The sequence below is a fragment of the Sceloporus occidentalis genome, unplaced genomic scaffold (genome assembly GCF_023333645.1).
Source record: "Sceloporus occidentalis isolate IW3139 unplaced genomic scaffold, rSceOcc1.0.p SCAF_78, whole genome shotgun sequence".
In the NCBI taxonomy this organism is placed as follows: Eukaryota; Metazoa; Chordata; class Lepidosauria; order Squamata; family Phrynosomatidae; genus Sceloporus; species Sceloporus occidentalis.
The window spans coordinates 3,949,946-4,094,124 of NW_028317058.1; the positions used below are offsets into that span (position 1 = coordinate 3,949,946).

A 144,179-nucleotide genomic window follows, 5' to 3' on the forward strand; every position below is an offset into this window, starting at 1 on the left:
ACATCACGGTTAAAGGAAGATCGTGCTAATTATTCGCGCATACAAAGCCGGTTTAGCTTGCAAGCAGCAGAAACATTTATTATGATGGGTCAGCCTCCAGGCCATCATCAGCTTACCATACAAAGTAAAGGCTACTTTTTCTAATGATTTTTATTTTTGACTTTTAAAATTTATTAGACAATTTAAAAGCCAATGGATCAGTGCTTTGAAATACTTGTTGGCAATAGAACGCACTGAAGATGACTGGTTCAAGTTATTAACATCCACAGTTAGGCTGCTGTGGAGGGGGCTTGTCCGTCAGTCTTGTGCTCTGTTTCGCGGCGGTGATAACCGGTTCCGTTTCCAGATTCTCAGACATTTTGTCACAGATGATGTCCACCAGTCGCTCAAAAGTCTGCTTGACGTTGATGTTGTCTTTAGCGCTTGTTTCAAAAAATTCAAAACCTGAAAGCGAAGAAGATCATTTCAGACAACAAAGTAGAACGAGTGAAAAAAGACCCAGCTCAATATATGTTTAAATAGATCAAAAAATTGTAGGCCCATGTACTTTGTAAAATCCCTTTAAGTATTTAAATAGTTTTATCAAATCTCCCCTCTCTCTTCCAAGCTATACATGTTGAGATCCCTAAGTCTTAGTCCTAATATTGTTTCACCATTTTTGTAGCCCTTCTGTAAATTCTCTTTCTACACAATACTCTGTAAAGCAGCAGAACCACCTCTCCGTTTCTGGTACTAAAGAAGTAATATTTGATGATATCACTTTTAACCCCTTAAGGACCAGGCTGTGTTTTACCTTTTGTACCATTGGGACCGAGGCTGTTTTAACACTTTTGCGGTGTTTGTGTTTAGATGTAATTTTCTCTTCACTCATTTAGTGAACCCACACAAATTATATGTTGTTTTTTTCAGGACAAGAAGGGCTTTCTTCAGATACCATTGTTTTAATCATATTACTTAATTTCCCATAAAAAAAAAAAATATGATGAAAAATGTAAAAAAAACCCAAATTTTCTGACTTTTACCCCAAAAATATTTTACTCATCCAAAAAAGCTAATGAAAAAACCTACTAAATATATTCTACTATTTGTCCTGAGTTTAGAAATACCCAATGTTTTTATGTTTTTTTTGCTTTTTTCTGCACGTTATGGATCATTAAGTACAAGTAGCATTTTGCTATTTCAAAACCATTTTTTCCAAATCTGGTAATTCTTCCCCCCATGTGCCATTTCAGGTATCTTTGAAGCCGGCCAATGCAATTTATCCCATCAAATCATATATTTTTGAAAACAAGACACCCCAAGGTATTTCAAATGCTAGAATTTTAACTCTTTCCATGCACTAATTCTACCACCAGTCTTTGTCAAACTTTGTGGTAGTAATTTATTTTGTGTTTTTTATCGCTAAAATTGCTCTTCAGTTATGGATTTACAGCTCCTGGTATACATCACTTTCAAACAACACCCCGATATGTGTTCAGCAACATCTCCCGAGTACAGTCATCTCCTGAGTACATGCATGGGTTTGTCGGGTTGTTTGGAAGGTAAAACGCCACATTAAGGAAGTGCACATTTTTTTACTTGGAACTTTTACATCTGGTCATTCTGCCCCCATGTCCTAATAGGACCATCTTTGAAGCCGGCTAATTCAATTTACCCCATCAAACCATATATTTTTGAAAACTAGACACCCCAAGGTATTTCAAATGCTAGTATTTTAACCCTTTCCATGTATGAGATTCTACCAAAAGCCTTTGCCACACTTTGTGTTAGTATTTTTTTGGTATTTTTTTTACACAAATTGTAATTTGGGTATACATTTATAGCTCCAGGTATACGTCACTATCAAACAACACCCTAATATGTGTTCAACAACATCTCTCGAGTACAGTGATACCACCCATGCATGGGTTTGACTGCTGTTTGGGGTTAAAAGGCCACATTTGGGAAGTGTGCTTTTTTTTCCCTATTTTGGTCAGTCTGTGCCTATGCCCTATCTTTGAGCCTGGCCACTACAATTTACCTCATAAAACCATATATTTTTGAAAACTAGACACCACAAGGTACTTAAAATGGTAGTATTTAACCCTTTCCATGCATCAGATTCTTGCCACACTTTGTGGTAGTATTTTTTTTTTGTATTTTTTTCACACAAATTTTACTTTGGGTATAAATTTATAGCTCCAGGTATACGTCACTATCAAACAACACCCTAATATGTTTTCAGGAACATCTCCCGAGTTCAGTCATACCCCACATGTATGGGTTTGTCTGGTGTTTGGGGTTAAAATGCCACATTTTTTACGGGGCGTGGTCTGCATGACGTTCTGAGCAGACGTGTTTGGTGTGAGCTCCGCCGCTCAAGAGATCTTCTGCCCGCTATCCGCATCAATCCGCAGCGTTCTTTGCCTCTTTTTCACAGCGAAAAGTCTCCTGATCTATGGCCGGCTCTCGCTCTCGAAAATCGATGGCGATGCCGCAGTTTTTCGAGCCTAAAGCCCGGAAGAAGCACCCTCCTAAGGCCTCGGGCCTACCATGTGCGCCCGATGACAATGATGATGTCTCTGCCGGCCTGCACTCTCCCTCGAGGTCTGACCCTCCGTCTCCACCCGCACATATGACAGCTTACACCGGACGCACCGGATGAACAGAGACTTACCTCCCGCGTCCTTAAAACTCAAACAAGATCTGCAAGAAATCGCCTCCTCTCTTCGCCGCGATGTGGACGATCTAGGTGAACGCACCGACCATATCGAGCGAAAAATGGACGAGTTTTCAGAGGCCCTTAATGCTCTCGCAGACGGTCATGTTTCCTTGCAAGCTGATCTCGAGCTGCTCCGCACTAAGGTCATGGACCTTGAAGATCGCTCTCGCCGAAATAATATTCGTCTCCGAGGAATCCCGGAGGAAATTGCCGTGACTGACCTGCCGACCTTCGTCCGTGATCTGTTCCTGGCTCTGCTTCAGGAGGACCCAGCACCTGACATCAGGTTAGACCGTCTTCCCTGGGTGGCCCGCCCGAAATCGGTTCAATCTAACCTGCCCAGGGACGTACTTACCAGGGTCCACTTTTATGATCTCAAAGACCGCATTATGCAGGCTGCTCGCCGCAAACCAACCTTACCTGACCGCTTCCGAGACGTCCTCCTGCTCACTGACCTTTCGCAGCTGACACTTCAACGCCGCCGGCTCTTTGCCCTGGTAACATCTCTCCTACGAACCCACCAGATCTCCTATCGCTGGGGATACCCGGTTCGCCTCATTGTGTCCAGAAACGGCTCCACGTACATCATGGCTTCACCTGAGGAGGGTCTACATCTACTTCATACCTGGGATCTCTCCCCTGAGCAACCCCTCGACTCCACTCACTCCACCGTCGCACACAAACACACCTCTCCTCCGAGGAAGCTCCGCAAAGTTTGGACACCAGTCCTGAAACCTTGATTTTCTGTAGTTGCTCATCGCGGCACTATTCCTCATCTGCGTCAACCGGAATTATTATGAAAACTTTTTTTTTCTTTCTTTCTTTTCTACAGCCTGCCGAGCTGGGACTCACCTGCCACTCGCCGCCCTACACGTCGGGGATCGTCCACTGATCGTCTATACTGGCTGCTCCAGTTTACCTCACAGATGGACTCTTCATTTTCCGGAGGTGTCCTGGACTCTCTTCTCTTCCCTGCGAACCGCTCATTGGACTGCGCATCTTCGACTCCCTGTATGCCTATGCAACGTCTCGTCCTTCCTGGTTAAGTTGGATGCTTTCTTTTGTTTTTTTCATTTTTTATCATTAATTTTAGTATTATGTTTTCATTTTTCACTTACATGTCTATAGTTGTCTGCTTGACGTACTGATGGGGAGTTTTCCTGTCTGCTCCCGCTGTCGCATAGCTGCGGCCCTGCATTACTCCAGAGTATGGCGTTAACACCTTGTTCCGCCCCCACGGTGCTATTTATCTCGTTAGCACCCTACATACCACACATGGTCCCTCCTGTGACCTTTTGTTTCTCTCACAGTTGTAGTTTCTGTTTTTTTAATGTTTATAGTTTATGGCATACGGTCCTAGACAGGCGTGGTTCTCCCTACTGGGGTTTTTCTATTTCGTTGCTGGCTGCCTCTCCGCTGGTCCCGGGCTCCTAGGTTTCTCGCTCCTTTTTTGCACCCCTTTCCCCTCTACCCCTTATGGCTAAACTTACCATTTTGTCCTTAAATGTGAAGGGTCTCAATACCCCTCACAAGCGCCGTCTCCTTTGGGGTGAGGCCAAATCCTCCAAAGCGGATATTATCTGTGCCCAGGAAACCCACCTGAAAAAAACTCATGACCCGCACATCTACTCTAAATTGTTCTCTACGCAGTTTCATTCGATGGCCTCCACTAAAACTGCGGGTGTCTCTATTTTTATTTCCAATCGTCTTTCGTTCACCTTGACGCGTAAGCTAGTGGACCCGCGGGGAAGGTATGTCATTTTGATCTGTATCATCAACTCCATAACGTACACCTTCGTGGCCTTTTACGCTCCCAACACTGACCAAGTCTGTTTTTTCGCACCTTACTAGAGAAAGTTGACCACTGTTGCCAGGGCCAATTGCGGTGACCTTAATGCTACCCTTCACCCTGCCCTTGACAATTTAACTGCCTCTAAGACGGTTCCCTCCAAGCGTGTTTGTAAACTCGGCCACGCTCTTACTTCTCTCCTCCATTCCCATCAACTATTCGACTCCTGGCGCATCCTTCACCCGCTAGATAGGGATTACACTTTCTTTTCTGCCCCCCATAGGTCATACTCCCGTATTGATTATTTTTTTCTGGATACATTTTCCCTGCAATCTCTTCTGTCGTGCCATATAGGCTCTATTACCTGGTCTGACCATGCTCCTCTCACGCTTTCTCTCAAATTGGATCACCCCATAGCGGGACGGGGCTCCTGGAGGTTGAATGACTCCCTACTGCATACCGCAGCGCATGAATCTCACATGCAGTCTCACCTTACTCAATATTTCCAGGATAACCAGTCCCCGGAGGTCTCTATCGAGACTCTCTGGAATGCACATAAAGCGGTCCTGCGAGGACGCCTCATTAGTTTAGCTGCATACGTTAAAAAGCAATTTACCTGTTCCCGAACTGAGCTCCTTGCCCAACTCTACGACCTGGAAACTCAGAATAAACTCTGCCCCACGGATGCCCATATTGCTAATATTAAACGACTCCGTCTGCGCCTTTCCGAGCTTGACTCTCACCGCACTTCTTTTATGTTGCTGAGGCTTAAGCAACGCTTTTATGCCAAAGGCAATAAAGCTGACACGCTCCTAGCCAGGAAATTGCGCCAAGTTTTGTCCACTTCTAGACCTCAGCATATCCAGGATAAGGACGGTCGCAAGATCTCCGATCCTTCCCGTATGGTAGAGGTTTTTGCAGATTTTTATAGCCGCCTCTACAACCTTCACCACGACGCTGAGACTAATCACCCTTCCTCCTCCGACATCGACACGTACCTTTCCTCTGTGGTCCTTCCTTCCCATTCCCGTGACGAAATGACTTCCCTTAACTCTCCCATAGAACTTAGGGAAATTGAGACCTTTCTACCCACTCTTGGCCCCTTTCTGCTTACGCTTTTTCGCTCCTATATGTCTTCTGGCCTTATTCCTTCCGAAAACCTCCGCGCTATTGTTATCGCTATACCCAAACCGGGCAAGCCCACAGATACCTGCTCTAATTTCCGGCCCATCTCCCTTCTCAATACTGATCTAAAAATATACGCCAAGGTCCTTGCAAATAGATTGACTCCCCTTCTGCCCTCTCTGCTGCATGCCGACCAGGTTGGGTTTGTTTCGGGCAGACAACCCTCAGACAACACTCGCAAATTTATTAACGTTATTTGGGATGCTAACAGACGTAAAATTCCTACCCTTTTAATCTCCTTCGACGCGGAAATGGCCTTTGATAGGCTTCATTGGCAATTCCTCAAATTGGCCCTTTTAAAATTTGGCTTTCCCCCTCTCTTTCTCCAAGCGGTTATGGCCCTTTATACCTCCACGTCGGCGTGCATTTCTATGATGGGCTTCCTTTCTCGCCCTATACCTATTACCAACGGCACTCGACAGGGTTGCCCCTTATCTCCTCTTCTCTATGCTCTAGCTCTGGAACCTCTTGCAGCTCGCATTCGCTCTGACCCTCTTATCTTAGGTTTCCCACTTACCTCCACTTCTATCTGCACTCTGGGTCTTTTTGCTGACGATATCCTGGCATCCATAACATCACCCTCTACCGCGCTTCCTGCACTCCTGGCACAATTGGGACGGTATGCTCTGGCCTCTTACCACAAGATCAATGTTTCTAAGACCCAGGCTCTCTGTCTTAATATAGCCAAATCACAGAGGCTCCACCTCTCCTCCTCCTATCCCTTTGACTGGAGAGATTCTCACCTTACTTACTTGTGCATTAAGCTGCCTAAACACGTACACTCTCTTAATTCCCTTAACATAGTATCTATATGGAAGCAGATCAGGTGTGACATTTCACGATGGAAACGATTCGAACTGTCTTAGCTGGGACGTATTAACGCATTAAAAATGACAGCACTTCCCAAATTGCTTTATGTTATGAGAATGGTGCCAATCCAACCCCCCCATTCCTTATTATGCTCCATTCAATAATTTTTTGTTGATTTTACCAAAATTCGGGGCCGTTCCTCTGTCGCCAACTGCACTAGATTTACCCCTCATCTCCAGGGGGTGCCCTGGGTCTACCCCACATCCACTCATACCATGAGGCCTGCATATTGCCTCAGACCCTGATGTTCCATGCACACACTAACCGGCCAGTCTGGGTTTCTCATGAAAATAGTCTGCTCTTCCCTCACACGATCCCCCAATTTCTCTGGACTTCACGCACCCATCACCCTTCTTTACCCCCTCTCCCTCCCACGACGTTGTACATGCTCTCGTCCTGGTCTAAATGTATGAAACGGTTCCCTTCTCTTGCTCGTCTTTTTCGCTTTCCCCTACTGACCGCACTTAACATCCTCATACCGGACTTGCACATACAACACTGGCTTTGCCCGTCCTTGCGGGTACTGGGCGACTTGTATAACGAAGGGACCATGGTGTCTTTCTCTACCCTCACCTCTTCACATCTCATCCCCCGTCATGATTTTTTTAAGTATTTACAAATTCGCCACGCATTGTCTTCCACGACCTCCCCTATGGCCCCCTCCCCCTTCGAGTTCCACTCGCTCCTCTCCCTATTTCGTAGGGCCCCTGACGTCAAGGGGGCAATTTCTCACTGGTACTTGCTATTGATCTCCAAATTTTCCGCTCGTAAATTACCCCATATGCGGGCTTGGGAGAGAGAGCTGCGGCAAACCTTCCCCTTAGATTCGTGGTATGAATCTGAAGCTATGATGTGAGGGGTGTCCCACTGTCTGAATCATTTGGAACTCCAAAAGAAAATTAGTTGTAGATGGTACCTAACCCCAGTGAGACTCTCTTATATGGTCAAGGGCTGTTCCTGACTCGGCTGGAGGGGTTGCGGCCAGGAGGGATCTATGCTCCATGTCTGGTGGTCCCGCCCGGTCCTATCCCCTTTGTGGACACAGGTTTTCTCCATTATACGCCATGTCCTTCACCTTAGCTTGGACCCGCTGCCCGAACTAGCACTATTGCACATTTTCCCTGATCCCCCCCCTGGTCCAGTGCGTAAATTGATTATACACTTTTTTATAGCCACGAAACTATGCATAGCACGTCACTGGAAATGTGGCCCCTCGCCCCAACTTGCTGAGGTCCTTTTTACTTTGGAGAGACATAGGGTAATGGAACACATGTCGCATCGTTCTTCCCACACACCCCTCCTTTATCAATCGATTTGGTCTCCCTGGCTAGATTGCCAAGACACTCTACCTACGGCACCGTAGATCGCCGTCGCTTGGTCATTACCTTAGTTCCTCGTCGTCTCCTTGAACCGCGCCTTGCCAGTGCCTTGATAACTCTCCCTCTTTCGCTAAAGGGAGTTGTTGCTTTACCCTTTATGGTCCGTACATTTCATGTATTATTTCTGTAACGGCTGTACCCCTCCTCGCGTGAAGCCTGGGTACCCGCTCCTAGAAACCGCTGTTTCGCCGCATTTCCGTCACTGACGCTGACTCTGTATGCCTTTATGTTACCTACTGTTTATTTTTGTTTATTGGTTGTATTATAGTTTCCATTATACATCACACACTCTTGGAGCGTTTGTGCGCCTTTACATATTCACTTTACCTCGCCTTTGTCCATGTCCAGACGTTCTCCTTTATACGTGTTTTTCTACTTATGTGATATTTGTGTAAACCGTCACAAAATTCTTTGGATCCTGTTAACTCGCTGCTCTGACTCTCGACGCGCGTTTCGTCGTTATGACTGCTCCTCGTGGGCTGTCGCATCATCTCCCAGAGCGGCTTCTTCTATTCTTTTGTACTTTGCCTATGGACATGTACCTACTGCTGATTCATGATGTGTTACTGTCGCTTGTTACACTGTCCAACTACATTCCTGTATCTTATTTTATTACATGGATCTAAATAAAACCCTTTTCAATTATAAAAAAAAAATGCCACATTTTTTTCCCCCCATTTCGGTCAGTCTGTGCCTATGCCCTATCTTTGAGCCCGGCCACTCCAATTTACCCCATCAAACCATTCATTTTTTTAAATTAGACACCCCTTGGGTATTTGAAATGCTTTTATTTAAATTTTTCCATGTCAGGATTTTTGGGAAGATACAGCGCTAATTTTAGCACTTGCTCATAATAATAAACTTTATTTTTTTATTTTATTTATTTAACTCTTTTTGGACTTTTTTTTTTACATTTTGCTGGAACTGGATAGTTCCTCTAAAGCATAATAATTTTTAAATGTTACCATTTTTTTTTAAGCTTTTTCTTTTTTTCCTTTTTTTTTTTAATTTAAATATTTTACTAATCACATAGTGATTAGAAAGCTGGGCTCCATTGACTTGTATGGTTGAATGCAGTACCTGTATTCAACCTGCAAGTGGAGCCAGAGTTCTCTAGAGGGTCTGGAGACCGTCTAGCGAACTTTTTCAACTTTATTATTTTTTTTCCCGGGCCGCCGCCATCTTGCGAATGGCGAAGACTGCGTGCAGCTGCGGTTGTGACCGCTCTCCGGAGCGGTCACAGCCCGCCCTGGGGTAAGTATTTGGTGTCGCTGGATGCCTCCTGAACGAGGCATTCCAGCGACACCATTGAAGTTTAGGAGGTGATCGTTGATCGCCTCCTAAACGCTTTTAAAACGGGCGTCCGCCACCATACAATGTATGGCGGATGTTGACACCCCGGGGAGGGGCCAGACATGGCCCATCATGCCGATCTCGGTGTTGCTGAATGCCTCGACATCGAGGCATTACAGCAACACCGTTTAAGCTTAGAAAGTGATCGTTGATCACTTTCTAAGCTTGTTTAAGTCTCATGACGTGTCAGGCACGTCATAGGTCGTTAAGTGACCGTTTTGCATGACGTGCCTGACCCGGCAATGGACGTTAAGGGGTTAAACCTTTGCCCCTCCAATTTAAGGTTATGTCCTCTTGTTGTGGTACTTTTCCTTCTATTAAATTAACTCTCTTTCTTTTAGTATGTTGATTCCCTTTAAGTATTTAAACGTTTCTATCATATCCTCTCTGTTTCATCTTTCTTCCAGGCTATATATTAAGATCCTTTAACCTGTCCTGATAAGGTTTATCCTGTACTCCATGAACTGTGTTGGTGGCCCTTCTCTGAACTTTCTCCAACATATCTATATCCTTCTGGAGATCCGGTCTCCAGTACTGTACACAATACTCCTAGTGAGGTCTCACCAGTGATCTAAACAACGGCATGAGCTCTTCCCTCTTTCTACTGCTAATACCTCTCGCTATACAACCAAGCATTCTGCTAGCATTACCTGCTGCTCTACTGCATTGTCTGCCTACTTTTAAATCCTCAGAAATAATTACCCCTAAATCCCTTTCCTCACACGTCGAGGTTAGGACAGTATCAAATATTCTATACTCTGCCCTTGGGTTTTTATACCCCAAGTGCATTATCTTACACTTATCCACATCAAATGCCAATTGCCACAGCTCTGTGGCCTCTAGCTATTCAACTCAGCACTATTATTTCTTGTTCTGACACTTTGTTGTACTCCCAGGTCCCTCTCTTCTGTTGTCCCTGACAAACCAGTGCCCACAATGCTATATATTCACTTCAGATTTCTACATCTCAAGTGTGCTATTATACATTTATCAATGGAAACAACAGAAAGAAACAGTTTTTATTACGAACCTATATTATTATGCTGTAATGACTTTTTTGAATTGCTATAATATGAAGAAATCTAATCTTCCTCGTGTTATAAGCAATCTCATACATTATAGCTTCCGCTGGAAATTCGGTAGCAAAAAGACATTAGCTTTAAAAATACTTGCTAATGGGTAACAGCAGGTTTAGTGATATTACGCATCCATATACATTTGTTACATCAAGATGTTTGCATTATGCAGGTCCCTCTAATTGGCAAATAATCTTAATGGGTGCCTGCGTACTTTATTTTTTTTTTTTAAGTTTTTTTAGGGTCAAATGTTCATTCTGATGTAAATACCAATTTTTGGCATTGCTCTTAATACAACAATAGTTTGGTTCTATAAACCTGCTAACCCTCACAGTAGATTTAAACAAAAAGTGTCAAACAAAGCACATAATATATTAATAAATGGTTTCAATGTCAAAGTTTATGGCAAGGCTCCTTTATGCACTGAATGGAATTTCATTGGGAACACTTGATTCAAGCTGCCAATCGGTGGGGTGAATTATTGGACCATACAGAAGGCGTTCTGCTACAGATTTGGAGCTGCAGCTTCTACTAAAAACCCATGTTACAGTACTAACAATTCAGGAGGCTGCCTAGCACACTGGAGGATAGTGCACAGACAGAGCTATATGGTGGGTTAGGTGTTGGTTTTTGACCATCAGAGCCCAGCAGAGTTGTTTATTTGATGAACTCCAGTTAAATTAATATGTAAAAAAAAAACATGCGCCCCAGTAATGTACTCAGATATTAAGCAGATGTTGCCCAAAATCTCCAAGAGAACAAAATGGCACCTATATAGTGAAAACAACATTTAAGAAAAGATATTTAAGGTAAACAGAAGTTGTTACATACTACTGGTCTGATTTAATGTTGATGTATAATAAAATAATAATAATAATAATAATAATAAAATGTGTAATATTATCCAGTCTCTTCCTCAAATAAATGTATATTTCAGTCCCACCTTGTAAAGAAGACATGTATTCAAAGTATCTGTTCTTAATATACTTCTTCACATTGTTTTCCATATATAAATACTTTCAGTTGTAAAACAAAAAAACTTTAATTCTTGTAGCACCTGTGTGTTGCTTTCACGGGCAATAAATAATTTAAAATGTGATAAAAACACCCAATCAATTTAAGCATGTAAATGTCTATAAAGCATTGTTTTAACATAGAAGCCAGGCTATGGTGTGCTATATTTAACTTGCATTTATCTTCACGCCAGTTGTCTTGGGAAATATTCACTCTATTATTAATCTGTGGAATGACTGTATCATAAAATATGACAAGGTCATCAATCAACCTTTTTGGTGATTAAATACCCTGGGAAATTAAAAGAGGTCATTGAGAGAATTCATGTGTCTGCATATTTTGACTTTTGGGTTTCTTAGATGTTTATTTAAGTCAATCATGAAATTCTGAGGAGGTCTTTAAATAATTGTTGAATTCATAATTGTGATGGTAAATAACAAAACAAGTCACTATTCCTTCTGTGTAGACCACCCAGGGACCATCAATCAGCTCTTACTTATGAACTTGAATATAAGAGAGAATGAAGTGGGGTTGAGAGATTCGGAGAACATGGCTCATGATCATCAATGCCATGACAAGCAGAGATTTGCAATGGGCACACTGAGAAAGAAAAGTGACAAGCATAACAGAAGAAGAATGATCAGGTAGACAGGACTGCGTCTGAGTGCAAAGATGAAAACGTAAATATGAACACAAAGTGTTCTTCAGTAGGAACTACAAGTGTTTCTGTTTCTCCGACTGGATGATGGTGCATCAGAAGTCTGTTTTATCGACATATAGGAAGATTTGTATTCTAATCGTATTGAATAACTTTGTACATTAAATACCACAATTCAATTGCAAAACTCACTTTAGTGTCTGGAGCTTGAAAGAATGAATAGTAATGCTATCTTTTTTTAAGAATGTAAATTGCGCATTGTTAAGTATACAATATGCGTTTTCTCTGTGGGATGCTCAGGCCAAGTGATGATAGCCAGCAATACCAAAACCTAATAGGACTGAGTGTTCAAAATCTTACCAAGTTGATCTGCAAGATGCTTCCCTCTTTCTGTGGAGATCACTCTTTCATCCTCCATGTCACATTTGTTACCAACCAGTATTACTTGGGCATTATCCCATGAGTATGTTTTGATTTGAGTTGACCTGAAAAGAAAAAAAAAAAGTGTTAAGGGGGTTCACGATGGATGTGTTTTTCTATTAAAAATTCATTGTATACACTTTGGGGTCTAAAACTTGGTTTCATGCAGAAAATTGGGTCCAAAAACGTTATATAAGCTTTTGGGACCTCAGAGCCCTCGTCTTCAGATGGATTCTAGCTGAAGAAAAAAATGCAGAGGTCCTAAAAGTTTATGTGACCCTACATCTTTTTAAAAAAAGACATTGTAACGGGTTCACCAAGAGAGCTGTAGTAACTCCCAGAGATCACCCACATGTATCCTCCTGTTGTCCCCGGAATCACTTCCAGCACCAGTCAGCATGCGCACCTTGGAACCCTGCTATGTGTACCCAATAAGTAGACACAACTACCTTGAACTGAGTACAGCAGGAATGAACAGTTTATTGTTGTAAAACATAGACTGATATACCCACAGAACTTCATTAACATAAATTAACATTGATAAACAGGTAGACAACCCAACCTTTAATCCCCTTTAGCTACTGAATATCCCCCTGGTAGCCATCCTGTTAATGGGATTAGTTTAACAATGGAGTTCCTGCCTGTTTGGCAGCCAGGCTGGAGCCATCTCTGAGTACCTTGGGCCCCTGTACGACAGCTCATTCTGTCACAGACATCAACGTTAACCAAAGACTCCATTTTTTCTTGGGCTAATACTGCTATTTTTATTTTTCTCAGCTACATATCAACACTTTGAATGCAGAACATTCACTCCACTCAATCTCCTGTAGGCTAAGAAAAAACTAAATAAGAAGGCTAGAGGGGCATTCTTACAATCACACAGCATAGGTTGACATAAAATCCACACTGTAACCAATCCCAATGGCACATTTGCTTATGACTGGTTACCACTCTAAATTTACTCATTAATATGGTCCTTCAGCTTGCTTCGCTTCCTGAGAGAAGCTAAGCAAGAGAGAGGGCTTTGAGTTCTACCACTGCTGTGACAGGAATAACATATGGTCTAACAACAACATAGATACAAAAAAAGAATAGTACCGTATTTGCTCGATTATAAGACGACCCTGATTATAAGACGACCCCCAAAATCTGAATATTAACGTATGAAAAAAAAGAAAAAGCCTGAATATAAGACGACCCTATAGGAAAAAAGTTTTACCAGTAAATGTTAGTTCATGTAAACTATGTGAACAATTGTTTGTTAATAAAAGCTATGATTGAGAAAAATATTTTGTTTTTATTTCTTTTTTTCAACCTGCCCCCCCAGTTATGCACATCTGCCCCCAGGCTTGCCACTCTGCCCCAGAAATGCCTTATACCCCATATATGCCACTGTGCCCCATGATATGCCTTTTAACCCTCTAAATGCCACTCTGCCTCCAGAATTGCCAGAGTGGCATATAGAGGGTTAAAAGGCATTTCTGGAGGCAGAGTGGCATTAAAAGGGTTAAAAGGCATTTCACAGAGCACTCTGCCTCCAGAAACGCCTTATGCCCCCCCATTTATCACTCCCTCCCCCTCCCTCCTCCAAACTTACCGGAGCTTCTGAGTCCCCGGTGCGTAGTCCGGGCAGCGTGTAGAGCTCTACGCGATTCGCGTACACAACTTCCGCTCAAGCGGAAGTTGTCTACGCGAATCATGTAGAGCTCTACACGCTGCCTGGACTAAGCACCGGGGAGTCAGAAGCACCGGTAAGTTGGGGGGAGCATAACACAGGAGGATCCAGGTCCCCTGCATCGCTGTGGGGGATCTGGATCTTAGTCTCATAATCAGACCTATTTGAGGTCTGATTATAAGATGACCCTGATTATAAGACGAGGGGTATTTTTCAGAGCATTTGCTCTGGAAAAAACCTCATCTTATAATCGAGCAAATCAAATTGTAGAAGCAAATCAAACTAAAATCTATATGGCTACATAGCTATAAATGAATGGAAACATGAACATAGTAAGTAACTGTGTTTATATCCTACAAGATTGGACAGGAGACTCTCTACACAAAGAGTATACATACATTCTACCCTTCACCATATACACAATGTCTGTGATGTAATTGAAACACAATCATTAACACACAGAAACTGCTGTGCAGGAGGAATAAAACTGGGTGAGAAACAGCCAAACTTGCTAAAAAAGTGAGGTTGTTGAAGACAGTTTAATGTCAAAAGTCATACACCATGGAATGACTGAGCACAGCAACAAGACACAAGGTAGTAATGCTGCATCAGCAAGATCTCTCCCAGGCAGAAATTTCAAGACAGACAAGAGGTTATCAGCTGCCCAAGCTCTTTTGAAGAAGCACAAACCAACAGGCAATGTCGAGGGCCATAGAAACAGTGGTCAGCCAATTAAGCTTAGTGTAGCAGCTGAAAGACACATTGTGCTTACTTCCCTACCCAAACGAAAGATGTCCAGCAGTGTCATCAGCTCAGCATTGGCAAAAAACAGTGGGACCCAGATACACACATCTACAGTCTGGAGAAGTATGCTCAAAAGTGGTCTTCAAGGAAGCCATAGCTCCAATGTGAAACAAGGCCAAGCGACTCAACTATCCACAAAAACACAGAAATGCAGGAAAATGGCAGAAGGTGGTTGAACTGATGAGTAAAAATTTGGTATATTAGGCTGTAACTGAAGGCAATTTTTGTTAAAGGGTTGGAGAATGGAAGAAGAATCTGTTTGCTGGCTACAGTGAAGCATGGAGGAGGTTCCTTGCAAATGTGGGGCTGCATTTCCACAAATGGAGTTGGCGATTTGGTTAGTATTAATTTTCTCCTAAATCCTGAGAAGTACAGGTAGATACTTATCCTTCATGCAATACCATCAAGAGGCATCTGCAGCATGGCAAGGAACCCCAACAAACAATACTGTATGTTAGTGTGCTTGAAGGAGGAACGTGGAGCTCCCAACCGTACATATTGCAGGGGGGCCGCACATTTTTTGTTATACCAGTGGAGAGGCATCAATACGGCAGCTCGGAAGCTGCATGGGAGACAGGACTCAGTTGATGTTGCTTATGTTGATTTTCCTTATACGAGCACCAGATGGATGCTACTGCCCGACATCAACATGAAACATCAACACAGACTCAACCATCTATATGTCTGTGGCAACATGTATTAGTTTGAGTGTGTATGTGTAAAATTACCCAATTAAAATCCAATGGCAATGTATGTGCTAAGTGCCTTTTATGGGTCTTTAGGCAAATCCTATTAAAGTGCATCGTTCAATCAACAGGCATAATATCATTGGCAAATGTGAATCTTTAAATAAAAATATACGCTAAAAAGTAAGCGTGGCAAACGTACTGTCTTTGAGGTTTTCTTGATTAGGGAGCTCTACACATGTAGGCTTGTTCTTAACACTTTCTGTTAATTATCTATATATTTGTTTCCCCATTAGTGTCTTAAACGTTTATAAAGATCCATAATATTTTGCTGCTTTATATGCTTCATCATTGCTAATAATGTAATTAATAATATGTTTTTTCATATGTAGTTTAAAAATCTTTTATTTTGTGGGATACATTTGTTTTTATCTCAACAATCTATGCAGAACAAACCTTATATCATATGTGGGCTTTGTAAAAAGGTTATTGTTTACCAGTCGCAAAGCAAAACAAGCAAAAAAAGAAAAAAAACTCCTCTGGTTATGGCAAACAACATTTACAAAAGACAATTAGATTGTCATGACAACCTGGCTTCTCCGCTGCAGTTGAATGTATTTTATTTAGAAGTACATGACCTTCATAGGTTTACTGGCCATTTTAATACAGGGCACATTTATTAATGTAAAATGTAGTTAAAGATGAAAAACATTAGGTAACATGGTTACAGAGAATCTTGTATCATATAAACTGGAGTATAAGGCCCCATCCATGGTCGTCAGGAATCCACCAAACTACTGGATCTGGGTCCCCAGCCCATCCAAAACAGAACACAAAGAAGAAAGCAATTTGATTGTTCCGGACAGCCAGGACTACCTGATGCACCCAATCCCAATCCTCAGTAAAACGTACAATTTTAAATGCAATGACATGGTAGCACATTGTTCCGTGGTAAGGCATACCTCAACATCCACCCTATGTGGACTTAATCGTAGGTGACCAGGTTTAGTGCTGTCTTTCTGGAACAATCAAATTGCTTTCTTCTTTGTATTACAGAGAATCTTGTTTCATCAATGTTTGCTTCCACCCTCATATATATGTACATATATGTACCGTAGCCAAGCTTCAGACGCAGAAATGTGACCCCCTGGAGTCAAATAGTAGAAAAGGGGACATGACCTGGCGTGGGTAGAAGAGGTGGTTGGGCAGGTTGAGGAAGTAATTCCGTAAAAAAGAAAAGGGAGAAAGAAATTTGGTTGCATTTGGGGAGTGAGTGGAAGGTCACCCATGGTTTGAAGTAGTGGGTCACCTGAGAGGTGGTCATCAGAGGTATTATAAATATTGGCCATGTTGGGTGTCACTACGACTGGAGGTATATGGCTAGGTACCTTTTCCAATATTGACAGATGTTTCTCACAGGACTAACCTATTTACTCTTCATCTGTATCACCAGGACCATTTCTATTTTCATAGGCTGCTAATTATTTTCTCAAACATCTCCCGTTATTTATTAATGAACAGGACACTATAAAGTGAGAAGCTCATGACTACTGTCTAATACCTACAAGAGATAGGATAGCCCACGACATGACTCAGTATGACCTCTTGGCAGAATAAGTTCTGGAGCCCTGATTAGAGCTGAATATATAGAAATTCCCTGCTGCAGTTAGGGAGTAGGAACAAAAGGAAATAATAATCATGGAGATTCTTGGAACAGGAATTTAAAAGAGCTTCTCGTAGCAGTACGTGAATAAACATATATACCATTATGAGCACCATTATATAGGTTTATTTAGTATACTTAACTGTAAAATGTATGATTAGGGAAAGAGGCTAAGTTTTAGGTATTGTTGTAGTCAAAGAAAGAAAGAGCAACGTATTCTGATTACTTAGATGGAAAAGGTCAGCATATCAGAGCTGCAAATGGTGTTAGGATTTCCGACAGCATATCCCCAAGCGAAGCGGCATACATGCATTGTGTGCAACGGATGATAATTGTATTTTTTTTCTCCTATATATATGGTTACATGGAACCCTATTAAAAAGGTAGTGGGGACTTATAGGTCAAGTAGAATTCAATAATATCTGCAGTCCTGAGACAGAAACAAGCTCAAACGTTGCACATAAATCATATATTGCTGCATACTTATGGTGTGATTGAGCCCCTATTCCTTCACAGATTTACTTTTTAGCCGTGAATTTTTCATTCAGAAAAAGAATTCTGCAAAACACTTTACACACTGGCTCAATTAGAAACATATATTTGAAGGCTGATACGTGCCTTCTGGCTCATCTAGTACAAATTGTCCCTGCTACAAAAATCTCAAACCTTATTTGCACTAGTTTTTGACTTCTGTTCAGGATAGTCTTTTCTCTATGTCTTTTCCCTCACTGTATCACCTATAACATTTCTGCCGGGAGCCTCTTCCACTAATCTACCACCAAGTAAAACTTTCTTACATTACATCTAAGCCTCTGACCCTCTAGTTTTAAGCTATGACCTCATCCTAACAATCCTTCACCTTAGAAACATACCTCCCTCTGATATTTTTGTACCATGCTGGTTATGTCTATGCAAACAGCTAAATAATGTTCCATCAAACACCTTTTTGAGGCAAAAAAAGGACTCTGCTAAAAAGTTCAGCCCCACCTGAAAAGTAATCTACTAAAACACTATAAGCCAAACAAAATAATTTGAAGAAATATTATGTTAAACGATGTGAACTTAAAATTAAGACACCAAAAAGAGGATTGTTTCCTCAATTCTTTAATTGCCTAAATTATAGCATTTCAGATTTGACAAAGGTACTTCAAGAATCTGTAATCTACAATTAATATTATCATGGCTTAAAATAAAGTACGTAGAGACAAACGGCTTCTTTTAATGGTCCACATCATTTTTCATAGATCCATTAAAATATATTGAAAACAAGGGAGGGGTGTGTAGCCGACCCACACATCGCAACTGTCTGCACCTCAATCTAGAATGGATTAACAGAGTCCATTTGTCAAAGTGAGCTTGTCTGTCTGTGATATATTGCTCTATATATCATTTTCTGACTTTGGCTGAGAACATTAGTTTTGCCATTCATGTATTATCCAAATATTTAGATAAACTGAAATAATGTATAACACTAACATATTGTATCTTTATCTCCACTAGCAATATATTTGCAATATTGGCAATGCACATCCACATACACTTCACATATTGCTCATCAGCACATGTAAAGTCCTGCATGAAATGTATGTGTTCTGGAACAATGGCTGATATGGTAACCCTAAGTAGGAATGATCACTTAGAATAAAACTTATTTTCTAGAAAGCACTTATTTTTCTATTAATTTCTAAATTGAATATTTTTTAAATACAAGATGTAGTGGTATTTACAAAATGTCAGTATATATATATATATATATATATATATATATATTTAAATCACATTGCTGATGATATAGCCAGGCATAATAATAATAATAATCATATTTCTTACTACGTACTCCCTTTATCCTGAAGTCTATATGTATTTTGCATTTACTCTGATTTTGATCCATTATATCCCTTTACATACTATTGAAAAAGGAAACATTGTGCCAAATGTTGTGTATATTAACGGACAGTTTGGCTGAGCTATTCTCCTTGGTGCAGCTACTGAGTAGAATTTCAATAATTAATCAGACCAACTAGGTTCTTAGTCATTCTTAAAGATCAATGAAAGGGCTGTTTATGCGAATGAATTTATTTGCTATCTCTAGGACACAGTAACTGACTCGGGGTATGGAGTATGGATTCTCAATGCAAAGTGTCCACTAAATTAATATGGCACAAATGTATGGTTAATCTATTATTTCATGAAGAATGCCATATTTCAAAGACCTATATATATGTAACACATCTTTCCTTGGGGCTGACATCTTGGCTGGTGCCTACTGGAGACCCTGACCTCTCCATTGTTGAACGTTAAGGGTTAATATAGAGGCTTGGAGGAGCCTCCACCTAGTAAAACTCCAGGGTATTAGGAGTATAATGCACTAGGACATACGTATCACACAAAATTCAGAACTCACAGATGCTATAATGTAAAGTTGTCTTAAATTAAGCTGTATGTATTAGTTTAGAACAGTAAGAACTCGAGCACTTCAATCACATCCGAGGTTTACAGCAAATCAACTCAAGTATCTATAAATCTTGGTTTCTTTTCAGTTAACTGGGGTAACGGTGGTGCATATAGATGTTGGGGTCTTTGATGGAGGTAGTACTATCACTGAAGCGTATAGTGATGCTACTGGTGCTTTTAGTGAGGCTACCTATGCTGTACCTGTCCTTATACACAGAGACTGGCCTGTAGATAATCCTAAATACCGTTCCTTTGACTGCTGCATCTAGTGTAGTCTGATCTCAGAAGCTTTACACTGGTTTCAAACAACAATCCAACTGGAACTGGCAAGCTCACTGCAGCACATAGACCTTCTGCCACATGGCCGCCTGACGTAGGAATCAATAGCACTAAAGAGTATGAGCTCTTGGTAGGAGACACTCGCGGGATCGTCAGCAGCAGCAGGAAATCACCCCTTTTTTCTTCCATCTGCAGCCACACTTCCCTGGCTCATCCTCTCGTTACCAGCTCCTACAAAGGCTCCAGGTAGTCGGCGCCTGGAGGTTCCCAGGTATGCTGAGCATCTCTTTTGTAGAGGAACATAAAATGAGAAAGCCAGCTCTGCATAGCCATCTACTTGACGCAGAAACTGACTCTGTATAAAGGAGGTTAGTGTGCAACAGATGAAACCCTTGGTACCAGGAAGGAAATCCTAGGTATGATGGCAACCTGGCACTTGGGTTTGTTGAGACCCAGAATAGGGGACCAATAATAGCCACAAGAAACAATCGAGACAGGGTGTAACTGCTGCAGAGAACCTTCTAACTTTAGATACACTTGTGTTTGGTAGCGGTAACGGCTCGGAATGCTCAAACGAAAGCAACCCAGACAAGTGATCTCTTGCTTCCCTCTGGTTATTATTAGTATGGAGACTATCTAGACAATACAGGCACAATTACTGTAGATATACAAAAAAGGAAGTTTAACATTGGAAACAGATCTGGATCATCATAAGCTGTGGTAGAGGAGGTGACTGGTTACCATGGAAACAGACCATTCCTTGAATGCTGACCCATGTATTTACTTTGTGTTAGAAACATTTAATCAGCAGAACATTTTTTTCTCACACTGCAAGAAAAGCCCATTCCCCGTGTCTCCTTATAGCATTCAATTTAATGTTGAGGATAGATAGGAAGGCTCCCAAAATATTATTTTAAAATATTGTAGAAAAAAATCACACTCCCAGAGAGAAGTATTTAAAAAAATGACACTCCAATTTTACTCAGAACAAAGTAAAATTATTATATTTGTATAAATTAATGGGCTGGATTTGCTATAAGAGACAAATTTATAGCAATCATGTCACTATAAAAAAACTCTAATAAAATATGGTGAAGCAACACATTCTTCTTAAACCTGTTGTATAAAATAGCAAACAATTGCCCTCATTAGTTATTGAGTACTTACCAGTCTTGTACTGCGTTGAAGGATTCTTCATTGCTAATGTCATACATTAAAATGAAACCCATTGCACCGCGGTAATAAGCTGTTGTAATTGTGCGATATCGCTCCTGTCCAGCTGTATCCTAAAATAATAATAAAAAAATATTCTTAGAGCTTCAATAATACATAATTCCATGATGATTTTTCACAGTGAGACATTGGGTTCTATTAACAAAATGAAATGTCAAGAGAGTTATAGCTACAATATAGTTTTACTTTGGTCTTCTTGTTCTGTATTATAAACTGAGGATATACTTGACAATTAAAGAAATCCAATTTTTTGGAGTTATAGAATTGCATAAATTAACAATACATGGAAATAAAAACCTAAAACAACAGTGGTAAAATGGAAAATCATTTCAATGTATCTGACAGCTTACAATCTAATAATAAAATGCTCTGCTTTGTCTACAAGCTTAATCTGTTTTCATCAGGGCTAAGAATGTTAGTGAGGTAACATCATAGAAAAAACATATATTGCATACGCCATCTGTTGGGATGGTACAAGCGGAGACTGCACAGCTATATCTGGGGCTCTTAGCATCTGGGACAGGACCGCACCTGGAGGGGTAAGAATGAGAAGGGGTCTATGGGGCATTTTCATCAGCCAGCAAATACATTGGATGCCTTTAAAAGGAGCCTGGACACTTTTTTAATGAAGCAGAACATAGAGGGCTATATATGATAGTATAGGAATAATATTTATTTACTGCTTGTTGATCCAAAGAGAAATCTGATTACCATTTGGAGTCAAGAAGGAATTTTTTCCCCAATGAAAGCACAAGAACCCCTCACCTCCTGAAGCAGCTGAACCTCTTGCACCATGGATGTTATGGTCCAGCTAAGCTATGTGCCAGCAGAGCAAGACTCTCTCGTAACATAATGAAAAGTCCTTTCAAGTAATGAAAAGCCTATCCGGCTATACGTATACAGTATATCTACATCCTTTACACTTTGGCTCTATAATAATGATACAGAAGTCTCAATAATGAACTCCTACTTGAACTTGTATCCATGGTAATACTTTCTCACTGTACCTGAGATTTGTCCCAAGATCCGTCACCATTAAACTGCCCAGGATTCTCCCAGAAGGCTTCTTCATGCATCTCCTACTTAGGGTTCTATGCTCTTGTGGGTAAATTGGTTAAGACTTCGTCATTCCATTATGTTTTTAGAAACTTGGCAAACATTATTGAAGGTGTGAGCATGGCATAAGCCATCTTGGCTTTCAATAGTACTAATTAAGTGACAAAAGCTCTAAGGACACATAGAAGATGTAGACATGAGGCATCTGAGGACCAGGGTGTTTATGTTACTAGGTTCAGAAAGCTTTGTTCAAAAATTTAAACGGTCTCATACAAATGTTTGCAAACACAGATAAACCAGTCCCACCATAAAATACTGTTATCACCTCTTAAAACCAACGCCATTAAATCCTAGGTATAAAAAAAATAGATTTTGGTAACTTTCTGCATTTTACCATAGCAGCTAATACTGTGATAAGGCAGATATTTGCATAAATGAGTTTATTTCTCACCCGACCTGAGCCAAGGTGGAGACTCACATGTTATGTGGAATGCAAGACTTTTGGACCTTTTATTGGGAATGACTTGTTGGTAAACTCAGTAATAATGAACGGCAGTTTCAGGGTAGTTTAGAAATAATTGATTGTCATGACAGAGTATTATCATTATTAAAATGAAACATTGTGAGTGAGGTGCAAAATATTGAAATAGTGAATAAAATTTAAAAAGTCTGCGACGAAAACACCCTCCATTAAAGTGGAAAAAACAAAAACAGAATTTTGTTTCATTATTTGAGTAAACCATTGCATAAGTAACCAATGCAAGACATATACAAATAATAATGCATTTTTGTACTGGCTTTGAAACATTTTAAACCATAGGTCCATGCCTAGTGGAAGACTTGGTGTATGAAGCTTCTTCTAGATACTGAATATCCAGTAATTCACTCTATCCTATCTGTCCAAGTCTAAAGACAGGTTTGTACCTTTGGCAGGGTTTCTGAACAGCACCACCAGAAGATGTAACGAAGTGTAAAAATACCCTGACCCCTTCCTCTATCCAAATCCACTCTCATCATTTCTATAGCATTCTGAGCCTATAGAAAAGATGGACGTGATGGACAGCCTAGATGGGCAGAATGGTTCTTACATGCCGTCAAATTCTATGAAAAAGGGACAGGGTGATTTGGTCCCGTATAATGTGTTTCCCACCTTACGTGGGGCACTTGGGACGTATGCATTTGCCTGTAGGTACTACAAGTCCTTATCAAGGTCCTTATCAAGTAAACATCAAAAGATCTTTTACAACAGAATGTCCATTAGTTTCCCTTTAGACGGTTCTCATTTTTCCTTAGTCTGTGCTAATGATGACACTTTCTCGCTTGCCGAGGTAAAAATAGATCCCTTGATTAGTTCTAAGATGACAAATATGATACGACCTGAGACATGTTTGATTAGTCACCAGTTATATTTTTAATCCTCATCAGCCAGCTTGACTTCGTTTCATTTGATTGCTATATGCCATGTACAGCATTGTTATTTAGATCATATTCTAGACGGCTATGGTATCATGAACAGAAATCCCCTGGTGTATGCGCAGCCAGTTCTTTTTGTGGGATGCTTTGTGTGCTTGTGTATTTGCTTTCTGTATGTGATCCATCAATCAAACCACGGGGCTTTCAGAGATTAAAGAAATTGATGTGACATTTAAACAGATCTGTGCAGCAAACACGAGCAAACAGACTGCTTAGAGTTTAGTGAAGCTGTCACTCGGTTGTGTCTGTACACCTTTACCTTTCAGTTTTACAGTTGGAACCATAAAGCTTTCTTTTTTGATCTTAGGGTTACCAGATATAATTGTTTTTCAGCAGACTGTCTATAGTAGCTGAGCTTCCCTCTTTAGGAGGGGCTTTTCCTCTTTGAGACCCTATTTACTCTGCCCCTTGTTTCCAGGACCTCATAATGTACTCAGCTTTTTGCTTTAAATGGCATTAAAATGATTTAGCCCAGCCAATAGCATCACAAAAAATCCTCATCAGCCAATTTATTTCATGGCACATTATATGGCATCACAGCAGAAGCAACTGTTGCTTTATGGACACAATACACAACACATACACAATACAAAGAGGATGGAAGTACATTGTCTTCAGAACCCTTTCTCTGCAAAATCACCATGGGGTCTAAAGTAATAGGCACAACCAGATAACAGGGTCCTTGCATTGCAGGTCTAGTTGGTTTGTTGGATAAGTGGATATCGGTTATGTAATGAATTGTTTTTTCTAAAAAATTCTACTGTTTTCAGGCCATTAAATGATGTTTTAAAAATTCATTTGTCACCTCTTTACCTAAGGGGGGTAACCAGGCCCAGATTGGGCATTGGGCACCCACCTACCTCTACTCTGTAAAGGTGTAACATGCAGCCGCACGCCTGTGATTTGCTGCCTGTTAGCATTAAACTGCCAGCTCCAACTCTAGTCTAATGCTAGTCTATTTCATAAGAGTGTAGTTGGGATACGGTGAAAATTATCAACTTGACTCAACAGAAAAGGAAATTCTGCCAACTTGCAAAACCAGATGAATTCACACAGTCCATTCATTTAAGGGCACTATCTAAAAGTTACTAAATAGGTTAAGATGAAACGACTTATACGGTGTTGATTCTAGGCAGCTAAATTAGCTTTTGGTAATTACGGTTACAAAACATACGAGCACATGTTCAAAGTAGACATAAGACTTGGTTTCTCCCTGAGTGACCTTGTGAAGTAAAGTAGGAAAGTAACCTTGAGTTTGAACCTTAGTGAATATAATGTTTTGGTCATTTTGAGCTGTACTTTGCTACTAATATATTGTATAATCTTTAATTTTCCTATTCCAATACGAGGTAGTGAAAGTAAGTGGATATTTAACAAATGTAACAAATTCTGGCTCATAAAGGCCGTTGACCACCGATGGCGGGACATAGAAGGCTACACATAGCGTTTTCATGCTCATTCAACATGCCGCTGGGCATTTCCAACCGGTGACCATACTCCACAGCACCCAATCTGATGATCCAGCTCTTGGTCAGTGGCCCACAAGGCATTTGTTTGGTCTCCCAGATGGCCAGTCTGGCGCTGTCTAGGATTAAGCATAAACCATCTTGAGATCAAAGGGTTGTACATCGAAGCTGTGATACTCAAAGCCACTGGGCAACTAGTAGGATTTAGCATCCACAAGCACAATGCTAGTGGGGGCAACGTGTGTTTGTAGTGAACAAGCATTTTACCTTAAACAAGACAGATGGAATGACCGTGTGACTCTTATTGCACAAACACCTGTAACATCTAAACCACAATCACCAATTTGTAATCATAAAATAACAGCGAAAGATAAACGATACTGATGGCGCTGAACTTGGTATAATTAAGCTACAAAATGGCTGATGATGAAGTAATTTTGGCTGATTGTTTGAATTATCCACTTATCGCTTAAACTGAAGAGCTGGGAAACATGCAGGTGATGAATAACGGCATACGGCGTTAAAACCATCCCATTGTTGCTATGCTCATAATTTTCACCAGAAACGCTTTTTATACATAACCCCTACAGGGTAGTATAGTATAGTAGGTTGAAAAAAGTCTTCAGTCCATCAAGTTCAACCTTTCACACATAACTAGTTCTAAAGTTGATCCAAAAGAAGGCAAAAAAACCCTACTTGGGGCAATTACCAATTGTGCCACAACAGGGAAAGAAAATTCCTTCTTGATTCCATAGCGGCAATCAGATTACTCCCTGGATCAACTTTCTAATACGACGGTCCTTTTAGCAGTTGTAGCCCTTTATGTTATGCTTAGCCAGAAAAGCATCCAGACCTTTCTTAAAAATATCCACAGAGTTAGATAATACAACATCCTTAGGCAGAGAGTTCTTATTGTTCTTACTGTGAAGAACCCTTTCCTATGCTGATGCTGAAATCTCCTTTCCTCAAGTCTTAACTGATGACCCCGTGTCTTTTGTAGAGACCTTTTGGTGAATAGATCACTAGAGAGCTGTTTATACTGACCTTGTATGTACTTGTACAATGTGACCAGATCCCCTCTTAGACGTCTCTTTTCAAGTGAAAACAAGTTCAGTTTTTTTAGTCTTTCTTCATAACTAAAATTCTCCGTTCCTCTAATTAACTTTGTAGCCGCCTCTGCACTTTCTCCAGCACTATAGCATCCTTCTTAAAAACTGGTGCCCAAAATTGCACTGCATATTCAAGGAGAGGCCTCACCATTGCTTTATAAAGAGGTAAAACTATTAGAGGTAAAATTATTTCTGAATTAGTTTTCCTTATTTACACAAATAAATTTATAAGCAATTTGTGTTATTATTTGTTTACATTTTCATAAAATCAAATCAATTGCTTTTATGATTACTTAATAATTTCCCAAAGTTAACCAATATTCTTCTTAACAACACAAGCAAATTATTACCTTGGATTACAATGCTACCCAATCTCCTTGGTGTACAAGTTTTTTTACAAAAATAATATGGCTTGAAATAAATGGCTAGTGTAAAATAAAAAAGTTGGCTGTCGCCATGGTAAACCAGTAAATTATTTGCAGAACGGGTTAAAGTTGCTTACTAGGCGATGAGAGGTCTTTTAACATAATTTCTTACAGCAGCATTCATATTAACCCCTTAAGGACAATGGGCGGTCCATAAACCCATTAAAAACAATGCATTTTGAGTCCGTACATGTACGGGCTTTGTCATTATGGGGTCAATAAATATTACAGAGGCTTCTTACAATTATTATAGATATAAATTTAGAATTAATTAATTGTTAATATTATGAAAATTCAGAAATTGAATTTGACTATTCAATCATTAATCAATGATTATTTTTGACATTCTCTGCTACTAAAAAATCCGTAAAAATACTCTATTTAGGAAACAATTCCCGGTTCCACTTTAGAAATAATAAATATGTAGGTATATAACCCACATTTGGTAATTTATGATGGCGAAAGCATCAAATCTTACTTGGTTCTTGGTCTTGCCTCCTGTTCAAAAACGAATTTTAGAAGACCATATTTTTAATTTCATTTAAAAATGTATTTAATGACATTTCATTAAACAAATATAACACCTTCTGGAAATTCTGCACACATTCAACTGAAGCTTTGACTATGTCCATGCATCTATCATTGTCGGCTAATATTGACAGATTTGGATAAATTAAGCTGTGAGCTGTACATTGATGATTTAGCAGAGCTGCATTTGTTTAAAATACCTGACAGGCTTGATCCAGCAATCTATTTTCGAGGTATACTAAGCGAATGCAGCCATTACACTGATTGATATGGCTTTATAACATCTGACACACCGTTGCAAACTAAACAGAAAAAAAGTATTTTTCAGCAGTTGCCAACCACTTACTATGAGGACATACATTTAAACTCTCACCTCACTTTAGTATATACAATTTAACCTGTTAGTGGAAACCAACATCATATGCTCCTGGGAAACACAACTGGAAATTCATGTGTTCTTGGTGATGTCCAATTACAGAGATCAAAGCTCACATGACAAGGGAACCTAACACTGGTTTTGCCTAAAACTCTATTACCTCTTGGTACCTCTGCTTGGTGGACCTGCAACTTTGGTTCATTAGCTTGGTAAAGTTTCAGTTCCTTTAATTAAATCACCTTGGTCTGGTGTACCACCACCATGTCTAACTACCTTAGCTCTCTTCTGCTGGTCTCGAAGGTGTCCTACCCATTACTCTGTGGTTGGCTTCTCCTAGACATTACACCAAGGGGCTTTGTAAGCAAGCGGCTCTTACAAGTACACATAATACTGCCATACATCCAGCTAATATCTGTACTGTTTTTGCAAAATGCATATTGAAATGTTACCTGTTCCACCCTTCACCTATAAATACAATACTTCATCTCTTCTCCTTTTCACAGGAAATCCCTTCTCTCTTTTTACATCTCTTTCTTGGTAGTTTCTTACATTGTTACAATGGCCATACGCAAACTCCAGAAACACTATCGCTAACCTCCAAACACCAGCTGCAAAAAAACTTATATCACATTAATTGATAATAGCTAACATCCATGAAACATCCAATATTTCTGTGACCTTCTAGTGGCTCGGTAGGGAACCAGCTCATTATCTTACCAGCCTGCAGTTCTTACCTAAGCATTAGATGTACCATATTCAAGCAACATACATAAGCAATTTAAAGTTCTTTAAAGTGCTTGCATCATACAAATGTTATGACAACCATGAAAGAGCAAAGCCTTTCATCTACTGTGAAAGCCACTTTGCTAATTCCTTGAGGTCTTTTAAAGTAAAGAGTGAGTAGATCCTTTGTGTAATACAATATTTTTGATTAGTGTTACAAACCACTTCCAGAAATAAATTATTATATTTATTTTCAATTCACTCACCCTTGAAGAAGTCATTTTTTGCATAGTTGTATTATTACTGTTATTTACTGATTAAGCATTAATACATCATTAAGAACACACGTGTAAACACATAAAGAAAGTGTATGAAATCCACTAAACCTTTACAAAGAACAATTTAATGTCTGGCTCCCCTATTAAAAGAAAAAGGCACATTAACACGCTGTGCATTTTAATATGCATTCTTCAAAACAAATAAATAATAAATAAATAACCCACTTACCTGACTTAGAAGTTATAGCCCTGTTGCTGCAGCTGCCTTTTTCCTCTGTGGCCTGTCATTTCTTGCCACTGATTGGCTGCTGAAATCAATGCAAGTGTTTGCCGCACATGCGCCACCGGGTCTGAATTGACCCCTGCCTGCAGTATTGGCTGGTACAGCCAAATATATCTCCTGCATGCAAAATAGCTGGGGGTGGGGAAGGGGCAAATGGATATGGGGATTCTCCAGAATCAGTCTATGCATTAACAAAAGCAACACCATGACTACGCAGTTATTTGTATTGGAGAGCATATAATGGCTTCAGTGTCACTTTAAACACGTGAAATCATACACAGACAGCACTACCATACAGGACAATGAATCAGGTGCTTAGGGCCCCAGCAAACCCCAGTACAAGAAAAAAATGTCATGTTTATTTTATGATATTTATGATAAATATGATATTCTTCATTCTGTTGTTTGCAAATAATTAATCACCATTAGACATGTGCACATGGATGAGAGTGTGAGAGAGAGAGAATGATAGAGTGTGAGCATGAGAGAGTGTGATAGGGCATGAGTGAGGGTGAGTGACGACGATGGAATGGAAAAACTCTCCCAAAGAGCAAGAAACGAAAATCTGTTATCTGAAAATGAATGTACCGAAAACAAAAGCAAAAAATGTGTCCAAATCGATTTTGGTCCATTTACACAAATCTAATAACCATTAGTTACAGATAGAGCGCCAAAACTGATCCATGCTTGGCTTCAAGTTTTAAGCTTACGCTGTACGAAAGGGTATTATACACCATTTCTTATCCTGGAAATTACCGTATTTGCTCGGTTATAAGACGAGGTTTTTTTTAGAACAAATGCGTCTTATAATCGAGGTCGTCTTCTAATCAGACCTCAAAATGTCCGCTGGGGCCAGGCTGCTTACCGGGCTTTGGGGCGTGAGCAGCAGGAGAACAGGAAGCTAGAAGAGTGTCACATAACTCTGCCTCCCCCTCCTTCCTCTGGGGGCGGGGCCAGAGAAGTTGCTCGCACAGCCGGGCCCCTGCAGAAGTCTTCCAGTGAGAGATCTGCAGTTCAGGTAAGGGGGTGGGGGAGGGTTTTTGTGATTAATGTGTGAAGTATGTGTGATTAATGGAATGAATGAGTATTTAAATGTTTGTGAATGAGTGTGTGTTAGTATGGATGTGTAAGGGGGTGGTGGTGGTAGCATGGCATAGGGAGGCTGTACTCAGACTCCTATCATCCCCAGGTTCCAGCATTTACTAGCTGCCTTGGCTGGATAGGAGTGTGATTGCTGTTAGCAGTTTTATATATATATATATATATATATATATATATATATATATATATAAATATATATATATATATATAAATACTTCCAGAAATGCCTTTTAACCCCCTATATGCCACTCTGCCTCATGATATGACTTGTAACCCCCTATATGCCACTCTGGTATATAGGGGATTAAAAGGCATATCATGGGGCAGAGTGGCATATAGGAGGGTATAAGACATTTCTGGGGGCAGAGTGGCAACCCTGGGGGCAGATGTGCATAACTGGGGGGGCAGGTTGGCAAATAAAAGGAAATAAAAAAAATATATTTTTCTCAATCATAGCTTTTATTAAATATGAAAATATTGTTTACATGAATTAATATTTACTAGTAAAACTTTTTTTCCTATAGGGTCGTCTTATATTCAGGCTTTTTGTTTTTTTTCCTAAATTAATATTCAGATTTGGGGGGTCGTCTTATAATCAGGGTCGTCTTATAATCGAGCAAATACGGTAATTGTTTCACTTTAATTATGTCTCATTTGACAGCATTATCAGCTTGGATGATTATGGAACGTGCTTTTTCATCACTGGATAATGATGTATTGACTTTTTGAATAAATTCAGTATATAGATCTTCTGGAGAAGCTGTTTTTCAAGAAAAAGCTTAAAACACAGAATGCAAGATCGATTATGTGTTAATATATTAAATACCAAAGGTGATTTACAGCAACTGTGGATTTTGGGAGCTATCCATGTTTTGTGAATTAGTTTTAGATTGTACATTTTACTTGTATTTCTCGTTTAATAACAGCAGAAATATAGTAAGTGTTTCTTGTTTGTTCTTAAACTGATTTTCTTTATATATATATATATATATATATATCAAAGACAATTTTCCAGTTTATTTATTTACCAGGATAAAAGGACAAAAGCCAAGGGGTCTGGGCAAGGTCTTAATCGCACACTGGAAAAAATATTGTATAAATATATCAAATATATTCTTAAAAAGGTGTAGCAAACAGTTGGAATCAAATCCCACTCCCCTTCCTAGAGATCAAACACTACCCCGGAGGCCCAGTAATCATCCCAGATTCCCAAACCCAGAAATATTCCAGCTACACTAAATACACATCCCACAGACACACTTTAGATTATTTATGCTTAATTTACTGAAATCTTTTGTGCACCTTTTTGGAAAAGGAGGTGTTTTTTCGGAAAGCTCTAGTAGTGCATGGAAGGATAAAATTTTCCCTTTTATCCCACCTGAACCCCCTTAGAACGTACTATTACATCCTGATGTGACCACAATTATTTTGGCATGTACATCATAAAGTGTACTGTAATTGGAAATGCAGGGCTATATGTGATCATAAAATAAAAGAAAAGGAAGTGGCAGAAATTCAAACTTTACATGCTTTCCCTGAGCATTTTTTAAAAACAATTACACAAAAAGGAAACTTGATTCTAATACCCAACTATTTTCACAACATTTCACCATCATAACGAATTCAGACCTAACACTCCCATAAATACACTTATGAACTCAATAAAAAAAATTGATTATTCCTTAAATTTGTGTACCAACTTCGAGAATAACGAATGTAATGTGTTCTGTTATCAAACCCACGCAGAAGGCAAGTGGGTTGAGGGTTCATTTCTCAACATAAACGGTTTAAAAATGCAAAACAGAAACCAATTAAAAAGATAAAAAGAAACTGAATTAACATAAGTTAGAGATGCAGACAGGGAGACATATATTGCAGTTGTGAAATGAAACAATTATGTAATAAAGAGACATTTTTATTAATACACCAATATTTTGCTCCATTCAGCTAACAAAATTGTGCAAGTTATCCTTAATGATAACATTAACTACATGGATCAGTATGATTACTGTAGCTCAGAGCTATACGATTTGCATCTCTACAGCAATTGTGAATTTATACTGTGACGGGCCTGTTAAGGGGAGCATACAGAGATAACGCATGAAACTATACTGATCAGCCAAAACATTATGACCACTGACAGTGAAGTGAGTAGCACTGATAATGTTGTTATCATGGCACCTGTTGGTGGGTGAGATATATTAGACAGCAAGTGAACTTTTTGTCCTCAAAGTTGATGTGTTAGAAGCAGGAAAAATGGGCAAGGATAAGGATCTGAGCGACTTTGACAAGGGCCAAATTGTGATGGCGAGACAACTGGGTCAGAGCATCTATAAAACTGCAGCTCTTGGGGGGTGTTCCTGGTCTGCAGTGGTCAGTACCTATCAAAAGTGGTCCAGGGAAGGAAAAGTGGTGAACTGGGTCATGGGGGGGGGGGCAAGGCTAATTGATGCACTAGGTTGGGGGACGAAAGCTGGCCCGTGTGGTCAAATCCAACAGACAAACACACAGTGCATCATAATATGTTGTGTATGGTGCCTGGTAGCCGCAGACCAGTCAGGGTGCCCATGCTGACTCCTGTCCACTGCCAAAAGAGTCTACAATGGGCACGTGAGCATAAGGACTGGACCACGGAGCAATCTAAGAAGGTGGCCTGATGAATCACGTTTTTTTTAAATCACACGGATGGCTGGGTGTGTGTGAATCGCTTACCTGGAGAACACATGGCACCATGATGCTTCCATGGAGGCCCCATCTTGCAACTTACAAGACTTAAAAGATCTGCTTCTAATGTCATGGTGCCACATACCACAGCACACCTTCAGAGGTCTAGTGGAGTCCATGCCTCGACGGGTCAGGGCTGTGTTAGTGGCAAAGGGGGGCCTACACAATATTAGGCAGGTGGTCATAATGTTATGGCATATATTACTTGCAGTGGACAGAGGCAGGGCTCATCCCTCCAGGCCCTAGCCAAAGACCTAGATCACCTTGTATTTATTTCCCTAATATGTTCTCTGAAAAGAGAAGAGGTTTGAAGAGTTAAACTGAAGACAGTCAGGTCTAGGTAACCCCACAGCTTTGTGAAGCATAATGTGACATCAGACTACATATAATTGATCTCCAAACTTAAATATCATTATTGTATGTATAGTTCAGGCTCAGACTGGCCACCTGGCACACTGGGCAAATGCCTAGTGGGCCTCTAGCTGGCATTGCACCATATGCTGCAGTAAGCGGTCACTGGCTAGATATACCCAGCCACACGCTATGAGAGCATAAAAACGCAATGTGTAGCCTCTCATATCCAGCCAGTGCCAGGGATTTCTCGTCATCCCCAGTCCTGCACTTGTATAGTTGATAGCATAAATTACCTTTATTTCATATAATAGCTTAATGTCTATTAGTCTAATGAGTAATATTGTAATTAATGCAGATTTAAAGAAGTAATTAAAGTAATTTTCTAAAGCACAGCAGTATTGTATTTGTAATCTGTGTGGGACTGGTAAAGAACCAATTAATTAAATCTAAGGATGTGTAAACAGGTAAGCTCAGCAATGTGCATTTCTTTTGCACAAAAAGGCATACGTTCTAAATGTGCTAATGGACACTACAACCCACAGCAATTAAAAAAATGACTTGACACCAACAAAAAATGAAATTTTGTCAACCTTAAAATGGATCCAGAGCATTAAATAGAACAAAACGTTTTTGGTAGACTTGTGCATTCGTCTTCGGGCGAACATGAAAACGAACACGAAGAGTGCGTTTTCGTGTTCGTTCCGAAGACACGCTGAAGAGAAGACAGCGGCGGTAAAACGTAGGCGAAGACGAAGACACACACCACGAAGATCTTCGTGATCGTCTTCATCTTCGTCTACCAGTCTCCCCGATCCCTTCCCCTTCTAACTTACCTTGTCTTCGCGGCATCGCAGCAGTTCACGGAAGTGGAAATCCGCAGGTTCACCGTCACGGGTTACAGGGCAGTGCGAATGAGCCTATTGGTTGCCTACAGGGACCTCCTCCAATTGGTTGATGCCAGAGGAAGACCCTGCAGGTGACCAATAGGCTCACTCGCACGGCCTTTGTTACCCCTGACAGCGAACCTATGGATTTCCGCTCCTGTTAACCCCTTTGATGCTGCGTTAGATAACGGGAGCGGAAATCCGTAGGTTAAATGGCCGTGCAAGCGACCAATAGGCTCATTCGCACGGCCCCTTAACCCTTTAAGGTTAAGGAGCCTAAAGTTAAAAGTTAACCCCCTAATGAAAGTTAAAAAGTTAACCCCAATGCTGCAACTTACCCAGCAGATCCCACTGGTCTCCCTGTTCTATCAGTTAAATGTCCGTACAAGCGACTTTATTGGTCGTTCGTACGGACATTTAACTGATAGAACAGGGAGACCAGTGGGATCTGCCGGGTAATTTACGGCACCAGGAGTTTAACAGTCTGTACGAGGGACGCTATTGGTCGCCAGCAGGGGGCTCGTCTGCCATCAACCATTGGCAGACGAGCCCCCTGCTGACGACCAATAGAATTGCTCATACGGACATTTAAACTCCTGGCGCCAGAGCTGCGTTAACCGAACACGAAGAATGTCCACGAATATTCGCCCGAAGAGAAGACAGGAACAGGCGAATATTCGCGGAATACGAAGATTTTCGTATTTTTTTCGAGCATGAAGACGAACACGAAGAGCCCCCTGGTGCCCAAGTCTAGTTTTTGGGAACTTTCCATTTATGCAATCAATGAAAATTTAGCAAGTACTTCAGTTTGTGAATATGATGGGAGTGAAGTCAAAACATAAAACAGATTTCCTTCTTTCCTTTACTAGTAAATATTATATATATTAATATTAAAGATTATTAAAGATTTTTACTCATGTTTTGTTTTTAACCTATTATAAAGATATTGTACAACTATATCCCAACAAGTATAGTTTATCTTTATGTTTAACAGTACATTTCATAAAATGTAGTTGTTTGTTTATTTATTGAGGGCAAGTCATTGTTACACACAATCACAATGAGCAGTTAAGAAACAAACACAATAAACACCTAGGTTACTCCTCCAGAGTGCTCATGATGTAAATGGCTAATAAAAATATACATTATACTACAGAATCGGACCCTTCCGCAGCATACGTAATCAAAATACCTAACAAACGTACCAAGGTCACCAAATTCCCCCTGATATTGTTTGACAGGGAAAGGTTGTAGGTTCCGTCATTTTCTTTTTAGGTTAGAGCAATAAATAAACAGAAGAGCATCTTCCGCTATAATTCCCACACAGTCATGTGAGGCGGTACTCAGCACCCAGAAAAGACCCTCTTCTCAAAGTGTTATATCTGGCCTAAAGTGTTGGTGCACTTGCTGAGACCCTTCCTTTGTGAAGGCTGAGATGCCTTGCATTGGGAACCTGAGGGCCACCCCGCTGCATACATATTTCACAGGATCTTCTCCAGCGGCAGTGACATGGGGGTATTTCCGGTTCATTTTAAACCATTTCATTGTGCAAACAGAATAACTAAGGTATTTCTAAACATGTCAATTACTTTATTGAAATCTTATATACGGAGTAGTAAAGTGTCAGATAGAGATTTATCATGGGAGATGCTGTATGCATGCTAATACCGGTATGTATACATGTTTGTTATAGGGGGCCCCGTAGTAATAACGCACCCAGTCACCACCAACTTGCCCTCGCTCTTATAAGTTCTTCATTATGGAAGGATCATAAGGTGGAGTGATGGGTGGCACATGGACGATAGATAGGACAATGGAATGGACATGGGGAGTGCTGATGGATGGGGCATAAGGGCCCAGGCTTTAAGTCTGTACCGGGACCCAAGATTTCTGACGGTGGCCCTGAGAACGACCATTCTGTTTTCTAGCCGGTTCCATTAAATTAAGGCCATCGGAACCTGATGGGTTAAATTTTGTAGTTTAATTTTTTAAACAGAATTTTGGTATATGCTACTTTTGCTGATATAACTAGAAGTACAGTTTAAAAAAAAACAGCAGAGTGACATTTCTTCATAAATATTTTAGTGTCAGCATAATAACAAACAAGCAGGATAGGTGCATTTAAATAACTTTAATACCCATTTCCAGGGAATCTTATCATTTTCAGTCGGTTGCAGCTGGTCTCAATGAATCCAAAGCCTCTGTGACTAAGCCAGTTGAAATCCTATTTCGCATTCCTACCTCAAAATAATTATATTGATATTATGGTAAATGGCAATATACTGTTAAAAAGTGAAGAGTCAGGTTTATGCCAAAAACAAAAATCCACAATATATTCGCTGCCAGGGTTACAAGGGGAAAACTATTCGATTCAGCATATAAATCATAAAGAGTTCCAGTGGAATTTTCAGAAGCTTTGGCGTCAGGATTTTAAAGGTCCGCATGAGCAAGTCTATTGGTTGCGGACAGGGGCCTCCTCTGGACAGCGCCTCTTCATTAGTTGATGTCAGACGAGCTCCCTGCCGCGAAGATTCTTCACGTTGTGCATCTTCGTGAACGTTTTGCCACCGCCATGTTCGTTTCTTCGGTATTCGGAGTGAACAAGTCTAGTATATATACATATTATTAAGGGAACAGAACCTCTAAAAATAAGAACATATACGTGTACAGGGCTAGCAATGTGTGAGGTGGGGCTAGCTGCGCAAGAGGCAAGATAGAGAAGGAATAGGATGGGAAGTCGGTGGGGAGTGTTCACTGGAAAACACTTTTTCTAGAGAAAGAGGAAACCCGGAGACCCAGGAGTCATGCTTTATCCAGACTCAGAGTCAAACCCGGAAAGATCCCAGATATACAAATATACTAATACCTTCGGCCCTGGAAACCATGCCCATCCCAAACAAATAACAAACCTTACATGCCTACAAATGCCTGTCACATTGTATTTTTCAAATAGTGTGGCATGAATTTCCATCTGTGAGAGTTGATGTGAATTGTACTGACAGTCATGGGGTGTGTTTTCTGAGCTGTCCTTTGTAAACTCGAGATCGAGAATATTTATGCAGTTCCTGTATACATGAAATCACAAGGAAAGCAGAGCTGCCAGGCTCCTTAATGCGTGGGGCTTCAGTGGGTGCAGTGACTTTTAAAGAGTCTCTAGAACAGGTCCGCACTGGCCATCGGGCAAACTAGGCACATGCTTGGTTGGCTGGTGGCCGATGGCTGCACACACTTACCATGAGTGCCACTCGAGCTCACTCACTGAGAGGCAGATAGGGTCAACATAATTCACTGTGAAGCTGGGAAGTTAAAAAGGCAAACTGTCCTCCAGTTTTAGTAAATATACCCCAAAAGGCACGAATGCCCGTAATGATTAGTGCTCGTCGTCCACCGTGTTGTCCTTTGTTTTTCTCCTTTTCCACTATTGAATACACATGGAAACCACACCTGGTTTATGATTCAATTCAATTGTGGGGGATTTCATTAGCATGCAAGCCTACAACTCCGCTGTATTAAATATACAGAGATAAACAGATTTCCCTATAGTTAAGACCATGATAAAAAAGGATGTAGCTTGCGTTATATCATCTCATGACTATGTAATCACAAAGTGATTTATTTAAACTCGCATTACAGAGAAAAAATGGTTTTAAACTGAACATGAAATATTGATGCTGCTTAAAGCAGTAGTTTGAACCTTTAGCACTAACTCAAAGAATAAATGTAATTTAAAAGAAAAGGGAGTGATAACTAATATATATCTGACCATTAAAGAAGAATGTTTGGTTTTATTTATAGTATCACCTATTGGGTTATTAATATATTCAGTAGAGAAAAGAGTAGATAGCAGCCAGAGCTGGCCCTTACATGGGTCCGGGGGGGCCATGGGACCAGGCGGCATTTGACAGGGGTGGCAAATTCCATGTCATGTTCTTTCAGGATAGATTTGTGGGGAAAGAGAAGCGTTTCTGCACCTCTCTCTCTCTCTGTGAATCTATCTGCATTATTCTGGCCTCTCTGTACACATCTGAAAAAGGGGCAGAGCCACGGTGTCCTTAAGTGCCGCCCTTTTGAAGAAGTGCACTAGGAGAAAAGAAGACATGGTGAGAAGTGGACGAAGACAGAAGACCAAGAAGGGGCAAGTGGAGCTGTTGTGAAGGAGACAGAAACAACACACAGAAGAGGTTGGCAGACAAGGTAGGAAGACATTGAGAGACAGCATGAGAGAGTGTGAATGAGAGTGTGAGAGAGCATGAGAGAGAGTGAGAACATACAGCACCATACTTCATTCAGAAGGCTTGTCACTTCTCACGCAAATTATTTATGTATATGTGTGACGGAAGCCTCCATCACTGGGGCCACTGGAGAAGCCTGACTGCCAGCCTCCTCCCTATTGACTATGGGCCCTGGGTTTGTAAAGACTTATGTGGCTACCCCCAGCAGTATCATCTCATCACTGGCTGAGGGGATTATCTCCAGCAGACAGCCAGGATCTGCCACCAGGGAGTGACCACCATTCTTTGATGTTTAATGTTGTATAAATCAGTCTCCCCCCACCTATTGTATTGTTAATCCCGTTACTGCCCCTGTTGTCTCTGAGAGGCAGATTAAGGGGGCGGTTTGTGTCCCAATATCTTGTTTTATGTTAATGTGTGTTTTGCTGGATATATCCAGCTCTGTGTGTCTAAAATAAAGCAGTCTTCGTTTGGTTTTACCCTACACTGAGTCTCGGCTAGTGACTGGGGAACCGGGGAAAGTGTGTTGTCCCAGGCTAAGGGAGCACAAGACAGCGGAGGTAGTCGGTCGGACTAGCCAGATCCGTGACAATATGCATTTAGATTTATTTTTTTTACCAAAAATCTCAAACTACATAAAATACATTATCAGGCCTTGTACCATTAGTCGTCTTGTATAATGCAATACTTTTTCTAGGGAGTTATGCTTTTGTCTTTAGATTTTTTTCTTCTATTACCATGCGCTGTTATTTTGGATTAGAATTTGAGCGCAACAATATTTGCATACTAGTGAAGATTACCATTGTCCAACATTAGTGTCTGACCTCACAAATGGTCTACTGGACGAATGGGCAAAATCTTGTGAAGAGCCTTCCCAGAAGAGTGGATGCTGTTATAGTTGCAAGGGGGGTGGGCTTCAATGTTTATGTCTATGTATTTAGAATGCAATGTCATAAAAGTCCCTGTTGGTGTAATAGTAAGGTGTCCCAATATATATTGTGATTGACACACCTGCAGGAAGGCCAACAACAAGGTCCTCTAGGGTCTTAAATTCAAGGGGCATAAAAATGTTGTTAAGAGTCAACAATTTATTTCAAATTAACACAATTTACACAGTTGGCAATTCCCAAAAAAATCACATAGGTAGGCAAAACAAAATTAAAGCAAAATTTGCAAATAAAACTCTATCAGGGCATTAACTTAACACTTGAAAATGTGCCTAAGCTGGAAATAAGTTAACAAAATAATTTAATTAAGATTCATCAACCTCTTTATATTCAGCTCTGAGGTCAAAGGGCAAATTCAAAGGGTCACAGTCTGGAGCACATTCATATTCTATTCTGATTTGATTATATCTGAGCATCTCGATTAGTGCTTTTTCCATTGGGATATCACAGTTGAAATCCCAGCCTGAATATTGTATTCAATTTTTAGGATATATTGCATTTAATATTATTTTACATTCTCCTATGCAAGAAACATTAACAGCAGAGGTATATTGTGTTATGATGATTACTCTTGATGCTGCCAGATTTTGTGAAATCAATCAGACTAGAAGTCTGATTTCTGCTATTTACACGTTGCTTCTTGTCTTAAAAGGGGAATTATCATTAATTGTTAAGAAAAAAAAGTAAAAATATATAGATGCCCTAATTAAAATGGGAGCATCTTAGATTGGGACTTTGCAGGGACCCTATGTAGGGATCCCTGATATAGGAAGCCCTGGAGACGCAGCTCAGGGGAGGTGCAAGGATACATGAATGAGGAGGAAGGGTGAGCATCATTTTGGCAAGTTGGGGTTGGGAGGGGAGGCCTAGATGGGATGGCCTCTTTTTTGGTTTGAGAGCTGAGGCTACAGTAATTAAATGCCTGCCCTCCCTTTTTTGGTGTGGGTGCTGACAGAGATTTGTCACAGTGTTGCGGGTTCCAGGTACTGCTTGCAGGTTGGCGGGTACCTGATAGGGTATAATCTATGTTTTTGGGTAAAAATCCTTTGGTAAAAGATAGGGGGTCTGCACATGGGCATGGTAGTTCAGATATGATTATCGGTGTGACTGCTGAGCTGGTGTGGTGTGATGTTCCTGTTCCTTTATTTACAATAAATCTTTAAAGCTAGTAAGTGTGGAGTTTTCAACTTTCTGATCTCTGGTTGATGCTATCTTGAAAGCACTACGTTTTCTCTGATGACCTTTTTTCATTATCCGTGCTTCCTGGCAACACTGAATGATACTTCCGACCAGTTGCAGTCACATTATGCTTTTTTTTCTTCCTTCTTCTTCCTCAGTTTCTTCTGGACCAAAAACAGATCTGCTGCTATCATCTGACAGTGCCTGCCTAGCTTTGCTCAGGAGATTGCTGGCAGGGTTTGCGGTAGGTTGCTGTGGTCGCACCGTTAATGGTTTTATTCCGTTATAGAATGCTTGCGTCAAATGTCTAATTTTGGCGCCAATATTTATAAATGAATAATTGTTTTGTGTTGTTCACCAAAGAGCACCGAAATTGTTTGTAATGGTGGCAAATGGAGCAAACAAATAAAGGACTTATCAAAATTTCGAAGTCTTTGCCATTCACTTTTGTTTGTTTCGCTGGGAACCTTTATCGTTATCGAAAGAAAAATACAAAATCGGATACTAATATAGCGTGGTATTTTTTTATATAATGTATAATATCTAAACCCCCCATTTAGATGACCCACTTACAAAAACAGCTTTTTGGATCAGACATAAGATAAATCAGGAACACTGTAATTATTACAGCAGGTATCTTCAAAATCTTAACAATATATATATATCTTAAAAAGCGCAACAATAAATCTTTCCACGCTTTTCCACTAAAGCACCAAAATAACTGCCCTTGGAATGAATGGAGGAAAAACAATTAACAGGAAAGCTGCCAAGCGTTTAAATATATCAGTACAATTTTAATAAAAGATCATATCCGCTTACATTTAAAAAGTTAAGCAGATCCAGTATAACTGATTGCTGTTTATGATGTCTATTCAGTCAGCGTTCTTGTTTTGTCTACGAAGTGTGTACTTCTTCAAAGCACGTCAGAGGTTGATCTCTTCCGTTTCTCTTATATAATAAAGCATATTTTTTAACTAATTAACTTCCACCTTATTTGTTAAATATAATAGCAATCCATATACATTTTCCACTTTTCTGAGTAAACCACTGCGGTACATGACCAGTAAAACACCTATACTAGTAAACAGCTAAATTAAACAAAACTAAATCAATTTAGAATTATTAGGTTTAGCGCCTATTTTCCAAAACCCCACATTTTGGGGAAAAACTTTTAAAACCTCATGGCAAAGTCAGACATGAGAAAAAGTCTTAATGACATATTTTATTTTTTAAATGCCTTTCACACTGTTTCTACTAATTATTCACTGCAACCTGGAAATGAGAAGTCATACTTAAAATCCCCTGGCAGATTTCATCTGTTAAGAAAAAGGTGTTAATTAGAACACACAAGTAGTCTGCTTTTTTAACTACTTTTCTTTTACCATCCCTTTCTGTTGTGTACATGCTAGCTTCCCAGCTTCTAGCATCACTAAATGTTAGGCACTACTGTTTCTCAAAAGCACTTAATTGGGTTTTCTATGACGCTGGAGCTCTGTACCTAATTAGCTGCTCTTGGTTCCTTTCTAAGGAGTAGTCTACTAAGAGATGGAGTACCTTAAAGGCACAGTTTAATGTCCTTGATAGCCTCACCAAAAATGAATCAATATTAAAGTACTTTATGAGTATGAGTGCAGCTGCGGCTCCTCTCCTCCCTTGTGGTCTGACAATTCTCGTCACTCATCGGCTAAAATTAATGGGTGGACAGGGGGTCTTTTTAGTCAGCGCTGGAGCTGACTGACAGAAAGGCTATACGGGGCATATACCAAATGACAAGCCAGGGCAGAAACCAAAGAGGTTAGTAAGACGAGTACGGAGATCAGGGTACAAATGCCAGGAATCAGTAGGGTAGTCAGATAAAGCCAGGTCATACACAGGAACTCAGAAAAAAAGGAACAAAGGAAGCACAAGACAAGGGCAAATGTATCCTGCACACTGCAGGCTTATATAGGCCTGAGCAAAGTGGAGCTTCAAAGAACCGCCCAAAGCCCACAGAGAAAAGGCAGTAAGCTCACAACACTAGAGATTTGTGGGGAATATGTGTGTGAAAGGCACGGAGGAGGAGCATTGACATCTGGTACCCAAGAGCATCTGGTACCCAAGTACCAAAGAGCTCTTCCAATGGACCAAATATGGAAGCTTCCTGTGGAACCAACGATAGTCGACTATAGAGCAGATCTCAAACTACTTATGGTTTTTAACGGTCACCGGACGGGGTTGAGGAGCGACTGTAGTGAAATGATTACAGGGGTTTCAGCAGCGAGACATAGAACACATTGTGGATGCACATATTGGAAGGAAGGTCCAGGCCATAGGCCACAGTGTACACCCGTCAGAGCATACACAAACACAGAGACTCCACCTAAGGCCTGTCTCCCATTGGACCTTAGGTACAGGCGTTTCCCGGATGTGTGGGGCAAGGTCGCAGTTTTCATGACATGGCTAGGTGTTGTGAAGGGGTTGTCCTCTGCCAAGTAAATCATTTTGCAATCATCTGCTACAGTTGTCTTCCTTGGTCGCCGAGGCTTTTGGATGTGGATGAGTTCACCAGTGCGTTCCCTCAAATTAAAGCTAAAAGTCTGCACTTCAATTACTTCTTGATTGCTTCATTTCAAATCCATTGTCGTGGCATACGAGTATGTATAGACCTAACTATATAGAGGGGTGGGACGTTGTTTAGTGCTCCACAGATAAAGGTCAGGAGCTTAAATTTTTATTCTGGAGGGTTTGAGTAGCCAGTGGAGGAACTGACACGTTGGGGCAGCAGATGATGAGCGATGCGAGAGGTGTGGTAAATGGATTGAAAAGTTAAAAAGGTGCGAGAAGGGGAGTCCAGTTACGTAGAAATTGGAATAATCCACACAGGATATCATAATATGTAACTAGTGTATTGTGTGATGAAAGGACAAATATGAATGGTATTTCACAGGTGAAGTCATGGATTAAAAATGCATTTTGTCAGGACCTCACAAATATGTAATTATGTAAACACAATAGTTATTACACTATGAAATTTAGGTATGGTGTTCATTAATTTGGGGGGTGGCTTTTATTCCCAGTCCAGCCATGCTAAACACACCAGCCATTTTCTTCAGGACACACATTATATTCACATGATGTTAACCAACATGTAAGGTGCCGTATGTGGGATGTGTATGTAACTTTCTGTACATTTATACATCACACATACTGCAGGGTAGCAGTTTACATATGTTGGTCAGCAACATGTGAAATGTTGACCTAGAAAAAATGGATGACCCTAACTTTGCAGTTACCTATAAAATTGCCTTGTTCTTTCTGCCACTAATGCCCCTACATATCGGGGGAAGCAGGAGGGGATGATGCTGGGTCACAGGATGCAGGGTTAGGGATGCACTGGTGTGGTTACTCATGAGTAGTAAGGAAAATGGGGGCAGAATTAGTTTAAAGTAGGATCTGAGGGAGATGTGGGCAGCTATATGCCATTTCCCTCACCCACAGATCAAAATGCTATCCTGGAGGCCTGGCCACCACATTCTATGTCAGGGGAAATCTATAGAGTTCTTGGGTAGGCTTATGCCCATGCATTGACATTTCCCAGGGCTAGTACCCCAAAACTCTTTCCATCCTGCTCCTTATTGGTGACTAGAAGAGGATGTCTCCCAGTTGAAGAAGCAACACTAACAACACATGGGGCAGGTTTAAATCCCTAAAGATTGGAAAGGGGTTAGTAGTGGGCATGACATGGGATGGCCTGGGCAGTGGACGCTGCCCATCAGCTATTTAGGACAAGCTGGACAATTCCAAGGTATGCTAAATTGGAAGGGTCCACCCTGTTGTAGATCTCTGTGTCATCAGCAAATTTTATATTGGCATCATGCACAAAATATGTTGCCATGAACAGGGTTATTAACAAAGAAATTGGTATGTTTTAAAAGTTAGATTGTTGTTCATGTCATACTGACTGAGTTTTTCTGACCTTGGCTGTCACACACTCCAATTAAAAGATTATATAAGTGTTTTTTCTCACAGGAAGATATAATAATAATTTTAATAGGGCTGCGAATAAGCCGACCACATCAGATATCAAGCAAAACAAGAATCCTGAATCTTATTTTCCACTTTACCATCCTTATTAGATAGAATGAATTCCCCAGTCTAATGAGCATCAATAAACAGGTGTGACTGTATTACACCAACTAAGGTTCAAAACAAAATGCTTAAAAGCAGAGCAAGACAAACAACTGGATGGAACCACTGAAAGTTCACAGATACACTTAATTACTTTTTAAGCACCACTTTAGGAAGAGAAATGGATACTGATTCGGCTACGCATTTTTTTTCTAACTAATTATGAAACGTGAAGATGATGAGAATCATTGCCACTAAGAGCAACAATGACTACAATCTGAACACAACAAAAGGATGGGGTCCATTTAGTGGCACAAGCACTTAGCTATGGGGGTGCCAATAGTGCTTACTGGGTATAGCAGAGTTCCTTATTGCAAAATAGTGTTTATTCTCATTTAAAGGAGTTCACTTACCATAATAACTTACCACTTTTAAAATATTTCGTAGTTTATATATTTTTTAAAAAAATTATAATTTTTTTCTACAATACAATATTTCATAAAAGTGCATATTTGGTTTTTTTTATGTTTCAGCTGTTATCTTGGTGTAATCTACATATTCTTTTTTAACTTTTTTCTTCAGTGCTACAAGACGTAACTGCATACAACACTGACTTAAATGGTAATATGACTTCCCCAGTAACTACAATTGACCGGTAGTACAGTACCGATTAAATGTCACATCTAAATGGTAAGAATCGTTTGCTCAATAATTTCAACAGGTACTTCTGTATTTACAGGATCTACCATTAATTAGTTCATTTGACCTGTACCGGAACTAATCCGGTAGATTGTAATCTCAATCCTCTTCTCCTTCTGTAGCATCATGTTGCAATGTGTGTTACTTGTATTACCAATTTATTATAATGTCATTCTTAAAGAAATGCTTGAAACCCGTATACGCATGTATATAAACTGTCCCTTTAACCCTATTGTTATTTCTCACCATCCCCCTATTTCTATAGGAATCTGCTATCGCTCTATAAATAAATTTAATAAATTCCAAAAACAATTTATTCTACTATTGTTACCTCAAGGGTACAATCCCAGACTAATAATACCCCAGTAAATATGTGTACTTATAGCTATTATAGATTAATGGTAAAATTAAGGTATAAATCAGGTTATATGTATTTCTATAAATTAACAGAGGTGTAATTACTACGTTACAGCTTTATTATCCAAGATATATTCCATTTATGTAAAGAAGCGATTCTATACCTTACGCTGTGTACCTCGGTTGACAACCTTCCTTGGGGCATCTTCCCAGGGACCAATGGAGTAATATTCATGTGTGGGTCGTTAATTGCATTCGTTTTGAGCAATATGTCTTTGTATCTATAATGCTTTTGCAGATTCCCTTTTTAAAACAGGACTTTGCTTGAAATTGATCCAAGTATAAACTCTCCTTGGGGCTCGAGTCAACATTTCCTGTGCTGCTTTCTTTAAGATCTGGTAGCCATCAAGGAGAGAAGCTGCAGCTTTATAAGTGGTAATTTTAATTTGTGCTTTTCCTGCATAATCATACCAATGCCTTCACTTAGCACACTAGCCACGCTTCAAGACACAGATGTTGAGGCATCGGACTTCAATAAGAATTCAACAAGAAGTAATTTTTCCCTTGGAAAAGGGAAATATCATTTGAAGGGAATTAGTGGCTGAAAGAGAATGTTTTGTGATACATTTTTATTACTTACAGATTTCACAGATTTTGAAAGATCTGAAATTGTATGTGTTGTATTTAGCGGCTTATAAAATTTAGCATCACATACAACGTGTTACCTGAGTGTGATTCACAGAGGTAGCATAGACGTCCAGAAGCCCTGTACAAACTACTTGTAAAGCAAATCACAAAGTACCATATCTCTTTCATTAAGATGAAACGCAACAGTTAAAATGTCATCAATTACAGTTATTAATTATTTGTTATTTTCTCCTATCTTACGTTAATCAGCGATGGTTGTACCAGTGACATTCAGGGATGTCAGCGTTAAAGAAAAACAACACAATAAACAGAATGATTCACTCATAGGATTTGTCTCAGAGGTTCTCATCTGATACACAAACACAGCAATTAAGGGTTAGACCATTCAAACAACCAATTGTAACAGTGGTGAAATGTTTTCCTCTTAAGGAAAATGGCCGGTCCCTAAATCCATTGAAAACATGTACGGGCTTTGTCATTAAGGGGTTAATGTACCACAAAAAGCAATTGGGCAAATGTTTAAATAACATTTTGATAACATATTAAATTAATTAAACATGTACCGCTATTAAAAGAGTTACATGTTTAAATGTATTAAAAAAAGGTCCCTTAATATGGTTAACCAATAGAGAATTGACGCATTTATTAGCCTTCTGCAAGAGCAGTATCACTTCCCAATTTATTTACACATATGAAAGCTAAGACCCCTGCTAAGACAATGTGCTTTGTTCTAGTGAAGTGCTTGCTACAAATGTTTTAATTGTAAGTGTCTTGGTAGAAATCCCTATTCTTTTCCTTTTGATTTGGTTTCACCACCTAAAAAGTGATCCATTTCTAGTAGAAAGTCCATATATGTTTCCATATCAAGGGAGAAGACCAAATCAACAGGGATCTCTACACCTTATTACATTATATTTGATAACTTTTTAGACATGCATTAGTTTAGATGTGGAAGATGCACTAACTGGTCACACACTGGTCACCTACAGATCTTTCTTTGGACCTGGAGATGAATTTTGTTTAATAGCATGCCATCTGATTTTATGATAAAAGTCCAATTGTTCAATGGAAGGAACTCCCAGTAGCTTCAAGACACCAACACCACAAGGACCAAAAATGTGGTCTAAGCCACCCTTCAGATGTGTTTTCTCCACAATATATCTGATCTGTCCTGTCAAAGTCTCATTGAGAAAGGGATTAACCTTTTAGAGATTAAATTATTTATATTGAGCTATTCACTTTGTATGAGTATCAATTGGGCACCTGGCACAACATCTGTATAATAAAAGCCGCAGACTAATGTTATGACACCTTATGGATTTTCTACAGAGAAAGTTGTCACTTCTTTTCAATGTGAACATCACATTTAACAATACAATGAATCACAACTGAGTTAACATAATGGCCCATGAAAGACTTTTCAAACAGATCAGACGAAGTCATAATACGAAGATCAGAGCTGCTTTAAAATACAAAGAAAACCTCTATATTTGCCAAAAATTGCCCACATTTATACGCTTAAATGACTGCTGTTTCTCAAAGATGCGGTGTATGGAATTTAATATTTTATTACCTTGCTTCGGGCATGGTAATAAAATAATACATTGTGAAATATTAGCAACAGTCACGATTTCTGTTGATGCCCGTCAGGGATTGCTTAATGAAAAATATTTCCCAGATCGGTAAAGGTATAGCTGCGTCATTACAGTCTACTGGTCTCCTTGCTTACAGCACTTTCAAGTCTAACACGTTTAATAAAGGAACAAAGGTATAATATACAAATAAGTAATCCTGAAGAGAAAAACTTAAAGGTTTTATTAGTTTTTGTTCAATAGAAACCCCTACTTATCCACATAACAACAACATTTCTGCTGTTGGATCGGTGGTGGGCAGGGGGACAATTACCTCTTGGTCTTCTCTGATTTGAACATTAGAGACCACTGGCAGCATTTTTTGGTGTGTAGTCTTAGGCAACCATTACCCTAGGTCGGCAGGTACCCTTTAGTAAATCTACAGAAAGGTTCCGCCCCTACATCAATGCAGAGAGGCAAATAGACTTGGCAGAAACTAAAAAACATGCACACCAACACTCATAAAAGTGTTGTGTGTATGATTTATGCATAGGGACAAATACATACAGAGTCTGGCGGGGCCCCCTTCTAATGGTGATCACAAAGGTTGCACTCTCCCATGACCAGCTCTAGCTCTGGGTAGCATTTGCCCCATTTCTGATGCCTTTTTACAGTTCTTTAATCAAGCTTGTGCTGCAAGGAACTAGATGATGGCTGTTGAGCTTGTAGGCATAGTCTTTATGGAAAATGTGTCTGTGGCAGCTGTATCACCAGACTGTCTGACTGGAATAGCTAATTTGGCTAAAAGTCCCCTCAGGCAAAATAGAATGTGAAGCAATAGAATTAAACGGTCATCTCGCAAAAGGAGATACATGGGTTTATTCATTCACTAAAAAAAATGAGTGAATTAATCTCACACATTTTAGTATTTCTGATTCTACATGTAATAGTAAAATATCTAATAATCTAATCAAAGAACTGTCATAACGCAGAAGTTGTCGCCACGTGTGAGTTGATGCAAAGACGGTCTCAGGCTCTACATAAAGTGCGTAGTGAGTGTGTGTCTGCGTGTTAGAATGTGTGCAAGTTAGACTGTGTGTGTGTGTTAGTGTTTGTGTGTTTGTTATTGTGTATTACAGTAGGCACTTGGCTTTACATGCCCCCTGGGCACAAAGTGGCTTCCATCCACTGCTGGGGTTGATCCTTCATAATGCTTAGTGATATTAAGCAGTTGAAGCAAAGCCTTGGTTTAGTGATTACATCCACAGGCGTACAAAATGTAATTTCCTTTTTTATTAAAAGCCAAAACCATAAGAAAACGCTGCAGAGTCACTGTTGATCAAATAGTTTAGTTGCTTGGTAAAGTGTACTATGTACATATTCATACACAAAAATGCAATAAATCACTCTGTTTCAGTTGGTTCATTTATATTCTTTATCGCGGATATTTAAAAGTAAAATTTGCTGGCAGATAACAGCCAAATGTATAAGGACAGGGAAATATTGTATAATGTGCATTATAAATGAATAGTCAATTAACCTTACTGTAAGAATACAGGACTCTAGATCCAAATAATAATTTATTGTGTCTGACACCAATATAATTACAGCTACACTACATTACTAAAGCAGTGTATAAAGGTATATAGAATGATATATTTTTTATGATGGATTCCTTTTAACAATATCATATCCCATTAAGCATTTATGTTCTTTCCACTTCTAGAGGGATTAACATCACAACTGTTCAGCTCTCATGATAGTAATTTATATGCACTCTGTCCTAAATGTATATTTAATCCATTAATTCTAAATAACAGCATATGCCATAGTGTGGTAATATCTTCATTCATACAGCTTGTCTTACGTATTTCATTTAGCTAAGGAGAAGTCCAATACTTATATTTCACTTATTAATTCAGCTACCGGCATATCACGTTCCATGATTTCTTTACTATCCATATGCAGGTCACCTTCATGATGCAACATAGGATTGTTGGAAACATCTGTCATCATTTTAGCCAAAATGCAGCTGAGCCCAACATTTCAAATTGGAATGGTTGGAAATAACAGTTTTACTTATAACTCGATAGGTTCTTCAATTTCTTTTAACTCAGTTTGGGTAACTTTCCTTGACTACAATAAAGATGCAGGATGACCAAACCTTCCATTTATATGACTAATATCATAATTTATGGAAATAGGGGTGTTTGCTCATACTATGCACCCATTGCAGTCAAGGAGTTGACTAAAATTAAAACCTGTCTATTGAGTAAAATGAACTGGACTATCAACCCAACCATAGCTCAAGATGACTTAACGGCAAACACTCTTCTGTGAAAAGCCAGGCAACTTGTCATTAGTAGTTGGTAGTCAAACTGAAAATGGGGCCTCAACTCAACTTCTTGGACAAAAGCAAGTTCACCCAGTACTCCATTAACTGACAAACTCACTTGATGGACACAACTGGCAGACTGGACAAGCAAGTGAAGAGCAGTCAAAACTCAATGGCAATTAGACCCAACTCCACTGGAGACTCTCAATATCCAACAAGTCAGCAACTCTACCTTGAATTAATATATAAATGATTGTTTGAATTGGCTTAGCTGAGCTGCATTCTCTGTAGTTGTATTTACTTTGTTCCAGAGACAGCATTTGGCATCAATCCACCCAGCATTGCTCCCATTTTATTAATATATATATATATATATATATATATATATATATATATATATATATATATATAATACATTACTTTATATTTATTGCAAAAACACACTTAATGAAGAATGCTGTAATACTGTGTGAGTTCCAAAAAACTAGTGTAATGACAAGCAGAACATCGAGGTAAATGATGATGAAATATTTCGAGTGTACATGCGAAAACCATACACCCTCTATATACCAAATGAACATACAATGAATGCAGTGTGCATTTCTCTGTAACAGTTAAATATGAGCTTAGTCTTTACAGCTGTACATGCGGTGTTTGAAAGGCTTAGTTATGTGAAAATGAACATGATCATTGGATCAGGCAAATAGCAGTTGTCCTGGAAACTGGACAGTTTCAAATTAAATTCAGTGTATAAAGTACAAAGCAAATGAATGCCTTGGCTAAAAACTAAATTTTAGAAATTGAAAAAACGATTTAAAATTGTTAATATTAAAATGAAAAAGTGAATGACTAGAATAAAATGAAAACACCTGGGAAAAGAAATGGAGCAGAATCCTCCATCACATAAGCGCAATCAATGGCTTCTTTATAAATATTTTCCAGGTGGCCAAATCTTTGACACAATTTGTTTGAATTTTGTCAAAAACCCTAAATATACTCCAACTATCCTGGGGTTCAGCACCACTGTTCTAAATAATGATCATTTTAACAAAAGCAATAGATATTCATAGTCTTATAGCATATACCCCAAATTTGATAAACAATTCATCTTGTATCTTGAAGATGATGATGCTTTTTATTGGGTCAATATAGTAAAAGATGAAGAAGTCACTGAGGTCTTGAAAACTTATTTCTACATTTTTATCACGTTGTAATAAATACTGTGTTCTAATTATTCATATTTGTTACTGTGATATAGTGAGACATTATGTTGGGATTTGGTTGTCGGACTGTTTTATTTATTTATTTTTAATCTGGACTTGATTTTTCTGTGCTAATTATTTGAAGCATATGTGGGATCTGCTAATTTTCTTGTAGTTGTATCAGTTGTGATGTAGTAGCGCCCTTAAGTCATACTGGAAATTATCATATAAATGTATGCCAAATGTACCAAAATCTAATAAGAGAAGGTTTAACACTTAAATAAAATAAATTAAAATAAAAAAGTCAAGAGAAAAGCAAATAAAAAAATTTGACTTTGATAACGCAAAGGTAAAAATAGCAGTTGGCAACACATAGCAGTATAATATTCCCCACTGAGACTCTTGGGCTTTTCTATATATAATAATACTGCAACTGACAGATCCTACAGGAAAATAATACACTGTATATACCTTGGTAATTATTACTTCCTTTTTTATTGTTATTATTTGTGTTAGCTGATTTTTTTTTAAATGTACTCAGTTGGTTTTGCTGTGATAGAGCTAATGAAGAAAACAATTAAGAAAACAACAAAACTCACATCTGTTTACAATAGACAAGCCATTAAATTAGTGATAATTAATGAAACACTCACACAAAAGGTACATTCTGCTCAGTAAACAACAAAATTCTACTGGAGAACAATTTTTACTCATCGATTTTATATGGATATCCACCTGAATGATATTACTATGACTCTCTATCCATACATAAGCAACCTGGGACACTTTTGTTCAAGGAGGTGTTATAAGAGGAATCTCTGGGGGAAGGTATTTGCTGGCACTATTTATATGACCTATTAATAGTATTTTACTGAAAATTTGATTTTTAAATATACTTTCTGGTGTTTCTATAACCCTTATAATGATGTTTAGGGTTGCAGAACACAAAACATGCTAAAAACAGTCTAAGCTCCTAGACTAGAGGGACATCAGGGGAAGAACAACGTAGGCCTGTGATGCCTAAAGAAGAACACTAAGGAGGTATGCATGATCAGCTTTAACACAGCCTTCACGTAGGAAGTTTTGAAACATCATGTTCCACCTGTAGAATGCCTTCAGGGCATGTGAAGTGCCTCATTTGCATTTAAAATGCACAGTTGCCAGTGGTCCTGAAAACTGGGACAATGTTTTGACAATGAGACTTATGACTACTTAAACCTGACTCTCCAACATTAAGGCTGCTGGCCTCTTAGTGTTTTGATTAAAGAAAAACATACCAGTGTTTAGTACTGGCAAAATAATCCCAGAAAACACATAGTATTGTTTAGCTGGCAGCTTACTTGCAATAATGGTGCATTTTTTAGAACTTTCTGCCAATGTAATAAACAATAAATCCCTACCTAGTGTGCTCATAACAGTGCTCCACAATTTCTTTATTATTATAAATCATTGTTTATGAGAATAATTAAGCAGTAAACATCATATTCCATGAATATCTACCATGCAAATGATTGCTTTATTCTTTTTAGTAAAGACTATAAAATACGAGGCTTTCCACTCATCACCTATCAGTCCTTAAGTAATAGCTGCCAAAAATCTCTGGGCTTATGTCCCAGTTGTTTGCTGTCCAGCAAATGTATCTTTGAACTGGAAACTATGCACATGAAAATGGCTAATGGGCGATAAGCAAAATGATGTCATAACGTTGCCCTTGTAAAGAGTGACAACACAAGATGGAGTGTCCTGGTGCAGGACACTGGAAAGTTGGTATGCAACTTCAAATCCTATGTTCAATTAGCCCAGGGCACCTCTGGATCTCATGGACCTCTACTTCTACAGCAGGAAAACTACATGTAATTCATCATAATCAATAGCAGTAAGAGACAGAGAAGTCTCAACTGCATCCCAGTGCATCTTGTTCTTAAGAGTAGGGTGCATACATTTTACATTGTGGGGACAATGGAGAAATCAGCATGAAAATACAATGGGTTGCAATAGTGTTACATCCCCTTGAGTTCCCCTATACAAGCCAACCCGGCTCCCCATTGTCTTGACACAGTTGTAATGTTGACTTCAGAATGAATACACGTTGCCAGACAAAAGAGCGGCAAACAGTATATAATAATGAAATTGGGGATGGAGACAGAACCCTCTGCTTTATGTAGAAATAGAGTTTACTGTCTATCTAGTGTTTGCAACAAATATAAAAAGATCTGTTAAATGTTTCCTAATGTTTCCTAGTTAAGAACCAATCCCAAACCAAAGTCATTACATTCATATGAAACTAGAGGTGGTATTGGTCAAATTAAAATTAAAATTGTAAACGTTTTAACTCATTTAGAATAGCGTATAGTGCAAGGGTGTCCAACCTGCGGCCCTCCAGCTGCTGAAGGACTACATCTCCCATACTCCTCAGCCAGCCCCTTAGCTGAAAGAGCATTATGGGAGATGTAGTCCTGCAGCATCTGGAGGGCCGCAGGTTGGACACCCCTGGTATAGTGTGTTGGCTACCTCCTGTCTTTTCAATGTATCTAGTTAATTAAGTGTTAATTGCACATGGATGCATGGATGAGAACAATGATTATCAATTACTGTATTTCTTTCCACTATGAACGCAATCAGTGTAAAACTAACGCATAAAATACATATATTTTTCAGTTACCGGAATCAAGTCTCTAAAATTTTGCTGAGTAATATTTGATTAACGTGAGTTAACAGATCAGCATTTTACACGTTCATGAATAGTGTGAACTTGGTTTCAGACCAAGTGCAATGTCAGTTTGATGAAAATTGTAACTTCTTGATTGCATTAATAGGAAATTGTGTTTTTTATGTATTTGACAAAGAATTATCTGTAAATAAATAGAACGCACAAGAAACTGTTCCCCTACGGAGCACTGACCCAGCGAGAGGAAGGATAGAAAACAGACTTGGTTCCTCTAGAACAACCAGCAAACAACTAAAATTACTATGTTTATTACTTTCTAACTGTAAACTGCCGCACTCTCTGATGCACAACCTTTTCATCCAAAAGTATCCTCTTTTCACGTACAGTTTTTTATTGGTAAAATACAACAACGCCTGTGGCTCTGTACCAATATTGTAGTGGTGTAAAGACAAGGTAGACCTACCTTGGTTGGAAACATGTAATGGTAGTGATCTAAGCTGGACCCAGGCCAGGTCTCCCAATCCATCTCTACATTCCGAAGGAAGCTCCTCTAGCATCCCTCTCATGTTGTGCATGTCCTTTTTGTGCAGCGTGCAATGGACATTTACTACAGGGGTCTATTCTGGCAGAAGCACAAAGCCCTTCGGTGTAAATAGTCTCGTTACAGGATCTCCCCTAGTGACTCATTGAGTTGCAGCCCACCAAGAGACCCATGACCTAGTACTCTGCCCCTGGTAAAGCTAGACAGGGCTGCCACCCCACAACCTATCATCCTAGTCCCAGGTCTTGTTGGTCTAGGCCAGAATACACCACTACCCACTGCAATAAATACAGCACATGAACTGCCCCATCATGCTCTATGGGCATTGTGTAACCTTTAAATAAGAATGTAATGTAATGTACCTAAACCATTTGCTACCCTTGTGCAAGAAAAAAGCACACCCCAAAAAGCTTCTACATGTGACCCAAAAATGTAAATTAACTGCCCCTATTTCTACCCTGTGGAGAAAAATTACATTGAAAGTATCATTAACTTTTATCCACATCCCATTAATCTTATTTTACAGGAAACAAAGAACAAATGTAGTGAAAAAAAACAACATATTTGTGGTTACTGATGAAGGAATAATAATCACGGAGAACAATGAGATCGTTTTAATCCCCATGATACTAAAGAACTAAATGGGTGAAGAAACTTAATGTAATGTTGAGGCCCATAGCACATTAAAACTTTCAGGAATAGAGAAATACACAACAAACAATTAAAATCCTAACAATTAGCCAATCTAATCAACCACATAATGTAATCATACCAAAAAGTATGTCCAATAAAGATTAAAGACACAATAGCAGGATGTTTATGGTCCTTAGCTACAGCGAAGCACAACCAGCCTGTAGGTTCCTGAGGCTGTGGTTTTGGTGTTCCCTGTCCATTAGTTTGCCATAACAGGGAGTTCTCCAGGTACGGTCCAGAGGACACAGGGATCACAGTTGTTTACTGGGACAATCTTTAAAGTGGTGGTGTTTTACTCTGCCTGCTTCTTCCCTACTTCAGCCTTCTGGTAGCACTCCTACCTGATATGGTGCTGCCTCCCATAAGGGTGCTGTGTATAAACAATGCATGTGTATGTTAAGCCAGTAAAACTTTGCAGATCTGCCATTTGTATTCATCCCTCTGGAGGTTTAGTGAGATAAAGGGAAGCTTTTTGTTTTTATGGCAACAATCTATCCGTGCCTGCTTTTCCTCACAAGAGCTCCAGGCAAAAATTATGACTCAGACAAAATTGTGAAGGATTAAATCATTATTTCTGGGAAAGTTTTAAACATAAAAAATATCAGGAATGACATCTCTAATGTTGCATTTGGAGGAGCAGCTGTAAGGAGGGGGAGGGTAGAGATTTGGGGAATCAGCCCTGGATTGTCCCCAGGCAGATTCCACTCCTTTACTACATTCCCTTTTCTTTTCCATTACTAAGGCATGCGTTTCTTTATTATCTTTATTTTGAGGCTATGCTAAAGGTGCTCCGTCTGGGAGATACAACCAGTACCAGTGTATGGGGCCCAGGCAAGCATCTGTCGTGGGCCCCCTCATTGGCCCTCATGTCCTGCTACTCAGGACTGAGCCCTTACAAGCTTTGTCGCTCCTATTCAGGGACTGGGGCCTGGTGGCACCTTTCTTGAGATTGCGGTCTGGTGGCACATCATTGGACTTTTGGGACCTCTTTCCAGGGATTGGGGGACCGGTAACCTTTTTCAGACTTTGGACCTGGCCACCTTTCCTGTGGTTGGGGCCTGGTGCCCCTTTCTGGACTTTGGGGACCTGGTGTGCAGCCCTATACACAGTGGAAACTGCAAAGCCAGAATTGCTACTCACTTGAATATACCATCAATAATAACCAAGGACATTTAAACCTTTGTCTTTTTTTCACCTATTACAGATACAATGAATTTGTTTAGCATTCATTACGCGTGTCTCGACGTAGGCATGTTGTACAATTCAAGATGTCAAACAGAGCAAATGAAAGCTTTGTGCGGGCTGAGTATAACAGGATGCTTCTCGCTTAATTATTTATTTCAATATTGATGGGTTAAATACATGATGTGTCTAGAAGTCTGATGAATAACAACGTATTGTCCTACATGGATATATTCTTATGTGATGTGTCTACTGGCAGGGACTGCATTTTTTTAGCACTTAGCTCATATCTCTGTAAAACGTAATTTACATAAAATAAATCAAATTGTAATGCAATGTATTTTGTCACAATCAGTTTGGCATTTCACTACATACATACTGATAAAATATGGTATCAATACAATGGTATTGTAAGTAAAACTGAAAGTCATAATGGAGAATCATTAGCAAACTTCCCGGATATATTGGAGCTAGAAGGGGACAGATGAGTAGAGGAGACATAGCTAATGGTGGACTAGGGCAAGCCTATCACAAGCAACCAGAAATGGAGCAGAAAGTGACTGGAACAAAGCTGTGAGTAGCCAAATCATTTAATTTGCCAGGAGATCAAAGGATGGTCTTGGTATGGTAATTGGCATCTGCACCCAGATCCTCCTGTGACCTACCTACTTGCATCTGAACATATGTATGCCCATCTTAGAACCAACGCAAATTAGGATCTGGTCAATACCTGTATGAGTGACCCACTAGGATCATAAGGTGCTGTAGGCTTTATCTTCAAGGATGGAAGATAAAAGGAACAGCCTCCCATCAGAAGTGATAGAGGCTAACACAAGTGAGGGAACTTAAGCATGCATGGAATAGGCATAAAACTATTCTGAATCTAAGGCAAGACCAAGGACTGATTAAGGTCTAAGTCCTTACACACGGAAAAATGGGCAAATGGGCTGAATGGTTCTTGTCTGCCAGCATATTCTAGGTTTCTATGAAATCTCTCATTCTCATAAAAGGTGCATTATGAGATGAAATAGCATATTTCATAACGCAATGAATTTAGCATTTTGTGTGCCCTTTCTATTACTTTTAAATAAAGATAATGTCGGTGCTCTGTTTAGCGTGCTTTTAAAAAAAAATAAAAAAACTGACGAGGAAGAAAAAATCAATAAAAAGATTCTATAAAAGGACAATCTCTTACCCATATTTGTAGCTTGATCCTTTTTTCATTTTTGAAGACCGTTTTCACCTTGAAATCAATCCCAACTGTGCTCACGAAAGCAGATGTAAAGGAGTCATCAGCGTATCGAAACAAAAAGGATGTCTTTCCAACACTGCTGTTGCCGATAATAAGCAGTTTGAACATATAATCAAAGTTCTGATCAGATGTGTCTTTCTGTCCATATCTGGAGTCTTGCACAGAAGCCATCTAGAGAAGAGATAATAATAAAGATGAGCATGGTTAGTTTATGCACATCATCGATCTTAGGTTAAATTATATATTTCGGAATATTCCAACATGGTCTAGAGGTAGAAGATGCTGGGCTGAGTCACAAGGGGCTGATTGCCCTTTTGGGTTACTGACCTCATTAGAATTCTTAATTGGTCTGTTGGAAATTTCCCTTAAAATTGTCTCATTTATACTGTGGATTTCCACTGGGGATGCAGACCACTGTAGTATTTTTCTGCGCTACCAAAGGCACTAAGATATGACTAGGATCAACAGAGGAGCAGGGGTCCCAAGGCAGTGACTCCTAAAAAATACATCACAGCTTGGAATATAACCATACTGAATACATATGCATCTTTAATTATTATAATATTATATATATCCACCTTTGATTATATATTATTCCAAACAATTGTACAGTTATTATATAGGGGATGGGTATGTTTTTTATGTCAGCAATGTCTTAATTAAGCCACACAAAGCCTTTCATTGTTCGAAGATAGACCTTTACACTTCTCTGGCAGCTAGACATTAAAAAGGATAGATTGTATTCTTGATGAGTAATTGTCATTTGTTTGAAGAAATAAAAAATAAAATACTAAAAAATGGCTTTCTTTTTGTTTTCTATTTCATTAATATATATTTACCAACAAATTGTAGCCAGAAATGGAGGACTGTGTGACGAACAAATGCAAATAATGTTAGTTGCAGAAAATATTATGTGCACAGTGGACGAAATGTAATATAATCTTAATGTAATTGTGTTTTAAGTTTCACAGTTTGTCCAAATCCATCAGACCATAATTGGTAACTCTCGGGATGAAGCTCTTCTTTCCCGGGTCTTCAGGTCAATCTCGTCTTTCCCCGGGCATGGGAGCGGTGCTTAGACATGCCGGCCAGCACCCACTTTCTGCCTTCTCCCCACCCATCTCCTCCCCTGTTCCCTGGCCAGTTCACTCGCACTAAAGTCTGTCTGGGAATAACCCAATCCCTAAGCATTGCTAGCCCCACCCCTTCATAAAGCCACTCCCCCAGATGAGGGAGAGCTCCGGGGAAGCTCACAGGTATTTTGATGACATTCATTGGAACAGCATGTTTAAAGTGTCACAGTCAAGAGAAGACAATTTATTGGGCACTCAAAAGATGATTAGGATAATACTGCAGTGGGACTGGATAGTAATACAGAAGATTAACATGGCAGATAATGTCTAGATAAGAAAACTAGGGGTAGGTTATTAAATATATACAAAGAATTATTACTGACATTGTTGAGGTTGATCCACATGCGTCATTGTAAATGCTTTTTTCTATTTTTGCACATTATTACATGACATTTATTGTAAGTATGATTAAAAATATTTGGCAGCACACTAACTATGCCTAAGAAACGGTGAACCTCCAATCATTAATTGACCCCTACCAACAAATTAGATCTGACAAGGCTAGGTATTCTGGATAAAAATAACTGGTTACCTGTTCTGGATCAAAAAGGACTGGACATTTTTACAGCAAGGGTGGTAAAACTTTAGGGAACAATGTCTGCACAGTTATGACCTCAGAAACTGTGAATCCTTTTTTAAGTGTCTCAATTTCATTTTTGAGTAGATATGGTGGAGCCAGCAATTTATTTAAGGGCTCTTGCCATCATGAATAAATATTTTCTACCATTATGTGCAGAAGAGGCAATTTGAAAAGAAAGATTCTTAACTGCACCCGTCTGGATCAAAGAAATTAATACGTTGGAAAGGCTGAGCTCTACGGATTTAGGCTCCATTTTCAACCTCATTGTGTAACTATGTAACAAAAGTTGTTTCCTTTTTGCTGACAGTTACTGTTTGTTTTTTGTTTGGATACACAATCACATCACCTCCTTAAACTACAACTCTTATTATACCCAGACAGGAGGCCATGTTGGGTGTGCAGATTGTGGAAATTGCTGTCAATCAATAATAATTATTTCCATCAAATATTTATTCTTGTGGTTTCTCTACCAATAACCTTTGGTTTCTTATCTTTTAATATATTACAGAAAAAACAGATACCGTATTTATTTTATTTTATGTTTAAATATAAATAATAATAAATAAATAAATAAATAATGAAGATATTACATTAGGTCTAGGCTTGGAAAACGGCAAGGAGACCACCTAAAATGCTTCCATGGCTATCACTTTAAAAAAACAAACATTAGATGGGACCTTATTGATACTTATCTACCCTTACTCCTAAAATAATTAGACTATAATGTCTCCTAGGTTTCCCTACAATCTACAAACATTGAGGAACAAAAAACATGGCTTTATACAACAATAAATACCAAGGCTTATAATACACAATAGAACCAAAGTATGTGTTACTAAGCAGCAAGCACCGGGAGACATGCATGGAATAGCCTTTATAAAGGTCTCATGAGCGAAATGGATATATCCTGTAGGATAGGTACTGTATTTGTACATTTTAATAACACTTAATCAAACCGAACGTGCAAGCTTTGAGAAATGTGTACATTTTCCATATAAAGAACAACAAAATACTATTTTCTCTTGTGCTAACATGGCTACATCCATTTTATCAAGAATCTGTTATTAAAACCCTGATATATCCCATGGCCTATCACTAGGGATTGACAACCACCAGAGGTTCTGCATACCTAGACCACTAATTCTGGATTAAGACGTCAATCCATGTGCCACTTTACTAGGAAATCTCCCTTGCAACCAGCTCACTTACATTGCTTTGGTCCTTACAGACATCAGCGGGATCTCTACCTCGTGCAACCTACTGAGGCAGAGCACAGAGACCTGTGTCCTGTCATTTGGCGCATGTGTAGCATGAGGAGGACATAGAGGAGCCCTCTTCCACAAGGTAGGTATGGAGTTGGGTTTGGGGGTTCTGTCCTTCACTGGGTTTATGATGGGTACCCTCATAAATACATAGCTGATACTGTGTCCTGCCTACATAGTATCCAATGACCCCAAGCCTTCTCCCTATCCTACTTTCAGATTACATCTGCCATGCTGCCCCCATTCCAAATATCTCCACCACATTAGTTTCAATGTTTTTTTTACATATATAGATAATACACATTGCTAAAGGGATACTCTCTTTGAAATGCATGTTACTCTAGACCAATTTCCTTTGCTATAACCCTAAAACTACCTAAAGCTGAATTTGCCCGTTTTCTACTGCCTTCCTCGTGGTTTATTCTTTATTTCCCTTTTACCGTCTTGCCGTCCTTAGCACTGAGTAATGTATGCTATTTAACTGCATTGAGAATACAGGCAGGTGATTGCTGATTGATGAACGCTGTTAGCGCAATGAAGAAGAATTGATATTTCTGCATGTTTCCCCGTGTTAGACGGCACTGCTTAGTTTCATCATCCGACAGATACACCGGAGCTACCCACTCAGCGTTCCCGTGGAACCGTAGCAGAAATTGCTAAATTCCATTTATTTGATTTTCTAAACCATGAGTTGAAGGCGAGATGAGATGAAAGATTTCTTCTTGCAGCCTTAAAGGGGCAGTAATGCCCATTATATTTCCGGGCATTAGTTAGGCAGAGTGTTTTCAGGGGTTTGTCATTTACGCTGCAATATAATTACAAACCAAATGATCAGCCCTCAGATATATTTCACACCACCTCACGTGTTAAAGAACTGAGCCAAATGTGTTTTGTGTGCTTTTTTTAGACGATCTTCAGGCAGTAGAGGTAAAAACAAAGAGATTGATTTTTTTATATTTAGAAGCAGAGACTGCAATCAAAGCGTGAATCCATTGATATCAAGGAACAAATCAACAGATCATTTAAAACTGCCCACTTCATGTCTTAACATTAATGGTTTGAATGTTTATTATCATGGGCAGTTTGGGCACACATGCAACTCTCCATGTGCTCTCATAACCTCTACTGGATGGCAGTTCTGTGCATCCACCTGCTAAGAAAAAAGCTGATTCCTAATGTTATTGCATTATATTATTGCCCCTCTGGACCCTTTAAACAGCGACAACGTCCTCCTGTTCTAGCTGCCCTGTTTGTAAAAAAAATAAATCTTATTTTTTTGTGTTAATATCATGTAAATATGGTTTTAAATAACTGAAATCAGTTAATAGACTTCAAATGGGCCTTATTGCTCCTTTATAGAGCTATTAGACCAAATGCGGTCACATATATGCCTGTTTAATGTATGGTGAGTGTACAGATTTATACATATAGGAGCGTGTAATTCTTGCTGAATAAATACATGCAAATAGGATGTCAAATATAAGCCATACGACGCACAATGTTAACATATATGCCATCATTAAATAGTGGAAAAGGAAAGAAAGCCTCTTCATGTAAACTATTATTCACCTAGATAAGAATAAAATGAAAGGGGCAGCGACTATTGGCTTTTTTTCTCAAAAAACTATATTTTAATACAATATAAAGATAACAAAGAAGCTGTTCTCCGCGGACATAATAAACCATTGTTTGCGATTTCACATCCAGAGCAATATAACCCCTTGTAGCTGAAATGTATTTTATTGGCCCTTCCCTTAATATTGTCTGCTCGCTCTGAAAGACTAAAAAAAAAGGATCAGCAGAATGTTCTCAGTTTCTAAATTTAGAAAGACTGGCTCTGTATTATATTGGCCGAAATATCCTGTTCAGTGTATAAAACTGGTAATTCCTCCTAATGAGTAAACATTAACTTCTATTATGTTAATACAGACATACAGACAGGGACAGACAAGAGCAAATATAACCCATGCTGTCTTACGAGTACTGGAACAGTCTCCCAGCAGAAGTGGTAGATGATAATTGAGTGAGGGACTTTAAATATGCATGGGGTAGGCATATGGCTATCCTGAGTCCAAGAGGGGACCAAGCACTGATTAAGGATTGAGTCTTTACATCAGGAAAAAGGGGCAGACTAGATCGGCCAAATGGTTCTAATTTGCCGTCAAATCCTGTGTTTCTGTAAACATGTATTGTCTTTAAGGGTTTTGGATCACGCATGGGCTTAAGAATGATCTTGTCCTTCAACAGACGGAAATATTTGGTACTTGTACTGAATTCTTTGACCAAGTGATAATGATTGCACTTACAAAAAATTATTTTACTACATATTTTGATGTATAGGTAAAAATATAACTAATAAAGTGGAATTACTGTATGTGGAGCCCAGCAAAAAGTGACACCACAGATTTCCCTTTGAAATGTTATATTGTTGTTGTGTAGTTTTCGCATGTTCTCTGTTCAATATGCAATATGGTGTCTATCTACTATTCCAGATCTGCCCGCTACTTGGGGAACATTATACATCGCCGCCAATAAACGCAGAATGTTGTAAACCCACGCGTGACAACAAAGGGTTAACACAGAATGTCCCGCCTTAGCAGCAGCTGCATTAAATGACCTCCCTAATCCATAGTGTACATCGGTGCGACTATATATACTAATAAATCGCTTCCATAGAAACCCTGAAAATCAATAATAATGCCCAGCAATATTTTACTGATAATAAGAAATATTTATGAGGCCGCTTACGCACAATTAAACATCCTTTTTAAATTGTTTTTCTAATTATATGATAGAATAGATTATGTGCAAAATATAAATGTAAAATAATGATTAATGATCAGTACCTAGATCACAGCCACACTGATGTTAACTCCATCTGGTGGGGGGGACTAATCGACTATGGTAAGTAATGGGTTAAATAGCTCGGTTATTGAAGGCATCCCCTACACCAGATGTAACGCAGGCGATGTACCGGGGCAGGGTCGCCTTATTTCACTGACCTGCATGGGTGCTTCGTGTCTCATGGTCTCACGAACGTGTCCTTGCTGAAAAATGTGGCCAAACCGAATAATTCAGCAGCAACGAAACAATTAGACCGCACCGGTCCGAACGCTGCCTCGGTGACCGGCTTTAAGATCAGCACCGGAGCTGTCCACTCTCTCATGTACTAAGAGCCTGCCCCGCCTACTCTGGGACTTGTAGTTCCATTGGCCCTACCCAAGCACATTCATCAAGCCATATATGGCTCACGCAGACTACAATCCCCACAATGCATCAGGTGACATCTGCCATCTGGCAGCCTTTATTATACAATAACGCTCTTCTCTCACATTGGAAAAGGGAAGGCTACCTTTAAGTGATATTATTAAAGAAATATTCAGTTTCTCGATTTGTCTGGACTCGGTTTATAGAAGGACAATACAAATCCGAACTATGCAAATTGCAAGTTCAGTTGTTTAGTTCTGAATAATAATTGCACATAAGATACCGGAAAGCTGATTGAAAGAGAGATTTACCTTCCCGTATAACTCCATGTGATGATCACTATGGTGCCTGCTGATGATATAGTGGAGTCAGAAGCAGCAGGAGGCACAGCCACAAGAGATGTATCCACCATGCAGGGAGATCAGGACAGAGAGGAGAAGCCAGGCAGACCTTGTCATCAGACAAGCACAGGAAGTGTCTAGTTTCCAAGCAAATACTCTCCAAGCTTATCAGCATCCACAGGGAAATATCCTCACTGTCCTCTCTGCTACAGAGAGAACACTCTATGATCTCACATATATAATGTGTGCATATATATGTGTCTAAAGCCCAGCCTTGATTGGCATCATCTCAGTGTAACTGTCAGGGGGCTTTACATTTGATTGAAATAAAATAATATAATATCTAAAATAAGGATTCATCAATTATATCTAAATGTATGATGTTTTAAGGCAAAATACGTACAGGGTGGGCTTTGTCGTCAGACCCATTGCAAATGGTAGCAGGTTGAGACTGCCTCTGTTTGCCTTTCAGGAAGTAGGTAATTATTTATGTATGTGATGCAATAAATGTAATTAAAGGATCGCTTGGGCCCTTTGTTCTTTACCATCAGTCACTGAAGGGCTGTCAACCTCATTACAAATTATTATGCTATAGGAGAAAAGCGCTATCATAATATCATTCCTGATCAATTGTCTGTAGACATAATATTATTCACCCCGATATCCACCATTTCTTTGTGTATAATTTCTACACTCTTCATTGGACTGCTTATCAAATAATTTTAGTCGTAGAGAAGAATGTCAGTACATTTTATCCGAGGAGATATGTAGTTGGTTTCCAGGTTGGAGAAGAAGCCATTAATTCCGGGATGCACTTGATCGCACACGAAAACAAATAAATCACTACTTCTTATCTTGTGGGAATTTGCAACCTTGAGCCTAGAACAGGACAACTGCGCTAAAACATACCTTTCATTACAGTATCTGGTATTATTTAGTGTATTAGTATTAGTAATGTGTATTAGTATTATTCTGTTCTGGGCACATCCCGATTCTTAGGTACGTTCAAGGAGCTCTTTGAGCTGAGAACATATAATTAAAGAAAATAAAAAGCTACCCTGTTTCTGTTGGAGCCTGTCGTCTGTAAACAACAGCATTAAAAATGTGGACCACCTCTCCTTGGTTTTGTCAATTTGTTGGCCAACACTCATGCCAGAAAGGAAAGGAAAGATGGACGCTCCGTCTAGAATACCCGACCGGCACCAAGAGCACAAATAAACCACCACTTTATGGCATCTTGTATAATAAGACCGCTCCTCACACCGACACCGCAAGCCAGACGTTTGCCGGAGAACACACGCGCTGTCCTGTCTAGGTGGAGAAAGGATGGTCCATATGACTTCCCGTTAGAGCAGGAGAAGTGTTGCTAAGCAACAGAACTAGAGTTCAAAGGATTTGATTTGCAGCAACCTCAGTGACTCGGTCTCTTTGGAAAACAGGTTAACTCATTGCATGTGACCGGAGGGCATTGCTGTTCATTTTAGAGTCTCGCCGCGTCTGTACACATTGTTTTTGTGATGCTAGAAGCGTAACCGTGTGCGCAGGGCCCTCCTCACCGAATTGTCATGTCCTGTCTACCCATTGTACAGCGCTACGTAATATGTTGGCGCTATATAAAACAATCAATTATAATAAATATAAGTATATTTCTTTAAACAGGACCTATATCTTTGCTTCCCCTATAGAAGGTCATATCCCAGCACCCCTATACATTGCTGCTGATGAATGATAAAAGGGGAACATTCATGTATGTGAGAGTAGGGTAGCACTTTTCTAAACGCCTGCCCTGATCCTAAAACATGCAAACACCATGCACACCATCAACAGTGATATATCCATTCTAGGGAAACCATAAAGGACTTAAGCACCCTTACCAGCTTATATAGTTGTACAGACCACCTGAGAAGGGGTTAAATTAAATTGTTGCCAGTACGGAATGAGTGATCAGGACATTGCTCCTGAATGGCCTGCTCTGAGACTTCTAATCAAGCAGGATGATTTGGACTCCAATTGTCACTATGTGACATAAAAAAACCTTTAAATAGCCCCAAATTCTGCTATTTTGTGCCCAATCAACGAGACAGCTTTGCTGATATTCTGGGTACACTGCTTTTTTTTGAAATTGCATGCATGCAAGTTTAAATTCCCCCCATTGTTTTAGCCTCTTATCACATCTGCTGGGCGGCTCTTCCACTTATCTACCACCCTCTCAATAAAGTAAAACTGCCAACAGCACTGGGTATCCTAATTTTAGAGTTTATCTACAGAATAAAGATTACAGACTCATAGGACAAAATGTACCTTTGATGATGTGTCTCTGGATATGATTTATTAGATAATGTTGTACATTAACTCCTATAACCCCCAGCCAGCTGGTAGCTCTAAAGTGCAGTACAATGGCCCGCATATGTCTTCAGATGTACAGCAGATCATATAGAGAAAGCATTAGAAGAGAACTGTATTTATTTGCTGAATGTCTGAGCTCAGTATTTGCTGTGCTTGTGAAGATAAGGAGTTCTCATTTGGCTAAGTGAATATATGAGCCAACATGCTTTTTATCTAATCAGATGATTCCTCTGAGTCGCTTTTATTCCTCTTTCCTCTTTGAAAGGCCAGCGATGGTCTGCAGTTCACATATCATCCTGAACCTGTGACTAGCTTGGTGGAATATTAAACTGTACCCTGTAATCAGTCTTATGCGCTTAATAACTTAATGATCGTGTACCTGTAACTGTGTTAGTTGGATACTAATTTGTAATCTGGGAGAAACAGAACTAATCATTTGCTACTCTGGTTCACTTTTATTAAGTGATTCATTTATCACATGTATACAGCTTCAAAGAGACGTCTTCGTTTTTGGCAACCGGCCCTTCCCAGGGTGCAAAGAGTTCTTCCTTGCAGTGAGCCAAGGTGAATTCATGTTGGCAAGAGAAAAATGCTTATTTTTCATTATGTAGTTTAAAGTGTACAGAAAAAAATATATTGTATCTAGCAATGTAGCCTAGCATTGAGAAAACCCCATTTTTGATTCCTGATGTTCCAATAACCTTCCTTTATCATGTGACATTATACGGGACAACACACAGTACTAAGCTGATTCTTTACTGCAATGCTAATAAAGTCCATTCCTCCATTGACTTTCATTAAGACAGGCTGAGTGATTCAGACTGAGCCATTCTATTGTTTACCACAAGGGCGCTTGTCTAGTAAGTTGGGTTAATATAATAGCTGGAATGCAAATAAATGGCTAATATGCAGCTGTCTGAAATATTACATTATGCAAAAAGTAGCTGTTCTAAAAAGAAAATAGCTCAACAAATTAGAAAATGTATCTATAATCTAATATCTAATACCAAATCTTCACATACTGTATATGTTTTTTTTTTTATATGCACTTTTATTAAGATATTGAACTTTACTAGCCATCGTGGAACTTTGTTGAACTAACTTTAACACAGGGTAGAGTTATTCCTCAGCCTGAAGAGCAGGGTAGACATGTTGGCAACAAATAATTGACTGCCAGAGTGAGGGCATATATCGAGTGCTATAGATTTTACCAACTGCCTCCTCTGGGCCATGGAGGAAGGGAACCATGATGCCCTCAGCACCAATCAGGAAAGAACTGGACTTCTAGAATATTGCTCAACGATGAGGATGCTGGTCACCTACATGAGGAATCAGATGACTGACATAGGATTTGTATCAGTGACTGTTGGGTGGGTAATTGCTTATAAAAGGAAGTACCCACCATAGGCAGCCAGTAGGTGACATTTAATAGACTGTGAACAGCTTTTAGACAAAACCTACCGAAATTATTGTGCTCTACTGTATATCTTTAAATAATGGATAGATTATATTATTTTAGAAACTAAGAGGCTTCATAGTAATGCAAAAATCACTAGTGTGTTAAATAGATTACGGTATTTTATGATTTACTTATAAAGTGCTACGGTAATTATTAATGTGCATACTGCTCACCTGGGAAACTTAAGTTAAAGATATATAAACATATTCTGTATGTGTGTGTGTGGGTGTATGCATTAAACTTTTTTCTTTCTTCTCTCACTTATCTTCTTTCCTCTGTTGCGCCTTTTATTCTATATCCTCTCTCTATTTCTCTTTGAATGATTTTGTGTACAGAGGGGATAGCACCTTAATGTGAGGACTGTAGCATTGGTTAACTAAACTGGAGTACGGATAGACGGTGCGTCTACTAAAATGAACAGCTTTTTATTGACTTGATTAAAAACTTATTTAATTACACTTCTGTTTCTCATTGGATTGTAAATACCTGTATATAGTGGCAATGCACAAAAAAGATGTATGTGAGCTTGTGCACAGTATACTTTTATGGTATTTGGAGGACATCGTGATCTGAGATGGTGAATCCTGGCCGTGTGAGTAAGCTGCACATCCATTGTCCATACTAAAGCACTAAAGTAGAAAAGCAAGACATTATACTTTAATTTTATGGTTAGTCATTTGAATAGAAATTTTCAAAAATATTTATCATTATATTTACATATCTACAGGTCTGAACATTGGTTTTTTACAACATGTATATTTATAAAAAGATGTAGGTCATAGCCATTGCCTCCGGACTCTCCTGACATCTTACACGTGGCGTTCTAAAAGGCTGTGTAAAATCGAAGTGACAGTGTAGCCTTTATCTCTTAGCTTCAAGCTAAAAATCTTAGAAAACTAGCATTTTTTCCATGCGCACCATGTAAAAAAAAAAATCTTATACTGATATAGTAATGTCATGGAAATCAGCCGCAAAAGGGAACTTGGTAACTTGCTCACTCAGGATTTTGTCTCTGTGGCCGATTTGCCCCATTACACTGGAAAGCATTCTCCAATACTGTTAATGACTTGCCTGGGGCATGTGATGGATTATGGCACAAGTCATCTTGTATGCAAACTAAATCTTGGAATTATGCCTTTGATTTCATGTTAACTTGGAAGTTTCCATGAAAGCCCATTTTTATTGGGATAATGTGCTAATACAAATATCCAAAGATGTTTAAATAAATAAAATGTATTAGGAATTTGCTTGTTTTCCATAGGAACAGAATGTTCCTCTTATTCTAACGCTTGCAGTGTAGTATTTTCCCACCCTTTGCCCACTTAAATTGGGTTACAATTTAGTAGGTTGGCCAATAGGATTTTTTTTTTAATTCATAACAACTGCATAAAGGGAAAAAGCATGGCTACTGGCCGACGTCTGATGAGTATATTGTTGGGTGGACCATATAAAACAGTTCACAATGTACAATTTTACATAAATGCATTAAGTGCAAAATCTTACATGTTTCTCCTGTTATTCAGGCTGCAGTTCACAGCAAATGCCCATCCTCAGCCCCTGTACTATTTTCTGTATTCTTCTTTTGCTGTTGGTGGTTATGAACACCTGGACATCACACAGATGTCACACAGATAAAGATTTTCCAACAGGTTTTAACAGGTTGTCTATGGGTCTAACCCATGCAGCTGGTTGTTTGATGTAACATTCATGAACGACAGATGTTCCAACTTGAAAATAAAAGCTGTGCATTAGCCCTTTTCAATTGAGGAATGGGTCAAGTCCATGTATGGTTGGGGAAATCGACCAAGAGACCTTACAAGGTTCATGGCTTCAGAGATCATTTTTTATCAGTATAGGCATTGCAGCCTTCAAAATGATTTTACATCCATTCTTCTAAATATGCCACATAAGTAAATTGATCATTAAAACAACCCATTATTTTGTGAACATTCATAGCCTGCTCATTAATATTTTTTTATAAACTCAAATTGTGTCCTATTAATATTTTTGGTCTGCTTATTTCATTATAATGAGAGAGCACTGCAACTCCTGGCATTGCCCCGTCTGATGATGCTTTAAGTGACTTTAAATACTTTTAAAGTCATTTAAATAACAAGGCTTCTTATGTTTTGTTGCTTTAAATGCTAATGCACCAAGATAATGTTTTGTCTACTTATAAAGTCACAATGAAGGTCACGTACCTGGAGCTTTGGAAGTTAATCTGGACAGCTGCATGTTTGTTTATGAGGAACCTATATCAGAATATATGTTCCACAGTGTGTATAGGACTTAAATATGTGCCTGAAAAGCAAATCTAGAGGGACCTGTTAGGACTAGAGGATATATGTCTGCCTCACTGGCAGATAGGAAATGCTACATTGTGAACGGTTGTGGGTAGTTCGCTCCTGGTTCATTGCTACTTCAGTAGTAGTAAATATAGATTAGAAGGAAGCATAAGCCCAATGCTTGGGAGAAATACGCAGCATCAATCAGATCATGAACACAGCAGCTTCTAAAGTTATCAATAATATGGTGCTGAGGTATCGAACGCAGCAAATAAATGAGTGAGAATGAGCAAATTGTAAACAAAGGGAATTAGATCCAGAATGCTAAGGACAGACGTAAGTGAATGGGTGACTCAGACAACAGAGGAAAGGCATTACACATTATTTCATATGCAGCTGCGAGCACATTGACATTAAAGGAAGGCATTCATCAGAAAAGGCAGGACATGACGGAAGCAATTCTTTTTTTACTGGAAGATATTTCATCAGCATATGGTCCTTCAGATAATAGGGATATTTAATTTGCTGGTTTGTTTACACTGTAAGGCAATCTTTTGTCAGCAAATGCGCTGGGTTTCTCATTTTCTATGCAGTATTAAAAACATTTGACTAAAAAAAGTGAGTTTTTTTCCTCCAAACAATGTTGCACAACAAGAAGCTCATGGTCATTGCCTAGTTGGCATTAAAGTCCTATTTAGATGTTAACAATAAATGGGTATTAGGATTTTTATTTTCTGCCCGTCTTGTGTATAAACTGTTTGAAAAGAGTACAGGTAAACAAACAGTATATACAGAAAAAAACACATATTAGATAGTTCTCAAAAATGGATGACCTAATGTTAATATTTATGCGGGTCTGTGCAAGGGACAACGGGGACCAGATTCTGTTACCTGGGATATGATTAGTAATAGAACATAAAAATCTCCCATAAACTGCAAAAAAAGACATTAAAACCAGTAAAGGTTAATTATTTATATACTGCAAACAAATTACACAACACTGGGTTATACAGATAATAACTTACCAAAGCAGAAGCTGCAGGGGGCTTTGTTCTTTAGACATTAGGGTTTTATTCACTAAAGTGAGAGTTAGCAGGAGAATTTATAGGAAAGTTATGGTTTCAGCTCAAAAACTTCACTTATGAAGGGCCAACCTGTGTGACCTGAAGGTTGCCTGGTTCTGTCTAATAAATAATTAACCTGTGACAGTAAACATGCCAGGCGCGTCACTGAAAAACATACAGTTAATGACAATTGACGTGCTTGGCACCTCATGTGGTGAAATTAGCTTAGAAAGTAATCAACGATCGTTCTCTTTGCTCAGCCGGTATTGCTGCAATGCCTTGATATCGAGGCATTCAAAATTACCAAAAAACGTATGCAGGCTTTCTCTGAAGCAATCATATTCAACGATATCAAAGTATTCAGCAACACCCAAAAAAAAATTCTTGGCGTCGCATGATCGCTCTCAAGAACGGTCACATTCACAATAATGAAAGGCCGCATGCATTTCAATGATGGTGTTGCCCTTCTGCTGGCTTTGGAACCGATCAATTTGTAAACATTGCCTTTGACGAGTATGGATCTGCCTCCCTCTTCTCACTTGTGTTTAGTGAGCAGGGCCGGCCCGACAATGGAGACGAGTGGGGCAACTGCTCCAGGCGGCACTTTTAAAGGGGCGGCACTTTGCCGCCCCAAGCCCTTTTCTTTTTTTTTTTTAAAGCGGAAGAGAGAGAGAGGGGCGCCGAGTGGTTTTCACTCACCAAGTTGTCAGTACCTGCTCGGCGCCCCTCTCTCTCTTTCCTCTGAGAGCCCTCTGGCTCGTTCTTGGTGCCGGCTTGTAATGCTGAGCGCCGGAAGATGACGTCATTTCCGGCACTCAGCATTACAAGCCGGCACTGAGACCGAGCAGGGAGACTCGCCGCAGGGCTGCTGAAAGGTAAGTACGGGGGGGGTAGGGTAGATAATAGGGAGGGAGAGGAAGGGTAGATAATAGGGAGGGAGAGGAAGGGTAGATAATGGGGGGGCGGCAGGGTAGATAATAGGGGGGGGCATTTTAAACTTCGCCCCAGGCGGCATTTTGTCTTGGGCCGGCCCTGTTAGTGAGGGAGAGAGACAGGTCGCTATTGTGAGAGTTAGCAAGTTAGTCAGTTTACAAATTTAACAAAATATATCAACCCCAGGGCTCTTTTAAGAGCCACTAATCACAGCATAGGCGGTGACCTTGCACGGCAGCACTTTTTTTTGCTGTCTGTGCATTTTTTTAGAGGTTAATTTAAGGCAATTAGCCCCTTCCTTGCTGTAGATCACTGCTTAGGCATTGATCTGGTTACAGCAGTAGTTTTTTTGCTTACTGTACTCTTTTTTACCTTCTAGGGGTTAATTGTTTTCTAAACTTTATTAAAATGTAACAGTTTTTTTAGTACAATGCAGCACAGGTATAGGACTAAGGAGGCTTCTTGGTCTCAGATTCTGTGGCCGCTGAGTCAGCGTCAGGTTTTGTAGGTGGCCAATTCACGGATACATCTAGTGATATATCTGCTGAGGAGTGGGTCGTGCCTCATCTTTTACTGCAACTCCTGGCATCAATATTGATATACATGGTTTAACCAGGGCTGGCCCGACAATGGAGCCGAGTGGGGCAGCCGCTCCAGGCGGCACTTTTGAAGGGGCGGCACTTTGCCGCCCCAAGCCCTTTTTTTTTTCTTTCTTTCTTTCTAAAGCGAAAGAGAGAGAAAGGGGCGCCAAGTGGTTTTCGCTTACCAAGCTGTCAGTACCCGCTCCTCTCTCTCTCCCCTCTGCGGCGAGTCTTCCTGTTCGGTCTTGGTGCCGGCTTGTAATGCTGAGTGCCGGAAGATTTCCGGCGCTCAGCATTACAAGCCGGCACTGAGACCGAACAGGGAGACTCGCCGCAGGACTGCTGAAAGGTAAGTACAAGGGGGGGAGGAAGGGTAGATAATATGGGGGGGGTAGATAATGGGGGGGCGGCAGGGACAGAGGGAGAGGAAGGGTAAAAAAGGGGGGGGGCGGCATTTTAAAATTCGCCCCAGGCGGCATTTTGCCTTGGGCCGGCCCTGGGTTTAACCCCTTGCAGTTTGTGCAGCTTTTTCTGGGAGATGATGTCTTTCAGGACATTGTCTCCCAATCTTACCTTTATGCTCAGCAGTTTATTGTTGCTAGCCCTAATTCTCTTTCTACACAAAAGCCATGGACCCCCATTGAAGTGCCAAAATTTCTTAATTCAAAAGCCCTCCATCCTCTTCTACTAGAGCACCAGCATTGCAGCATTCCTGGATTTTAGTGACTACAGCCTGTGCCCTCCCTAGGAAGCACCCCCAGTTTGACATGCTGTATAAAATCACTCCCTGATTACCTTCCTCACTAACAGGTTTGCTAAGGCTTATACACCTGGAACAGTACAGTATATTCCTTCCAAACATTCCAGATATGAAGTCAGGGTGGTTTGATGGGGTAAATTGAGTAGGCCGGTTTCCAAGATATCCCAAATAGGACATGGCTGACAGGCCTGACCAGATGTCAAAATTCCAAGTTGAAAAGCTGAAATGTGGACCAACAAAATGTGACCTTTTAGCCTCCAAATAACCCAACAATTGGTGGTATCACTGTACTCAGGAGATGCTTTTGAAAACATAGTGGGGTGTTGTTTTGTAGTAATCCTTTTCACTTAAATTTATACCTGAATTGCAATCTATGTGGAAAAAAAACACCAAAAAATGTTAGCAAAGATTGATACTTAAATGGCTATACGAAAAGTATCGAAATTCCACAAGTTAAATACCCTAGGTTGTGTACTTTTAAAATATATACATGTGGGGGTTATTCAGGGATTCGTGACAGATAGCAGTGTTACAATCTAACAATAGGCAATTTTGAAATAAAAATATGCTACGTGTACTCTGACATATAACTTGTAAAAAGGCAATCAAACATTGGGTATTTCTAAACTCAAGAAAAATATTAGACTCTATTAAGCAGTTTTTTTCATTAGCTTTTTTTAGATGAGTACACGATATAAGATTTTTTATTTATTTTCTTTTTTAATACATTATATGATCAAAATAAAGAAAGCCCTTCTTTTTCTAAAAAAAAATGAAATATAATTTGTGTGGATGCAATGAATATGAGAAATAAGAAACCTACAGCTAAGCACAAACACTACAGAAATGTTAAATCTTTCCATGAAGGATAAAAACTGTCTAGTTGCATAGGGGTTTAATCAGTGATTATTCCTGAAGGTTGCCTTTGTATTGAAGTATGCGTTATGATGGGTCACTTCAACCCTTCTTGAAGGGACAACTTGCCAGGGATGGTCCAAACATATTATGAATTCAGTGAACTCTCCTGTAAACTCAAACTTTAGTGAATAAACTCTGTAATACATTTTATCACAGCTACAATAATCTACATTCAGGAGAAAGAAAAATCATGCAAGTCATCGGCACCTTTTCATGTGCACACTCTTGTCTTGGAGATAATAGGCTATATCAGCAGAGAAACACAAAATATCTCTGATGGGTGGTTTGTAACATTAATATATACGTTGTACCTAGTCTACTTTAACTAAAAAATTTAAACATGAGCAGAAAAACATAACACCATAATAAATAACAAAACACTTATTACACTGCTAAAAGTAACAATGAATAAACTTAAATGTTAATGTACTGCTTGTATGATGCACTATAGCACGATAACAAGATAAATGCAAATTACATCAGTAGTGTTCAGCGATTTAGCACATTCTGCATTCTCTATATTCACTGTATAACTTGCATCACGTATATTTCTAATTCTGTTCTGTTCAGGGTATCGGGAATTATGGTGTATCACACCTCGGATGGATGCGCAGTGTGGGACAATTAAAGCAAATGGACAGGTTGCAAGGGGGCTCTTTGATCTCCCAAATTAGCCCATGGAGCAGTGGCACAGTTGGCAGCCAGCTCACCCAACAGAGCAATATGTCCCCAGGATGGTGACCGCGTCGGCCATGTTTTCCAGGACACATATAATTTTACATAATTCTGACCAGCCCAGATAAAGTGCCGCCCCGCAGCATGGAGGATGTATAACTGACTAATTGGTTCCCTTACAAAAGTCTATACATTCTATCTGGGCTGGTCAGCAATATGTAAAAATGATATGTGTCCTGGAAAACATGGCCGATGTGGTCACCCTAGCCCTCAGTAACACAGCCGAGGCCGACTAGACCACTAACTAGCACCCTGGCTACATTTGAGTTTATATAAAGAAACAATGCCGTGTGCCCTGACAAGTAAAATATACTGTGCGATGAGAAACAACTTCTCTGAACAAAACCCATGTGGGGACAATCAGCCATTTCAAACTCTATTATTATCCCAGGATGCTGGAACTGCCTGAAGGCTAGATTTCCAAAATCATCTATTTTCACACTATTTCTCTCAATTTCACGGCATTGTCTGGTCGATGCACTATATAATGAAATCATTACTTCACAGGTGCATGGCAATCTCCCGACACCATTGCTGTGTATACAGAATAATTATACCCGTATTTTGTGTGGAATCTTCAGTTTCAGTATCATCCATTTGCAGTCTAGATTCTCTTGGGTGGTATTCAGTAATAATTATGCTCTCCCACTCCGACGGCTTGTTTGGTACATGTTCCATTTTATTGTTTAAAAGGTTTTCTACTAAAGTAGGCGTGATAATGAGTATAGATGTTTTCTGTGATGACTGATGCTATGTACCATAATGTTCTTTTTTTTTTAAAATCCCCTATACAGTTTCCAAAGCAAAGCAATTATATTCTGTGCTTTGAAAGGCCACACTAATAAAAGCAATTACTGCTCATCAGCTTTCATTTTCTCATATTTTCATCCCTTTAGGGTCAGTTGGCCACCCTGAGGGTCGCTCACCACTTGCAGTCTAAAGGGGTATGCAATGAAGTAGAAGCCTTCATTCAATGTTTAACCTCTTACATAACATGAAATAGTTATCATTGATGGATGAATGAAGAATTTGTAAATGCTTACAAAATATGTTACTATAAATATATAATATAATAACTGTCTATAACCAACCTTTAACACAGCTGATCATTGGACATACTTTACAGACAATAGATCAGACTAGATGGGCTGATTGTTGTTTGTGTTTTCACTATTGAAGGTTCTGTTACCTGTGTAAACATATTTTAGTTTACTTTTTGTAAAGTTATTAAAAAATCTGCCTTTAGTATAAGAGTGTTTGTTCCGCTGGTGATGGTGAACAGAGGAAGGCTGTCAAGGAATGAAATTAGCTCCTGGACTGCTCTGATTTAAAGCTGGGGTCTCTACATGAAGCATTTTTGTATGTATTGCTTACACTTTCACATATAGCCACAAGTGTGCGAGTGTATGTGTGTAAGGGCAGGTGTGTGTATGTTTATTGGCAGGCATTTGTAAAAGTAGTGTATATGTGTGTATTGTGACAGTCTATCCATTACTGTTCCTGTTTTGGGCCTAAAGGGTATAGAATAAATAAAGGGTGTTCATGAGCCAGACTGAGAAGAGACCTAACCGAGAGGAGACCTGAGACTCTGAGAGGAGACCAATCTGGGTGCTGGGGAAGGCCTGTGGATGCAATCGGGGCAAGTCCTGTGTCTGTGTGTAATCTGGTTGCTGGGGCAAGTCCTTATATGTGCAATATAGAGTCCTGTGGATTCACTCTGGGTGTTGGGGCATTCCTATGTGTGGAGTCTGGGTGCTGGGCAAGTCCTCTGAGTGCAATCTGGGGGCCGGGCAAGTAAGGTGACCACATCAACCATGTTTTCCTGGATACGTATATTTTTTTCATATTGCTAATTTGCACAGTTAAAGCTCTGCCCTGCAGTATGTGGGATGTATAGACTCATGCAAGGGAACCAATTAGTCAGTTATACATCCTCCATACTGCAGGGCAGCACTTTTATCTGGCCTAGTCAGCAATATGAAAACATTAGCCTGTCCTGGAAAACATGGCTGATGTGGTCACCCTACAGGCAAGTCCTATGTGTGCCATCTGGGTGCCAGGACTAGCCTCTGGGGTGTGCAACCCGTGATCTCTGCCTGCAGTTTGGGGTCATGTGTATGACAAAACAAGGTTTTGCCTAAGATGGCAAAATTCCTTGCACTGGCCCTGATAGGGAAAAAAGAAAAATGGAGAGAAAAAAATAGTACATGAAAGAAGGAGTTAGAGAGAACAAAACCCTTGACATTTGTGTGCATGTTCCAAGTGCTTGAGATCACTCAGCTGACTGAAGGGTTCATTCACTGAAGCTGTGGCATTGACATCTGGTCGTGATTCTCACATGCAGAGCTGGATTAACCTAGGGGGACAAACAGCAATTGCCCTGAGCACCCAATCTTTAGCAGACTTACATGATTTCTAGTAGCCTGAGCTGCTCCATTGCTGTTAAAAACGATGTTGCCTGTTAGCTCTGCATCCATGGGAGGGACAGGCACTAGCAGAGAGCGGCTGGCATATACATATATATGATTGCCTAGAGATGAATAGAGAGAGAGAGATAAAGACTAAATATTTTGAGGAAGTTATCCCAACACAACATATAGGTAAAATGTTCTGTTCTGTGCAGGAGATGTGCTTCCCTGATTCACTTCTACTCTTCTCACTGACATCAAGCCTTCTCTCTGCATAGGATGCCCACAGGAGGAAGACAGCACTGCTGCCCCTGTTTGCTTTGGTTATGTTGACAGATTGTAGCCAGAGTTCCATTTTACTTCCTGCAGCGCCTGATTGAGCTACACAATACAATCTCATATACATAGATACAACCACACGCTGACATGTATGTTTGGTAACACATACATAATACCGTATACGCTCCCAGCATTTCAAGTAGTTTGGGTATAGCTAGAGGTGGAGAAAGGGCATGACCAGTCCTGAGAAGGGGGTGGCCAGGGTGGGACCCCCCACCATGCCAAAAGAGTCACCTTGTGCTCTTAAGTATCAGTGGAGGTTTGTACTGCAATATAACAGACCTCCACTGATTTTACAGCTTGCTTTGACAATCAGAGCATGTTCTCAGCCCCCATTGCCCACAAAAGTGGGGTATCTACACTGGACAGTGCCTGAAAAATCAGAACCGTCCCCATAAAACTGGGACACTTGTATGATACAGTCCTACAGTTACATACTCTTGAGGGAAAGATGGATACTCTTAACAGCCAGAAATGTAAGTTGCTTGTCCCTCACCCTTTTGACTACTAGACAAAAAAATGTAAAAATATATTTGGCATGATAGTGTATTTCTTACACTTTTGTATATTACATTTCCAAATTATTGTTACAAACTTTCCTTCTAATAGGAGAGGTTTGGAATGGAGATGGTTGACCTGAAAAGCATTTGACTCTCCCTCTCTCTATATATATATCTTATATAATAAAAATGTTTTCACATACATCTGTTGTATGTGAATCATTGAGGGTAGGATTGTATTGATGATATGAAAACGGCTTCTCAGACCATTCCACTCTACTATTATTATTTGCCAGGGACTGGGTCCATACAGACAACTGTAATGACCCAGAGCGCCCAAAGATGGTGTTTCAGGAGTCAATGTGCAAGAGCGGAGTTGGATAGGGCCTGGTTCAGGGCGACTGCACTCTCCCGTGTGTTGAGGACCTAGGGTTGTGCAGCCACACACCAGGGCCCTGACCTAGCAGCAGATGTTATCCAGAACAAAACAAATTGATATCCTGCAGGCACCCTTGAGCAGGCCTGAGACATAGCTCTACAGACGAATGTGCAGGATGCCGCAGGCTGGTAGTAGGGAAGCTATGCAGAGTAATAACAGAGACATAGCAAGCAAGGGGGACAGAATAAGAAACATAGCCAGACAAAACATACATGGTACAGGACACCACAAAGGACAGGGAGCAAGACATCGAACACAAGGGATGGAGTGAGGAGCCAGGATCCTCAGACCCTTCTCCTTTAAGAATGATGCAGGGAAAAGAGGACAAAGGTACATAAAAGACTGACACACATAAATAGAGGACTAGCCTAGGACTATATGAAAACTATTGGAGATTCAGTCACATCTTATGGCCATAGTATGCTTAGCCCACCATTACGCCAAAGTATTCCAATATTCGGCGGGTCCTAGTGTTAAACCCTGCCTACTGAATCACTAATAAGCTGAAACTAAGCAATAAATCTAAACACATATAAGAGAAAGACATACCTTTAGACTGCAGACTGAGACAAACATAATGGGTAGGGCTCACCTTATAAAGGAAACAGAAGCTGAAGGTAAGGGCAGGACTGGAATCTAAGAATCAGAAGTTCAGGACAGAGCAAAAGGAAATCCAAGAATGGATTACAGCAAAGGGGGGACTGTAGCGAGACAGGGGAACTGTAGCGAGACAGGAATTAGGGCATAGTGGCTTCAACATGCAAAAGAGGATGTATAAATTAAACAGAGGGGTAGATGGGTGGGTTAGTGCTTGGTTTCATATGGTGGTTTGCAGAGGGCTTGCTATGCTTTAGGAGAGCTAGAAGAGGCTAGTAAACCTCTGTGTAGGATTTTTATTTGATAAACATCCCAGGAACATATTATATTTCACCCGTGTCATTATAGACTCAAGAGGTAACATTAACTTGCATTACAAGTTAACCTTAAATGATCCTTTTCTTCAAGAATCTCAACAAAATCTGGCAATACTTTTATATCTGGAATAACTACATCAGTTATTGTAATCATTAACAATTTACAATCTGCTACATATATATCTGAAACATTACTTTGTAGTACTGTTCCTGGATAACTAAATGTACACCAAATTTGATCCATGTCTATTACTTTCCTTTTAGTTTCTGTAGTCACTGCAGCGTGTGGAGTGTTTGAAACTCCAGAACTTTTTACTTTCTCATCAACAGCTATAATTATACTCGAGAACGCTACCTCTTTTATATTATGTTCTCAGGACCCAGATTTATAATGAACTTGTGCTTAGGTTTTTTTTAGTCCGACTAAATAAATGTATAGGTCCTATTGTAACACTTAATGCAACATAATTGGTCTCTTAAAGTTAGTTATTACGTTACAAACCAGTTAGTACCCTTCATTGTACCAAAACACACATGACCATTTCATGACCATTGTAAAGTTTTCTCTGTTTCTTCTTATCACCTCTGGGAACCCTTGAGCATTATTAGAATTGTTATGGGTTTGAATTTGTGGATCTTTCTTAGAGTGGTCAGTCATCAATATCATCACCTTCAGAACTGATAGAACTAAGATATATTTCCCTGTATTTAAGATGTCTTTTCCATAATAAAAATTGAATGCATCACCCATGGATTCATTATCTAAGATGTAGAAGAAGACAGAATATATAAACAATATCAATATTTTGTTGAATACAATATACATTTGTCAGAATCAAACCAAAAACATTGTCTGCGTTTGTTGCATGCATCATCTTTAAACTTTTAACTTAGTCTTTCCAAAAGCATCTATAATATTGTCTTCTAATAAGTGTCTTCTCAATTTGCTTCCCATGGACCAGTTTTTCTTAACAATTTTTAATCAATCGTTTTCTGCCTACAGGCTGCCATTAAAGGAAGTTATGTTGCAGCATTTCTAACTATTTCGTTTTGGCATTCTTCTATGGTCTGGACAAACATGGTTTGTGTGTGAAGGTGAGTGGCATTTTCCTATCTGTCATAAGTTCAAATGGTATATGCTGTGTAGCAATGGCGTTGTACCATTAATACCCATAAGACCAGTAGGACATGCTTAGTGCCCATGAGCTGCCTTTGTCAAGCAACATTTTTTCAAGTCTTGACTTTTTTTTCCCAGTTCTGCTCATATACTCCACAATACGAACTGATTCCGGGTGATATGGAATATAAAATCGCTGGTCTATTTCCAAAATTGCACATAAAGACTGGATACATTTATTGTGAAACGGGTACCTCGGGCAGATCCAGGAATTCTAGGAAAACCTCATCTGGTGAAGATATTACTCCACAAAGCCTGTGCTGTACAAGAATGATCGTTTCAGAATGTAATGCACTCTACCCATTTTGAGAATACACCTACTATGACGTGCTATGTGCTTTGGGCCTAGGGTTTACTTGTGCACAAATGAGACCCGATTGTACTACCCGTTGTACCGTCTTCCAATAGAATTTCTCTTTCAGTACTTGTTAGAGTTTCTCTATTGTCCTATATGACCCAAACTTTCATGACTGCATTGTATAAAGAAAATGTTTAAATGCTCAGCCATTACAGGATATATTTCCTCATTTTGGTCATGACAGGAAACCTTGTTCTTGTCAACAAATTGAGGCTTTGGATCAACCTGAGAAGCAGCAAGGGATGGGTCACTTGCTTGTTTCTCTACAAACGATGAAGACTGTGTACTTGGCTTTTTAACCAATGCTACAAACTTTCTTCTGATTGGTATGTTGGTTCACTTGTTAAAACTATCTTTTTAGCTAACATATCTGTTTTATACCCTAAAGGTTAGTCTTTTTTTATGTGCTGGTACTTTAGCATGTTGCATAGGTTGAGGATGCACATACTTAGCCTTATGTCAACTTTGATTCTCTTGGAAGACAATGCCAACAAAATACTGATTATCATGGTTACAGTTCTTAAATTGGAGTCCTTCATAAATCGTTGCTCAGTTTTGGTGCCACATCCAGGTATGTGTAGATAAGTCCATGCTATATAACTAGCTAATACAGCCTCACTTTAAAGTGTGTATGAGATGTAACATACATGCTATTCCTATAACGTGCATGTGATTTCCCCTATATGTCATCATTATTATTATTAGTTATTGTTTTATATAGCACCATCGTGTTCCATAGCGCAGTAGGAAACCACAGCTTTACTCCAAATAAAAATGCATAACATTACTATATCAGCCAATGTTTTAATTTAGATTCATGAAAAAAAGAAAAAAAATCATCCCCTATACATTCTTCACTTGCTTCATAAATGCTAAACATGACATAAAATGCAGTACCGGCAACCAAATTTGCATGCAGTATGCTTACAGCGCCCCCTTGTGTCTGCTTAGTGGGGGCGCCACTCTCCCGCAGTACACTGCCTGTCAAGTGTCACTCTGACACACAATTCACACATAAGTATGAAAAAAGAAAAAAAAGCGATCATATGTCCTGTAAAGGCAAGGCGCCATCTTTGAATTGGGAAGTAGTTCATGGTTTGTGTTTTTATGTTTGCTTCCAGATTTAAATGTTTAATTTTGTGGTAAAGAAGTTGAAGGTACATACTAGTTATGAAAATTTAAATTTTATTGGTTTTGATTCCACTTAAAATAATCCTAGCTTTTACTTCAGCAATGCCTATGTCTTGCCCCAACTTAAAATGTATTATCCGAGCCATGCTGTTGCCGCCTGTAAATAACTCCTTTGGTGGTTCTTGTCTTCTGACCAAGTCTGTCTGTCTACCATGTCCGTCTACCATGAGTGAATGTTACTTTTGAAAATAGGAGGAGAGGGAATTTGTTTATCTTGTCAGCTGAGTAGTTGCTCTTAAGTGTATGACAGAAGCCTAGCAGGGAGACAAATGGGTTGTAGAAATGCTTGGATTCCCAGGGGAGGCTTAGCAGCTTTCAGCCTGGGGCAAAATCATGACAAGTGGCCAACTAATACAGTGCCTCTAAATACACACTCAGTGCTAAGTGCTTCATTTGCACCATCCACTCATATTAAAAGCTATTGCATGACATTGTTCCGCTTCCCGCTTTGCAGGGGGGGATTACTGCAGGGGCCCTGTTGCTTACCTGTGCGCTGCTCACACACACACTGTGAGAGCAACGTCTCTTGTTCCACCCAGGGGAAGCAGGAACCCAGGGGAGTCACGTGAGTTTACATCACGTCACATGACCCTGTTCCGTTCCTGCTTTCCCTGGGCAGGACAACAGAAGTTGTTCACACAGAGTGCGACCAATGCAGAGGGTAGCTTCTCCTGTCTGCGATGGCATTGTGAGATCTGCAGTTTAGGTGTATGAACGAACATGCGTGATTGAGGGAATGAATGAGTATCTGTGAATGAGTGAATGAATGAATATTTGTGAATGAGGGAATGAATGAGTGGGTGTTGGGTGGTGGATGCAATCTGGGTGCCAGGGCTGACATGATACTAAATGGGGGCAATATGCAAAGGTGTGAGGACATTAATTTTGCAAATTCCTATCGCCTCCTGTAGCCTGCTTATACAAGAAAGAGCTATGAACAGGCAGCCTGTGCGCTGCAGCAGTGCAATAGACCCTATTTGCTCAATTGCTGCTGCACTTGCTAAAGAGCCGGCTGAACAGCCCATTTGATCCCTGTTCGCACAGTAAAGGCTGTGCGAATGGGCAGAGGCCTATCTACTGAAAATAGCGCCTATGGCAAGCACTGAAATTGCCCCCCTGTCGAAATATCTAAAACCAATTTACTAGCCTCTGCTGCCCATATATATAAATATATAAATATTAGGCCCTGCTGCCGATAGCAGGTATAGATCAACACACAAACCCAGATCAATTGAAATTCACGTGTGATCTCAGCACTGAAGGTATAGATCAAATAAACAGGTATACATAAATAATGTATGGAAACATAGCATAGCAGATATGGATCTACAGAATAACACAAAACCCCAGCTTTGGAGGTATAGATCAATTGGCATTCACATTAAAACATGGCATTAAAGGTATATTTAAAACCCCCTAAATTACAGGCATAGATCACAGGTTGCACACCCCAAAGCCAGCCCTGGCGTCCACACTGGCCACATAGAACCTGACCAGCAACCAGATCACACACATAAGATTTGCCATCTTTGTCCCCAAACAGTCCGGCCTGTGCCATCTTTGTCCCATATACACCCTGCCTTTTCCATCTTGGTCCCCAAGGCTCCAACCTCCTTCTAGTGCCATCTTTGCCCTTCCACAATTATACATCTATGATGCACACAAACACTTTTACAGTCACTCACTAATTCACACTTTAATTCAGACAACTCATCCACACATTAACTCATGCTGTCTCTCATTTAGATAATTCATCCACACATTAACTCATGTTCTCCCTCATTGAGACAACTCATGCTGTCCCTCATTCAGACAACTCATCCACATATTAACTCATGCTCTCCCTCATTCAGACAACTCATGCTCTCCCTCATTCAGACAATTCATCCACATATTAACTCATGCTCTCCCTCATTCAGAGAACGTATGCTCTCCCTCATTCAGACAACTCATGCTCTCCCTCATACAGACAACTCATCCACATATTAACTCATGCTCTCCCTCATTCACTCAATGCATCCACACTCTTTACTTATATCTACCCCCTCTCCTTCCCTTATCACTTTCTAACCCCTCTCCTTCCCTTATCACTTTCTAACCCCTCTCCCTCCCTTATCACTTTCTAACCCCTCTCCCTCCCTTATCACTTTCTAACCCCTCTCCTTCCCTTATCACTTTCTAACCCCTCTCCTTCCCTTATCACTTTCTAACCCCTCTCCCTCCCTTATCACTTTCTAACCCCTCTCCCTCCCTTATCACTTTCTAACCCCTCTCCTTCCCTTATCACTTTCTAACCCCTCTCCCTCCCCCTACTCACTATCTACCCTCTCCCCCTTTGTAGTTCTCTCACCTTGAGGTCCAGCGACGGGAGCATGAGGCTTCTGTCTTCCTGCACTGTTGCAGTGCCTGCTGCTTCACTGCTCAGCAGTGAAGCAACAGGCACCAGCAAGCGGCTTTTAAACGCTGTCTTTTTTTTGATGCGGGGGAGAACGAGGGGCGTCGAGCGGTTGCTAGGCGCCCCTCTCTCTCCTCCGCATCAAAAAAAAAAGACAGCGTTTAAAAGCCGCTCGCTGGTGCCCGCTGCTTCACTGCTGAGCGCCGTAATATGACGTATTACGGTGCTCAGCAGTGAACCAGCGGGCACCAGCGAGCGGCTTTTAAACGCTGTCTTTTTTTTGATGCGGGGGAGAACGAGGGGCGTCGAGCGGTTGCTAGGCGCCCCTCTCTCTCCTCCGCATCAAAAAAAAAAAAAGACAGCGTTTAAAAGCCGCTCGCTGGTTCCTGCTGCTTCACTGCTGAGCACCGTAATACATCATATTAAGGTGCTGTGCATGAAATGCCAGCACCGGGACGGAGGTAGAGGCCTCGTGGAGGAGAATGAGGGGCGCCGAGCAGTTGCTAGGGGCCCCTCTCTCTCCTCGGCATCAAAAAAAAGAAAAAAAAGACGGCGTTTGAAAGCCGCCTACTGGCCATACGAGCCATAGGTGCCATACCCTAGATACGCCTCTGCGAATGGGGGAGGAGCTCCCAGCCATCAGCTCCCAGCCAAAACACTACCCGCCAAGCCCGGAGTCTCCCCACCCTCCCCAGTGACTGACGCAAGCGGGGAGACGGGGCTAAAAACGCAAGGCGCGAAGTGCCATTATTGTGAACCCCCATTGGAATTACCCACCAGCCGCCACTGCCTCTTTTTATCTTATTTTTGGAGTGCCATTATCAAAGAATAATGTATCTTTACTAGACTAGACCTTCAGGGATCTCTATTGTAAGTAGAGGGCACCTACGATGATGTAATTGTGAAAAAACGTTTAAGCTTCTCTAAACAGAATTAGAAACTAGAATTGCAGCTATTGTACTTCAAGACAATTCCATGTGGATCAAGGATCTCCCTTTAACCGGCTTAAAATCACTCAAAGGAGCCGGAGGTCTGTTGAAGACCTCCGATACCACTCCCTTATGATGCGCGAGGCAACTGCTGCTGTGCGCCGGAGTTTGTTGTCAGATCCCGGCACACAACACTGAAACCGTGCCCACCGCCATCCGTGCCCTCTGAACCGGAAGGAGACAGAAGAAGAAGAGCGAAGGGGAAGAAAAGAAGCTGACTGCTGTAAGGAGAAAGGTAGGAAAGCATTCAGTGAGAATGAGAAGGGAGGGGGAGGGGGTAGATGGTGAGAAGGGGGTAAAAAAGGGGAAAAGGTAGATGAGTGAGAGAATAAATTACTGTGTGGATGCATTGTGAGAATGAGTGAGAGAATGAATGAATGTGTGGAAAATTTGTGTGAATGAGTGAGAGAATAAATGATTGTGTGAATTATGTGAATAAAAGTGTGAATTAGTGAGTGACTGTAAAAGTGTTTGTGTGTATGATAGAGGTATAACTGATTTGTGGAAAGGCAAAGATGGCACAAGCAGGATGTTTGAGCCTTGGGGACCAAGATGGCACAGGCCGGGCTGTTTGGGGTCAAAGTTGACTCAGGGAAAAGAAAAAATGTCGGTGCGCTAAGCTAGTCTCAGGCTCAAATAATACAAATTTATAATATGAGGCCTACCAAACAGTGTGAGCATGCTGCAAATACAGTGTGTTGGCTGTACAATGTATACAAAAAACAAAATACTGTCTGCGCTTCTCACCCTAATAAAGTTGGCAACAAATATATAAACATAATATAAATGAGAGGTTTTGGTTATATGAATTGGCCAAAGCATAATTAAGCTCACCCGCCACGTCAAGGCACACTCTCAATAGGGTGAGATCCTACTCTCACCTCCTACATAGTGGGCACACAAAGCAGTGTATACTGCTACCAAAACCTTATTAATGTGCTTGCTGTCCAGGGGTTAAATGGGAGGAGGTTTAATTGTACCTCCCCCAACACATTAATAAGGTTTTGGTAGCAGTATACACTGCTTTGTGTGCCCACTATGTAGGAGGTGAGAGTAGGATCTCACCCTATTGAGAGTGTGCCTTGACGTGGCGGGTGAGCTTAATTATGCTTTGGCCAATTCATATAACCAAAACCTCTCATTTATATTATGTTTATATATTTGTTGCCAACTTTATTAGGGTGAGAAGCGCAGACAGTATTTTGTTCAAAGTTGACTCATGCTAAGCTGTTTTTGGGGACAAAGATGGCAGGTCCTATGTGTGTAATCTGGGTGCTGGTCAGGTTCTATGTGGGCAGTGTGGACACCAGGGCTGGCTTTGGGTTGTGCAACCTATCATCTATGCCTGTAGTTTTATAGTCTTTAGTTTTATGAGGCCTACCAAAACCTCTAATTTATATTATGTGTATATATTTGTTGCCAACTTTATTAGGGTGAGAAGCGCAGACAGTTTTTGTATACATTGTACAGCCAACACACTGTATTTGCAGCATGCTCACACTGTTTGGTAGGCCTCATATTATACATTTGTATTATTTGAGCCTGTGACTAGCTTAGCGCACCGACATTTTTTCTTTTCCCTGTTTGCACATATTTGAGGTTGTTGGCTCCTCATCAGTCTGGTTGCAGCTTGCTGTCCAGGGGTTAAATGGGAGGAGGTTTAATTGCACCTCCCCCAACACATTAAAAAGGTTTTTGTAGCCGTATAAACTGCTTTGTGTGCCCACTATGTAGGAGGTGAGAGTAGGTTCTCACCCTATTGAGAGTGTGCCTTGACGTGGCAGGTGAGCTGAATTATGCTTTGGCCAATTCATATAACCAAAACTCTCATTTATATTATGTTTATATATTTGTTGCCAACTTTATTAGGGTGAGAAGCGCAGACAGTTTGTCACGACCCAAGTAAGCAGGTCGGGTAGGAGCCCAGTAGCAGGGGATACAAAGGGTTCCGTTTGTACCCCACGATGCATGACGGTAAGTGGGGTGGTACGGACAGGCGCAATAAAACACAGTACAAACAGAAGACGTGGAAAGGTACTGTATTAATATAGGTGATATGACCAGCAAGTAAAGGCAGAAAGTCTCTAGGCAGGATGCCCACTGGCAGGGCTGACGGATACGGAGGCCCACTGGATGGGCTGATGGCAGGAGGCCCACTGGCAGGGCTGACGGGTACGGAGGCCCACTGGCAGGGCTGACGGGTACGGAGGCCCACTGGCAGGGCTGACGGGTACGGAGGCCCACTGGCAGGGCTGACGGCAGGTACAGGCAGGTAGCTCACGGTACAGGCAGGTAGCTCACGGTACAGGCAGGGTGCTCACGGTACAGGCAGGGTGCTCACGGTACAGGCAGGGTGCTCACGGTACAGGCAGGGTGCTCACGGTACAGGCAGGGTGCTCACGGTACAGGCAGGGTGCTCACGGTACAGGCAGGGTGCTCACGGTACAGGGCCAAAGCAGAGCGGTCATAACACTACAATGCAAAGGCCCTGACTGCAGGGCTGGGCAGGCTTATAAAGGCTGAGCTAATTAGATAGCAAGGTGCACCTGGACATGATAATCAGCCAGAGAGGTCCTGAGTGGCAAGGGCGGCCACTAGTGGTTGACAACGGGAATGAGCCACACAAAGTAAGAACAAGTCCAGCCAGCGAAGGGTGAAAACGTGACACAGTTTTTGTTTTTTGTATACATTGTACAGCCAACACACTGTATTTGCAGCATGCTTACACCTGTTTGGTAGGCCTCATATTATACATTTGTATTATTTGAGCCTGAGACTAGCTTAGCGCACCAACATTTTTTCTTTTCCCTGTTTGGACAATCTATGGACCCGAGCTATCCAGCAACATCCCAGAATCACAGCCACTCCCTCTGGATCACCCGAATCATCTCTGGGTCATGCGGACATTGCTGAACTTGGTGGCCAGACTGTGGAGTCAAGCTGTTATGATAATGTGATTATGCTCCTTATCTGATCCTGAAAGGCTGTGTATTTTCCAAAAAAACGGGTTATATTCATACTCCTCGACATTGGTTTTGTCTAATGATTTGGGTGGGCTGCTATAGTAACTTACTATCCTTTTCAGGAAAATGCAAGTGATGAATACGCTACGCTACGGTTAGCTACAGCGCTAATGCATTTCTCCAATTACCAGAGACTCTAAAGACTGTGGAGCTCGGACGCAGATTTGGGGCACTTGCAAAAACTTGAAAAGACTGCGTGTAGAACCCTGATCCCATGACAAGGTGACAAAAGAAACCATTACGGTCCATTACGAAACCAAACTCTGAAATCTCATACCCCAAGTAAGTGACCTGTTTGCAGTGGAACTAACACTTCTCCAATTTGAAAAGTTGATTATTCTCTCGTAACCTTTGAAGGACCAGGGCTACATCTGCCCAATGATGTTCTATGGAAGCAGAAAGAATCAGAATGTCGTCTAAGTATACCACTATCCCAGAGGACATAATTTTAAAAGCTGCAGGAGTATTACAAAGACCGAAGGGCATAACAAGGTTTTCATAATGCCCGCTCCTGGTGTTAAACACGTTTTTCCATGCATGGCTCTCCTTTTTCCTTACCAAATTATACGCCCCTCGCAGGTCGAGCTTAGCTTGGTTTAACGGGTTACGGTTGATCCCCCTGTAATCAGTACAGGATCTCAGTGTTCCACTCTTTTTCTTCACGAAGAAGAATCCGGCCCCGGAACCTCCGGGAAAGTGCATCCACAACATACTCCTCCATGGCCTTATTCTCTGCAACAGATTCGTCCTCAGGGCAACCGGTTGCAGCTCAATGGTTCAATCGTATGGATGGTGAGCCCGGCCTTTTTGAATAAATCTCAAAACTCTTGGTACTCTTCGGGCAGCGACAATACCACAGAAGTGGTTAGCACCTTCACCACTTTCATTAGGCATGTCTTGGAACAATTGGGTTACCATGCCATGGCCTCGGCCCTTACCAAACGTGGGATTATGTTTGTGCAACCATGGATATCCCAGGACCATAGAATAGTGGATCACCTGTAGCAGCCATGAGATCCTCATTATTGCAACCAATCTCAGTGACCAGGGTACAAAACTCAATGGTGTGAACTGATACTATCCATGTATCCCTCCGAATGGACATTAGTCTTTGGCAGCCGAAGCCTGAAGGGGCTGGCTGTGGGCTGGCTAATAGGCTGGTCCAAAGGAGAGTAGCTGTGGTAACTAAGGAGGAGAAGTAACCAGACAGGTGATTAACCCTGACAGGCTGTTAATTAGACTTCAGCTGTATAACTCTGGCAGTGAGCAGCCAGACCATAACAGGCAGTGTATGTGTAAATGTGTGTGTATGGGCAGGCATCCGTGTGTGAAAGAAGTGTATTCATGTATGTGTATGAGCATGCGTTTGCCCTCACACGCACATATACGACCCTTACAAACAAGTGCTCATACACACACATACATGCATACACTGCTCTTACATGTGCATACTCATACACACATATATACACTGCCCTTATAAATGCCTGCCCAAACACACACACATATGCACATACACTGCCCTTACAAACGCCTGTGCATACACACATGTATAAACTGACCATACACAAGTCTGCTCATACACACACACTGCCCTTAGACACACATATATGGTCCTTATAGTGTGTGTTTATGAGCAGACCTGTGTAAGGGCAGTCTATACGTGTGTTTATGCGCAGGCGTTTGTAAGGGCAATGTATGTGCATATGTGTATGGTCAAGCATTTGTAAGGGCAGTGTATGTGTACATGTGTGTGTTTGGGGAGGTGTTTGTAAGGGCAGAGTATATGTGTGTATATGGGCACGTTTGTGTAAGGACAGTATATGTGTATGGACAGTGCATATGGGTGTGTAAGGGCAGTGAATACGCGTATGTATGCACAGGCGTTTGTAAGGGCAATGTATGTGCATGTGTATGTGTATAAGTGTGTGTATGGGCAGATGTGTGTAAGGGCAGTGTATGTGTATATGTATATATTTTTGGGGCGAGGGAGTGTAGGGGCCCCAGTGCATTGCTTTGCCTAGGGCATACAATCCTGTTAACACTGTCCTGGTGGAGAATATCCTTATTCTTTCGTCTCTGTTCTTGCTTTATTTCAGGAATGAGCTTTAGTTAATCTAACAGAACTTTCTGGGTCTCTAAGTGAGTTTGCAAAGGGAAACAAAAACACCATCTGTTTGCATTGTATGTCAAAAAAATCTTAAACAATATGCATGCACTGACACAAACAGCCACAAGGTGGCATAGTTCTATTATAATTACCTATAAATAATAACATGCCTGGGCAAAGACCTGGAGCTGTATGTAGCTCGTTTATTGGTCCCCTTCCTTTTCTTTTTAGCATTTCAAGTATGATGTAAAATTCACATGGAAAGCATAATTAAACCCTTTACATGCTATTAATATTTGTTTTACTCAGTAGGCTTGTATAATAACTTTTTTATTTATAGTCCCTGAGTTAAGTGTATAAAGGTGTTTGTTACTGGTAGACTAATGGTGCATGTTTTCTGCATTGGGGTCTATTCACTATATGCAGGAGTTATACATTTCAATATCCATGATTTCACTACGAATTATGAAGGGCAAACCCCACTGACCTTTTCTTTTTAGAAGGTCTGATTTGGCCCTGAGTAACATGTAACATGGAGATAACTTAAAACTCTTTTTAAAAAGGCAGAAACCCAACCATTTCTGTAGATCCAGCTCACTAGAGTTGGCCTTTCATGATGTATGGTGATGTATAGGGTTGAAATGTGCCCCCCCAACGCGTTTGCGTCAAACTCTAGTGACAATATATATTGCAGGCAAATGTAAAAGAAAAGCACTGAACTATGAATTAAGAAGAACCAACACCGCTGCACTTCTCCTGTGAGGCAAGGTTGCTTGGCACCATATAACACCTTGAACTATGAGCATCATAACGCACTGCCCTGTCGTAAGGGGGATATGAGAAACATCCCTTTAATAAATAAATTAATCCTATCTGAGAAAGACTGATATGTTTTGTCTAGGAACACCTCCTTAATATTTGCAAATTCAATTTCAAGTGCATATAGTTAACCTATTGTCCTTCTGTCCGCCCTCGCAGAATTGTTTTGAGAATCCAGTAGAAAATATAGTGGCGAATAATGTTCCCTAATGATATCAGAGTGTACCCTGGTACTCTACCGGTATCAGCAAAAGAATGAGGTCAGCTGTACATTCCTGTTTTGTCTTTCAGCCTTTGTGGTGTATGACGGCAAGTTCTAAAGTCAAGGCAATTATCTTCTGATGAAAGTATAAAGAAAAGTGTGATTTTAGAGATTAATTATTTCAAAGTCTCAGCGAAGAAGAAGTAATCCACATACCTTGAAAAGATAAAGTGATCTTTGAGCGTTTTTGAAATAAATACCTATGTAATCCTTGCAGAACAATGTATGTCATGGGATGATCTCAGCTATAAACCACAGCAGATTTCTGCATTGCAGGTGAGATACCTTATTAAACTATCTTAGTTTTAGGTTTGTGATTGTTTTTGTAAGGAAAGTGAACTAGACTTGATTTCTCTTAAGTCTTTGATGGTTGGTGAAATACAAAGAAAAACTACTTAGATCTTTATTCATGTGTTTTTATGAGGCTTTTCAAAAGAATGGATTAACATTACTGCATTTTCTATAATATAACTAGTAGTACTGGCCAACTTAATCGAATACCCCCTAGTTTTGTTTAGATATCATATTATATTTGTTATATTAAGTGCTTGGAAGGGTAGCATGTTGGGATCAGACACTACATTTCTAGGTGTTCCGGTTAGAAAATGCAGCAAGTATTCTTAATGCCAAAAAATTTACATGGCTTTTTTGGGCAGCTTCTTATAATAATCAGTGCTCAGGTTTGGGATGGCGGCTGCAGTCTTCATGGATGAAGAGTTCAGAAATGCTTCTGTATCTACTGTGACCTTAAACAGAAAAGCATTAATATTGCACTAATTATAGATGTGGCTATAAACATCCAGTTTAGGCAAGTAGTTACATTTCAGACAAGCCACTACCTCCAGGATCCCATGAATTCTGTTGTCCTGGCGAGAATGTTGGGATGTATGCTACCTACCTTCCATTACTCACCTCTTTTATCCAAATACTCATTGCAAATGGTAACACCCTGTCTGAAACACCCGCTTCCTGTGATAAAATACACCGATCATTCGATAAATGTGGAAATAAAGGTGTGACTTTTTATACAACGTGCTATGTGTTGGTGAGGTTCATATGTTATGTTTTCTTAGTATATTCTATTTTTTTAAAAATTACTTGGTCATAGTGAGAGCTAATGTGGGTATGAAAACAGTATTTCCTGGTTTACGGATGTGTGGTTCATTTATGTGGTTGCATGGTTCAGGTGAGTGTCTTTGAGTTAACATTACATAGCATGCTGCAAACAAATCTGTAGCCACACACAATTTATCTACCAACATTATTGCTACAAGACAATGACTATGTTGTTTGACTAAAAGATTATTGCTTGTATTGTTCACATAATATTGTTTTAGCTTATTTTAGCAAACATACACACTGTCAAAAAGTCTTGGAGGCGCAATTACTCCCATAGCCACTAGGAGGCTCCCTCTCATTAGTTCCATTGTTTTTTATTTATTGTATTTAAATTGTAATTGTAAATAATCTAAACTTCTACAGAGGGCTTATATGTGCATTTTGCTCTGTGAATGTTGGTTCTGTGTAACGAAAAGATAAAGGTCTTTTGTGATTTAGTCTATGCCAAAAACTAGATAGCATGTATTTTCCATAGATAATCTACTTCTGGTATAACTGGTGCACACAATTGCTATGATTATAAACAATGACATTAAATCAGAAATGTGACTATATTTATATAAATTATCATGATTTTGTTAGGGGGACCGGTATAGTGTGAGGATGGGACACCTGTGATATCACAAAAAAAGCATTAAAAAAGTTCAGGGTTGCCCACTCTATGGACAGCAATATATCAATTTAACTACTGCAGTCCATAGGGTGAACAACCCTGAACTTGTCTTTATGTTGTATTATACACAGTCAGGGTTAATGTGTACAGGGTTAGCCCCTCCTGAAAAACTTTTAGAGTACCTTACTTACGATGAGTGCACCTTGCTATACTGTATACATTTTATGTTAGACATGTCCATGTTTTATTTTGCTTAGGCAGTTGGAAAGGCTCTATAAGAGTATATACTATTTGGCCACTAGAGGGCGCAACAGATTGAACTGTTTTTGTCCTTGCAAAATCTTATAAATCATTTGGCTCTTGATTTTACCAATGGTAAGGAAGGACAGTAGAGCCTATTCTTCTGTTTATTCTGTATGTTTAATATTATTAATTTCTCAGTTATTCTTTCGAAATTTGTTGGTTATATATTGTGGAATTATAGCAAATAACAAAGGTATTATTAATTAACTATAAATATATGTTAAGATAGACTCAGTAAAACATAGCCCTCCCGTCCAGTTTGGTAGAGGATGCTAATTATAATATAATTATTAACTCCTGCTGCCGCTTTCTATATTCTGCATACATCACACACACCCTGTTTTGCTTTCATCGTGATGACCATCTTGAAGTGCCCTTTGGACCACTGGTGGTCTGTGGACCAGTTGGAGATACCACTGCTGAAAAAGTCCAGGCCCACCAGTGTTGGTATTAAGATGTCCTCACATCGAGCTCTTATTTTTCAGTTGAACTTAGTCTACATATGCACACCTCAGGACAGTCAAAGCTTCCGTACTAGGGTATAAAACTAGGTAGGGGGCAATTAATGTCTAGTCACTATAAAAGCTCCTTGTCAGTACTGTACAATCTTTGCTGCAGGTCAACAAATATCTTAAGCCTTTGGAAACCATAAATTCACTTCTACTATCCCAGTCTCTGGATGTCAACTTGGGTACGCTTTGAATTTTAAGAAGGGTAACGTGAGAAGATACTGGATTTATTACCTTCTCTATTGCTAATGAACATGAATGTAAGCTCTATGTGAGGTGGCAGAATAAATATGCTTATTACCCAGCATCTGCCTCCTTCTCTCGCCTCAGGCAGCCTTCCTACGTGATGAGAACATCTTCAAGTTCACCGCATGATTTAAATACAGTAAACAAAGGCACTTCCTATCCATGAGAACAGGTAAACCCGGCTCCCAACACCGAAAAGACACAAAGCATAGATCAAAAGAGAGAACTGGACGCTAACCCTTTGTGTGCCGGAAGAGTGGAACCTCGTAGTCTGTAATGGCCCCAGCACGACTTAAACGAACTGCATTATTTCATATTTATACGTATACTAAATGGAAGAAACGAACGCTTAATAGATGTATACACAAAATATAAAAATGCATGTACGTTTTAAGACATGATAGCGAAAAAAATGATTTTTAAAAAGCTAGCATTTTCCACACAAGATGTTTTTTTTTCTTCTAATGTGTGAATCTGTCACAACACTGAATTAATCAGCGAAGAAGATGGGGATGTGTGAGCCGAAGGGGTGTTTCATCCCCAGATTTAATGTTACCATTGTAAATACTATGGTAAAGGGTTATCAGTCTCTGCCAAATCATGGCTGAGGATGACAGGAGTTGCCAGCCGCTGCACCGCCAGAGATGGTGTCTCAAAGAGAGCCCTTGGCTTTTTAGGTTTGGTGTAGTGAGACTGGGATACAAAAAAAAGCGTCAAGCTGTCGCCTGGCGGTGGTTGTTGTGTGAAGGGGTGACAGGCGAGTACTATTGTGCTTTTGTCTGGCAGGGCTTCCTGATCTTCTAAATACAGACTCCTGCGTTCTCATGCCCGCTCTCTCATGGCTAGATCAAAGGGATATCACCTTTGGTTCACAAGTTCTCGTTTGACAACTGAGAGGCGTAGACGTGTCCAAGCCTGTCACCCTGAAACGACAGAGAAATGACACCGGTCTGCCCCGCTCCGAGCGCCTGGCTGTGGGAGATGTGTGTTCCCGACATCACGTGTGGGGGGGGGGGGAGCCCGGAGACGATTACTTCTTCCTCCCACCTGTATTTTGGTTTCCTAGACAGCCTCACATGTCGACTGATTTCACTACACGCTGCTGCGGCACATCGCACGTGTATAATGTATATGTGTGTGTTAGAGAAATAACTAAGGTGGCCAGGTGCACCATCACTACTGACCTTTAAACTTTAACCATTTCAGTTTGTAAAAAATCATGGACGGTAAATGGAGATGCCGCTGTGGGAAGCAGGTGTCAAATAATGGATTTATTTAGTCACGCCAAGTCAATGATTGAACAGAAATCTGACTGTGATTGACAGCTCTTCATTCCAGGAGGTGCCGCAGCAGCTGATGGGTTTTGTGTGCCACATGCTGTCTTGGCAGAGGGAACGGGGGCTTACCAGTCGCCATTAATAATAAAGATAATAACGGCGGAAGATAATACACAGTCCTCAATATAATCTGCCCCCACAGTCACAATAATAACCAGTCCCTGATATAATCTGCCCCCACAGTCACAATAATAACCAGTCCCTGATATAATCTGCCCCCACAGTCACAATAATACCCAGTCCCTCATATAAACTGCCCCCACAGTCACATTAATACCCAGTCCCTGATATAATCTGCCCCCAGTCACATTAATACCCAGTCCCTGATATACTCTGCCTCCACAGTCACATTAATACCCAGTCCCTCATATAATCTGCCCCCACAGTCACATTAATACCCAGCCCCTGATATAAACTGCCCCCACAGTCACATTAATACCCAGTCCCTCATATAATCTACCCCCACAGTCACATTAATACCCAGGGTAGATTTATCACATTCCAGAGTCTATACTATACAAATGAAAAATGGATTGTGTTCCACTTTAACCCCCCAGTATTTTTCCTCCCCAGGTTCCCCTCAGTCCGAGGCCACCCTCCGTGTCAGTGAGGGGCATTAGAGCCCGCACACTGCGGCGGGAAAGCGGGGATATGCCCAGGCAATGACCCAGGATCCGGCGAGAATCAGAGGCGGCCCACAGTTAAGACTGCTAGGGAAACGTCACGCAGGGGGCGTTCCTCAGACATCTTATATAAGGAGGTGGCAGAGCTGTGAGCCGGGCAGATCGGTGCGAACCCCAGCGGGCGTGTTGTTGTGTTGGATCTAATGGAAATACTGCGGACTATCACTTACCAACCGGCCAGCGGTGGCAAGATGTGCGAGCCGGCAATCGGCAGGGTGTGCGATAACAGGAGGTGGAAGGTGCCGGCTGATGGAGAGCATGTCCTCCACACCTGCCCTACCTCCACCGCCGAGGTCTCCAGGATTATTACCGACCCCGGCACCGGGAAGCGCTACTGCAGGGGCAAAGTGCTTGGCAAGGTAACCCAATGGCTTCTGTGTGTCGGCGGCGCCGGCTTTGGCGATGAGGCTGTCCGGGGTGAAGTGCGGGTTGTTAGAGGAATTCCAAATGATGCTTTTTCTGCCTTTTCTCGCATCTGGATGTCTGCGTTATCTGCTGCACTCGGCTGCATCCCCTGCATCCCCTGCATCGGCCATGGGAGCTCCTCAGCCCCGCCGATGTTATGTTATCCCTGGGGCAAGCGCAATGATTGTTATTAATGGGTCATCGGCAAGAGTCTGGCCAGCGCCATTCATTCAGAATAAAACCTCCAGCAAGTGCAACAAGTTAACAAACCGAGGAGAGCGATGTGTCCATGGAGCTTTAATATTATACATAGAAATAAAACGTTACATGTGAACTACTACCGCGGATTTACTACACAAAAGAAAATCTGTGTGTGTATATAATATATATGTGTGTGTGTATAATATATATGTGTGTGTGTATATATACATTACACACCTATGTGTGTGTATATATGTATGTGTTTAGTTATGCAAGCTGTGGGTTTGATCAGTTGCATCTCACTAGCTATGCTGTTTAACTCATTACAGCCTGTAGTCTTTGTCACCAACAAAGGGGTCATCGGTTTTGGGTTAAATCCTGCTGTTTTGCAATAAGACGCCTTTTTATTCATCAGCTTATTAGTAGTCAGTAAATCAGCCTATTTTCTCCCCACCTGCCTGGACCAACCTTTTATTCATTATGCCTTTGGCTTTGTCTATAGGGTGGATTTGCCAAATGCTACGAAATGACAGACTTGACAACCAACAAAGTGTATGCTGCAAAAATAATTCCTCACAGCAGAGTGTCTAAACCTCATCAGAGAGAAAAGGTGAGCTAAAAATAGATTTTTCTTATTTTTTTCCCCCAAAAAATTGATTGCCATATGTATTCTTGGTAAATATATCTAAAGCAATTTTTATTTGGACCTGCAGATTGATAAGGAAATTGAATTGCATCGGACCCTCAATCACAGACACATCGTGCAGTTTTACCACTATTTTGAAGACAAAGAGAACATTTACATTTTGCTGGAATACTGCAGCCGACGGGTGAGCGCCCAGCGCCGTTTTGATTGGATTCCTTCTCTTTCTATAAAGCCCTTTTTTCCCCCTCTGATCCCGTGCTTTCAGCCAACTGATCCCCTCCATTGTCTTTACAGTCGATGGCTCACATACTGAAGACCAGGAAAGTGTTGACGGACCCAGAAGTGCGTTACTACCTCAGGCAAATCGTGTCAGGGCTGAAATACCTTCACGAGCAAGAGATCCTCCACAGAGACCTAAAATTAGGTAATTTATTAATGTGGCGTTAGACTGCAAAATAAATGGGGCATACTACCTAAACTGTGATTATGGGAATTATATACGGGTAAAATTCAAATAGAATGTTTAGCTTCTGTATTAACGTTTTCTTTTTCCCTTTTAGGAAATTTTTTTATAAATGAAAATATGGAGCTGAAAGTGGGTGATTTTGGGCTGGCAGCAAGATTGGAACCTCTTGAACAAAGAAGAAGGTGAGTGTTGTACACATTCTGGAAATTGCATGATACAAATTCTGTTTTATTGTTATTGTTACTATTATATATGTGGTTATTTTTTCTGCTGGCTCATTCTAGTTTTGTTGTTTTCAGAACAATTTGTGGCACACCAAATTACCTCTCTCCAGAAGTGCTTAATAAACAAGGACACGGCTGTGAATCTGACGTATGGGCTTTGGGATGTGTAATGTAAGTATCTGACGGGTTTGTTCTTTTTAGGAGGGACCATTATGGTCAAGAAAGTATAAACCATGTACAATTTGTACTTTGTATATTTAAAAGGTTATTAACGTGATACTGTAACTAAGGTATAGCTATATGTGAACTAGGCAATAAATATGTCTCCCATCGGTTTATTGGTTATCGTATTATAAATTCTGCCTTTGCTTTTCTTTAAAGGTATACCATGTTGCTCGGTAGACCTCCATTCGAAACCACAAATCTCAAAGAAACTTACCGATGCATCCGAGAGGCCAGGTACTCTCTCCCCTCTTCGTTAATGTCCTCTGCAAAGCACCTCATAGCAGGCATGCTGTCAAGAAGCCCAGAGGACAGGCCCAGTCTGGACGAAATAATCCAACACGATTTCTTCACACAGGTTTGTGCTTGGCAGGGTTCATCCTCTTTGCATTTTCCTTGCTTAATATATAATTAGTCGGTTAATTAACATTCTTTCATTTCCTTCAGGGCTTCACACCAGAGCGACTTCCTTCAAGCTGTTGCCATACAGCCCCTGACTTTCGTCTAACGAGTCCAGCAAAAAGCTTCTTCAAAAAGGCGGCTGCAGCACTCTTTGGGGGAAAGAAAGAAAAGGCAAAATATTTAGATAATCACAGTGAGTATTCTTGTTTTTCTCCCCCATTAATGGTTAGATTTGCGTTAAGCAGTTTGATGTATGTAAATACCATAGGGTATTTCTCACACATCCATGATTAGTGTAATGCTTGTAAAATGTTTTTTGGAGGGAAATCTGAGGTGAAGACAGAAGTTGTGTTTGAGTCCATTATGTGTGTATAGAGCCAGCTCGATGTACGAGTTTTATGTTCTTACCAATTTGTCTATTTTTGCAGATAAACTTCCTAAGGAAGATGAAGAAATCTACAAGCTGAGACACGACTTAAAGAAAACCTCAATATCTCAACAGCCTCAAAATCCCACAACAGATGAGGTTGGTTGATTTTTGTAAACTGGGTGGGTGGGGAGCTGTACAGAGACAGAACTTCTTTTTATAGAACCAGCGTGGAATTTAGATCTTGACATGGTGTTTAATGGAAATATTTTGTTTTTCCCTTTTTAGGACAGCAAAACGGTCTCTAAACCAAGTGCTCCTGAAAAACCTGACAAGCAACAGATGGGAGATACAATCCGGATGATTGTTAGAGGGACCCTTGGAAGTTGCAGTAGCAGTAGTGAATGTAAGTAACAAAATCACATAATGAAACCAAATTTGTCCTGACTTGTTAAATGTAGAGAACACAGATTTAACTATACATTAATAAACCTTCCCCTTTACATAAGGTCAATCGACTTGCAATCTATCTTGAAAATGATCAGTACTAATTTTATAGTACTATGGAGGATAAATACTGCAGCAATTCACCACCTTCGCTTACTGCAATATGAATGGAATATGTAAAATGTATAGATGTTTAGGGCTTGGGATAGAACAACGACTATACAGCTGTAATTTACAAGCCTATCCCGACGGTCCAAACAAGGGTGGTCTCAAGGTCATAGGCAATGGTCGCCCATTAAATGATAAAAGCAGTCATGTTTTGGTCACAAGACCTATGTTTTGCTGATTAGACCACAGCATTTGATATTAACGAACCATTCTTCTATTCCAGGCCTTGAAGACAGCACAATGGGAAGTGTTGCAGATACCGTTGCTCGTGTTATAAGAGGATGTCTGGAAAACATGCCTGATTCAGATTGTATTCCAAAAGAACAGCTTTCCACCTCTTTCCACTGGGTCACAAAGTGGGTTGACTACTCCAATAAGTACGGCTTTGGCTACCAGCTGTCCGATCACACCGTTGGCGTATTGTTTAACAATGGAGCGCACATGAGCTTACTTCCAGACAAAAAGTGAGTCTTGCAGGCCTCAACACCCCCAACTGTTATGTGACTTTTTCATCTGCTTATAAACTTGTTCTGGCGATGTCTTATTGTTTTTTTCCTTCCCTATTACAGGACTGTGCACTACTATGCTGAACTTGCCCAGTGTTCCATCTTCCAAGCAACCGAGGCCCCTGAGCAATTTATTAGTCAAGTTACCGTTCTTAAATACTTTTCCCATTACATGGAAGAGAATCTCATGGATGTAAGTATCCCATTAAACTTTCATGAGAAGTGCCAGCTCGTATGTGTGTGTGTGTGTGTGTGTATGTGTATATATATATGTGTGTGTATGTATAATCCAATTGTATACATAAAGAATCCTCATTGGTCTAACTATTGTTTCTCATTGTTTTGTTTTTAAGGGAGGCGATTTACCAGGTGTTACAGATGTATGTAGACCAAGACTTTATCTTCTCCAGTGGCTGAAATCTGACAAAGCTCTAATGATGCTCTTTAATGATGGCACATTTCAGGTAACAATCAACTTTAATTGTGTTTTACATATGACCTACATTTTTCTTGGATGAGATGGGATGAGATGGGAGTTGCTGCTCTAATTCAATACATGGATTGATTGTTTACTTTTTGTATTCTTCAGGTTAACTTCTACCATGACCACACAAAAATTATAATTGCCAACCAAAATGACGAGTATTTGCTAACCTACATTAATGAGGATAGAATGTCTACAACGTTCCGCCTCAGCACTCTTCTGATGTCTGGTGGATCAAACGACCTCAGAAACAGAATGGAGTATGCCCTGAACATGTTGCTTCAAAGATGCAATTGAACTGACTGAAAGCTACAGGAAACCCAAAGGACATAACTGTCCTCCACTGTGAGATCTAAGACGTGACACATTGGAACGTAGCGTGTTGGAAATGGAAAGTGGTACGAAAAGAACTTCCTATGTGGTGCTCTGGGCTGGGACCAGACTGAAGCTCCATTAAATCCTGCTTTGTTGGCTTTTTCTCTGTGGATAAAGTTGTTCTCTTGATTGTGGAAAATGTATGTAATAGTTTGAAGGAGCCATAGGCTATGTGGTTAGAGACAACGCAATCTGACAAAGTGGGGTGGTGATGAAATTTGCTCCATAGTGAGCATTCATATGGAAGCTTTGTACTGTGAACTTTTTTCCCCCCGATTTCCTGAAGGGATGTGTCAAACATAATGGACATGGGAAGTGTCGGAAACTGGAATCGCTGTGGAATCGCTGTGATCAATGCAGCTGTGGCTGCTTAACTGTGAACTATGGCCATAATTTTTTGTTTAATTACCACATTTGTGGCTGGACAAGTGCATTCCTAGTTATTAAAATAATTTATTACAGCCCAAAGTGATGTATTTATGACTATTTTGGTCTTTATTATTTTAAGTATACATTGTTGGCAATAAAGAAAAATGAAAAAGAATTGGTTTGTTATGTGCTCTATTGATTCTCCATCCACCTACGTATCTGTCCTTAAGAATGTCAGAACATTATGGATATTTGCATACGACATACTGACCTTTAACTTTTAAAATAGCCTATCCACAATTATAGAGGTTAGTGTGTAGAATAACTGGTTGCATGAAGTGACTAAGGACATTTACATTCTCTGATCACATTCTGGAAGGAGACCTACCTTAACGGCTGTAGCCTTTTCACAAAGCGTGCTACCATTTTTATTTATTTTTTGCTTTCTGCGTGGCTATACCACGTGAAGGGCGATTCAGATAACATTATTCCTCCTTTAAATTAATTGGGTTAGGATTCCCAGACTTTATCTGTCTATGAAGTATCTTTGTGTTTCGCCATACTTAATTCTTCAAAGAAATGTTATTGTATTAACATCCGGTATTTGCCAGGTAGCTGGAATGTAAGATAACCGGTAAAACCTTGTTAATATTGCTAAGGTGGGAACATCTAACCATACATTTTATATTTTTATACACACTAGAACTGCTTCACTCCTAACGAATGATTATTCACTTTGTTCAGGAAAAAGTCTCAAAATATTTAATTATATTAAAAAGATATTTCAGTTTTATTTATTTTAATTCCTATTAGTATTCTATTTCTGTGAAATGTGGCAACAGTTTACAATTGCTGTCCCCCAAAACAGTATGAGTAGGGTTTTCAATATGTTTCTTATCCCACATTTAGTTATGAAAGTATTCTACAGGTAAGTAGAACATTTGAAATGACAATTGAATCAATTAGCATATAATAATTTCAAGGAATAATTTGCTTAAAAGGGGGCTCTTCAATTCCAGATTTTCCCTGATACTATTTTATACGTGGAAACTGTCATCTTGTTGCCACATCGCTTGATTTAAACTGGGGTCTCTCTAACATATTCATGAAAAAAGCATTAGAGGTGCTGGAACATTCGTAAAAAAATTATTTACTAATAAAGGCTTGTCTGCAATGTTCCCTCTAATTTTAGTAGTTGCTGTGCACAGAAATCTCATGTTGTGCAAAGTTTGTTCCGGTTACAAATGTGTTCGGTGAATGCTTGAGCAAATGTAAAACAGAAATTGTTTCAAGATCCTTTTGGCACATTCTCTCTGTTGTGGCTAATAAAACTGTATTGTCATGTTTTAATATAATACAAATATAAATGCAATCTATGAAGTTACAGGTTTAGTTAAGAATTTATTCAGTTTCTTGTTCCATTGAATAAATCATCAAGGAAGGTTCCTCCAATGTCCACTAACTTGTGTATATCTTTATGTGTAAGGTGTTACAAGAGAGTGTGTATGTATGTGTAAGTGTATAGTGTTAGAGTGGCTGTATGTATGCATATATATGTGTAAGTGTATGTTGTGAGAGAGTGCGTGTCCATGTATATACGCATAGTAAAGTGTATGTGTTAAGAGTGGCTGTGTTTGTATGTATGTGAAATGAGTGAGCACCTGTGTATGTATGTAAGTGTAGAGCTGCCCCTGACCATCATACCTCCCACATAATTCATTCACAGCCTCCACCACAATCATTATCCCCAGCAATTTCCATATCCTACCGTCATCACCCCAAATCGCATTCATCCACCTCCATCTTCATCTTCATGCCCCTGACACTCTCATCATCTCCCTACCCACCCAGCATTATGTTCACATCATCTTCATACCCTTCCCTTAGCATACCCTGTTCATATTCATACAAAGGTATTGCTCCTCTCAGGGCCGGCCCAAGGCAAAATGCCGCCTGGGGCGAATTTTAAAATGCTGCCCCCCCCTTTTTTACCCTTCCTCTCCCTCCGTCCCTGCCGCCCCCCCCATTATCTACCCCCCCCATATTATCTACCCTTCCTCCCCCGCCTTCCGGCACTCAGCATTACAAGCCGGCACCGAGACCGAACAGGAAGACTCGCCGCAGAGAAGAGAGAGAAAAAAAAAAAAGGGCTTGGGGCGGCGAAGTGCCGCCCCTTCAAAAGTGCTGCCTGGAGCGGCTGCCCCACTCGGCTCCATTGTCGGGCCGGCCCTGGCTCCTCTCACCTCCCTGTATTTGGCCTTCGAGTCCAGCGGTCTCTGTGGTGCGCTGCCAGTCAGCGCCACACTGGATATGACTCAGGGGCCGATGACCGGCAAGTGAGGGGAGAAATATGTTAGTAACCTTTTGTAGGCTGGTCCTGTTTGCCCGCTGTTCAGCAGAATATTATGGCACTATATAAATAAATAAATATCAATTAATAATTTGCATCATTGTGATAGTGCCTACATTAATTATTCTGTCAGATGTTGATGTTTCAATGTGGTATATGTAATGATTACTAACATTCTGCTTTTGTTTCTTTGGGTCTAAATGCTGTTAATTTAGCCAAACCTTTTATTTTTTTTCTGTGGCCCATGTAGTAACCTGACACAATGACAGCTGAATAATCAGATTTGCCGTTCAGCAGGTCACAGAAATGTTCTCAAACCAATCTCCATCGCCTTATTCTGATATATATTGAGTTGTAGCTTGGGGACCATGGATCAACTTATCTTTGGTCAAATTAATTTCTCATTTAACATTTGTGAACTTCTAAATGATTTGTTGCTAAAGTTCCTGCTGCTGAAGGACTTCATTATGTATAGTTGTAGCAGGCTTAATGACCGCCGGAGCTTCCTATCCCAAACTTATCGCATCTTAAGATGCACTATCCGGTTGATCCACTGGCGCTTTACTTGCCACAAAAATTATGAGTTACTTACCTTGGAGCGTGATATTTGGACTTTGGTTTAATGAAACCCAGCATCACAGAGGCAAATGTCTACAAAACATGTTTAAAACAAAATATAGAAAGTTCAAGATAAATTGCAGTTTTAAAGTTGCTAAAAGCACTGTATACTTACTGATACTGCTGCTCCACTGGCAGATTGAGTCCTGCACCTCGAGAGCATAAAAAGTTAACCACCCGGCGGCCACACGTGTGTAATTTGTCGGCCACTGTCCTTAAAGTGCCAGGGCCTCTTAGTCTAACCCAGTCCTGCCCTGACAGGGAGCATTGTTTTTAACACTCACTCTTCTTTCCTGAATGTGTTTTAGCTAAAAAAGCCTAAAATATCATGAACAAAACTAAATGTTTTACTTTTCAATAAATGATTATTAGTGAGGTCAATAAAGAAGAACTTTCATGTAAATCTTACAGTAATACCAGGTTGCAGTTGCTAGAGCTATATTTGGGTTGTATTTTTGCGCACTATATCGAAAAGGTTTTTAACATCACAATGCAGTGATGGAAACTCAACTCCCATGTCCTCCAATCAATACATAAAACCAGAAAGGAAACGTGCTTTTGTCAATTGGGTAACCTTCAGAAGAATGCATTAGCTAATCCATAAATGATGACGCTCCAAAAATAGACGGCTGGTAAAAAGGGTGAAAAATTCTATTTGTCTTCATGAGAGGAAAACGTCCTGAAGCACTTTACAAAGTACAGCCGGGTCAGACATAACACAGTCTATGGATATGAATTTTCTTCATGAATAAAACAGTCAAGAGGATATCCGTTAATCCTTTCCCTCTCCTTTGCTGTGAAGGACATCATCCGATTATCTTAAACAGTTGAGAGTATTTTCCATCAGCAGATACCTACTCAGGACCAGCATGAAATGGTCTCTTGTGTCACTGGCCATATTGCCTTTTGATATGAAGTGGATCAGGAGGGGGTTTAGCTAAACACATTAGGTTAAGGTGTATGTGCGGTCAAATGTATTCAATTCATAGGGAACATATAGCAAAACCATCACAGAGGAGGAACAGGGGATAACTATGGCAGGTACCCCATATTATGAGCAACTTTGATGAATGTGGACAATATCTCTGCAAAACTCTGGACAGCTGGAATACGATTGCACAACTATTTATTGATGGTTAAAACATGTACATAAACATTATACACTAAATCCCTCAGCACTGACTATGCTTCTAGCCAGGCCTTCCCAAACAAGCATGTCCCTCTCTGACTGTATAAACTGTTGAGAGGTACATTTATTTTCTGTATGGTAATCAGAAGAACTTACTCAAATGACTGTTTCCAGAGAAAAAAAAAGCTCCAGTGACGACAGTGATCATTGTGTGTACACCAAATTAATTCTAAACAAAGAAAATTATAAAATTCCATTTGCATCCTATCTTTCTTCCAGTATAATATTTCTACCATATATTAAGGGCATAAACGTATGGTTTACTTTCCCTGATGAATGAATCATTTACAGTTTACTTGCAAAGTTCTTGATTTCATTCATGCAGAAGTTATTATTTCATTCATCCTTCTTCCACACAAGTTCATTATGTGCTCTCACCTCCTGCAAAGCACCAACTATGCAGACCAACAGAGACGGTGCGCTGGAATGTACCTTCAGTCATAGAGGTGGTCACAGAGCATGGTTATTTATTTTTCACCCCTTTGTGGATAGGGAGAAAAAAAGCCAATTAACTAAAGAGAGAGTTTGCAGGAGAGTTAACCCTCCTTGATATCACTATAAACAAAGCCCATTTAGATTCTACAACAAGAAGGTCTGAGATGGTCCTCTGACACAAGGAGAGGCCAAAGATTTGTTTCTTTTTGGCTATAGCTTAAGTTTCTCAGTTCTTGCTCAGTTTTTTTACTGTTTGAAGGAAATGTCAGGTCTTGGTGAAACAGAGCCAGTTTCCCAGTTCCCAGGTTGTGTACACATTAAACTTACTTAGCATTTCAAGTTTATGATATGAAGACATATATTGTGAAATGCTTTGGGTTTTGAATGTGTTTAAACAGGTGACCGTGGCATTTTAGACTAGAGGATATACAGCCCTGAGTACAGGATCTTGAAATGAATATCTTGGCTACAATTCTGTTCTCCATACTTGTGGAGACTAGTACAAACATTACGCACACCTTACAGAAAAATGTACAGTAAACATGGTATTGTCCTCCCAGCTTTCCGGTAACATTTCAGCGGTATGTATTCGGCTATGCAGTAGAAACTTACAGAAATACAACTATTTGACGAACCTCTTCAGTCTTTGCATTTCATCATAATTGGACAATGTCAGGGTGCCACCCAAACCAGTCTCAGGGTCTCCTGGCATTTAGGCTGATTTTGCAGATGACATAGATTCCACCATATTCTATTCTTCATTTACACGGGTATTCTGAGCATATCAATTACTGGCATAATACAATTGAAATGCCTGCTTTAATATGACTGATTTAAATACGAATATCTTAAACCAACAAGGTTTAATGATCATAACAACCTATGTTAGAACAATTTGGTTCTCAACTTTGAGTCACTGTCTGTCAAGTCACTACAGAAAAATAGAATGCTAAAGTAAATATATATTGTATCTCTGTTCCAATTAGATCAAGTAGATTTAGCGTAAGAATATGCAGGTAGTGGTAAGTAAATGGTCAACCATCAAAGCACACAGTCCGGGCCAAAAAGCTCCATATGCAAGGAATCCACATATAAATATATATATATATATATATATATATATATGGAGAGAGAGAGAGAGAGAATATAAATATATATATACATATATGTAAATGTTTATGTAAATCCATAACACAATCCATCTAGTAAGTGTGTCCATGTCTAAATTTAAATGTTTTCATGTTGCTTAAAGAAGCTGTTTCCTTATCTCATTCCTGCTTCTGGCTAAAGCACTTTAAAATCAAAAAGAGAAAGTCCCTTGTAAAGTCCCTGCTGCATGTGATAGTATGATGATGACATAAAATGAAACTAGAGAACATTTCACTGCTATTGCCTTCTGTAGATTTTGCTGTTATCAATGTGCATGACAACGATTACATTCTGGAAGAAGTATTGCCTTTCACACCATTGTGTAATATGACTCCTCTTGTACTGTAACTCCTCGCCAGGAGACTTATAAACATAAGAAGAACCGTTCCAATATGCGTGACTTCTAGATGTTTATATGGTAAAAGTAGGTAAAAGATGACATTAAGGAACACATTGATAAAGAGATGATTCTGTTGCTAGGAATTAGAACTATGAATGTTTATAAGGCTCTACTTGCAGGGACCCTTTATCCTCCTTAGGAATGGGCAAGCGGAAGTTGACCCTGCTTACTGATCTCCCTCACGCTTGTGGTCTCGGCAGTGGAGCGCTTGGATACGAGTGGTAAGCAGCGACAATGCTGGGCTCTCTTTAGTGTGCAGCCCTGTGATGTTTATTGTTCACACATAGAGACAGTGAAAGGTACAGGCATTCATAGCTAAAAATAACTGTTTGGAAGTTTGGGGAGATTAAGTATGCAGATCCTGAGAATAGAATGTTATGATGGCTGTGGTCTTGGTGAAGATGGTATACTGGTGATGTCTCCAGCAAACTTTTACCTTCTCCTGGTTCCAATGGCACTGAGTATGAGTCTCTTCTAAAGCATTGATGGGTGAAGGAGAGATCTGTGCTGGCTCCTATCCTCCTGTTCCCCATGAAACCGACAGGAGCATGCGATCCCAGGTGATGCATCTTTACATTCGCTGTTATTTGCATTGTTTTAAGGCTATGCATTTTGCCAATGTTTATGTTCAAGAATTGCTCCAACTCTGTCAAACAAACCCGGTCGTCCAACTGAATCCCCGACTCGGCTGCTGGACTCTCATGATCACAGCAACAAAGCTGAAAAGCAACTTGGCCAACATCAGCAGAGACTTGCAAAGTCTACTTTTACTTTGTCTAGCGGTTTTGATACAAACCTGACAAAGCAAACCTTTTTGAATAGGCCTGCCTAGTCTCTCACATTATGTAGCATTGCTTTTGTTTAATATAAAAAATTACAAAGCTAATATAAAATTGGTATGATTCAAAGAACTATATTAACAGGAAATACATTTCATAACATTCTCTCTGGTACTTATATTGAATGATATTATGTTATATTAATTTATAATTTATAAATCAACTAATGGAAAACAAAGTCATGATGCTCATGGTTTGTACGAATGAAATTTTGAACTACATGAAATATCTTATCATGCAGCAGAATCTGAATGAGCAAATTTAGTGATCCAACTCTTTCACTTGTTTGCTCTGGGCTTATGTTCATTAGATGAATTCTGACCACTGGGGAGGACTACATCAGGTGAGGCTACCTAGCCAGACTTACCTCCTAGATCAGGCATGTCCAAAGTCCGGCCCGAGGGCTAATTGCGGCCTGCGTTCCGGACTGATAAGGCCCCAAATATAAGCTGCCCAAATATAGATCTGTTTTTTTTTATATTAAAGGCAGAGTGATTTAACACCTGTTTAGATTTGTCATCCAAGTCAAGTATGCCGTTTTTAATAAACTTTGCATAAAATTGTTAATTTGCATTTAATTTTAATGGTTCAAAGAATGTCAGGCAAAATGGTCGGCCCTCGCACATGTTCACTTCATCAAATCTGGCACTCTTCGAAAAAGTTTGGATATGCCTGTCCCAGATGCTCCTAGGCAGATCAACAACAGGAGCTCTAACACCCTAAATGAAAATGAATTAAGAAACAGAAGTTTGGCTACTGATTGTCCATTAGCCTTGCATCCCACACCAATAGGCCACTTAGCCTTAATGTATTTACGAGGGGTGTTCCTCAAGGCCTGATTTATGGGTGCACCTGCAGTCATTAGCTTGGTGGTCTTTCTAGAGCTGTACCAAATGATTCCAAGATACCAATTTGAAGTTTTTGTTGCACTCTAACACAATGTGTGGGCATTAAATATTGATTGAAGAGGCCAAAATGTATAAAATGATTACACAATGATTCTTCAGCTGTGGTGGTGGTGAAGGTGAAGAACTTTATTTTCTTTACTGTACTAAATACTGTGCTAAATAGTTTTGGACTCTAAAGACATACACCATTTTATTTGCAAAGTACAGGATAGATGAAAGGCCAACTAGCTGAAAAACACACATCTTTAATTTTTAAAGTTGATTTAGTAATGTAACAAAATGAATCCTTTAACTGAAGGGGGGTTATTCGAAAATATATCATAAGCATGGGCAGGTCACTTACCTTTGCTGCCACTCACTCAGCAGTTCTAGTGCTTTAGTATATGGTACATGCAGCTGAACGCTGTGCTAATTTCAGAGGGTAGCAGACTGTGCGGATCCCAACCAGTGGCAGCACATACATAATTTAGTGGCCACCGGCCTAAAAGTTCTAGGGCTGATCTTCTTCCCCAGTCTGACCCTGAGCATGAATTGATTCGAATACAGCCATGTAATATATACGATTAGCCATAACATTATGACCACCTGCCTAATGTTGTGTAGGTCCCCCTTTTGCCACCAAAACAGCCCTGACCTGTTGAGGCATGGACTCCACTAGACCTCTGAAGGTGTGCTGTGGTATGTGGCACCAAGACGTTAGCAGCAAATCATTTAAGTCCAGTAAGTTGCGAGGTGGGGCCTCCATGGATGCATCCTGATGCCATGTGTTCTCCAGGTAAGCAACGAACCCAGCCATCCATGTGATGTAAAAGAAAACATGATTTATCAGACCAGGCCACCTTTTTCCACTGCTCTGTGGTTCAGGTCTTATGTTCAGGTACCCATTGTAGGCGCTTTCGGCAGTGGACAAGAGTCAGCATGGGCACTCTGACTGGTCTGCGGCTACGCAGCCCCATACACACAAACTGCGATGCACTGTGTGTTCTGACACCTTTCTATCAGAACCAGTATTGACTTTTTCAGTAATTCTAGCTACAGCAGCTTGTCTGTTGGATTTGACCACACGGGCCAGTTTTCGCTCCCCTACACGCGCATCAATGAGCCTTGGCCACCCATGACCGTAAAGCTGATCCACTGTTTTTCCTTCCTTGGACCACCTTGCAGACCGGGGACATCCCACAAGACCTGCAGTTTTGGAGATGCTCTGACCCAGTCGCTCAGCCATCACAATTTGGCCCTTGTCAAAGTCGCTCAGATCCATCAACTTTGAGGCCGAAATGTTCACTTGCTGCCTCATATATTCCACCCACCAACAGGTGCCCTGATAACAAGATTATCAGTGCTACTCACTTCACTGTCAGTGGTCATAATGCTATGGCTGATCGGTGTACATTTATATAACTGTATCTGATCTAAGCAACCAGATGCTGCCTGAGCTTGACAGGAGTTATGTTCTGTACAAGGTGGAGTAACACAAGCTGCTTAACCATTAGTTTAATGTGTGGAATGTGAAACTCACAGGAAGAGTCAGTGGCCAGATAGCTATTAGCTGAATGAAGGGCAGGATGTGAAAGCCTGTGTGCTTCATTAAATCTAAAAGTTTTGTGGTCCAACTCTCTCAAAGGATATCCAGTTCCTACACACCCAAACAGAGGAAATGGGGACCGAACAAACTTCTTGAAAGTCCTATTTAAAAAAATGACTTAAAAGAATTAATGAAAATGATGCACTCTAAAATATCCAGTATGGGAGGAGTGCACACCAGATCCATTAACGTTTTACTGCAAATTAATCTCCGTTGAACGCATTTAAAGGCATTAGATACAAAGTCATTTGATTGCTTTTACTTCCTGCACAGGGAATACTGCATCTTGAAATAAAAAAAATCATTAACTAATCTCTGAGTTATCTACTGAGTGATAAGAAACTGAGAACAGAAACAATACATTTGTTTAAAAAGTGTCCTTTTGATAGATTTTTGGCATTGGGAACATTATTTTCACAAATAATGTTATTTTTTTATAATTAGTTTATAATAAATATTTAATACATTGATAGTTATTAAAAAATGTATTCTAGTTCAAAGTTTGAAAAATGATCTAATTACCTTAGCAACAAATGAAATGGTTCAATATGTATGAACATTCCCATACCTGAGAACTCTCTTGGTTTTATCTAGAGTCTCTGGGTGAAGCCTTGCTTCCCTGGGTCTCTAGATCAATTTCTTCTATCTCTGTACCAAATGATTCCAAGATACCAATTTGAAGTTTTTGTGGCACTCTAACACAATGTGTAGGCATTAAATATTAATTGAAGAGGCCAAAATGTATAAAATGATTACACAATGATTCTTCAGCTGTGGTGGTGGTGAAGGGGAAGAACTTTATTTTCTTTACTGTACTAAATACTGTGCTAAATAGTTTTGGACTCTAAAGACATACACCATTTTATTTGCAAAGTACAGGATAGATGAAAGGCCAACTAGCTGAAAAACACACATCTTTAATTTTTAAAGTTGATTTAGTAATGTAACAAAATGAATCCTTTAACTGAAGGGGGGTTATTCAAAAATATATCATAAGCAGGGGCAGGTCACTTACCTTTGCTGCCACTCACTCAGCAGTTCTAGTGCTTTAGTATATGGTACATGCAGCTGAACGCTGTGCTAATTTCAGAGGGTAGCAGACTGTGCGGATCCCAACCAGTGGCAGCACATACATAATTTAGTGGCCACCGGCCTAAAAGTTCTAGGGCTGATCTTCTTCCCCAGTCTGACCCTGAGCATGAATTGATTCGAATACAGCCATGTAATATATACGATTAGCCATTACATTATGACCACCTGCCTAATGTTGTGTAGGTCCCCCTTTTGCCACCAAAACAGCCCTGACCTGTTGAGGCATGGACTCCACTAGACCTCTAAAGGTGTGCTGTGGTATGTGGCACCAAGACGTTAGCAGCAAATCAATTAAGTCCAGTAAGTTGCGAGGTGGGGCCTCCATGCATGCATCCTGATGCCATGTGTTCTCCAGGTAAGCGACGAACCCAGCCATCCATGTGATGTAAAAGAAAACATGATTTTTCAGACCAGGCCACCTTTTTCCACTGCTCTGTGGTTCAGGTCTTATGTTCAGGTACCCATTGTAGGCGCTTTCGGCAGTGGACAAGAGTCAGCATGGGCACTCTGACTGGTCTGCGGCTACGCAGCCCCATACACACAAACCGCGATGCAATGTGTGTTCTGACATCTTTCTATCAGAACCAGTATTGACTTTTTCAGTAATTCTAGCTACAGCAGCTTGTCTGTTGGATTTGACCACACGGGCCAGTTTTCGCTCCCCCACACGCGCATCAATGAGCCTTGGCCACCCATGACCGTAAAGCTGATCCACTGTTTTTCCTTCCTTGGACCACCTTGCAGACCGGGGACATCCTACAAGACCTGCAGTTTTGGAGATGCTCTGACCCAGTCGCTCAGCCATCACAATTTGGCCCTTGTCAAATTCGCATCATCTGAATGTCGCAGCTGGAATTGAGACTCATCAGACCAGGCAACGTTCTTCCAGTCTTCCATTGTCCAATTTTGGTGAGCCTCTGCGAATTGTAGCCTCAGTTTCCTGTTCTTAGCTGACAGGAGTGGCACCCGGTGTGGTCTTCTGCTGCTGTAGCCCATCTGCTTCAAGATTCCACGTGTTTTGCGTTCAGAGAAGGTATTCTGCATACCTTGGTTGTAACGAACGTTTTTTTGAGTTACTGTTGCCTTTCTGTCACCTCAAACCGGTCTGCCCATTCTCCTCTGACATCAACAAGGCATTCTCGTCCACACAACTGCCGCTCACTGGATATTTTCTCTTTTTCAGATCATTCTCTGTAAACCCTAGAGATGGTTGTGCGTGAAAATCCCAGTAGATCAGCAGTTTCTGAAATACTCAGACCAGCCCGTCTGGCACCAACAACGTTCAAAGTCACTTAAATCCCCTTTCTTCCCCATTCTGATGCTCGGTTTGAACTTCAAGTTGTCTTGACCACGTCTACATGCCTAAATGCATTGAATTGCTGCCATGTGATTGGCTGATTAGCTATTTGTGTTAACAAGCAAGTGAACAGGTGTACTTAATAAAGTAGCCAGTGAGTGTTTACACAGTATATATATATATATTCTTCAATCCTTTTTGTCTTCAGCTTTTATTCACTAAATATTATATAATTAACATGATTCTTTGCTTCTTTATGTTGTAGTTAGCAACAGGCCTTTTTTTCTAATCAATCTGTTCACCAATCATTTCACAATTTAGAAAAATATGATATTTTTACAATACTAGCAGTTTTTAATCTTGCAACAATACAGTACACTGAAATATTTCCTTTTTGAGATAAAGCTTCATAAATTGGCATTTAGTTAAACATTACTTACCTCTTCGTTCAACTCAATAATCCGCACAACTCCTACACTACAGTATCAGTAATCCTTTTTAAATTCTCCTTTTCAACATAGGGGTCTAATTACACAGTGTGGGCAAAGTATGGGCTGCATACCTGTATTACCATGGCAACCTCCATTAATGACACTTCATAGACTTCATCTTCTATGGCTCTCCTCCTACAGTTATAAGTAAATGATCAAGAGTGACAAATTTTCTATTCAATTTTTGTGGAATTGTGGAATTAGTTATGGTCAATTCAGGCACTTAGAAACACCTATGATTGTATTTCATCAAACTGTAGATCATCAAACTGTACATAGGTCTTTTGTGCATCTGCAACATCTATATATATATATATATATATATATATATATATACACATACACAGTCCAATCCACTGATAGACTAGGGTTTGAAGCTTTTAAACCAGGTGTTGGCCATGTTCACAGAATGAACAGTGAACATGCCAGGAGGCTAATAGTGAACCCATCAACCACTCACAAATCACAAAAAAGAGACCTCAGCTACTTTCATCAAATACCGTATTAACTCGATTATAAGATGAGTTTTTTCAGAGCAAATGCTCTGAAAAATACCCCTCGTCTTATAAAAAAGGTCATCTTCTAATCAGACCTCAAATAGGGCCAGGCTGCTTACCGGTGCTTTGGTTGCACAGTGTACGAGCAGCGCCTGTTGTACTGGCCAGGAGAACAGGAACCCAGCAGAGTCACGTGAATGCACATCATGTGAATGCACGTCACGTGCCTCTGCTCCCCTCCTTCTTCCTCTGGGGGCGGGACAAGAGAAGTTGCAGAGGGAAGAAGAAGTCTGCGAGTGAGAGATCTGCAGTTCAGGTAAGGGGTGGGGGAGGGTTTATGAGCAAGTATGCATGATTAAGGGAATGAATGAGTATTTAAATGTTTGTGAATGAGTGTGTGTGATAGCATGGATGTGTAAGGGGTGGGGTAGCATGGCATAGGGAGGCTGTAATCACACTCCTATCATGCCCAGGTTCCAGCATGTACTTGCTGCCTGGGCATGATAGGAGTGTGATTGCTGTTAGCAGTCATATATGTATATATGCCTTTTCACCCCCTATGTCAGAGTGACATATAGGGTTAAAAGGCATATCATGGAGCACAGTGGCATATAGGAGGGTATAAGGCATTTCTGGAGGCAGGTTGGCATATAGCGGGTTAAAAGGCATATCATGGGACCAGAGCCGGCCTTAGGTGTTCTGGCGCCCTGTGCGGACTACTCCTCTGGCGCCCCCCCATCCCAAAAAAAGAAAGGAATAAAAACTTGTAACAAAACTTGTAACAAAACCCCAATCACTATATACTACGCCAAACATTGATGTGGTCTAGGCCTACCACTTAATTGTCTGGCTTAGTAGTAGGGATGCACCGAAACGAATTCTGGACTGAAACCGAAAGTGCAGCATTTACCTGGCCAAAACCGAATATGACCCCCCCAACACCATAAAAAATCTAACACTTTTATTTAAAGTAAGTAACACACCAAAATAGGAGAAAACAATTAAATAATATTATATATATATATATATATATATATATAAAGTCCAAAAATAGTTACCGGCACTCCAGGGACTTTCCAAATAACCACACAAACAACTTCGGTTTTCAAGTCTATATATATCATATATATATATGATTAACAGCAATCACATTCCTATCATGCCCAGGCATACCCAGATTCCAGGATTTACTCGCAGACTTGGCATGATAGGAGTATGATTGCCCTATCTACCCCTTCTCACTCTCTTCTGCCATATCTACCCCTTCTCACTCCGTTCTCCCTATCTACCCCCTTTCCCCTGTCTCACTCCCTTCTCCCTATATACGCCCTCCTAACTATCTACCCTTTCCCTCTTTGAAGTTCACTTACCTTTCAGGAGTCCTGCAGTGGGGGTGCAAGGCCTCTGCCTCCCAGCTCTGCCACTGTATGGAACAGTATAGAATGATGGGAGTTATGATGTACTTTTAGAGCATAATTAGATCATGAAAAAGACATTGGAAATGGTACAGCATAACACCCATCACTCTCACACACTTACCAATCCACACACATACTAATCCACACGCATACCAATCCACACGCATACCAATCCACATGCATACCAATCCACACGCATACCAATCCACACGTATACCAATCCACACATATATACCAATCCACACGTATACACTAATCCACACATATATACCAATCCACACACATACCAATCCACACACATACCGATCCAGACGTATACCAATCCACACGTATACCAATCCACACGTATACCAATCCACACATATACACTAATCCACACATATATACCAATCCACACATATATACCAATCCACACATATATACCAATCCACACATATATACACTAATCCACACACATACCAATCCACTCTTACTGAAGACCTCCGATACCGCTCCCTTGCGAGCCTGCTCCTCCAGCGGCGGACATTACTGTCCGTCTCTGGAGGGGTGCCGGGTGCCCCCCTGATGAGCGGCACCGGGTGCCGCTCGCCCCCGCCGCTGGGTACGCTGCTGGCGGCAGCGGTACGCTACGGTGGCGGCGGCGCCCCCTGGAGTGTGGCGCCCTGTGCGGTCGCACACCCCAAAGGCCGGCCCTGCATGGGACAGAGTGGCATATAGGAGGGTATAAGACATTTCTGGGGCAGAGAGGCATATAGGGGGGCAGATGTGCATAACTGGGGGGGCAGGTTGGCAAATAAAAGGAAATAAAAACAAAAAAATATTTTTCTCAATCATAGCTTTTATTAAATATGAAAAAATAGTTTACATGAATTAATATTTAGTAGTAAAACGTTTTTCCTATAGGGTAGTCTTATATTCAGGCTTTTTTTCCCCCCCTAAATTAATATTCAGATTTTGGTGGGTCTTCTTATAATCAAGCAAATGTGGTATGCTGTTAAGACAAGATATATTCATTCATACACTTCCAAAGCGTCATGTAACTGACTGTAAAGCCTTTACATACTAGATAATGTTATTATGTTAAAGTAAAACTGTGTGTAGAATGTTTCCATTTAAATTGCTAACCTTACATAGACATATATATATATAATATAAAAAATAATAACGTAGAAAGTGATATATGAAATGCATAAACATCTCTTTTTATCCCAACACTGCCTGCTATATTTAAAGGTGACGTCCAATGTACCAGTAAATAATTTTTTTTCAACATCAAGTACAGTGCTGTATACGGTAATATAATTTATCATTGAAGAAAAGTGGATTTTATTTAAAAAACGTAATCTGCAGATTTATCGGTCACCATTGTGGGCTTTTATGCGATATTTTGCGAGACGTGCCTGCTCGAACACCATAGTAAGCCAATTCTTTGCGTTAATTTAATATAGTCTTGCTTATCTAATAAGCCTCCATAGCCTTTCATGACTCAGTTGGTTCCTCTGGGTGATTATTACTGAGAAATTCTAATGTTTACCATAAGGCATTACAACGAAAAAAACCCAATGTGTTTACCAAGAAAACTTACATATGATGCAGCTCATTAATAACATTATATTATGTGAAAAGTAGAATTTTTAATACGGAAAACAATATTAAAAGGAAACATAGCAAAAATGTGTATTGTTGTTGAATTATATTACTTTTTTGCCATATAGTCTTGTAAAAATGATAGTTTAATGCATAGTAAACAACACAGAACAGCTCTAGAAGCCTACAAATGTATACAGTGAACAAACATGAAAATTTACACTCAAATGCTTTGTGGAATTCTGGGTATGAAACATTTCAGTTCATGACATTTCAATTGATTATGCAGGGCTAACTCCCAGCCTCTCTCTTCAAGCTGGCCCATCATAATACATAGTAATTTCTGTAATATAAAATGTTTCATCTTCATGTACTCTCTCCTGTAACTCACTCTTTAGTGAATAAACCCATCAGGATTTCAGACAGACCCATCTATCCTAATTAAAAAAGCAATGTGGGTATTTGTGAGGCTGAAGAGCGACAGAAAAATATCAGCAAGGATATATGTGGTTTTGCTACCCCATCCCAAAGGCATTGCATGGTCTGCAATATAAAATTATATATTTAATTACAGTATAAAATTATAAAAAAATAGTACTGCATTTACAGCTGCCATTTTTTTAACCCTGTAGACTGTTGATTTGAACAAAAAACACAACCAGCGTTCTTCACCTCTGCAACATCTAGTGATTCAAGTTGGCAGCGTTTAAAAAAAAAACAGCCGGCTTTAGACAATTTTATTAAATACTTACAATGAACATAAAATTATTTATTTCCACTCCCTTAAATTACAGAAATTGCTAGGACATTATAAAAAGAGATAATCTATAAAATACAATATATAAAACTGAGGACAGCAAATTGAAGGACATTTTTTTCTTTTTTTAAACCACACAGCAATATAAGCCAAGTACATTATGAACTTAATATACTAACCATAACCAAAGTAAACAGGCTCCTTGCATTAGTGCTATTGATTTTAATGTAGTGGACGAGCGACAGATTACTGGTTTGCTGTACAATATATTGTCATGAGAATACTGTCCTCCCGAACCTTCCAAGAGTTTTTTATGGTGACCTTTTGGAAATTTTTACATAACTAGTTATATTATTAAGACCTTTAAAAGAAGACTAATATGTTTTATTTACACGGTTTAATGCATAAACACATTTCTGCTCCTTCTATACACAATGAAGAACATCCATATATCCATACCCAGCAAAAAGTCTGAGCTCATAGGAAACACATTAGAGGAAGGAAGATTGTGTGTACAATGTTGACATCATAACAATCAGTGTTTGTTGGCAGCTGACCTTTTTATTATTTTGTGCCTCTTTGTATTGATCTTGTGGAACTGGTCTCTATTTTATTCTATCTACTTGGCTGATTATAGTTCAGTTTGCGGTATGATTTTTTCTTTTTTATATCATGCTGTGTACTGTATGTTCTGTAAATTGCATCTTTTTATTTGTTCACTATTCCTATTACCTGGATTCCTTTTAGTCGCCCTGTGGGCTTTTGCTAATGCCACAAACAACATAGAAGCAGTTACTGTACACGCATCAACTTTAGGGTGCCGGCAACAATGAGAGATCCAAGTGATAATCACGTTGCTTACAAAGCATCAGCTTGGGCCTTCAAAAACCTCCTGTAACCTGTGATCTATCTTGATGGATGCACATAGCCTTTAATTTATGGGAGTCTAATATTTGCATTTATAGTGGCCCACCGTTGGAAACCAGTTACCCTAGTCACCATTAAACAAAGGTGAGAAGAGCCCTGCACAAATGAGCTTACAATCTAGTTATAAAAAACAGGTTATCTTTATCTCCAAATGTAAATAATAAAATCATAAAATGAATGCAATGAAACATACTGGATGGATATGTAATTACCGTTCACACAAGGAACATTTATTTAAACACATGTAACACATTTTTATTAGAATGCAGTTTATTTAGCATCTTCAGATGTTTATTTCACATGGTTAGCTCTGAAAAGCATCATTAAGTTTGTGCGTTAATTATAAATATTGTAATTAAATATAAAATTATAAAAAATAGTACTTTTCCAATAGTAAATCAGTACATTAAAGAAAATGTATCACTGATAATGTAAACAAAAGTAATGTTATTATGTAAAGCGTCTTTACATAAAATGCAAACTGTTTGAAGTCTTATTCTATTTCTTGGCTGGACTTCATAGTCTAACGGTATTTTCTCTCATTTACTTTGCTCTGTAGTGTATTTCTACCAAACAGTAAATGTAACAAAACGTCATGGCTGGGGTTGCTCAAAGGCATTATAAAGGGTAAGTTGGTGTGTTTGATCACATCATTGTGCTGATGGTAGGTTCTGTGTCATCATGGATATGTCAGAATCAAACAATTCAAAAAGATAAATGTATGGAAAGGCAACCAGATCTATAAACACAATACAAAAAGGAGCTATGTCTTTAAATTACCATGTGTCGTCCATGCACATGCAAAATAACTTATCATAGGAGTGCTGGCACAGGGGGCAAATCCAGGCAAGCTGATATAGTAAACGAATTCCCCAAATATCATTTGGCAGGCATTATGCTGAGTGGGCACTGTCCAGTCTTGTCCAACACATGTTTGCAAAAGGAAGCACCTAATAAATCCTATAAAAGATGCAAACAAAGGATCCCGTGAGATTGAAAATATTTCCTATTATCCTTGTAGCTCTAGACACCCTAGTGGCTGTGTGTGGAATTGCAGTTGCTTTATGCACTGGCTCCAAATCTTGGACAGATCTCATCCCCTTGCTAGTCCCCCCTTTACCGCTCCTTCATAATATCTAATGCTTCTGTTATCCATTTTAAAATATGTGCCCTGAGTTTCCCAATGAATTAGCACACTTACACATCAATATCTCATAACAAATATTGCCCAGAGAGGCTTGTACCATGTTTTCATACCTTTCACTTATTCTTGTAGCATTCGCCTGCGAAACACTCATGAAATATGTTCCTTTCTGTTTCAAAAAGCTGCCAAGATTCTGATGTGCTCACTCATCTTGTCTCGACTATTGTAATGACTTGCTCTCACTCCAGTCCAGGTAAACCACAGCTGACATCTACCAAGTCAACAGAAATATAGATCGCATAAGACTAAATGAAAAATACACAACTACACTAAAACTAAAATTAAACTTCAATATATATAAATATATAAAATATATATATATATAAATGCTTGATAATGTATATATATATGCCATACATTATCCAGCATTTATTCATGTGTATGAATAATTTTGCTCATGTAGCTCATCAAAGTCAGGCTGTAGGACTGTCTATCAGCCTCTGGGAAAAGCCTACAGACTGCAGTGAAGGTAAATGAGGAGGACTTTCCCCTTGCATCCTAAGCAACAACTAATCAAGCCCTAGCAGAGCCTGTTATTGCAAAGGTGAGTGTCTAAGCACATAGCGGCTTACTCTTACGTCTACAATACTTTATGAGAGCTGAGCCGGAGCCCTGTTCAGGAATGCAGCACCTGAGACCATCAGGCAGAGGTTCAGCCAAGTTGGATGACGAGGAGCAGGAAACCTGATGCAGTGCATCGTGAGCTGCGTCATCCTCTATGTGTACATACTTGCAGAAGGATAGGACAGCATTCAAATATTAAAAAGAGAGCAATGTGAACATGTCCCTAACAAGCCTCATTAAATGGTATTGATTAAAAAAACATATTGCCATAGTAAGTGTTGTTTTGGCCAATTATACCATTTTCTATGGAGCGAAGGCCACACACATAAACCGATACCAAAAGTCCTAAAACAACTGCTTTAGGAAGCAATCAATGCATTGGAATGATCCCTGACCAGTAAATGCCTATAACTAATTCCAGAGACATGCGCTCAGTAGGTAAAAGGTAATAAAGTAGTCTGTTCTACTTCTGTTTGAAATGTTCTAGATATGGGTAACTCACACGTCTGTCTAATGATAAAGCATTCTCAGCAACTAAGGGATTGTATATACGACTGTGATAGCAGAAAGTAAACTAATTAGAAAACCAAGTTAATATTACATTTCTCTTTACTGACAGTATAATAAAATCTTGAGTAATACAACTAAAGCAAACATCTGACAAGTTTATTGCACAAGTAGTTTACAGGAATAATTATATCTTTATTTTTTTCTTGTAATAATGGAAAACAAGTTCTGGATGGTACTTTAAATTTAAATATCATTAAATGTATAATGTTTGTTATAAATTAATAATGTTTCTTACTGGTATGATAGCATAACATTAGCATTTTGTTTGTCATAAATGGGCATTTTTTGGTGGAAGGAAACAACAGGAAACCATTTTATGGTTTTGAGTTATATAGTTTACTTTATATTATCAAGTTCTGTGATGTTTTATAATTCTAGATAATCAAATATTTATAGAAGCCCAGGAATTGGTTGGAATTGGGTTTTATGAGAAAGGGTGGCTGGATGCTGGTATTGTTTGACTGGGGCAGAATTTATGGACAAGGGAACTGGGGTTTGCCCCCAGTTTCAGTGTTTTTATACCGGTTCCAGGGTTGTTGTGTATATAGGCCATATAGGGTCACACAGCTACTTCTCCCATATTCTACTCTGATTTAATGATGTCTGAACATCCCAAATGGTGGGCCGGACTGGGGACGACGAGGCTGCCCTGGCACTTTAGGGCCGCTGGCTGGATATGAGAGGCCGCACATTACGTTCTTATGGTCACGCAAGCTACGTTTATAAAGGAACATGGTAATGTTCACTCATTCATGTTACCCCTTAAAACCACCCATCACTGTGCGTGTGATGTTTCCGGAACCACTGCATGCATTGGGATGTCACAAATGGTATGCAGAAAGTAAACCAGACTGCAGTTTATTGAACCATACTCTAATTTATATAGATTTTTATAAAAAGTTATGTCAATGAACATTCTCATTTAGAACAGTAACCAATTCTAAATTAGGGGCTGCCAATCAGGTAGAAAACGGATTAGTCACGGGTGTCTCGCTGAGTGACCGTCTCAGAAGAAGAATATCAGCATATGCAGTATTATGAACCGACCTTCTACCCAAAAGAAGCTGAATTAGTCATGTATTCTTGTTACAATAATATGTAATGTAACTTATTGATAAAACACTCTCAATAAACCTAAATTGGTCAACTATATTTTGTAAAATTCTTCATTGTTGAAAGGGAACAATTCAGTGTGTTCTCTTATATCCTCTTTAAGCATCCATTCTAGCCGTTATATGTACTCTAATGCGTCACCTTTAAATTATTTAATGGAGGGGATTCATTAGAATCCCTTTTATGTGTTTGCTCCCTTCCCTCACCCCCCCCACTCCCAGGACTAAACTTTCCTTGTAATAACTAAATAGCTAACTCAATGCCTTAGATAGAAATCAAGTAGTGTTCCTTCTACATCATTTCTTAAATCCCACTCTCTTGAGTACTTTTTCCCATTATGAGTCACAATATAAAATTATGTTTTTCATTATTTTACTCAATAGTATTCTACCACACTGTGCACATTATTGCCTCTCAGGACATTACTTGTTCTTTAAACCTTTAAGTTGATGTACTTGGGTCCTGCTAAAATTCTTAATGATGTGGACACTAAAGGATATCACAAGGGGCATGCACATGAAACACGAGTAAGCTCTGTTGACGTGACTGATCCCTGGTTCCCTGCATTCAGATGAGTATCTCACTGAGAAATACTGCTTACCAGCTGCCTCCTAATATGTCTGTCAATGCAATCTCACTCTATGTTTATAGCATTATAGAAAAAATGCAAGGTCTTCTAAAACTATTGCGACATCACACCAATGTACACATAGTCTATATAGACAAAAGTGTTGGGAAACACTTGACCATTACACCAACAGGGACTTTTATGACATTGCAGTCTAAATCCATAGACATTATTTTGCAGCTTTAGCATCTTCCACTCGTCTGGGAGGGCTTTCCACAAGATTTTGGAGTGTTTCTGGCAATCTTTGTCCATTTTTCTAGTAGAACATTTGTGAGGTCAGGCATTGATGTTAGATGGGAAGGCCTTGCTCGCAGTCTCCGTTCCAGTTCATCCCAAATGTGTTTATTTCAGGGCTCTGTGCAGCCGGTCAAGTTCTTCCACACCAAACTCATCCAACCATATCTTTATGGACCTTGCTTTGTGCACTTTGACACAGTCATGCTCAATGAGAAAAGGCCTTCCCTAAACTTTTCCCACAAAGTTAGAAGCATAGCATTGTCCAAAATGTCTTGGTATGCTGAAGCATTAAGATTTTCCTACAGTCGTAGTGAGGGGCCCAAACCCTGATTTCAATAATAATGATCCCAATACTTTTGTCCATATAGCCCTGCACAAAGCAAAGTAAACAAAGACATGGTTGGATGAGTTTGATGAGGAAGAACTTGACCGGCCGCACAGAGCCCTGATCTCAACCCCATCAAAAACCTTTGGGATGAATTGGAGTGCCAGTTGCAAGCCAGGCCTTCTTGTCCAATAACAGTACCTGACCTCTCAAATGCTCTTTTGGCTCAATGGGCACAACTTCACACACGCCAAAATCTTATGAAGCCTTCCTGGAAGAGTGAAGTATGTCATTGCCACAAAGGGTGTGATTTTGGAATGGAATGTCTCATAAAAGTGTGATAGTCAGGTCATAGTTTAGTCTTATAATATAAGTCATGGTGTGTCTGACCCCCTATTTTTCCTTCTGAGGTATGCTTTTCTATACATTTTCAAGATCTATATCTACTGTATGTAGTATGTGCATCAGCAGGGATTTCTTTTCAATAAGGAGGCAGTTTTATAGAAATCCCAATAGATTTCTTTCATTTATGTAAAGAACACCTGGATAGGGATTCAGTCTCATTTGGTAAAATGTAATAATACATTAATATAGCATTATTAAAATGTCTAAGTTTACAACTGGAAACAGGAAAAATAACAATTTCACAAAACATAATGCAGGTAGGTTTCAATTAAACATGAGGCGTAGTATATCTACAACTGTTTATTAAAGATCGATTGTCCACATGTGATCAATGGAAGTCCAGCCTTAGATGTAGTCCACAAGGGTTACTACTAATGACTACTGGTATGATCAAGGTATTCAATTTCCATGGAGTTTGCAGCCTGGTTTTTGATTGTTACAAAAATAATATCTTTTAATATTTCTATTATGGAATCTAAAAGAAAAACAAGCACAGAACATGCCCGAGACAACAACTGACAATTTGAAATGTATAGAGCATGAGGTTTTCAGTTTTGGAAAAATGATGTTTTTGTGAGTGAACGACCCTATTAATCTCTTAGGTCAGTGGAACATCTTGATTGATTTGGAAACGGCTGCCTGTAATATAAATTGTTCTGGCAACTGCTTGCTCAAGACATCTTTGTGTGAATAGAATTAAAAAATACCGACTGTCAATACAATGCAGGAAGAGCACAATGTCGATTAATGTTGGCATTCCTTCTTGATTTAATGCTTATTAAGGGGATATACTGTGGAACTCACAACCATATAGACAGTTTAAAGGACTCATTTATCAATGTCCTACTGCAGGAAAGATGTAAGATAAAAGAAAGGCTAGAGCTGCCATTTTTTATTTGGCATTTTCCCTGTGTAATAAATCTTCCAGATCACAGAGGCAATATCTTAATCGTTTGAGTACAAGAAATGGGTGCAGCATAAACAGGGCCGGGCTGAGGAAGAACAAGTGGCCCTGGCACTTTAAGGCCAATGACCTCTGAATGACATGTGTGCATTCATGTATATGCAGTCTGTTGCTGCACATTAAAGACCTGCAGTGGCAGCATAGCTAAATGGCCCCTGTTATCTGACATTGGCGCACTGGGTATTTGCCCAGTTTGCCTGATGGCCGGTCTGGGCCTGGGAATTGATTTTGTGCCATAACAGACTGAGATTACAGGGGTGAATCTGTGACTGTACTCTCTGTGCTATGGATTCTGTTTATTTGGTGGTCTAGTTATGGCACATGGAGATAATGGCTCTGTCTGAATGGCACTGGCTACTACTGAAGGAAAATACAGAATACCATACCTTCTGAGTCCCAGACTTGGATATAGCTTTTCATATAGTCAGTGATACACAAATATGTTTGGTAGTATTAAAGTGGTGGATCTTATCTGCCCTCAGATTCTATGATTTTATGTTTTTATTACTTAGAAATAAATTGCCAGTGAGAGTGTGTTTCTTGCAGTTCTGTAGCTTCCTTAAGACATAAATATTAAACACTGAAAACACTAAAAGTTTTTTTTGATATCAGTCTATCACATGCTTCAAACTTTGCATTGACATGAAAACAAAATGTTCATTTCTAGTTGTTCAAACAATGGCAGTATAAATAGAAAGTAATCTGTTGAGCAGAACTAAGGTCTCAATTTATCAACTAGTTAGAACATCCCGCCAAGAAAAAAAGCAATGCAATTTTTATTAGATCCGCAATGTCACATTTTATTGGGAATGGCTAATGCTTAGACATAAAAATCTGCATTAAACATCAAAGGTAGTGGTGCAGTCAATATGGCATTCTCAAAAATCCAATGGCCTCCCAGACAAAAAGAAAATATATCTATTTCAGATCATCACGACTTAAGGATATTGTTAAATATGACATTAAAATCAAGGTTTGGTTGAGATGTAACATGCATTCATTTTTTCAACTATTCAATAGGATTGCTTGCACGGGCTACAAAACTATTTCATATTTTGATTCTTTCGTTTAAGGCAAAAAACGGAAGGGGAAGTGGGTGAGGAGTGGGGCGTGCAGAAACCCGGCGTTTACTGATGGTGACTCGGAGAAGCTGTAGTCTCCGTGTTTTGTAGGTATGCCTATGGGCGAATAGATAAGTACCATAATTGTAGAAAGGAAAAATAGTAATCCTACAAAGCAGCCAATGGCTTCTTAATGGTCTTTTTAAGAAAATACATTTACTGAAGCATACAAAAATTAGTGGTTAGTGTTTCGTCTAACTGTTGTAGCCTTTATGTATATTTATTCTTGTAACAGTGTTGCCCCAGAGCCTAACCTGACCTTGGTCCGCCCCTGATGCTACCTATCAACTATGAGCAGATAACACGCCGATTAGGCTACAAGAATTTAAAGTGAATTTAAATGGCCATTCCAAATACGTTTTGCTTGAACATTTTGCAATAAGGATTATATTACAGGAATGATTATTCTCAAAAGAGCAGCATGAAGCCTCATTTTACAGCACTTCAACTGTGATGAGTGTTCTCTCATATCAAAGCACTCCACAATACATGAATAATTTTTCTACTATGTGAGAGCAGAAAAAAAGTTTGCCAAGTGCTATTTCTTTAGTTCCAAGATCAAAATATGAGGTTAAAAATAATACCTCCTTTTAAAGGCACGCTAATACCAAATTCAAAAAGTTATTGTTGGGTTATACTGCAAGCCACCAGTCATCATTTATAAACTGGGCCCGATTTCCCATTATGCATAGCAGATATTTTGGGGTAAATCCACAGGCTGTGGAGAGGCTGCTACACTTATAATAAGTAATGTTTGTTAGGTCTGTGAATAGGAATCTATCTTTCCGGGATGGTCTTTTTCCCTGGGCCAGAGGTGAAGGCCCCAAGAACATCGTTAGACAAAGTTGGATAAGGTCAAAAGGTCATTGTAAAATATTTCCCCCTTAGAGTGCATTGGTTGGAGAAAGGTCTTTTACTTTGGATATTTAGATAAGGGAGGTAGGTAGGAGTGTATTTGTAGTCTATTTTACTTATCTTGAAAAGTTTTAGTTTATTTTTTATTTATTAAACCCCATTCCATATCATTGGACAGGGGATGAGTGGGCTCCATGCCTCCCCTGGGAGATAATTATTAGCCTCCTGTGTCACACATGCGGCAAGGAAAAAGGAGGACACTTGCATTTTTTGTTTTAGTTATATTTTAGTTATTTATAGTATTTTTTTTTCTATGGCACAAGATTATTATGTTGAGGACATGCAAATCCTTAACTCAGTGGACAGCTCAACATTTAGTGAATAGACCAATTGTGTATGAAAAGAAACATCCATTGCATTTCAGTCACTCTTAATTAATATAACAAAAACAAAATGGTGATTGGTCCAACATGTGGAGTGAAGATGCTAATAAAACCTTTAGATGCACTACTCTGATCATAACTTTTATTTAGTAATTTTACCTTGTTTATGTGAGACATTCAAAGCTGTTAGGTGTGTTTATTCAGATTTTATTGGCAAATGTATAGTTCCCAATGAGCAAGCATTGCAGTGCAGCGTACTGACCGGCTACCATATATCCAAAGCAAGAATACAGAGCATACCAGTGTTAGATAGCGTCCTAGAGTCTTTCATGGCTATATTGCTTACCAAGGAGCTGAGTCAGCTTACTAAGGGTGTCCAACCTGCGGCCCTCCAGCTGCTGCAAGACTACATCTCCCATACTACTCAGCCAGCCCCTTCGCTGAAAGAGCATTATGGGAGATGTAGTCCTGCAGTAGCTGGAGGGCCACAGATTGGACACCCCTGGCTTAACCTAAAAAAGACTCTGATAATGTTATGGTATAACCTTTTTATTTTCACACGATGGAAGACGCCATCTTATCTTATCTATTCTTGGGATCTGTGTGAATATTCTTCCTCTTTTGTTAAATTACTATTATACTTTCTGTAAAAGCTGGTTTAATTGTATTTGGCAGCCTTTTAAGTTTTTTGTGCTGACTCATCAGGCTCGGTGTACATACTGCTGATAACACTGTTTACAAGACGAAAGAGGCGTGCCCCTTTAAAATGACTATTATTATACCGGTATAATAGATTCATTCATTTATAAACAATATACTAGACACTTATGATGAGAAAGTACTGTACAAGTATGTAAATGTGAGTCAAAAACAAACTCTGACCTTATTTCCCATGTATTGGTAATCATTTGAAAATATGCTTACATTATTTGCTAAGAAACAGCAAAAAAAATAAAGATAAAGAGATAATAATGTCAGTAACCTCAGGGGCATCATGATATCTGGGAATTCTATGGTTTTTGCCTAGAGACTCAGGGTGAAGTACCGCTTCTCTGGTCTTCAGGTTCTTGCCTAAAATCTCAGGGTCGCTGGTATTTAGACATGCCCACTCCACACCCATGGCCATTTTACCCTTCCACCCCATTCAAATAAAAAGGGCTCTGGGGAGCTGGACACTAGAAGTTCCCAGGTATGGATATCACTGTAGACACATTATGTGCATAGTACATTTCAGATGCAAAGTTTTAAAAGTGGTATGATCATCATATCAACCAATGAAATTCCCTGAGGACAGGAGAATTTCATTGGCTGTAATGGTGAGGGGAATTTTGACCTGGGGATCACATTTTTCAGCCGTTGTGACATTTTCCAGCTGAAGTCACTCCACTGAGAGAGACAAACCAAACTGATCACAGAGGGATAAACAATTCGTTGTTTGACCGTAAACTGTTCAACATCACACTTAAAACAGGGCCACCTGCCATGGATAAGCAGAAGGGGCGGATGGAACCAGGACCCCAAAATTCTTCAAAGAGGGTCTGAGTTGGACCAGTCCACTCATGGAGGCAGGAGCACAGTATTTACCTGCATGCCACAGTGTGCAAGCAGCAATAAGAAAGAAATCCAGGTGAAATAAGTGTGTGAGGTATGTGAGATGTAGTAGTAGTGTGGAAGTGTGATGGTGTGAGGTGTGATGATAGAGTGAGGGTGTTTTAAGTGAGTTTGTATAAAAATGAGTGTATGTTGGTGTGACTGTGTATGTGTATGCTAGTGTGAGTGTATATGTGTGAGGATGTTTTTATGTTAGTGTACATTAGTGTAAGTGTGTATGCGTGTAAATGGGTATTAGTGTGAGTGTGTATGTGTAAGTGTATAAGTGTGCATAATTGTGTGCATAAATTAGTACACATGTAGTGTGTGAGTGTGTGTAGTACACATGTGTAGTGTGTGAGTGTGTATGTAAGTATATATTGTGTGTGAGTGCTGGTGTGAGCATACTAATATGAGTATGTAAATGCATTAGTGCTAGTTTGAGTGGTATGTGTATTTGTGCTAGTGTCAGTGCTTAAGTGTGCTAGTGTGAGTGTTTATATGTGTTAGTATTTTTTGATGCAACAAAATCCACCCCTCTGCACCAACAAAATTGGACTAAAAGATACATTTATCATTATTAAAGGCATTAGTTAATGGCTACCTGTGTCCAGGGTTATTTATATTAATAAAAATGTAGTTTGGTTTTGCATGGACTGCCAGTATAATCTAATTATCTATTATATATGCCTAATAAAGTAACACACATACAATCATGCTAACTAATCATATTCTTACCTGCTTGGTTACCGTCCTCGGAAACAAAACAATAGAGTCTTAGTGAGTGGTAAAAACAGTGAAATAGTAGTAACTAGTAACAATTGACTAAAAATATTAAAAACAAGGAAAATGGATAAAGCTTCCATCATAGGCCTGACTCTACAAATGAACGACCATGTAAATGTGACATACTACATATTACAGCATGTGTTCAAACTGCATTGTTGTTATAAGAGCCCACATTTAGCAGCGCATCATGGTTCAATGTATAACTTTAAATGTATTTTTATTTGCCCATCATAATTAGGAATTGGGCAGAAAAATTAATTTGCAAATATACAAAGGAACAGCATTTCACCCTATCTTTTCCGGGCAATTAAAACACAATTTCAAAATATATAACAGAAACTGAAATATAGTTATTTAAACATATTGTATTGCTGCAACTCACTTAACAGTTGATGAATAATAGAGAAACTGGCATTTCGAATACAATCTTGCAACATTTAATCAACTTCCTGATTAATTTCCTGACTCGGAGGTATGAACTTAATGACTTGATTACCTCAAGTACTTACTCTTCTCCAACAAAAGGCTACAGCATATCTTTCAAGTGCATGCTAATCCTCTCCCACCCATCTTAACTCATCAGAAGGTACATGCTGTCACGCTATGAACCTCATCCATAAACTATTATGAGGCACGAGGTGATGGCATGTATCTGGCGCAGAATGGGGCTGTTATCTTGGGGGCAAAACAACTTTACAATTATTACTAGAGCACTATAATTAATAGTTTTAGTTATTTTTAGATATATTTTTATAATAAGATTTTCAGCCTTAATACGGTAAATCTTGTATTAATTACATTTAAGGCACTTGAATTATACGTCAATTAGTAAACGAGTTATTAAGATCTATATAGGCTGATCGAGTTAATCATGTTGTCAGGAAGACGAGGACAGATGCATACTTACCTTACATGTGTAGGGCATGCATGCTACAATGCATGTAATGTAACGCTGGAGTCCATCTATAATACATTATAGCACTGTACATCAAAAGCTGCTGGCAGTCTGAATACATTGAATTTGGCTTTTGAGACATAGGCCCTGTTGATTGAATGGTCCTAGCAAATCATGAGAGTCGGCAGCTATGCAGGTGCATCCAGGGAAGTATGTAATTATTAAAAGTAACAAACATGGTAAGTTCAAACGGGTCACTAAAATATCATTTTAATGGGTTTTTAAAGACTTAAATTCACTAACAATATTTTAATTAATTAACTTTCTTTCTTTCGATATGTATTGCACACAGGAATGACGCTATTATAGCTTTCAGTAAGCCTGTAGTTATTTATTTAAAAGAAAACATACTAATAATGGCAGCGAATGGTAAAACAATGCCAAAAGATGATATTGTTAACACAAATAGTTGAATGTTACAAAATCCTCTTTATGATGAGAGTAACTTTATTTTTGCCTTGAACTATCGTTGAGGTAATTGCATTTCAAGCTGAGGACATATCAAGACAAAGCAGGTAGAAAGACACATTTTAGTTTGCAACAGGGGAAAACTATTAGTCTTCTACTAGAAATAATTAAGTCATCCAAGGTACACAACTGAAGCATTTCCTGGAATTAGAAGAAATATTCGGGAAGATACGCACCTTTTCTTGTGACTAAACCCATAAATCCTTCAAGTATCAAAGCGGAGTTGTTTTAGTAGGTGAATATATATTTTCTTGATGGACTTGTTAAACATTCTAGGACAAACCTATTAAACAGGGCTTGGACTTTAGTAGTAAACTTTATCAAGTTCATTTATTAGAGCCTTGATATATACCGTATTGGCTCGAATATAGGCCGCACTTTTCCCCCCCACTTTAAGTCTTTAAAGTGGGGGTGCGGCCTATATTCGGGGTCTAGCGCCCGACGGGCGGGCAGCGGGGTTAGGATACAGATCCCCCGCAGCGGTCCTGTATCCTACTCTCCGATACACTCAGACAGCCTCCCCTGCCAGTACTTTCCACTCCCACGGGGGGAGTCCCGGCAAGGGAGATTGTTAAAGCACATCGTGCAGATGTCCCGGCAGCGGAGGTTGTTTACACGCATCGCCGCAGCCGATGGCCGTCCGCACGATGCGTTTTACCTCTGCCCCCAAGACTTACCAGAGCAGACTCCCGGGTGTCTTGCGGGGCCGACGGGGACATCTACGCAATACGCGTATACAACTTCCGGTGCCTGCACATCCGCTGAGGGGGGGGCAGAGTGGCAGCATATCTCGGGGGGGGGGGAGGAGGAGGACAGTGGCAGCATATCTCAGGGGGGGTTGGATAGTGAGAGGGGGCAGATAAGATGGGGAGAGGGGGTAGTGTAAATGCATATGAGAATGAGGGGGAGGACAGTGGCAGCATATCTAGGGGGGGAGGAGGACAGTGGTGGCATATCTCGGGGGGGTAGGGCAGTGGCAGCATATCTCGGGGGGAGGACAGTGGCAGCATATCTCGGGGGGGAGAGTTACAGCATATCTCGGGGGGGCAGAGTGGCAGCATGTTTTTTTGGTGCTTTTTTAAAGAAAAAAACCTTTTCTTTAAAAAAGAACCAAACTTTTAGGGTGCGGCCTATATACGGGGGCGGCCTATATCCGAGCCAATACGGTATACTGTTGACTTCTAATGCAATTGTTTGTCATCTTGCTTATTCTTCACGCTCCAAAACTTGCAGCTGCTAAAATCATTTGGCCGACTATGTCCTCCCATTCGCGTCCATTATTCTGTGCTGATGGCACTGCTGGATTCAATGAAACTCATTCACAAAAGGATCACCAGCAACACTGAACATGTTAAAAGGGGACATATTTAATGCCTTTTTGGTGTCTTTAAAGGGGAACTCCCACTGTTTTTATAGCTCTGTAGGCAGTAGGTGTAGGCTAGCTAGTGTTAGATGTGTGTTGGAAAAGCGTACTTGAAGTTTCCCATGGTTATCCTAGCTTACCTGTTCACTCTATATGCACAAGTTGCCGTTACTTCAGTCTTTACTGTGCTCCAGTGTCTTCTCTGCCATGTAAACTGGAGACCAAGCAAGAGAGTGACATCTTCTAACGACATAAAACACCCCTTGAATGAGGTCACACATGCAGAAGGCTGTGATTCGTGACCTTATGGACCTATGGACTTATGCATGTGCAGCGTTATCACTGGAGTGTTCTGAGGTCCAGGCGGTGAATGAATACATTGAAGAATGTATCAGCATCCATAGTATCTTCTTTCTGGTTCTACACATCCTTCTGAGACAGAGCACCAGGTTATAACATATTAGACATAGAAATACAGAAAGTAACAGCAGATGAGAACCCTTTGGCCCATCTAGTCTCCCCAACTGCTGAATACTATCCTTAGTCTCTCGCCTTATCTTATATCTAGCTTAGCCCTATGCCTATCCCATGCTTGCTTAAACGTCTTCACTGTATTAACCTTTACCAATTCTGATGGAAGGCTATTATCCACATATCCAGTAAAGTAATATTTTCTGATATTACTTTGAAACCTTTGCCCCTCTAGCTTAAGACTAGACTAGATGTTCTGTTGTTGTGGTAATATTTCTTCTTTTAAATAAACTCTCTTCCTTAATCAGGTTGACCAAGCATTCTGGCAGCATTTCCTGCTGCTCTATTGCATTGTCTACCTACCTTTAAATCCCCTGAAATGCTTACCCCTAGATCCCTTTCTTCAGATGTTGAGGTTAGGACTAGACTTGGGGCGCCGGCCAACTCTTTGTGTTCATCTTCGTGGGGGGGGGAATCTTCGTATTTCGTGAATATTCGTCCGTTTCTGTGTTCGGTTCGGGCGAATATTCGTGCACACTCTTCATGTTCGGTTTTTTTCTTCTTCATTTTTTGCCGTTTTTTGTAGAAGGGGTTAATACAGGGTTAACGCGGTACGGACTACGCAGCAGCTCTACAGAAACAAAAGTTGGAATACTGCACTCAGCATCTACCTCTTTAAGCGGGATTTTGTAAAATTTTGATGGCACCTTTTTGTATTTGGTGGGATGCATGTGGAGAGCGGTCATCCTCCTCCTGCATATAGACTCATCTTGCACTACTTTGAGTACATTGGCCAGTGGGAAGAATTCAACATATAAGTTAGCTTGCCTTAAAAAAAATCAAAACAAAAACCCTACAAAAACCGAAATGAGAATGTTAAATTTACCAAACATCCTATAAATTAGAGAGACCTTGAATATTTGTAAATAATACCCTTTTGGTGTGTCTGAAGCACACAGGTATTTAATCTTTGTAAAACATGTGATGCATACTGTTTATTAAATTGGTAAATCATTGTTTAAAGTCATTAATTTCTTTTTAAAATGTACCTATAGGGAGGGGTCCAAGGAACTGTTTAAGGATCTATGAAGACAGTGTTCTCAATACACATGCAAATATTCAAGCCAAGAAATAATATAGCTCCTGGCAGTATCTGCAAGTGCAGACTAAAGTTTATAGAATCCAGGAATAAGAGGCAAAAAATGTTCGTGATCTGTCAATGTTCGTGACTTTCACCCAAACACATCAAATCAGGACAAACAAAGATTTAATCTGGAAGGCGGTGACTGAGAAACCAAAACTACCGAGCTTGAAAAAAGTAAATATGCACAATTTAACTCAGTATTTAATAGGAAACAAAATGAGGACCTGTCCTATTAGTGTCAGAACCCCCAATAGGGATAAAAGGAAAATTCTCAACAGGATACCCGAGATAAAAAAATATATATATCTGTGAAGTTATAGCTTGCATTTTACTGTAAATATGAAAAATCAGACTGGAACTTCTATCACTTTTGATAGCTTATTGTTATTGTTGACGCATTTCACTAAGAAGGCTAGTGGCTCCTAATGACATAAGTGTGGCTGATGGTTGGATATGACAGGCCGCATGTTATACGTTTATGTTCACGTAGCGTGTGGTCTGGCGTAATCAATCCATAGTCACACACTGCAGCACCCGATCTGTCTTTGGAGTGGAGGACCTGGTGAGTATGGGGACTGTTGGCAAGTGGCCCACCGGGTATTTGCTCTAGTATGCCAGATGGCAGGCCTTCCTCAAAGGGTTAAAGGTTTTTCAATTCAACCTCAATATTTTAGTATTTAATTCAAATGAACATAATTAAACTGTATAATCAAATTACAATAATGCAAACTGCTCCTTTATTTAATTTTTTTGAGGAGGGGGTTTCTTTTTTGAGGCATCTGTGAACCTGTGATATATCGACACGGCACATCACCATAGCAACAGACATACATGAAGGAGATCATGGCTCCAACATAAATACTGCGAATGTTGTCTGGCGTACAGTTTCAATATTACTGGAATATGTATTCTAAAATTATCTGGTGTATTTCTTAGTGTTTCTGTTTGTCATATTAGCTGTGTAACATATGAGGATTTTTATCTGCAAAGTAACGTTCCAGATCAGTTTATGGTATAGTGTTTACAAGATCTCACTTGAGATTCGCAGTATTATAATTCCCCATATGCTTTAATACAGGGGCCAGTTTTTGGTGCTTAACCCCTTAAGGACAATGGGCGGTCCCTAAACCCATTGAAAACAATGCATTTTGTCATTAAGGGGTTAAATATGCTTCTAAAAACCTAAATGCAAGTGCTGTGAAAAAAAATAAGACTAGAGGGACACAGAAAAATAGTGCCACCCTTTATACTTATCCTCTTACGCATCATTCTTATATTTCTTTACTGAATTGTTTTTGATCATTGAGCCTCCAGTCTGCAGAGAAGACCCATTTATGTCATTTTCTTCTGTATTTGAAAATTATGTTAGGTTTTGCTTTTTTATTAAAATCTTGCAAATCTTCAAGATACTGATCCACCCACTGTTGAATGTAACACTTTTGTAACTTAATGCAGCATTAGAAACATAATTTCTAGTACTGTTGAGTGGCCAAGATAGCCAAGAAGGGTTTAAATTGCATGAGCGCCTCATTGGGTTAAAAGCGGTGCAGTCCCACTGATTCAGCCCCCTGGTAAGCAATATAGCCATGGAAAATTAGATAGGACTTACCAGAATTGGGCTATTTTGACGTAGTGGGGGGCTAAGCAATATATGGCCATATAGTGTGACGCAATCCCCAATATTTATGCCTCAGGTGTTTTTTGACTCCAGAATTGAATTGCTTTGTTTTGTGTATTTATTGACTATATTATTCTAGCAGCAACCAGGGAATCTAAATGTATATGCCTTTTAATGCTTTTTAGGTGGGGTGCTCCCTTTTCTGTATCTTTTTTTTTTTGAAAGGCCAAAATCTTCCCACAAATAATTCTTCAAGTAAAATTTATTTATAATTTTTAGCTGGGAACACTCGATTGTTATGTGTCATAAAAGTAGTTTTTTAAAGTGCTTAGTCTGAGTTTCAAAGCAAAGAGCTAAAAAATAAACATGTGGGTCACCCGCCCCAAGGCTGTGTAAATTCCCCAAAGTCGGTGACATGTGGGTAATCGAGACCGGCTGCATACAACATACTTTGCATAATTATGCATAATTGGACAGAAATAGCAGCAGTGAATGTACCTCATTTACATGAAATGGGTATCCAGAAATGGCTTCTTACACAGATTGTAGGAATGGCTAATAGAGTCCATTAGTTTAGGAGATCAAGTCTTCATATGAAATAACCACAACTGGGAAGTAATTATCGACCCACTGTGATTGTTGGGAATAATTTCAGTATTTAAAAAAAATATATATAGTAATTGTTGCAATTTTTATTGTGATGGTTAATGCATTGACATATAGTAAGATGTTTCAAATGGCCCTGTTAACTGCAGGGCTGAAGTGCCATCTGGGCTTAAAAGAACACTTCTGAAAGCCAGGACTTGTCAAGTCTCCTGTGCATAATTAAAATATGTAACAAAAGAAGTGAGGTGTTTGAAGAAGATTCCGCCCTCACTTGATGTGTAGTTTGAACTTGCTTCCCACATTCCACCGAGAGAAACAGGATGAATACACCTTTCCTTTTTAAACAGCTGCAGCTGCGCTCAAGATCACTGAGCGGTCACCAGAAGATCCTTGGTCTGCAAAGAACAGAATAAATCAGCTTTATGTTAAAAGTGTTGATATTTCTCTTTTTTTTTTTTTTTAAATAAAAAATCTATTGTAGAATCCATCTCAGATGTATAATGCACTTTACCTCTGCTTGATTCTGCAAAATGGCATATGAAACATAATAGATTTTCAGTAGAAAATCACATATTCTGTGTAGAAATTTTATAAATGATCTACATTTGGATTTCCAGAGGCTGCAGAAGCTTAGAAATCCATAAAAAACTCCAGCCCAAGATACACGAATCAAGGGTCAGCACCAACATTGCTCATGGTGGACATTTATTGGGTCTGTGGTGGACAATTTAGTGATGTTCTATGGACCTTCACAACTCTTGCCAAGTGCTCCTTCAGCTTGTGGAGCCCGGTGGAAGTTATGGCCCTGCACATATTTTTTGTTTTTAGGATCTTAACAAATACATTCAGAATGGCTTTGTCATATAGGCATAACTACCTGGCAAAAGTAAGTATGTGAGGCTATCATGATGATTCTTAGGGATGGACCAAACGATAAAAATGCCAACAAAATGCAATAACTTTAGACTAAAGTAAGTGAAAAATGGCCTATTGTGGCCAAACAGCTGATAAACTTTGGTCACATATACCATGAAAACAAGAATATTAGAAATACCCCCTATTACGTTTTAACACATAATTTAAGCTGTGACGCTGTTTGTATGCACGACCTATACAGCATAAAATAGCTTCATTTAGCAAATTTAAAGCACTAAACAATGAGAAACATTCCTTCAAACAGGTCTTATACAGTACACGACCTATTCCTCAGGATATACTTGTCTATGCTAGACAGATATTTTAAGAAGATTATGGTTATTTTTTGCATTGCTATACTCATTAGTTAAGGTTTCGCAATTTATGAGCCATTGCAAGCATTAAATTACTCTAAATGTCAGCGTAGTGACGTCAGACATTAAGAGTCATGAATGCTGCGGCCAGCATGACAACCGCTGCAAAGCAGAGATTTAAATATAGTGTGAAAAAGAGAGGCCTGCCACTCATGGGTGAAAAATAGATCTTTTCTAAAGAGATTATTATTGTGTGCAGTTGGGTGAGGGGTTCTTGCTTAAAATAACAATATTTTAATCTTTATATAGTAAAAGATGAATCACATGCAAGAAAAAAAAAACATCTCCCTTGCACCAAAGTTACAATAGCTTATTATTATTTTTAGTCTTGTATAGCGCCATCATATTCCTTAGCGCTGTATTATCACTTTAGGATACTATTTAAAAAACAATGAATAATAATAGATAGGAAAAAATATGTTATCACTTATCTTTCGATTTTATACGGTTTCATTAGAGAAGATTTACATGCAAGATGAAGGCATAGCTGCTGCTCAGTTTATATTATTTTTCTCAGATGGGGTGCAAGGTAAATGTCCCTCGCCTACACAATCAGCCAACATATAACCTCAATGACCATGCATAACCAATATTTATGAACCACACCAGGTTTTGCATGGATAGTTGACAGCGATATAAACTGTAAAATCCCACACAGGTCCAAAATCCAAAACCCATCTACCAAATTCTGCCCAGAGTTATCGAGAAGGCTGCATGCTGTTTTTTCTTTGTAAATCTAAAACTGCAGCAGCTTTAGTAAAGTACTTTAGGTTTTTGATGTTTCCTTTTTAAGAATAGAGTATAGTTTGCTTCATTTTATCCCTTCTCAGACAATAGGGGCTACAGATAGTTTGGGTGACCTATGGCCTTTTTGGCTGAATGAGATTTCCTTTGTCTGGTCATTGTTTGTGACACAAGAACAGATGATCAATAATGTTAATAATGTAAAGTCCAGGGTATGACTCCATGAGATATTCTGACAAGTCAAATGCAACAAATACAGTGCTATGCTTAAATTCACTACTAAACACATTAAAAAGGTTGTTATATATACAGTGGATATAAAAAGTCTACACACCCCTGTTAAAATGTAAGGTTCTTGTGATTTTAAAGAGTGAGACAAAGAAATCATGTCAGAACTTTTTCCACCTTTAATGTGACCTATAACGTGAACAATTCAATTGCAAAACAAACTGAAATCTTTGAGGGGGGAAAAAATAAAAAAAACTCACAATTACCTGGTTGCATAAGTGTGCACACCCTCTTATAACTGGACGTCCCTCCAAAATTGATGAAAAGGCAAGAAGAAAACTGGTCAGGGAGGCTTACAAGAGGCCACCGCAACATTAAAGGGACTGCAGGAATTTCTGGCCAGTACTGGCTGTGTGCTGCATGTGACAGCAATCTCCTGTATTCTTCATATGAATGGGCTATGGGGTAGGGTGACAAGAGGGAAGCCTTTCCTTACAAAGAAAAACATCCAAGCCTGGCTGAAGTTTGCAAAAACAAACATCAAGTCCCCCAAAACCACATGGGAAAATGTGTTATTGATCTTTGTTGCCATAATTCCAAAAGGTATGTTTGGCGCAAAAACAACACTGCACATCACCCAAAGAACACCATACCCACAGTGAAGCATGGTGGTGGCAGCATCATGCTTTGGGCTGTTTTTCTTTAGCTGGAGCTGGGGCTTTAGTCAGGGTGGAGGGAATTATGAGCAGTTCCAAATACCAGGCAATTTTGGAACAAAACCTTTAGGCGGCCGTTAGGAAGATGAAGTTTACCTTTCAGCATGACAACGACCCAAAGCACACATCCAATTTCACAAAAGCATGGCTTCACCAGAAGAAGATTAGCGTTTTGGAATGGCCCAGCCAGAGCCCAGACCTGAATCCAATTGAACATCTGTGAGGTGATCTGAAGAGGGCTGTGCACAGGAGATGTCCTCGCAATCTGACAGATTTTGCAAAGAAGAGTGGGCATATATTGCCATGTCAAGATGTGCCATGCTAATAGACTCCTACACAAAAAGACTGATTGATGTAATAAAATCAAAAGGTGCTTCAAAAAAGTATTAGTTTAAGGGTGTGCACACTTATGCAACCAGGTTATTTTGAGTTTTTTTTGTTTTTTTTAAATTCCCCCTCAAAGAGGTCAGCTTGTTTTGCAATTGAACTGTTCACGTTATAGTTCACATCAAAGGGGGAAAAAGTTCTGATACGATTTACCTTTGTCTCATTCTTTAAAATCACAAGAACCTGGCATTTTAAAAGGGGTGTGTAGACTTTTTATATATTTACTGTATATATATATTTATGTAAAAGGGTGAAGCCGTATTAGTCCAGTAGACACAATGTCAAAAAATGGAGTATTGCAGAATATGCGGTGATACCTTTTTTATTGGACTAACATAATATTTAAAAGACAAGCTTTCGAGAGTTATCCTCCCTTCATCAGGTATTGCTTCGGACCTGATGAAGGGAGGATAACTCTCGAAAGCTTGTCTTTTAAATATTATGTTAGTCCAATAAAAAAGGTATCACCGCATACTCTGCAATACTCAATTTTTTTACATTGTAATATATATATATATATATATATATATATATATATAAGATCAGTGCCAGATTCAAATCCTCTGGGACCCCTATGCCTGCACACAAATACAAACATACAAGCATAACACACACAAAAACAAAACTGCTTACCTTTCCAACACCTGGCTCCTCTTTCAAAAGAGCAGGAGCTGCTGCTATAAAATCCTACTGATCACCAGTCTTCTGGTTACAGTAACCTGTATAGTGTGATGGTTGTGGGGTAGGCACTTGCCTAGTGAGGGCTCTGGGCATTATATAAAAAATCCATCAAACCACAGAAAAAAAAATCTCCCAGGTCTATGAATTATGTCATATAAATAAGCAATTTGGGAGTCAGAAGAATATTGGGAGTGAGAATTAAACCAATTTAATCACATTAAATATCATATCTGTACATAGTATGAATCCTGTAATAATCTAACAGGATTTTTAGAGTCAGGGGAAGGTAACAGAATGGTTACTCCATTGACATTGGAGAGCCATGTATCCTCATGTTTAATGTTCTCGCAAGCATAGACGTTTCTGCGTAGTATTCACCGTATCAATTTGCTTATGTCATATAATATTCCTTTTTTACTACCTTAATCTAAAGGCGGGATACGAAAAGTATACACATCTTCATGTATTCCTTTAAAAACAGCGCTATGAAAAAGTGTTTGCCTCTTCCCAGTTTCTTCTCTTTTTGCATATTTCTCACACTTAAATGTTTTAGCTCATCAAACTAATTTTAATATTAGATAAAGTAAGTTTTTAACCGATGATTTTATGTATAAAAGGAGAAAAGCTATCCAACCTTACCTGGCTGTATGTGAAAATGTAATTTCCCCCTTAGTTACTAAATTAACCAATTAACCACATTTAATTGATGATTGGGTTCAATTTCACTAGACGCACCCAGGCACGATTACTGCCAGCCCTGCTGAACCTAAAGGTCTCAAAAAAGCAGCACATGATGCCGCAATCTAATTAAATTAGTATTAGTATTAGTTTATTGAGAGCGCTCAGAGGAGGTGAGAAATAGAATTCTGTATCACAAAAAAATCATACTTGTGTTCTTTATGTGTAAATATTGTTTTCATTTCTTGCTTTCCAGAAGAAGCCCTTCTAAATCATTTTGTTATCATGTAATAACCTAGAGCTGTTTGAAAGCGCTATTTCCTCATCCCTTTGCAGCTAAACGCCAACCCAAAAAGCTCTGTTTATATATACTTGTCAATACGTGTTTCAAGCACAGTACAAACACTCATCAAACTGGATTCAAAATTATTTGTCAAACTGATGTGAGACAAGTTATGAGCTTTAAGATAATGGTTGTTTGGTTCTCAGCTTCACATCTAATGTTTGCAAAGTTTTACTATTTGCTAAGAATACTTTGCGCCCGAGGTTAAATTGTATATTCGGTTCTTTCAGCAAAAAGGCAATTTAAACTAAACAGGTGTTCACTGAAACTGCCATTGATGTGCTTTTAACTTATGGTCCCAATTGAGAATGTTGCTTTGTTATGTGCTAATGGATGCTTATTAATATTTTTAAGTATTCCTTGATGTTTTACAGTAAAGCTATCAAACCCAACATTGCCCAGTGCATTTTTTTTTCCCTACAGACAACATACTTTCTTACAAGAAAGGCCAGGAGTGCTTTAATCTTTCAATAAACATATTTGTGGCAGCTATACATTGACATGGAAGCAGTCTATGGAGATGGTAGAGAGACATTCAGAGCATGAGAGTGAATGAGGGTGTAAGATAGTGTGAAAGAGCATGAGAGTGTGAATGAGGGTGACAATGAATTTAGTTTATGAATGTAAATGCTCTCCAATTTTTGTTTGATGGAAACAAGAAAACAAATGGATTAAATATGAAAATGAAAACTAGTCTGAATCTTTTTTGGTCCATTTGCACAGGTCTAATATTTTTTCTCACAGACTCTACTCTTCAGTAGATTCAATTGTTCTAAACAGACCGTTTCTTCTGTACAATTCCTCTTTACTCTTAATGCTTGGTTTTTAGGGATGCCCTCTAGCCACTTCGGGTAATGTCCATTGTCTCTTCCTATAAAGCTGTTAACATCAATGTTGTTTTAAAAAAAAAAAAAAGGCTTACTATGTATATGTTGATCCAGGGTTGCCCTCCATTTATCTTCAGACCACAAAAAGATATTTTCCCATTGAGCCATAAGTAAATAACTGGGGTTGCCCTTGCATGGCGGCAGTTTTCCTATATACTGGACTTTGTGATCACTGCTAATTTTACCAGTGTAAAATAATTTATGCTATTAATTTATTAAATATTATTATTAACTTATATTGGTGTCTTCTGATTCCACTTAAGGTACATTTGGGAGCAGATGTGACCTAGGAAGAATTCACTACCCCCACTCTCGTCTTATCTCAGTACAGCAGTTTTATATTTTACACTATATTTTACTTATTTGGTGTTTTTTTTATATATTTCAATCAATCTGTACCCCCTTGTTCCATTTGGAATTCTTAAGATGGCTTCAGTATATAGTATATTTATATTTTTATTTCCTCTGGTGTGGTGTAAGCACACTTTCCTATGTATATGTTATTTTATCCCTTTGTTAGTGATACCAGAGGACTGTTGCAGCATTTATAGTCATTCACCTGGCGCAGTGTACATCCCTTTTCTAGCAATGTGCTAACATTGTTCACAACAGCTGGGTATTTCATTTTAAGATGTTTTGTAAAAGGTTATGAAGACATGCTTACAATGCAGCTTATTATTTATTGGAGATATGGGTAACAGCTCAAACCCATGTCATGCAAAATTATGATGGGGGATTTTCCAAGGTCTTGCTGGTTACGTACAACGGCTTTAGGGGTATTCCCAGACATTCTTTCCTTGTGGCCTAGAAACAAAAATTTTTAGATAAGGAGAATTCTGCCCTCAAATCTGCCCAAAATATCTTGCTCTAACAACACTTTATTTGACCCTTTGCTTTCTCTTGTATTTGGGGTAGCCTTATACCACTCTCATGCATGTTTACGTTCCCTCACTGTATTAACCACTACCACATCTTTTGTTAGGTGGCTGTTCCACGTATCTACCATCATCTACCTTCCTTTCGTCTAATGTAGGGATCATGTTAATAGAGAATGGAGAAGAC

General features: G+C 39.7%; 2 protein-coding genes across 3 annotated transcripts; one reads left to right on the forward strand and one right to left on the reverse strand.

Moving 5' to 3' along the window:
* Positions 1-256: 256 nt before the first annotated feature.
* On the reverse strand, positions 257-64,143 carry LOC149285528 (ras-related protein Rab-3C-like). Of its 2 annotated transcripts, none has more exons than XM_089495232.1 (5): positions 64,126-64,143; positions 57,576-57,803; positions 21,174-21,292; positions 12,386-12,510; positions 257-444 (listed from the first exon to the last, which is right to left on the reverse strand). In XM_089495232.1, exons 1-5 carry the CDS (start codon positions 64,141-64,143, stop codon positions 257-259), a joined length of 678 nt encoding a protein of 225 aa, XP_089351358.1. The 2 variants fall into 2 exon arrangements, with proteins under 2 accessions (XP_089351358.1, XP_089351357.1); XM_089495231.1 differs by lacking the exon at positions 64,126-64,143 and adding an exon at positions 63,610-63,633.
* A 32,970-nt stretch (positions 64,144-97,113) lies between these two features.
* LOC149285529 (serine/threonine-protein kinase PLK2-like) lies at positions 97,114-101,805 on the forward strand. The gene is made up of 14 exons (XM_089495252.1): positions 97,114-97,329; positions 98,079-98,186; positions 98,290-98,406; positions 98,517-98,646; positions 98,783-98,870; positions 98,988-99,083; positions 99,294-99,492; positions 99,582-99,729; positions 99,965-100,062; positions 100,192-100,309; positions 100,742-100,982; positions 101,088-101,217; positions 101,378-101,488; positions 101,614-101,805. The coding sequence occupies exons 1-14, from the start codon at positions 97,114-97,116 to the stop codon at positions 101,803-101,805; spliced, it is 1,992 nt and encodes a 663-aa protein (XP_089351378.1).
* Positions 101,806-144,179: the final 42,374 nt, after the last annotated feature.

Bases quoted from the DNA above. Each gene is read 5' to 3' on its own strand.
- LOC149285528 (XM_089495231.1), bottom strand. From the start codon at position 63,633: ATGAGACACGAAGCACCCATGCAG. The intron at 57,804-63,609 runs GTCAGTGAAATA...TCTCTTCTCTAG, and splicing joins GACACGAAGCACCCATGCAG to ATGGCTTCTGTGCAAGACTC. The intron at 21,293-57,575 runs GTAAGAGATTGT...TTATTATTTTAG, and splicing joins GGATCAAGCTACAAATATGG to GATACAGCTGGACAGGAGCG.
- LOC149285529 (XM_089495252.1), top strand. From the start codon at position 97,114: ATGGAAATACTGCGGACTATCACTTACCAACCGGCCAGCGGTGGCAAG. The intron at 99,084-99,293 runs GTAAGTATCTGA...TTTTCTTTAAAG, and splicing joins TGGGCTTTGGGATGTGTAAT to GTATACCATGTTGCTCGGTA. The intron at 100,310-100,741 runs GTAAGTAACAAA...CTTCTATTCCAG, and splicing joins TTGCAGTAGCAGTAGTGAAT to GCCTTGAAGACAGCACAATG.